General features: G+C 43.2%; 1 protein-coding gene across 4 annotated transcripts; it reads left to right on the forward strand.

Annotated features, from left to right (window-relative positions):
• Nucleotides 1–5,100: 5,100 nt before the first annotated feature.
• SUSD4 (sushi domain containing 4) lies at nucleotides 5,101–75,351 on the forward strand. 4 transcript variants are annotated; one of them, XM_048298451.1, is made up of 9 exons: nucleotides 5,101–5,182; nucleotides 5,555–5,710; nucleotides 45,509–45,721; nucleotides 52,974–53,153; nucleotides 56,496–56,684; nucleotides 70,668–70,859; nucleotides 71,341–71,485; nucleotides 72,707–73,089; nucleotides 74,282–75,351. In XM_048298451.1, exons 2-9 carry the CDS (start codon nucleotides 5,590–5,592, stop codon nucleotides 74,308–74,310), a joined length of 1,452 nt encoding a protein of 483 aa, XP_048154408.1. In that variant the 5' UTR covers nucleotides 5,101–5,182; nucleotides 5,555–5,589; the 3' UTR covers nucleotides 74,311–75,351. The 4 variants fall into 4 exon arrangements, with proteins under 4 accessions (XP_048154408.1, XP_048154409.1, XP_048154407.1 ...); XM_048298452.1 differs by lacking the exon at nucleotides 5,101–5,182 and adding an exon at nucleotides 5,243–5,324; XM_048298450.1 differs by lacking the exon at nucleotides 5,101–5,182 and adding an exon at nucleotides 5,247–5,357.
• Nucleotides 75,352–120,325: the final 44,974 nt, after the last annotated feature.

Below are 120,325 nucleotides of genomic sequence, written 5' to 3' on the forward strand. Positions count from 1 at the left end.
TAATGTGTATCTGCCCAGGTCACCCATGCACACCCTATTTTTGTGAAATATCAGCTCATTAATATTTCTGAGTTCGAAGGGAAATACAGTGTACTCTGGGTGTGAAGGAAGTGACTGAATGCCTTATCTGATATATAAGGGAGTTCAACAAACAAGTTTTTACTTGAAAATGCTTGAAAGCTTGAGCCTGTTAAGAATACAAGTAATACAGCATATCTCAGGCTATTATCTTTCATAAGGACACAACAAGGTCATAATAAAATCTTAGCCCTGAATAGTTTTGTGCCTTCCAAGGCATTCAGAACTCCCTTTAGCAACTCCTGGCATTTTGTTAGATGATGCTTGAGTTCTTCTTTTTAATTTTGCATGCAGAATTTTGTTTACAGCATGATACCTGTGAGCTCGAGGCAACAGCTCTTCCTTGTGGCCGATGAAATGGGAAGCTGGTCTGTGGCCAGGAGGTCTGGAGGATGTTTTGCAACAATATGTACTTTCAGCCTGGAATGATGCTCTGCAGCCAACTCTCAATGCCAGTCATTGCCATTTTATATTTTAAAATTGTTACTTGCAGTCTTCTGTGTTAAGCTGTTCTTTTCCCCAAGGACTGACCACCCCTTTACTCATTTGACTGTCACTAACATGCCTTGGGGTCTTTTTTTTTTACAGTCTCACACTGCCACAGAAAAATTCTCTCATGACCCTCAGCTACAATCCTCACCACTTCATTTTTACCCTTTCTGGAGTCCAGTTTAAGGATGAAACTTGCCTACCCAGCAGCCACATCATCAGGACAATCCCTTCTGGCCTTGTTTTCGAGCAGGTAAATCATGGAGAATGATTATCTTAATGTGATAATTAAAACCCCCAACCGATTAATCCAATACCCAATATTTTGGGTTACATTTTGCTAGAAAATTAAAGATGCCCATGACCACTCATGCACTGAGGCGGACCAGAATGTTAGGTAGCCCAAGAATTTGGACCTCAAAGCTTCCTTTCCAGCAGACTCTTACCACAGTGTCCTGGTTTTGGCTGGGATAGAGCTGATTTTCTTTGTAGTGGCTGGTAAGTGCAGTGTTCTGGGTTCAGTATGAGAACAGTGTTGACAACACACTGATGTTTTAGTTGTTGCTGAGTAGTGCTTACTCTAAATCAAGACTTTTCTGTCTCCCATACTTTGCCAGCGAGGAGCTGCACAAGAAGCCATGAGGGAGCATAGGCAGGACAGCTGACCTGAACTGGACAAAGGGATATTGCACACCACAGAGACTCATGCTCAGGGCATAAACTGGGGGGAATTGGCCAGGAGGGACCAATTCTTACTGGGCATCAGTCAGAGTGTGGTGAGCAACTGTGTTGTGCATCACTTGTTTCTCTTGGGGCTTTTTCCTCTCTCTCTGTGTCCATCCTTTTAATTCTAATTACTATTATCATTAGTATTCTTGCTATATTTTACTTTGTTTCAATTATTAAACTGTTCTTATCTCAATTATTAAACTGTTCTGATCTCAACCCATGAACATCTTCTCTTTTCTCCCCAATTCTCCTCCCTTTCCTGTCAGGATGGTGGAGGACTGAGTGAGCTCATTCATTCCCTAGCTCTTTTTTGGAGTGAATGAATTTGTTCCCTTTTGAAACAATACCTGTTGGCAGTTCTGGAAATAATTTAGTCCACACACCTTCCCAGTGAGCAGTGTCAATGAGACTACAGCAGATTTGGCTGCTCCTGTCGTCCCACTTTTGTCCTGGTTTCTGAGCATTCTCAAGCACTTTCATGTGCCATGGCAGTAGCTGTGCAACACAGGTTCATGTTGCAAGGGCACCACTTGGACTGGTGATGCCATGGACTCTCACATTGCCTTGGATGTTTCAAAAGACACTTCCTCACCTTCACACTGAGAGAAAATTATTATTTTGTATTAAGGATTCAGGGTAAATGCTGTGTAGGGTGGGCATGGCCTTCATATTCCTAGTCCTGAGCAGAGTCAATGTTACTGCTCTTGGAGTGAGGGGCCACTTTTTGGGTTGGATGCATTTAACCGAATTTTTCAATCTAGCTTTTTACCCAGTACAGGCCTTGGAATAAGATTATCAAATAAAAGAGTGCACATGAGAAGATAAAAATAAGAGAATGAAGCAGATGAATGTGTATGGCAAGACTAAACTAAAATCCTGCAACTACAGGAGTTATACACACAATTGTTTATTCATGAAGGTGATTACAAAACCCCAGGAGAAGATAAGCTGTAAGCCCACAGCCAGCCAGAATCTGGCTGGGATGCCCACCCTGCACTTGCTACAAGCAGCCAGGAGCCGACCGTGTGCACCAGCTGGAGCAGAGCTGAAGCCTCTCCCTCCAAGGAGAGCGAAGCTGGCCAGGAACACCTCTCACCACATGGCAGCACCCACAACCTGCCATGAGGAAGACATGATCTCTCCCCGCTCCCAGCACCACCTCGATGTTCCTGGGCCCAAACAACAGGAACCTGAGTCTGGAGGGTGCAGATGAGCACTGGCACTTTTCATCCTCATTCTGAGGGGTGGCATTTTTAGCTGCAGAAGCAGTGCAGGGAGATGGAAGCAACTTTGTGAGTACATATGAAGCAAAACAATGTCACATAATCTCTCTGACTTGTTTCCAGCCCGCCTGCACCAGCACCAGGGAGGGTTTATCCCCACCAGATGCAATTCAGGGTTAGTCCCCACAGGTCTGAGGCTCATCTGGAACTTGCCTAAAAAAAGTAGTGGAGGGGCAGCCAAGTGTAGGAAGGCACAGAAATCATGACATCTGTGGCCTTGAAACACTGGTGGGATAACCAGGGGACAAATCCTCCCATATTTTGCAGCCTGTGCTATGTAGCAGCAGCTCAGAGCTTCAGGTCCAGCCCACTGATCACTGCTCTGGCCCCACTTCAGCTCAGGAGGATGCACTAAAATTGATTACAGATGTCAGATTTGGTCACAGAGCGGTTGTAGCCCTTCAGGCAATCCATCCATCCATCTCTTCCAGAAACAAAGCCCAAGCCAAAGCGAAGCAGCTCCTTCCCCTCTGCCACTCTGTGGTCGGGGTTGCCTCAGGCTTCATCCTTCTCCAGCTTTTGCTGCTCCTCACTCAGTTTAGCCCAGCTTTCCTGGGCTGCAGGAGCCCTTCCCTGCTCTTGGCTAATAGGAATCCCCGCTAAATTAATTCCTTCATCAAATGGGGGGGGTGGGGGGGGGGGCATCCCCCCAGCCCCTTCAGCCACTGCCACCACCTTGCATCCTACATACATGCCCTGCTCAGTAAGAGGTGAATTGTTACAGTTCATTAAGATTTTGAAGAAGAGCTGCTGCACAAGCAAACCTTGATTTCCTGGTGCTGTTTGAAGTGGTGGTGCTCCTACTCACGTGAGGTGGCTGACAGGTGCCTGGAGTACTCACTTGTCCTTCCTCAGGCTGGATGGTGTCCGAGGTGCAGCTGCACACGTGGGGATAGGAGTAAATGGCAGAAACAAGGGATAAGTAGTTCCTATCAACACTGACAGACGTTAGTTCATTTGCCTCTTCCTCCTCAGAAGGGTGTATCTGGGTGCTCCATCCACACTGAAAGTAGACATTGCATCCAGCACTTTGCATTTTAATTGATGGAGAACAGGAATAATGTCAGATTGCTCAGGACATTATCTTTTGCTATTTTGATTTCAAAAATCAAAGCTACCAAACCAGTAACATAAAGATCCTCTTACTACAGACAACAGGAATCGCTGCATTATTGCTCTGTCCTGCCACTTGTTAATAGTCAATGGCTTACTGCCTCTGAAGAACATCTCTATAATGTAACTGTGCCTGTGCTGTATTTGCACAGCTTAAGAGGGCTGTTACTGACCTGAACTCCCTCTTTGGGCTGGCTGGGGACGTGAAAACTTACCTGATCAGGAAATGATGCTCGGTGAAAAAGTTCTATAGCTTCCAAATTTCCCTGTTTAAAAGGAGCAGCAAAGGTATTTCAGAAATAATACATTCTCTTCGCTGAAAATTGGCCACATACTTCCCCATTCTTAGCAAAATACCTGCATTTCGCTGTGAGATGCCCATTTTCTCCAGGGTAGATAAAGAGCTATGCTTCTTACACTGGCCTTTGAACTGGTACATGATTTGAACTAAAATCCCTCCTGAAGAGCCTTAAGTTTTAACTTGGAGGAGACAGCATCAGGTAGCTGAGACACTTGAAAAGAACTCCAACTTTACCAGTGTTTACTATTAACTTCAAAGCATCGGAATGTGCTATTTCCACGTGATGTTAATAGGATCCCACGTACCTTTGGGTCTGTGTTTGCATTGAGCCTAGGTATGTTTCATTACAAATGTGTCATCCCTTGTCCCTGGTTTTGTTCCCCTTGCTGCATCCCAGGAGTGCGCCAAATACCTTAATCTGCTTAACAGAGTCCTCTTCAGCTCGAGGACACCCTCTGCTACCTCTGAGCAAGGGAAGAGCTGCAGTGCCTAGTTGTGGGCAAAGGGGCAATACCCCTAACAGCACACTGGAAATGGCACCAGGAAACACGGAGCTACCACAGCTGCGGGAGCCAGGAGACAGTGTCTCTGATTCAGTGATTCGTGGTAGTGAATTTCACAGATTCACTAAATAGAGCTGGATGCTGATTCCTAACAGCAAATTGCTCCAGTCGGCAGGCCCAGGCGTCCTGCCTTTCCCCAATGGCAGCTGACGGGAGCGAGCGCTCAGGAATACACCTTCCCACTCCCAAAACCTGTGAAAGATGTGGCACTGCCACCAGCGCTGCTGAACTGTGTCTCATGTCTAACGTTCTGCCTACGTGACGAAGCACAGGACATTCCAAAGATGCTCCGTCAGAGCTGCGCACCACGAAACCCCGTTTGAGGTGAAAACGAGCAGAAACTACCGGGAGCGAAGCCTTAACTTCGCCTTCCCCTGCCCTTGGCAGTGTTGGGGCGCCCCCCGGCGCGGGGCATCGGGTGCCCCTCCGGGCCGGGCTGCCGCGGGGTGCCCGGGCGGGACAGCGCGGAGCGGCGGCGCAGCCGTGCCCGCGGCTGCCATGCGTGCTCGGCGCGCCGGGGCTGCCCGCGCTCCCGCCGCGCACGGCTCCCCGCGCCTCCGCTCCGCGCCGGCCGGGCGGGCGGGCCGGGCAGGTGCGCGCTGCGGCTGCCGCTGCCCCGCTCCCAGGTAGGGCCGGCCGGCTGCGGTGTGCGCGTCCCTGTGTGCGCGTGTGGTGTGCGAGTGTGTGCGAGTGTGTGCGTGTGCGCTCCGCCCGGCCCCGGCAGGCTGCCGAGCCGCAGCGGCGGAGGCGGCGGCAGCAGCCGCGGAGGTACCGCCGGCTCTGGCGGGGGGGCCCCCGCAGGTAGCGGCGGCGGGGGGCACGGCCGGGGGAGCCGCGGGGTCGGGAGGGCGGCGGGGCGGGCGGGAGCGCGTCCCGGGGCTGGCGGGGGGCGGCGCGGGGGGCAGCCGCGCCGCGGGTGGCGGGGGCGGCGGGGGCGACCCGCGGAGCCGGCGCGGAGCCCCGGGCAGCGGCGAGGCGGAGCGGCTCTCTCGTTGCAGGTGGCGGCGAACCGGATGCCTTTGGCGGGCAGAAGATGTGTCATGGGAAGCAGGCGAGCGGCGGCGGTGCCCTCCCGGCGGCGCGGCGGCGGGCGCTGGCCGCGGCGCTGTGGCTGCAGTTGGCGCTGAGCCTCGGCCCGGGGCTGGCGGCGGGCGGTGAGTGAGTGAGGGGCCCCGGCCCCGTCCCCGGTCCCCTCCTCCGCCCGGCCCGCGCCACCCCCTCCCCAGCCGCCCCCGCAGCCCCGACCCGGGGGGAGCGGGGAAAGTTCCCCCCCTGCGCTCCCCACCGCACCCCTGCGCGGGGGCGCGCAGCCTTTGGCACCCTGCGCGGGGACCCCCGGCAGGAGGGAGCCTCACCCCGGCCCCGGCTAGGGAGCACTGGCTCTCTCTAAGTACAGCTTCATTTTGAAACAGCGTAATTTTTAAAATTAGAAAACAAAAAAGCCTTGCCCCGCCGCGGTCCGCTCAGACATCTCTTGGATGACTCTTAGTGCGAAATCCCCATGCAGCTGGGAAAAGCAGGAATTTGGGGAGGAAGCTGGCGATTCGGGTCTGCAAATGCAACGTCCTTCAGCACTCTCCTAGTGGAGGAGCGACCCAGCCTCATTTGGCCTTTTTAATTTTAATTACATTTTTAACACTATCATTTAAATTACTGAGCCTGTGAGATATTTTCAGCAGGTACTTTTAATTACAAAATTGTTTTAAATTGATTCCGTAATTAGACTTGGATTACTGGAAAAGTCTTAAAGTAAACTGCTTTGCTGTAAAATGAACTTAGCTGTGATAATGAGAGCAGCTTCATGTTCCTACTCTGGCATGGTATTACATATTTGTGTTGGGGGAATAAGCCATTTTATGATTGAATCGCATCACTAATGGCAGACAGAGCCCAATATAAAAATTGCTTGGGCTTCTTCTCATGCCAAAGACTTATGCCAAAATTTTCTGACTTGAATGCCTAAGCCCCAGCAGCTCCAATCCAGATGTGTTTTCTGACACTGAATATGGATTTACAGGAATACGGCTGAAGAAGACTTCAAAAGGTCATCTTGTCCATCCTCCTCCTGATGTGATTCAGTCCTAGTTTTCTCTCTGGAGACAATAATGCCATTTTCCAATAGAAATCCTGTGACTGCAAATGTGATTCCAGCTAAACAAGCTTTTAAACTGTTGCAGTCAGTACATATCCCTCTTTAGAAATTAATGGCTTTAAAAAAAAAATTATTTTATTCCAACTGTGTAACCCTTGATTTCCTGGCCAGTTCATGTTTCAGTGTGGTGGTGCTATTCAGCCTGTCCTGTGCCTTTCTTGGGATTGGAGTTGTGTGTGCTCCTGTCCTTCTCTAACCTCCTTCTTATGGCTCCATTCATAAAAATGAAGCTGTTCCAAGGCCCCCTCCTCCCCGAGGCTCCGCATATCCCACAGTTTGATTGTCAGCATTTATTTAGCTGATTAGTGCAAGAGGTTCTTCAAAATATGGCTTATATCTCCCTCAAATGGAATAGTTTTCATCATAGCCTGCAATAAATTGTTGTGCGATGTTGATCATTATTAATGCTGCTGCCTTTCACCTTGGTAGTGTAACTAATTCTGTATCAAATTTCATTTGTAAGGCATTTTAATATCTTTCAATAATTTGGGGTTTTTTTTGGTCCAGTGTCTAGGAAAAGGCAATGCACTGAACGATTGTGCATGGGCATAATCAGCGGTGAAAAGCATTCATTGCTGTTCTGACTATTGCTATTATTTTCCAGTGTGGCTGTGCTCAGAAGGTAGGCACTGTGTAAATCCCAGCAAATGTACAGTCCTTTCATGTGGTAGAATATTGTGGTTATTGGGTTCCCTTCACCCTGAGTCATTCGAGTGGTAAAAATAATGAGCTTTGTAATTAGAACAGAGGACTGTGAATTAGCATCCCTATTTTAGGCTCTGTTGTATATGTGAGCAAGCTCACTGTGCTTACACAGCTTGCTGTGTTTGCTGTGAGGGCTCAGCTTTTGGCTCCCCAGCCTGTGACCCAGAGTCTGGGAACTTGTAAGCAGCTGTTGACCAAAGTTGTGATTTCTTAGGACTTTGAAAATATTGTTTCTGTAGGACTCTCATTTTATGGATTTGTGTATTTAGACACAAGGCACGCGGCATTACTGACTAGTTTGGAAAATGTAGCCCCAGCCTCTTTCTATCTTCTCATTATCTGTTAAATAAGGATAATCATACTTCTCTCAGAGATTTGAAAAGAGCTTTGATGACATTTAATGAAAATACTATGGAGGTGGAAAGAATTCGTTTCAAAAGCTTTAGAAAAACAACACTGACAATATGCAGAAATAAAAACTACCTCCCATATTAAAACATTAAAATAAATAGTTTAGGGTTATTTTTCTATAAAGTAATCCACAGTTTACATTTTGGATCCCATTTACAGCTTCTTCCCTTCCTTGGCTGATACCAGGATTTGTCTCCTGTAATAATCCTGTCATGACTTGTGTGACTCCTTCTATTTTATATCTGACTAAGCTCTATTGATTGTCACGTTCTACCATTTCACCCCAAATCAATACTACTTATAACTCTTTTTTTTCCTGTCAATAACTCTACAGAGAGTAACTTTGTTTATTACACTTTGACTTTCGCAAAAGTGGATCTAGCGAAAAAATGTGCTGTAGAAGTCAACTCAAATGAACAAACCTTTCAGCTATCAATATCCCTCAGTCCTCCCTGATGTATTTAAAACTGTGCTGATAGGGAGGATAAAGTGTATCTCTCATACTTCAGCTTGTGGCTTTCATCTAAACATTTTTGTTTTCAGAATCACAGAATCATTTAGGTTGGAAAAGACCTTTAAGATCATCGAGCTGAAGTGTTAACCCAGCACTGCCAAGCCCACCACTGAACCATGGGCCCAAGTGCCACATCTACATGTCTTTTAAATACCCCAAGGGTGGCTGACTCATCCACCTCCCTGGGCAGCCTGTTCCAGTGCTTGACCTCCCTTCTGGTGAAGAAATTTTTTCTGCTATCCAATCGAAACCTCCTCTGGTGCAACTTGAGGCCATTTCCTCCTGTCCTATTGGTTGTTACCAGGGGAAGGAGACCATCCCCTACCTGGCTACATCCTCCTTTCAGGTGGTTGTAATGAATGATAAGGTCCTTCCTCAGCCTCCTTTTCTCCAGGCTGAGCCTCCCCAGCTCCCTCAGCTGGTCCTCATAAGAGGGGACAGAAAAAAGAGATGAAGTAGGAGCATGCTGGGAAGGTTGGTGTGAGGAGAAATGAAATGCATAGTGGATGGAGCTGATGACAACTTCCTTTGGAGTTTTAAGGTATTGTACAGAGTTCACTGTGAAATCAGTAGTATGGAGATAATAGCTGTAACAATAAATTTTTAAATCTATTTCAAATTCTTGAAACTATATTAAAATAGTGGAGGATGATGAAATCTAGAAGGAGAGGCAGAAAAAGAGTTCAGTAAGCTTCTGATTTTGAGGTTTGTTATGTGGTCTTCTATTCAGACATGACTTGGGCGTGTGTCTGCTTTGTTGTCATGGGTCAGTTGGGTGAACTGTGTTCTTCTGCTGGGCCCATTGGGGAATCTCAGGGCTGCAGCACACATCACCACAGGCTTGGAGGGGGCCATGACGTTGTCTTGCCTCCTGGCCTCGAGCAGGGTCAGCTTTCTGGCTGGTTTTCTTGTTCTGTTCCATCTCTTTGATCTTCCTCTGCAGAAATGCACACTCCAGTTCCTCCAAAGCCTGGATGGCTCCAGTTTCTCTGAACTTTTCCCAAGATTTTGTCGTGCTTTCTGGATTGCTGGTTATTCAGACCATGAGCTTGCTCTCATGGAACCACTTCCCTGTGGAATGCACCTCACTGGCACTGAAACAGAGCTGAGGAATATTTGCCTGTGCCTTAGAGCTCTGCTCCTGCTCAGACATCCAGGGTACCTGTGTTGTCATGTGGGATGCTGCTGGGTTATATTCAGCTTCTGGTTCCCTGTAGCTCCCAGGCGTGGTCCTGCAGGGTTGTTACCTGGCCAGATGTTCCTATTCCGTGTTGCTGCTTTTTTTGGCATTGCAGTCAATTTGTGGTGTTTCCCTGGCTGCGTGTTCTGCAGGCAACATCCCTGCACATTGCTGGTGCTTTTAAACTGGGAAGTACATCGTGTATGATGGTAAGGAAATCTGGCATGTTGTGAAACCTTCAAATATATTGAATTTTAGTGATTCCATGGAGATTAGTGGTGGGCTTCTTTTTCTGTACCAAGGCTGAATTGTTACTGCTCTGTGATTGTATTGCATTTGATTGAAATTTTGGTTATGCCTTGGTTATGGTAACCACTGACTTTGGATGCAGTGGCCATTAAAAACACATTCCTCAGGGTTCTGAGGATGGTGGACTTGTTTCCCTGGAGTAATACAAGTTTTTGTGTGTGCTGATGATGCAGGCCTACCGATAGGGCTGACTTTTTGGTAACCTGCAGTTGTTTCTGGCAAGAAAAGCCAGCCAAAGATTTGCCATAACTGCCTTACATGTGATTTTGGGATTATAAAGAAGGCTTTCTGAAAACTCAGAATGTTTTCTGATACCCTCTCACTAAGTCTGTAGTTAATGTATTTTACTGTCTCCGTCTCAGTGCGTCTGCTTCGCTTGTCAAGCAAAATAGACATTTCAGCCTCGAGTTCCCTCTACATTTGATTAAATCATCAGTTATTTTGCAGGATTGTTTCTAACCTCCAGTTTATTGGAGAAGCTCAGTGTTTTGGAAGGAAGAGATTCTTCCCACTGTGACAGGATCTCAGTGCCAGATGTGCCTCGTGCAACCTCTGTTCTCAGGAGTTAAGTACCGTTCCGGTGCTGTTCTGATTGCAAAGTGGCAAGGCCGGTGACATCAGAGGATGGCAGTTCATCATTTGTCTTAGTGGCACATCCATCTGCCTACAGCCTTGAGAGAGGTGGGCATATTTGATAGATTAATATTAAATCAGTTTCTTAGCACTCTGCAAGAAGGAGCTTTATCACTGATGTGCTGTGCCATTTGGAGACTGAGGTTAACTTTGCCTCTCTGCTTTGCTCCCTTACTCCCAGGATTGCAATAGAATATCTTTGATCTCTATATTAGGGATGATTACAACTTTAGGAGAATTAATTAATTAATTATGCTTTGCTTGATTTTCTAATCTGTAAAGTAGATAAGCGATGTATTTTGTGGGCATGTTATGAGGGAGTTTGAGAACCTCCCAAAGAAAATGTTACTGGAATGAGAAATAGGAATTTTAGCAAAGTATAAACTGAGCTTTACCAAAGTAGAAGGTTCTTTAATATTCATGATTTTTGTTGTTGGTATTTGTGGGGTTTAATAATTAAATATTCTTACCAGAACAAGAAGGATGCTATCTTTTTTAACTTTTACAGATTCTTATAGATTTTTTTCTACAGCATTGATCATGTACTCAATTTTTTTCCCAAATATTGTCTACCTATGATTGCAGTTAATTTATTTTTATAACAAAATACACATTATTGGAAGTAGGAAACCTTGCACTTGTACTGTGCATTTTCATGAGGTTTTAGGCAGGAGAAGGACAACAAAATGTGGCCTGAATTCGTATTTGCTGTGTGCTGGTGCAAATGTGAATGAAGCCTGGGCTACACTTACTGGTGAGCGTTGCTTAGAATGAGAAAATGAGCTCGAGGGATAAAGCGGTGTAGTGTGTACAATTTGATTCACTAAGTGGAAAATTTTGCTTTGCTAACATATTAAGAGGACTGAAGGTACAAGTATCTTACCAAATTCAGCAGTTTAACTGTGAAACGGGCATCTCCTCACTTGGTTTTTGTATCTCCACAGCCGCTTCCTTCGAGGTGGCACGAGCAGAGCATTATGAAGCCAATTATGGGCGTTACATCTATTAATTCTCCCAGTGGTGTGGTTTATAACACCAGTTTTTGGTGTCCACATTCACCTTCTATCTGACTGTGTTACCCCATTGCTTCTGTTGACACCAAGTTTGGCCTCGTGCTTCTGAGAAGGGGTTCCCAATGGCTTTTCCTGAACAGCTGGGCTGCTGATAGGATTTATCCGAGTCGGGATGTTTCTTTCTCCATGTACTGTAAACAGTGGAAGGGTTTGGTGGTGCCATCTGTGCTCCCTGAGATCCTGTGGGGCAAATGTGTTTCCACATTTGTTACCCTAGAATCTTTTATGAGTAGTGTCCATCCTGGGCTGCTCTTGTGCTTGTTCTTAAGAGATTGTACCAACCTTTTTTTAGCTAGGGTGGTTCCAGAATTTATCAGGAACATTTCTGTATTAATTTATTTTGTCAGTTTGACCAACTTTAGAAAGGAGTATAGGAGGTTTTCTGCCAGCGTCCGTACTTACTTTTGATAAACATATCTCATTAAACTCACAATTTTGACAAATATTCTTGCTTGTGGTAGCTTAATAGTAATAAAAATGTCACTTTTTTTTCATTTAGCTCTTCTCATCCATAGTGTTTAAAGCACTTTATAAAGGAACATAAGTTTTATTATGTCCCTTTGTAGATGGAGAAATGACTTTAGAAAGATTAAATGTCTTGAAGACACATTTCACGTAAGAAACAAATGTTGCCATAGACAGGGAAGAGATCCTTTGGATCTTCATCCGGCACTTTCTTCTGTAAATAGAATTTAGGGAAATTCCTAACCCACATTTTTATAATATGGCCTCTATAATAGGATTTTTTGGCTGTGACTGTCATCTAATTGAGATGAGCAGCTGATTTCCTATTCACTTAAATTGCTACTTAAGCAAATCACAGAGAGAGTTTTTCCAGTGTAGTTTATTTGCCTGACTCCTTTATGTCTGAGATAGCACATGGCATTTTTCCAGACACCAAAAACATCTTCAGAATAACAGCAAAAAAAAGTGTTATGAGTTAGGGTAGAGCCCCCAAAAATGGTATTATGCAGGTTTCTCATGGTGTAAAGCCCATATTAACAGGAAGGGTATTTCTGCCTTGCTCAGTCGTTTGGTTCATCATCACAGTTTGCACGAAAGGGCAACATTAGAGAAATATTGTGTGTGATTTTAAATTAATTCTAGCATACTTGAACAGTTAGAGAGGAGAAGATCATTGCATGACCAGGCAGCTCCGTGCAGGCTGTGGCACGAGTGCCGTTGCCTTATACTCCCATCCCACTTTAGAAATCAGTGGATGTGTAATGTGCTCCCATAAAAATATGGGTTCATCTTGCAAATGTTTGCTCATGAAAACCTAAGATGTAATGCAGAGGACACAGAAGGATGAAACAGGTCTGGTCGCTTGATTCTTTCTGCGCATGGTGAAGCAGGGCTAAGGATGCAGCAGAGTTTCTGTGTAAAGCCAAATTCTGCAAGTAGTAGAAATTTACAAAATCTGGAAACTGAAAAGAGGAAAAAGAGCTTACAACAGCCTGAGGAAGAATACAGGTTATGTTACCAAGGGTTAGATTATGTAGAAGTTGGGTTATTGAGGATATCATGAGATAATAGCCTGAAAATAAACTGTCTTGTACATTGTTAAAGAAAAAATGGGATATGGCATGCATATGAACCAGAGGAATCGTTATATCACTGGACTCCCATTCTGGAGACCAAGAGAACATGCTAAAAAGAGGAGGTTGTCTTGAAAATGCAAAGCCTTCAGATCTTTTTTGGTACTGCAGAAAGGCAGCAGAACTCATAGCTGTTTTATCTGTCAAGAGGCTGGAGAACACCATACAGATTCAAGGGAAAAGCTGCCATACCTGCTGGGGGGGAGAAGATGCTCAGAAAAAGAAGCCTGTGAACATGGGGTCCTGTTCTCACTTCTGTCATTAGCACCAGTGAGTGTGTACAGTAAAAAAACTATGGAACAGAAATTTCATTTCCATCTTTCAAAGCATGGGACAACACACTTGAGAGCAGGGTCACAGAAATAGGAGTGAAAAAGCTCAGAAGCACCTCTAGTTTATCCTCCTGCCCAGAACACAGGAGTCACACATTTACCTCAGGCATGTTACCATCTGAGACTTTAGATTGGAAACACTACAGTCTATCCCAGTGCTTCATTGTCTTAACCATTAAAAATGTTTTTGTCAAGTCCAACTCAAATCATCATTTCTGTAACACAGGACTCAGAGCATTTCTGTCTCTGGTGTCGGCTTCCCAAGCGTTACTTCCTCCACTGTGCTGCCTGTCAGTGCAAATCAACCAGTGCTGTGTCTTGGGCCATCCTGGCTGCTCCTGTCACTTTCCTGGGTCAGGCTGGAAGAATCCAGACTGCCCCAGTCCAGCAAAGTGTCTTTGAAAAGTTTTGGATGAATTAACAGCCGGGGAGCTGAGGTTTAGCTGTAACGGCCTGATGTTCATGTGTCGCTGCCAGCGCGGAAGGAGCTGTTGTGATTCTTGATGGTGGAACTTCCATTTTTCTGGTTTAGTGTAGCTAAGTTTGTATTTAACACGAGATCTGATATCTTACCAGCAGCTATCAGAAAGGTCAGGTTTGCTTTGCTAGTTCGGGAGGGCTTGCAAGGATTTTCCAAAGTCACAATTGGAAAGCATCAGGAATAAATCTGAGAGCCCTCCCATAAAAGATGCTTATTTACACAGTCTGTTCTCCTTGGGGATATTAGACCAACTCTTTGTACTTGATCATGATGTAAACAGTATGGTTATTGCCACAGTAAATTGCACCCAAGTGAATTTGTATTTTACTTCTGTAGACTGAGTGAAGTTGTATATACTGAACAGCCCCGTGGTAATAGATTAGATCCACACAAAAGCCAGTCAATAGCTTAAGACTTCCATGTGTGTTTGCAAACAAACAATTTTAACTGGAATTTTTATAAGCAGCTGCTTAACAGCTGTCACCCCCAGTGCCTGAGTTCCCATTTCCAGTGAAATGGTTGCTAATTGTGGGTATCCAGAAAGATTGTGTCATTCAGGAATGGCAGGGGGAGAGGTGGGGGATATTAGAGAGAGTGTGGGGCGGAGTTGCTTGGTTAAACTAGAATGGAAGTTAGATTTGGAGCAGCACTAAGAGCTGAATTAGTAAGAGGAGGTCTGTGATGGTGTGGGAACTGAAGTCAACAGCACTACTTGGCTTGGGTAAATCTTTTAGCTGTAAGAACTTAATGGCATGCAGTGTGGTTTTTTTATGTATTTCTAATACTCTGTGGAAGCCTACCATGCTATTGCTGTGTTTGTGTAAGAATGATTTGTATTCTGAAAGCCATGGGTACTTATGAGACAGAGAGGCATTTTTTCTGTATCTCTCCACTTAGTTGACATTTTTAGGGATATTTTGTACACATCATCTTACTCAGAGAAAACACAAATGATCCACTTAGAACTGCAAATAAATAATAAATAATTTGGTCTCCTATAAATTGGACTTATAAAATAGCTTGATTGCAATTACCAGCTTTGCAGTAATCTTGAAGGAATTAAGATAAAATGGTGTTATTATGAGCAATAGTAAAAATGAAAATACACAGACATTTGTCTTGATCTTGTAAAGTGCAGAACATTCTTCTCCCCTCTGAAGGGGCAACATACGCCCAAAAAGTACAGTCGCAGCCGTTCTGAGGGAGCACCACACTGCTGCATCCACAATCCTGCCCTACCTCTCCTTGGGTTCACAGATGATCATCCTGGGCAGTTCTTCCCATTGCTGACTCATACAATCACATGCTCTCTTCTCTGCACTCCTTTCTGTTCTCCAAGGCCTGAGGTTCTTCTCTGGGGACAGTGAAGAAGTATGGGGGATGCAGCCTCTCTTTTCATTAGACATAATTCCAAATTAATACCATCTGGAGTTGCACGGGTGAGCTGGAGGGGTGACATGGTTGTGACAGCACAGTACTCACATTTTAAACCTCCCCCTTTCTCTGTGCTATGGGATTCATGTCCCTGAAAGCAAGGCTGTTGTTTCAGGCCTTGCCCCCTTCTCTTTTGACGCTCAGAAATGTTTGCCCAGATGGAAGAATCCAGCTTTCAAGTCTAGCAGAGTCCTTCCCTGCTGGTAGCTTGTGCATCATCTGTCACTGCTGCCCTTCTCCACTGTGTCTGTCTTGGAGACCAGCACAAGAAAGGTACAGTCTAGACTGATTTTTTTGAAGAACTAGGCTGGTCATTTTAGTACAAAGGGAAAATCCCAGTGAAAATATTCACCAGATAAAATATATGAATGATTGCACAATGTGCATTTATGAAGCCCAACTCCATTATACCCATGATCTCTTGGAAATTAGGTCATGATGGGACACACCTCTGCACAGTGACCATAAGAGGTGCCAGTGGAAGAAATTGTAGGAAGGGGCATCTGGTTATAAAGGAGGGATGAAGGAAGGGGTACGTAGCTGTCTTTGCATGCAGCCATGCACTGATGCACTTAGCATGCCCCTTATTAATCTTAAGGATAGCTGCATGGGTAGGGAGGAGGATAAGTAGATATATGCATATATGCTGAATAAGAGTAAGAAACTAAAAAAACCCAACCACCCAGCAGTGAAACGGCGAAAAATACGCTCCTCTCATTGACAGACATTCCAAGGTTCTTACGCTTGCTCTTAACATTTACAAGGTTGCCTTTTACACTGAAAAATGGATGAGTGCTGCCTCTAATGCTTTGTTTAGGCACAAGAGTGATACTGGAGTCATGTGAGGGATGGAGAGCGGGATAGAGTTGGGTATATTTAGATTCTATTTCATTTTTATTTCATATTCAGTAACGTTACAGAGACGGACTTCATTCCTCATTTCAAAGAAGTCCGTCAGATAAATTGCATTCGCTGTGGAGAGAGGAATTTTGTCAAAACCAAGATGAAAGATGCCTTTCTGCAGTAGCCTTGATGTACTAGGAGGCGTGTTCTTGGATGCTGCTAATAGGTGTGCTTTTTAACCCTGGGTTCTGCATGTGGAAGAGTTTTCTTGGTTCTTCCAACAGGCTGTCTGAGAAACCTCTGAGCAGGTAGATCTGTGCAGCTCAAGAAGTCAGTATGTGAGCAGGCCAAGGTTACAGGGCTGAAAAAAAGAGTACTTTAAACTTTTTTTTAGAATGCCAGTGTTATTAGAATATTAATAAATGTAAGGGGGCTCTCATTTAGAATAGCTCAGAAGTATGTCAACTAGAGGTTTTGCTGCAGTGCATTAGTATCACAGGTAAATGATTCATGACATTTGCCATCCTGGCCTGTTTAAAGCTGTGATTTAAAAATGCAGACTTTCAGGGAAAACAGTTATAAATCTGAGTTTTTATATATTTTATAAATCTGATCTGAAAATTATTTTTTTCCAGAGGAACAATGTGGCAGCTCCCAGTTGTGACTCTGTAGTCATCTTAGCATTTGCTGTTTAGGACCCCTTTTTGCCATACTTAATCTCAGTTTAATTCTTTGGTTTTATTGGAGAGGAAAAAGTCCTTTGGTAGTGCGTATATAGATACATTGTTAGAAAAAATATTTTCCATATGCTGATATTTTCTGTCCTTGCTTTCAAGTGGTTCTGTTATCGTAAAATCTCCTCTGAAGTACAAACCCAAGGCAGTGCAGGGAGCTGCAGCAGGGTTTCAGGAGCCAATGGGACTGGCAGCTTACTGTGAATGTTAACATGAGACTGCTGTTTGTTAGCTTGGAAATCCATTTGCTGGTTTTTCCCTGATCTGAACGTGTTTGGAAATAGGATGATGTAGGGATTTTCCTATTCATCAGCTTTCCATTTCTCCTCTGACTTTCCTATCTTGCTCAAGGCAGTCATTCAGGCCATGGGGACTCTGGTCACCAGGAGCACTGCCAAATTTCCTACAAGAGCAAATCTGGATCCTCTGTATTACCTCCTACACTTGACCTTGGGAATGGAGGACATAGGGGTGAGAAGAGTTTTTATGTGATGAAGAGATTTGGCCTCATGAAACGGTTCTAAAACAATGCCCCCCTCAATTTACATGCAGGGATGAGGAAAATCTGCTTTTTCTGGAACACAAGATGATGCTGATCCTTCTGGTTTGATGTGCAGCCTCTCCTCTCAGCGTCTGAAGACCACTCATTCTTTCTCCTTTACATCCTTGCCAGTCCATACTTATCTCTTCCTCTGACCTATTTTTAAAAGTACTTACCTGAAAATAAAATGAACAGGTGGACTAGTGCCTTTTCTGGGAGATTCTCTGGGAAGCTACAAGGCAATTTAAAAATGTTTAATATGTCTCTTTTTATAATTTGGCTCCCATTCAGCCTTCTCCAGATCATCTGGTCTCTCTGCTGTCTAGATCAGCTAGCTTTTAAAAAATGTCTTCACGCACACTTTTTAACCATTTGCCTTGATCAGAAATACAAAAAAATAAGAGACAGAAAAATGAGACAGGGATGTGCTGGATGGGGAAAAAGGTAGTTGAGGGATGTATTATTCAGAGCTTTATTTAAAGCTTCCCTTTTCTTCCTAGTTGTAATGGTAGTTTCAGTCTTGACTCTCTTATTGAACTGGACTGTATTCATTTGGTTTGTTCTATGCTGTTTTTGTGGGTTTTGAAAGCAAGGGCTGGTCAGTGCTCAGTCCTGAGTGTTCCTTACTATCAGTTCATGTGATCTGTGTTTGGAAGGGAGTGATTCTGTACATCCAAGCCTAATGACCTGAATTTGTAAAGCTAAATAGCAACACTGCTACTGGCATGACTCACTATTATTTTTAGCTCTGAAGGGGAGACAGTGGAGCAAAGGTTCATCTTTCCATACCAGCTGTGCCTTTTGTTGAACAATCTGATATTGCTGAGAGGTTTAATGTTCATCTTTCTGTCTTTAACCAGACTTCTCCAAGATGCCATGCATCTCTTTGGTTTCTATTCATGATAGGTTCATTCCTTGAGAGAATGGCTCTCTGCTCTTCTGGTTCTGTACAAGCCGTGGCATAGGACAGAGACTTTGCAACTTGAATTTTTGCTGGAAACAGCCAAAGTAGAAAATGTGACTGATTTAACTGAAACAGCAACACAGAAGTCTGTGAATTTGGTTTGTGCTATTCAAAGTATAAATATTTCCTCCATTTTCCTTTAGAGTGCTAATTATTGTATGTTAATAATTTTTGGAGGTGAGACATTTGGTAGTACTGGTATAATAAAGGAAAAATCACATTTTCCCATGGAATAACTGATCCAGATTCAGTTTGCAAAAGTGCTCTGATTTCTGAAAGCTTTTGTTCCTAATCTCATGGAGTGCTGCAAAGCCTACCAGGCTGCATGGCCTCTGTGCTCCTGCCAGGGTTGCCTGGGGAATACCTGGTCATTAAAATCCTCTGTTGCACCCAAGCAGTTCCAGTTTCTAGCATTGAATTTCTAACTAAAGCTGAGTGGTGATACTGTCAGATTTGAAGGAAAATGTTTACACCTTAAAAAAGCAGTGAAGTGACTTTGGAGTTTAAGAACTGCTTTAGAAATAGCTTAAGCATTGAAATAATCTTAAAGTCCATAAACTTTTGGTGAAACATAGGGCCTGACCTACTGTTAAGGTGCAGGGTAAACAGAGAGGTGCTACTGCCTTTGGGACACTTGCTAAGACTGTGACCAAAGCAAAATCCTGCATTCAGGTTACTGAATAGTGGGGTTTGGGTCCTAATCTGTGGCTCATAACGATGATGGAGCATACTTGACAAGGAGATTACTGGTTTTATGGTAAGTTGAAGAAAAAAGAATGTACTTTGGGAAACTGCACATACAGCAACCTTTTAATGGAAATAAACCACGTTATCAGGATTTAAATCTAATTTGAATTATGTCTTAAGGAGGACATATGGTGAATATCAACTGAGTGACGTTTGTACGTTCTCTGTAGTGAAGTCTCGGTCTGCTACGTGCGGAAGACTTATCTGAGCCAAAAAGGGAAGTTAGGGCAGAGAATAAGGAGTACAGGGGAAGAATGTGCCTTGCATTATCAGGGGATTGCAAATTCAGATAAAGTAAGACACAGACATTTTGTCAAAGAAGTTGGGTATGTAAGTTTAAAGCTTGCTCTAGGCAGTTTAACTTAGCCAGCACTTCCAACAGCTGATAACCTAAAGTGACACTGACCTTGGCAGACTTACAAGGGTAAGATTTGCACAGGGATGAATTATTTCTTGATCAGTTGCTCAAGTATATGAGGCACAGTCCAGCATTCCTTCAGTATTGATTATGGATGTTTGTTTTATCCCAGAACAAACATACTGATTGCAGATAGTGGAAGTAGAACAGTCTCTGTATATTTGAGCTCTTCTCTATCCATTTTATTGTGTCCTGGGGCACAGTGATGCTACTGAGTTTGTGCTGTCCTGCTCTCTCCACTTGCCTTCTTGACTCATTTGTTTTTAAAGCTGTAATGCATAGAGTAGGAAGTAGTGGTTTTGTTCAGTAACTATCTGTACAATCAGGTTTTTTGGCCAGATTTTTCTTTTTTCTGGCCTCATTGCCTCCCCTGTCCAGGAGATGCTTCATGACCTTGGTGTGTGGACACACAATTCCAATAGCACAGGTCGTTTTCAAGTGTCAAAAGTGGCTGCTTTGAGGCTGTCAGTGTTTAGAGACACAGTGGAGGCAACTTAGCCACAACGTCACTATTTTTAATCCACCCTCTGTGTACTGAATCACTGTATCTCTTGCTAAATCTGTCAGGGTCTGTGGGTGGTAAATGCTGCTGGGATGTAAATCCTTTTTCTTGTGAGGAGCTACCCAGACTCAGGAAATAAAATGCCATGGTGGGAACAGAACTCAGCTGTACCCTCCCCGTGCTCATTGTAGTGATTTCTGTGTAGCAGAATTGGGCAGCTCTGGAGTCCTAGCCCTTTCCTGGAAGGTCTTAATTTGCAGCCCAGTGGATAGAGCCTTTTGGTTGCTTGGACTAACTGAATGCTGTTAGTACCAAAAGTCCCACAGATATTCTCATTTTCAGCTTAACATATTAAAATGCCTGTGATTAAAAAAAAAAAAAACCCAAAAAAAACGAAAACAAAAGCCCAGCCTCAAAAATGTTGTGTGATACCTCTGGGAAAGTGACAGCTGAAGGGTCCCTTCTAGATCTTCTGTTGAGTGACTTGCTGGGTTCAGAGATGATTTTGCACGTGCTACTTTGCCCATCTGTTCTCCCTGCTTCCTCAGATCCCCTGAGCAGAGAAGCACAACTCAGAAGACTTCTGTTCTCTCTGCTCTTCAGAGAGAAGAAATTGTGTCAACTGCAATACACTGTTTGGATGCAAAAAACCCTGAGCTGGCAGGTAAAAAAAACCCGGATAGTATCCCTGACGTGTGTAAGGCGAGTTGCCCAAAGAATCCCAGTCCCCTTGGTTTTAGCAGTGGTCACTGAATTACAGACCTGACATTTTTGGACAGCCGTGTTTTTTGTTTGCTTGTTCCTCTGTTAGATGTTTAAATAAAGGATGTAATACTGTGGTGAGAAACGGCTTAATTTATACCATTTTCTTTATCAGCATGGCCTTTAAGTCAATAACATGTTGTAAGACTCAAGCTTTTGTGAGCTAAATCTCTGCTGACAGCACATGATTGACTCAATTTTGCAGATGGGACAGATTTCCGTGTTGTGTCTCAACCTGTCTTATGATTACTTGCACACAGACCTATCCACTGACAACCCAAAAGTGTTAATGTGGGTGAATGCTCACACATATGCCCTACACATATGTGAACACCCACTCCTTTATGCGTTGCTGGAGGAAAAAATATACTTGTACACAAGAATCCTGTTCTTTATACATGGGGAACACAGGATGCAAAGTTATGCAGCCAGAAATAGGAGCAGGGGGTTGAAATGTCAGCTTGTAAAAAAAGGGCAAATTAATATTGAATGGTTGTATATTCAAGGGGGCTGAGTACGACAGAGATTTGTACTTGATCATCAATCCTTCTTCCTTCAGTAGGTCAGCACTTGTTAGCTCCAAATCTGAGGCTTCTTTCACCTGGAGGTTCTCTTAACCATGCTCTTATGGGATACCTGTCTGTCTCACAGCCCTAGGCCGCTTGACACTAATTCCCAGTAATTGCTGTCAGTATTGAAGGAAAAGTTGGTGCTGAATCAGCAAGGAGAGGGAATTGTTCTGCTGTCCCTGGAAGTTTTACATTTAGCACCAGTTGTCACACAAGGCTGCTGTGGCCTCCCTGTGTATTTTATGAATGTTTCCTGGTTCAGTGAGGACCACAGGAGTTCTGCATCAGAAGTAAAATGTCACAATTAAGTAGAGACATTCAGTTTCTAAACTTTCAGGGAACAATTTCTTATTGTAGAATATCCTGAGTTGGAAGGGGCCCACAAGGATTGTGGAAGTCCAACTCCAAGCTCTGCACAGACTGTCCCATGGATGAACCATTTAGGATCATACTTCTAGAGATATATTGAAAGCATTTGAAAATACAAAATTTAGCTGACTTTCCAATTTTCTTTACCTTAATGCCAGTTTAGAAATTGTTACTTCTGTTCAAGAGACTTCAGCTGTAGCAGGCTGATGCCTCCACAAAAAAAATTTTCTGCTCTACTTGATGCTGTAACTTATAAAACTGAACAGGGGAGACCCTGGGTCTCTCTGAAGGCTTGATTATGACTCCAGTTGATTTGCACAGCTGATGGCTTGAATTTCTTTTAGGTTCCAGAGTTTGTCCTCTAAGCATTTATTTTCCCATTTAATGAAAAATCTTTGCTTGGGGCTGAGCCCTGACACATGAGGTGGCATTTCAAGATCAAATGTTATTAATGTAAAAATAAAAGGCACTGGAGACCACTGATTTAATTGAAGGACTTCATTTTCAGAGGTGATTTATCCCAAATTTCTAGTAAGAGTCCATGGAAGTTGTGATTTTGTACCATTTTTTGAAACTGGACCCTGGCCTAAGACACCTCAGTCACATGGCACCATTAGTGGGGACTTCTGGCCGCTGTACTGAAATCTCTTTAAAACATGACCATCTGCCCAGTGTTCTGCAAAGGCAGGAAATACTAATTATAGGATATTCTGACAGCTCTGGACGTAGGACACAGCTGAATCTGACCCAGTATATTCACAAAATTGCAGTTGATGTATATTGAAAACTGCACAGCTCAATAATACTTTGTTTTCTGAACTCTTTTACCTTTGTGTAAGTATATTAGACAAAAGGAGTATTTTTAAAAGGCATTCAGTACAAATTTGTATGAAAATGGTAGTGTTGCTACAGGATTTATTATGAACTGTTACATAAATAATCTGCTTTTAAACAGCCTCTAAATACCTATTTATGCAATGGAGCAGTTGAAGAGTTAGTATGTATTTTAAGACTGACAGTAGCTTACTGTGTGCAGCATCTTTGGCTTGTACAGCAGAACATTTTTCACTTAACAACATTTTTAAAAAACCAAAGCAAATACCAAGAGACATACTGTACACACACACACTGGATTTAAATATAAAGTTCAAGTCACATAGTGAATCAGCTGCAAGCAGGAAAAATATTAAATCTGATGGGTTTTTAGTAGATGTTCTCCTGTGCTTAGATGTTGTAAAGGTTATTGGTCAGTAGATAATGCTGTATACGCTACGAGTTGGATGACCTAAGCTGAAGAGGTTTCTAGCTGGATATATGTTAAGAACTGGAACTACAGAGCCTGATGCCCTTAGCTGAGCCCATGAGAGGACTCCTCTTCAGCCACACTGTTCAGTTCTGCTTTACTCTGTCTGCAGCCCTGCTCACAGACCTGGGGCCTGCTCAACAAGGGCAGCGCCTGCATCCTCTTGCCCTTTGAACAGCAGTGGCCCTTAGTGTTGTCTCCCTGCTTTTGAATCTGGCTTCTGACTCTGAATTGAGAACCTCTCCCACGGCCTCTGGGTAAGGTCATGTGTCCCTTGCTACCAAAACCAACTGTGTTCTGTGAGTGGTTTCACCTCTTGTTAGACCATTAATGAATCTTGCTCCAGACATCAAGCTTAACAGCAAAATTGCAGGTTTTTAGTAGGCAGTGAAATAATGTTGACATTGCTCCAGGCTTGTATTTGTGGGATTTTTATGCAACGTGCTTCTGGAATTGAGTGAAATATTGTATTCTGCCTACTCATTCTTCTGTTCTTCAAGTAAATATATACTTAAGTGTTTGCTGGAGGCAGTGGTTTTTTAAATCAAACAGGTTATATTTATTTAAGCGTGGATCTTCTATCCACTCCACCCAAGCAGGTGACAGTTCCTATGACTGATTATCCAGGATGAGCACCTCTCCCTTATTCATGAATATGTCTTCTGTATGTGCAGGAGGGCACTCGTCCCATTCTGAAGTGGTCACCACTTCTGCTCACAGATGCGTCCCTGCTCTGGCCTTGCCATGGTTCTCCAGGGGAATCAGTTATAGGGTTGGATTTGTCTTGTTCTCAGGTTTGTATGGCCACACCAAACAGCTGCTGTGTGAAATGAAGGCAGTGCCTGTCCCTGGTCTGCCTCAAATGGGCTGATCCACTGTGATTCCACTGCCTGTGGGACTTGTCGTGCAAGACCAGCGGAGATGTCCTTGTGCACTTTGGTTCACTGGGACACAGTGGTGAGAATCCCACCCATATCCTGCCTGCAGGGTGAGTTTGTTTCAGGGGTGCAGAGCTGTGGCTTTATGTTTGAAATCTGGAGGAGTAAGTAGTTGAAGTAATTGCTAGCAAATTGTGTTTCTATTCAATTTTGAAAGGAATATATGATTTTTTCAGGGTTGTTTTAGCCATGTGGGAAGACTCCTTAGGCAAACGATCTGACTGTTTAGAAATTAAAAAAAAAAAACAAACCAGAATACATACAATATCTAGAAGATGATAGTTTTATCCTTTGGGCATATGTCTGTGTAGGCTGAAGAAATTAGTGGAGCTGGTCTCCCACCTCAGTTTCCTTAGTGCCCTGTATGTGTTTTATACAACATTTTGGTTTTATAAGCAATCATGCACACATGCTTTCTGATTGCTCTGTTTCAGACTCTGGAAAGTTCTGCCTTATATAATGGGTCTGGAGTCATAAAGATTTAAATTGTGAAGTATGTTAAATAAATCACATATTTCTTTAGCATCAACCTCAGAACAGAAGACTCAAGATATTCTTTGTTTTGAATGCCTCTTGAAGACTAACAGTTACTAAATCACTGTCTTCTCAATCTCCTGGAAGGAGGATATGATCACTTGTGGCTTACAGTCTGTCCTTGTATTAGGTACAGTCCTTTGAGATGCAGGGACCATAGGTGATCAACCCTGCATTCATTTTTCAACAAAAGAATTAATCTGACTGATACTCAGTAGAATTTTGCATTGAGAGAGAACTGCAGAAATACTGTGAACCATGCACTTACACTTTAAATTTTTTAACCTGTTAGCCTTTGTGCATCTGTCTAATCTGTAAAGATGTCGTAAGACTAGAGCTGTCTGGGGAAAAAAAGAGGTCAGAAAAGGAACCACTGACCATATATATTCCCCCTTTCCTCTGCAGTGCAGTAAGCAAGAGTGCAATGTAGCTAAATTTTTATTGATGCTTTTTCCATTTATTCTCATTGAGAAAATTCCCATAGGATCATGAGCTATTGTGACATGAGCCTTTTGTTTCATTCTGGTAATAGGAAGTTTTGAGATCACAGTCATATTCCATATGTGAGATCTCAGCAGAAGAGGTGGAATTCTGACACCCTTTGTCACCTGCATCTGTTGTATCGCTGGTCTTGTCTTTGGAATCTTGGTCCTAAGAACACTGCTAGGGCCATGAAGGGGCAGTTGCAGGACAGGATGCAACCTTCTCACTACTTGATTTGGAAGATCAGATTTTGGCTTCTGGCATACTGGGTCATTGGGAATGTGTTCTTCTTTCCTTTAGTTGTGAACTCTGTGGCTTCCCTGTTCGCCTTTGTGTACAGTGTGGTAGGGTAGTCGATCCAGAAGATCCAGAGTTGATCCAGAGAAAGATGTGGTGGGCTTTGGCTTCAAGTCATGGAAGAAGCCTTTAACAGTGGAAGGAGTCTTTATAGTTACAGAAGCCATGTGGCTATTGGATTAAGAATCTGGAGGACACTTCAGACTGCAACAGGCTACTGACCACTTGCCTTTGATTGGAAGCAATCTTCACGATGTAGCAAATTCTGTAGACTATTTTCCTTTTCAAGGATTCTCTTTTTCCTTGGATAGACCTGGGAATTGACATAGCCCAGTGAAAGTTTCATCTCTTGTGTTTGAAGTGACGGATATATAAAGTTGCAGATGAGTTGTGTTTCATAGGAGGCATTAAACTGGTATTCATGCGTATTTATGTTCTTTTGTTGTATGGGGAGAGTTGAATCTTATCAAACTACACCAGGGAGATGTTTTCAAAGCAGAAGACTGTAGCTGTCTGTTCTGGTCCTATGTGAATGTCTGAGAGGAATATTTTAAGTCAGGGTAGCTGCAAGCTGAGCACTCCACTTTAAGCCTCATGTTTGACTCATCAACACTTCACAGTTGGCTGTAACAAATTGCACTGCCTGGTCTAGTCTAAAGGATGTCTTTTTTCTTTGCCATTTATGCATCAACATCCAAGTCTGGTGTTATGCAGGCACTCATTTTAAAGGGGATTTCATTTTTAGACACTTACAAATCATATTAGTCAGTCTGGGGCTGAGAAGATAGAAAGCAGCTCAGGAGAGAGGGAGCTTGGGGTCCTGGTCGACAAGAAGGTGACCATGAGCCAGCAATGTGCCCTTGCAGCAAAGGCAGCCAACAGCATCCTGGGCGGCACTGGGAAGAGAGAGGCACTGGGGCTTGTTTCCGGTGAGAAGAGGTCAAGAGAGCTGGGACTGCTCAGCCTGGAAGAGAGAAAGCTCAGGGAAGCTCTTACTGATGTGTAAAAATAACCTGAATTCGGGAGGACAAAGAGGACAGAGCCAGGTTTTCGTGGTGTCCAGTGGCGGCACAGGAGGTAACAGGCACAAACTGAAACACAGGAGGTTTCCTCTGAGCATCAGGAAACAGTTTTTCCATTGTGAGGGTGACCAAGCACTGGTTAAGGATCTGTAGTGCAATGTAAGTGAAGGGAATGACAGAAAATTAAAACTATGAAGACATTAGGCACAGCAGTGCTATTGTGGTTTGCTGTTGCTGTTACCATCCTTGTTATTGCTGTTATGAGTGGCATAGTTGTTTTTAGCTTAGCCTGGCTACCATCCTCAGCTGAAATTAGGAAGTTTGTTGCATTGGTGTCTTGATGAACACGCAACATGACCGTATGGTGCCTTGGCTCAAGTAGGACCAAACTGCTAAGGCACAGCTCATCTTCCTCAGTGTCCTTGTGTTGCTGCTTCCGTGATAGGAACAGATGGCATAGCAGGAGTGTTCTCGGCTGGGTTAAAACAAGATGCAGAAGGTCAAATGAGCTGGCTTTCATTGGAATATACTGGCTGTTACAGCTAGGTGTTGTCTGGCAGTCAGTCCTAGATGTAATTCTCCATTGCACAGATAAAATCAAACATCTCTCAAATATGGCAAGAACATACCACACAGAAATGAAGATTTTCTGAAGTTGCAAGGTGACTGATTTCATAGACATACGTGCATTTTGAGACATTCTTCCCATATCTGGTTCTGAACGTGTGGATACATTTTCGCTGTGTAGCAGTGAAATGGTTGCTCTGTTGGCAGCATCTCGTAGTGGGTTGCATAAAAGCTATGATGGCCTTGAAACCTTGAATCTGGACAGAGGGTTGAAGAATACTATATTTTAAGCTCATGATTCAGTGACCTTAGTTCAACAGTGACAAGAGATTCCTGCCATCTGAGTAGATAATTAAATGAACTCACACGTGTAAAATGCATTTTCTGGTTGCTCAGATGTCTTTATCCCACATGGTCTCCTCATGACCTCCATGGTCTCATCGGAGGTGCCAGTTTTGTATGAGATTGTGGAAGTTGAACTGTGCTTGGTTGTAGAATTTTAACTCCTTGGGATTGGAGAGTGCTGCTGGGGTGATGGGAGAAATTTTCAATCACCTTCTACTAAGTGTTCTGTTATTTTACTTCATAGCAGTTTACACCCATGCCAAAAGGAAAACATTTTTTATGCTTTTTAGACTATATTCAGTGATGTTTGCTCACTGTATTTTGGTTTTCTGTGTATGCTGTTAGAGGTAGGCTAATTTATGATGGCATGTGATTGCTTGTTGTACTCATTCTTCCTGAAACTGGGGATGGAAAATGCTAGGAACAGAGCTGCAAAGTGATTTTACCTCATTTTCTCCTTGATTGCTTTAGCATTAGGTTGATCTACATTCTCTTCTTTGTCTGGCTTGCATTTCTTGGCCTCTTAATTTTCAGCATGAAATGTAAATAGTTACTCACTGATCCGCATGTATATGAAAAGGTGGAAGAGGTCAGTGAAGAGTCTAATGATGAGAGGCAGAGGAAAAGTGCTTTTGAAAATATGTTTCTAGTTTGATTAGATTTTGCCCCGGTTCTAAATATAAAATCTTTGCAAACTTACAACTCCTGTAACAAGGTTAGGTTATATTCCCAGTCAATTCTGGCCAGCACACCATTAAGCAGGCATTTTCTAGTTCATAACTGCAGGAGAGACAATACAGCAGACTTTGTGAGGAAGGCTTTGTGTGACTGCGAGATGGTCTGGTTTTTGTAATTATCTTAATTGATCTAGTAAAATATATTTCTTTTCCTGACAAGTGTTGCCTTGGTGTATCCTGGAGGCAATCACAGCTACATCAGTATTACTGCTGCTCTGAAAGTCACAGCTGAATATGTCAGTGGGAGTCAAAGTAAAAGGTGCAATAGAAATGTTATGAATTATTATTAAGATACATGAGAAAGCTCTGCAGGGAAGAACTGGAACATCTTGGGAAATGGTCTGCAGTCAGCCAGCTGGGAAGGCTGAAGACAGAATGTTAATAGAAATGTTGTTTTTAAAAATCACCATGACATCAACATTTATATCAAGTGCCGTGTGCTGGAGCTGCTTATATAACTGGGATTATATTAGGTGTGATGAGCAGATGTGTAGTTGAGAGGGGTCGTGCTGTGTTGGGGAAGGTGGAGTTGGCAGTGAGGCTTGTAGCTAAAGCTGCTTCAGTAGGAATCCTTGTTTTCAGTGCCCTGTAACTTTGTACTGAAGCATTTAACTGAAATTTTCCATTCTTGTTTTATCTCTGGCTTAATAGCTACAGATTTCAAGAGATATTAGGACAAGATGTTTTAAATACCTAATTGTGCTCAATGTGTTACTTCTTGGGTTGCCTGTGCAGAGTTATTTTGGATATGAGAAAGAAAGATAGCTTCAACTGACCAGTGTAACTGGTGTGGGTTCCAGTAGCATGTTTGTGTCAGTTATGGGAAAGAAAAATCCAGAACTGAGTCGCCTAGCGTGCACGAGAAGCATCTTGAGGGAGTGTGGTAAGTACCATACATCATAGAAATCAGTCTGGTATTTCCCTGGCAGTATTTTCCTCCAATTGTAGGAAGAAAAAGGGGAAGTGTCACAGTTCAGACCAAGGAAACTGAAACATAAGTTTTTGTAATTGTGAAGTAAAGCCCCTCTGGCAAAATTTCTTGGTTAGAAGGATGATAGTTAAGAAATATCAACATAAAAAGTCTTTTTGTGGTGAGTATCTTCTAAAAAATGACATAAGCAATTCAGAAGTAGTTCAGGGACTAGAACAAGTGATGAATATTTCACTAAATGTACTGTTGGAGATACTAGTTGCAAACATACTGTATCCTTTTTTTATCCTCTAAGCAAAATATGCTTTAAGGCAGATTTCTTCTGAAGAGCCATGGCAGGAATAGGATATAAAGTGCAGATGCTACTCTGTAGAAGTGTACTTTTAATACTGCCTATTTTTATGGCATTTTGAAGGTCAGCTGTCTAGGGAACATGATAGGGTTATGCAAGATTTTGAGAGGTCTGAGAAAGCTCTGCTGTCTTTTTTGGAGAACTCTGGTTTCATCCCCCTTCTTGCTAAGGCAGCCGTGACATATGTAAAACCTGTGTTCACACAGACTTCCCACACAGGAAAGAAGCTGCATGTTTTCTTTTGCAAAATCCCCAAAAAAGTTTATGTCTAGATAAGGAAAATTTGGTACTATTCTACTACCCTCCCGCATTTATGTATTAATATCTACTTGCAAAGGGCTGGCTCTCTTGTAGTAACTTGAATTGCTTCTGCTACTCACCGGGGCTGAAGAGTTGCTGCATTTTTAGATTAAGTTAATCGAAGTTGTTCTCATCCTAGTCAGATTTTTGTCCTTCCTCTGAATACTTTCCATACTGAAAGGAGGCAGTTATGCCATAAATTACATCTTTTCACAAAACCTGACACTGAAATAGAATTTGGTCTTCAGGCAAAGACACTACTTCTTGGAATTCAATTTCTCAACTATAATTATTTTCATTAATTTCTCTGTCACTGTCAATAGCTTTTTCTTCTCTACAAAGACATCAGTGGCTCCCTCTCGTGGCTGCATTAATTTCATTTGGATTTGTTGGTATTTTTTTTTTTAAAGCAGAAAAAAGCAGAGCACCCTCTAAGATTGAAAGCCCAAACCAAAAGAAAAAGTAGTAGTAGTAATAATAAGAATAATAGCTGTTGTTGTACAGAAGCAGCAATGTAAATTCATAGTGAAGAGGGAAAAGGGAATTTCTTGCAGGCAGAGCTGAAGAATTTGCAACACAACATGAGCTTTACTTTAACACATTTGCACACCATTGCTAATGAACAGGGTGCTTAGATAGGAAAAGGATTCAGGATTTCTACTGAGTGAAAAATAGACCTGTTACCTCACTTAGAGTGGGAAACTACTTTGGTTTTTGACCTTTTTTTTTAATAGAATTGTAACACACAAGAGGTTTTTTTAAATAATGATGGGGTCTGTTGTGCTCAAAAATGCATCACTCAATTCCCGTTAGTTATTTATTTTGTGTTTATTTTCCTCCGAGGCTTTCCAAGCATATGTAAAATAATTCAGCAGTTGGGTTCTGCTGTTTGTAAAGAATCCATCTGGTAAATGGTGTGGCTGCAGGAAGTTGAAGCTAATGCATTTCATCTCACGGGCAAAGAGTGTACACAGGCTGTTGCTGCAGCTCAGCTGTCACACACTACCTGTGCAAGGGGGATGGGACAGACACCAGCTCCAGGCAGCGTCTGCCAGCCCTGGAAGTGGCACTGACTCCCCCATTTCCCAAAGCAAGGACTGGTTTTAAGTACTGCCGTCGCCGTTTGCACACTGGGAGCTTGTGCTGTCCAGTTCATTCATTTTCTGAAGGTCATGCACAAGCTGCGCTCCCCCATCATCGTGTTCTGCCTCTCCCCTTCCACTCTGAAAGCTGCCCACAAACATAGCAGCCATAATTTACAGCAAAAGCCCTTTAAATGGCCCAGTGGGTTATAAAACTGGCAAATTTTCCATGGAAGTTTGATGGAGCCTAGAATCTACAACAAAAAACCACAACCAAAATGCTGAGAAGCTTGTGGGTTATTACTGGATTTTTATACAGTCGTGGTTCTCGTGAGGATTTCACAGTTTCGCTGGAGTCTGTAGCAGTAGATGAGACAGATTAAAACACTTCAGAAGCTTTCTCCCCAAAGAGAAAATGTATCACACAATGTCATTACCAAAAAGAATATAATTCTTCATCGCCGTTATAAATCACTCTAAAGCAATTTCCTCCCTCATTTGGGTATGCTGGATTTCAAAAGTAAGTGTAACCATGTGGGTTTTTGGCATCAGATTAAGTTTACCTGATTGCTTATTAAATGAACTGTAAAAAAAAATGCTGAACTCATCCCAATTTGGAGTATCTGTTCTGGTATTTTCTCCATACCATGTAGAACAGCTGATAACGCTGAGAGAGCATCCCTTGCCTCCTGAGGGAAAGCTGAGATGTTTCAGCCAGAATTGCATACAGGGACTTTGAGAAGTAGCAGTTTCCTCAGTTTTTCCATGGGATACAGTTATTTTACCTCAGTCTTCACTCAATTTCCTGTTGGACTTGTGCATGTGGTGTGCTGTGTACATAATTGTATCTATGACACAGGAAATGTGCTGAGCTTTAAGATGCACAAGGACATATAGCTATACAGTTTTTTCACTGAGATAGTGGAAAATTGAAAACAATACAGAGTTATCATTCCCATATCCATGCCTAGTTTCAGCAGGTTGCTGATAAGGCACAAGACGTTGCATTTTACAAGAGCAGTAGGTCTAAATGCTTGGAGGACAGGCCTGCTTTGTGAGTGGGAAACATCTTTAGGGCAAGCCATGTGTGATATCTCAGTGAGGGAACTTGTAACTACCTGTGGAGATCACTCCTGCCTGATGTGTGATGATTGATATGTCTTTGGTGAGCAGCATGTGGGCTACCAAGTGGCTTGAGTCAGAACTCAGGAGCAGAGAGACTTCTTTTCATCCCAGGAATGAGTATTTCTTAACAGTAAGCCAGGTCAGATCAATGGGAGTCTCTCTGTTTATAGGTACAGCAACATATTCACAGAAAATTAATCAAGTGTTAAGAAAGGTGGCTTTTTCCCAGGAATGAATCGTTAAAAGATGAACATTTTCAGTCCAAGGTTAGGGCAGACTATGTCAGAGACCACCAAGTGAGGCAAGATGCTTTCTTGTCTGTGGATTTTATTGCCTAAACTCAAAGACCTGATGGAGAACAATCCTCAAAGGGGAAAGCAGCTTGGTCTGGCAAAGGATAGATGAATTAGGTGTGGTTTTGAGATGGGGTTTAAAAGACAGCTAGACTTGAAGGGGGAAAAATGGGGATATAGGAAGGTGTCGTAAAAAGATAAATTCAAGCTTGAGAAAAACCAAAGCTGCCAAAATGATATCCTGGGGAGAATGTGGAAGAAGATTAGGACACAGAAAAAATGGAGAATGTGTTGAGGAAGAACAGGCTAATGGGCTTGAACTTCGCAAAGAAAAGAAAGGAAAGCAGAGCCACAGAAAAAAGCTGGGTGAGGATAGAGGAGATACGGAAACAAAGGGGCATATTGCTCTCAGGAGGACAGTAAGACAGGTAATGATGAAGAGAAAAGGGTCAACATAATGTGGTGGTCAGGGAACTGGTTCAGGGACCATATCAATATTTTTCGTTCACTGGCATTATCAACAACCAAGCTCAGAGTTTTATGTGAAACTGGTTTTGAGTTATTGGAGGCAAAAAAATACCCATGTATTTCATGTGTAGCAAAGATAAGTAGTCTTGCCTAATCCAGCAAGACCTCCAAGAATTTTGCAAGAATTGGGTGGTGAGACACTGACACAGTTGCCCAGAGAAGCTGTGGATGCCCCATCCCTGGAAGTGTTCAAGGCCAGGAGCAACCTGGGCTAGTGGAACAGTGTCCCTGCCCGTGGTTCCATGGGGCTGGAACTAGATTGTCTTTAAAATTCCTTCCAACCCAAACCATTGTATGATTCGATAATTTCTGACCTTCCTAAAACTCTGGTCTCAAACAAGGTGTCAGATGATGGAAAAAAAAAAAAAATCTCTAAGGTGGTCAGAAACTGGAAGTGGGAGTATATTTAGGCATGTTCAGCTTGCTTTTAGCCATTCTGTCATGTGACACATTGGACTAGGCACTGACTTACTGGGGTTTGGCTTTCTGCTCACCACTGTCCCATTAGCCCCTGCCACTTACGACCTCTGTTTGTCTCAGTGCCCCTCATGGAAACTGGTAGTCTATAAGCCTGTCTTCAAGGTAATCTGCAGCCTGGTTACAGGAATTAAAAAATTGATATGTAACCATTAGTTGAGGGCTAGCATGCTGTAGTCACAATAGCTGCTGAAAGGCCATGCCTACTTACTAAGCTGCTCAACTATCTCAGTTATTCAGGATAAATTTGTAGAAAGAGGTTGTAAATGTAAAGTGTAGATATAATAATTAAGAAGAACGAGATTGTCTAAATAACCCAACTGCTCTTGCAAGTCAGGAATCTTGATGTGCTGCTCCTATCAGGGAGACTGCAATTCACCAAACGCTGGAAGGCGGGCTCGGAAAGCTGTGCACGGAAAGAAACGGCTGAGACAAATACTTTGTAAAAACAAAGTAAGATTTGAAGAGAGAGACCCTGAATTAAATCAGGCAACCTATTATGTGTGTGGCTGGAGTCTGATGTAAGGAAGGAGCCAGACTCCTGCATTTATTTAAGCCTGCTTACTATATAATTCAGGGTAGTGAGGTGAACTAAGGATGAAGCATTAGCTTCAGCATAGAATTTTTATTCTGATCACTGGAGCCTAAAGTTATTAAAAGAACAAACACAATTACAATATCCTAGGGGACTGGCACACATATAAATCTGGACATGCTGCCTGTTTCTCGCAAAGCATATGTATGGATCTGTGTGCTGCCTGCTCTTTATTTTAACTAGGTTTGCTGCAGCTGTTCCTCTGAAAAGAACCATCTAACACTCTGGGGAAAGAGAGGCTGCAGAAATCCTCAAATGAATATCTATTAAGAAAAATAAGTTTTAAATAAATTGCTTATGTATGTGGTTAAAACTCCTGTCCCTTGAATAAGAACAAAGAACTATCACTTTACTATCTCTAGACCTTTCCTAGTTCCCAGTTAATCAACTTACAGTACCATAAAAATTTAATAACAGCTTGTTCTTCCTCTATATCCTCAAAATGATGAGAACCTATTTTCGTGAAAGGTATGGATGTGAATGCTTTCTGAAGAACAAAAGCCCATAATCTTTAAATTTAACTAGCATATGTGATTTTCAGATTGGCTCTGATGAAAATATTTTGAGCATCAGGTAGCTCAGCAATACCTATTATCTGTGCAGGAGAATACTCTTAACTCTCACTCTTTCAGCTGACTAATAGTGATGTGTGTATGTTACATAAATTGTATTAGACTTGATCTGACAGTCTTGACTTTAGTGTTGTCAATGCCGAGTACATTATGGAGTCTGTAGTTTTTAGAGGTGTCATCAAAAAAAAAATCAGGTTTTTCTGGTTCTCTCACTTCAGTAATTTGAGATTTTGGAGCTTTAAGGTAGTGAGGTTAAAAATCTTGGAGGCATGATATAAAATAAAACATAGTTGTATTAAAAGAAAGGTTGTTTGAGATTAATCTGTTAATCTCCTGAGAAAACAGCTCATTTCCAAGGATAGAAAATATAGCAGATATTGTCCACCTTGACTTTTGTAAACTGTCACCAGGGAATGTATTTGTGAAGATTTGGATTTGTAGAAGAATTGGAGAATTGATAGAAAACTGACTAGAAAACTAGAAATCACATTGCATTGAAATAGGAAATATTGGACCAGAGGGGACTTTGTGCACTAAGGACTTTTGGCTGATGCCACAGAAATGAAGTGTGCCAGTGGTATTTGTCATTGACATTTTTCTGGATTTTTTTTTTAGGGGGTTAAGCATGATGGCTGTGTAGTTGCACTGTGTTTTAATTATAAATGTTTCCATCTTGCTCACTGGCTCTTCTGGGACTTTGCTCTGAGTTGCTTGTTTCGATGCTGTGAGCAGCCTCCCATCACTTTCTATCCATTGGGAATTCCTTGGAAGGACTTTACGAAGAAAATGGGCACATGAGGATTAAGTTGAATGCAATTATGAATCAAAAAGAAAGGGGAAAAAAAGCCTCTGCATCATCTTAGCCTCCCACTAATTTTTCCAGTCTTCTCAGTATGGGCAGAATAACTCACAGGACAGAGCACTTTAAATGAGTAATTTAAGTTAAAAGTGTTTGGATATGATGGCAATACGTCATTATTGTGCCCAACTGGACTCCTGCTGCCTTTCTATACAATTTTGGGGTTTATCACATACTTGGAAAATAGCAACATGATTATGTGTCATTTTTCTTCAGAAAATGCGTTCTCATGAAGGGAGACAACAAACTAAAATCTGTGCTTGATGCTGACAGTACAAGCAGAGCACAGAAACATACAGGCACTTTTCAATATAGAAGGTCCAATCCTTAGGTCCAGATTATGACCAAAGTCAATAAGGGTATTGTTTTTTCCCAGTGGATATTACCTGCTTGCTTTCTAAAAGATTTACTTGAGTAGAAATGCTTTGCAGGGTGATCTGAAGCAAATGTGGAAGGTGCAATGTCAGTCCTCATGTAGGAAATACCCGGTGAACCCACAAAGCCACCTCGTCTTCCTTTACACCTTCTACACCTGTAGGTAAGTAATGTCCCAGCTGTGCAAGGCTAAGCAAATAAGTACCTGCAAGTAAAACACACAGAGAGGAAAAGGTGAATAAGAAATGGCTGGCTGTGACGAGGTCCCCATTTAAGAGGAAAGGCCGTGGGTAGGTGCATATAGGGAAAAATCACTGTAGGGCATAAGAGCTATCAGAGTATCCAGAAGCATCAGAGGATCTGTGATAAGGAATCAGTGCAAAAGCTGGAAACAGAGTCTGTCTGCTCTCCTGTTTTAGTATGTACCAGCTTTTTAAATCCCTTGTCTCTCAGTCTTCTCTAGTGTGCACTCCATTTAAAAGTTTAATATTACAATATTCTTGCATTAATCCTGATTGTCCCCATATCCAGTTCTGCCTGGTCTTGGGAAAGTATAAAATCAATTTATACAGCACAGCTGAAAAGCAAAAAATTGTTGGATTACCATACTGTGGCATACAATAAAAATATAGTGTTATCTAGGGAAGTCTGTAGCTGATGAGAGCATAAATATCAACCCCCCAACTCTTACCCCTGAGTATTTGATTCCTGCATCTTATAGAAACAAGGATCTCTGCTGAACAGTGTGACATTTCATCACTTTGGATTTGCTGTGGTGAATAATATTATATGCTATTGGCCTAGAAGAAGTATTACTATAGTAACTAGCTCATGATTCATTTTTTACGGGTTTTTTTTTTTTGCTATATTTCTGAAGGGTTGCCTGTCTAGACTAAGATTGTTTAAACTAACTCATGGTAATTAATTTTTTCCAGAGTGCTAAAAATATGGGACAGATAAACAACAGTACTTAGATACTGCTTTTTGAAAAACACAGCAGGCCCATAACATTCTTGAAATTATGGGAATATTGTTTTATTCTATTTGTCACATTTTTATTAGTAGCTTTCTATGTTGTTATTAATCCAGTTTAGTGACCTAAGGCTGGATTCCCACACTGACAGTATTGCAACTCTAATGAAATCCTTAGACACCTAATATATAAAATGTTACATCTGAGGATGAAAACAGAAATGGGGTTGGGTGGTTTAAATCCAAGTAATGAGCTCACTTATTCATTTAAATCAGTAAAAAGGAACTCTTGGCATAAGTGATGTATTAATATTTTATATTCTGGATTTGTACAGATTTAATTCCTTATGATGATGCTTAATGGGTCAGCAGTCCACAAGCACACATTGGCAAATATAATCTTTATTACAGTGCCTTATCAGCAAAATGAATAGGAGGACGTGTTAGGTATTTGCCCATTTTCTGAAGCATATAGGGAACTTAGTGTGCATTTACTGCATTCTTGTTTTTATTATGGTAAAAGGTGGTGTTTGGTTATTTTTTAAAACTGGATTGTTTCAAAAATTAGTCATCCTTGTCAAACCATGTTTAGAATTTATAGATATAAATTAGAGTAAGTAAATTAAATAGAAATTAGAATAAACAAAATAGATAGAAATTAGAATTCATAGATGTTCAAGGCTCAAGTAAGAAATGTGGACCTACCATTTCCAAGAAGAATCATTTTGAAGTATTTTAAATTACCTTAAGGACAATAAATATGCACACAGATAAGCTTATTTAAGCACATTTTTTATTTTAAATTAGCTTAGAAACATCAAATATTATTGGAAATTGAAGAAGTAATTTATTCTCACATACTTCTTTTTCACAGAATGGGAAAAAGCCTCTCTGGTTTTATACTTTTTAAAATTTCTGGTGGAGTTTGCAGCTTGAATAGAGCTAATCATTAAACTGAACCAGCTGAATAAATGGAGATTCAGAAAATATTCACCTTATATTTGCAGAAAGCTGACCAAACTTTGTCTTCAGGTTTTTAATTATTTCTGCCTACTACTTGATTTGAACTCATCCCAGTCTAGGCCTCAGAGTACCAGTTTTATCATTTTCAATGGCTGTGTTAGAAAAATAAATATCCAGTTTAAAAGTTTAGGAGCTGGGAGGAGGTTGAGGGATTTATTGTGTGGTAAATTGGCTTTTATTCACCCTGAATCATATCCCAAGATAGCCATGGTAACTTTCTGTAACAACAACACAGAAGAAGTGAGCTCTGTCAGCAAATTTGCTTTCTGCCTTTTGTTTTTCATTTAAGTGATGGCAAGTTCAGAGGATCACAGAGCAGCATATGACATTTCATAAGGGTTCATAAATTATGCAGTCAGACTTGCTGGATTACAAAAGCCTGGGAGTAACAAATGCTTCTTGCATTATAAATGAAATGGCTTATTTACAAAGATGACATAGCTGTATTAATTGTGAGAAGTTACGATTAACGGGATAGGCCTGTACTGTTTAAGATGTTAATTAGAAGAAACTTCTTTTCCAGAAGAAACAAATGCATCTTTTTAGTTTGCTGTGGGTTTACTGAAGTGCTTTGTGATTGTATTCTGAACTGCCTTCCTTTTCCACCAATTTCAAGTGGTTTTTCCTCATGCATTAGCATAATGTCAAGGCAATAAAAGAATCCTGGATCAAGGTTCACGTTCAAAATTAAAACTGGTGATGGTTTCTGTGGGTAGGAAATTCAGCTTGTTCCCTGCTGCATGACACTGGTCAGGCATTAGCTGGGGTGTGCTGTCAGCCGTGAGTGTTGAGTGGTAATTGGAGTAACTAATTGGAGGCGTGACCCCTGAAATAGAGATGCTGTTATTACATCTGCAGTCATCTATGCAGGGCCCAGGAACCTGCCCTGCTGATGCTGCAGCTTGTGCCCCTTTCTCCCTGGTGGTATTCCCAGGCAAAAGCAGTCCCTGGGTGGTTCCTAGAAGACCCATTTTGTTCTCTGAGGACACTTTGTGCTGCTTACGGCTTCTCACATTCCTTCCCCTGCGCCTGCTCTGGAGAGAGCAGTGATTCTCGGGCTTTCTAGGGGAGATGTTGGTTTGTTTTAGCACAAAAATGCCCAGGGACTTGTCATACCTGAGTAGGGATTTTAAGGTTGAGCTGATTGTCACCCTTAGGAGCATCTGAATGACTGCCCCTTTCCGAGTGCCCATTGAGAAGAGGAGAAAGGGAGGTGGTGAGCATGGCGGTGGGCAAGATTTAGGAGCATGGCAGTCTTAGAGGAGAGTGCAAGGGCAGGTGGTGGGTTGGCTTAGGGTGGGTTGTGGTGAAGGATGATAGAGAACACAGGTGGGAGGCCAGGGTTGTGGGAGAAGATGAAAGATCAGAAAAATTAGGAATTGCAAGTGAGTCAACCTTTCAACCTTTTGAATGACCGATTTCCTCTCTTGGAGTCTGTTGCCCTTCATGCAGGGCTTGCATGTTCATTTTTTCCTGCAGATGGGTCAGTTTGGTGCTCATAAGCTGCATTACACACTGATTTTCTTTTTTCTGCTATGATGCTCTTGTGTTATTTGAAGGATAAAGAAGCTTAATGGTATTCTTGATTTGATAGATCAGCTTGTGACTTAAGCAAAATACCTGTCCTTGGAGGTCTTTTTTGCTGTTCCATTTCTCCTACAAAGTAATTTGAACTTCTCTGTTTCTTCCAAAGGCTTGTTGGGCTGCCCTGGGTAAGGCTTAGCCAAATGAGGAGGGATATCCAGCCGTGCTGGGAGTTGGGAGCATGTTCTGGAAGGATAGCAAGAGTGATTCACATCTTAAACAGGGCAGGGTTTTACAAAGCTGCTGAAGTCTCAGGGAAGCTTAAGCGTTAGTGACCCTTCAGGGATTAAGGAGAGTTTAGATTTTAGCGGGCATTTCACTAATGAAATCATAGCCTTATAATTGAATTACACTTCCAAGTCTAGATACTAATCGAAGCACATCCTTCCTTTTCTTGTTCCTGGGGTACATGGATAGTTCAATTAACAGCAGCAGCAGCAAGGAAGCATAAACAGCCAGAGGCACACAGCGCTGTGCCTGCCTGGCTTCCACAGAAACGGGGCAGAAACTCCTAAAGGGACAAAAACGACTTTTCCTTTGTACAAGCAAGCCCTTGGCATGTTTGCACTTATGGCCCTTCTGTTTTAGTCCCAGAATGGTTTTTTACTGAGAGCTGGCCTAAGATAACCTGCTCCTGCAGTGCTTACAGACTCCTTATAAGATGTGCATGCAGGCAGTCTGGTCCTGCCACAGTCTGTGAAGCCTCTGCCTCCCTCTGCTTCTGACTGAGACAGATTTAGTGAACTCAAATGCAGGGGTTGATGTACAAGAAGCCCATTCTCCATCCTACTGAAGACAAACACTGAAAATACTCTGTATCTTGAATATTATTGCACATTGTATGTCACTTCTCATTCACTGGCTGTATGTAACAAACTGAAATGAGAGTGATGCTTCTGTTCAAGAATGAGTGCAGCCAGTTCTGAGCTCACATGCATCATCAGCGTGTCAGTGAAATGTTTTACAGCAGCTTTAGAGGCAAAGAAGTCCATCAAATCTAGATTAGAAATCATCTTGCCAGCACCATGAATTTATAAGGAGTGGTAAGATACGGAGGCAAGGGAAGAGGGAAACAAGGAAAACAAAACATGAAATTGAGGAAAAGAAGCAGAGAAAAACAGGTTTATAGGATGAACTGAGGGATTCTTCCTCCTGCCTTTTTAGGCATGTCTGAAGCTCAGTTGTGGCTATCATGATTTCTTGTCATCATACATACGTAATTTTTCCCTTGGCTTTCAGCATTTCAGGCTTTTCATTGGGGAGGAGATGAATCATTTTATGTTTGAGAATGTGCAATGCAGAATTCTAGGAGCAATCTGATCAAGATATTTGCAGTGGTTCATTTTACACCCCAAGGAGGGCATTGCTTATTTTTCAATCTTCTCATTAATTTTACATTATGTTACCTGACTGACAGTACCGAGTAATTTAGGTAAAACAGGCACCCATATAATCTGCTTGAGCGTTATCCAAATTAAGAGCATTGCTATTTTCTGGTTGGTTCAACAGTAGAAATATGGGAAATTGGTAAATACCAAACCCAAAATATATTCTGTATCAACTTCATGCTTTGCTGGTGATGACCTTATGTGCTCATTACCCTTGCCAAGAAGGCATTAGTGTCCATGATATTTTACACAATATCCCTTAAGGTGCCATGATACAGAAAGTCTGCAACTTGGACCAAATATTAACCTGTTTTGATTACTGAAATAGTCAGTTCCAGCAGTAATTGTGTTGTCTTCACTTTAGGGATTTAAAGCCATGCAATAGCATCCCATAAAGTTGCTGCTAATGATGTAGTATTGATTATGATGGCTGTATAGGTAACATAGTAAACACGAAAGTTTACTACTTTATTTGACAAGTGTGTTGTATAGTTTTTACTGGTAGGTGGTGATGATGATTTCCCCTTCCTTCCTTTTAACCAAGAGAAAAAGTCCAGTAATCTTCTTTTCCCCAAAGACTTGCTGAAGGGTTTGTAAAGAAACAGAATCCATTGTATTTTTAAGTTACTTTTTATCTTATTTGATATACTTTTCCTGAAGGATAGCACCTTTTTATTAGAGCCAAAAGACTGGCTTTCCCTTCCAAAGACTTATATTGTGGCTGTGGCTGAGAAGTTTTTTGGCTGTTTTCATCAGGTTCTGAAGGGATTAAAACATAAGATGTCTGTCTATGGCATCTCATCTGTAATGTAGGATTACTCCTACCATTAGAAAGTTACTGTATCACAACTTGGAGTAGCTGCTCTTAAATGCATAGCTTTGAAAAGTAAAATAAACCAAGGATTGTGAGGAAAAAAATAAATTACCAAGCTGTTTCTCATTGAAGATGTATATTTACAGATTTTTGACGGAGTGGAGCTTAATTAGCTGAGATTATATGGAAAGGATGTCTCGGTTTTGAAAGACAGGTGTCTGCTAAGGAAGGCAGAGGCCCCCCTTGAAGTGGCAGATATAACCCCTTTTCCCTCCAAGTTATTATATTTTGAAATCAAGGGCCTTTAGGCAAAGATGTGGGAAATAGGAATAACAGTTCTTTACTCTATATATATATGTATATAACCAGTCAAACAAAACAACAACAACTATGGCAGTAACAGCAATCACAAACCCAGTCCCAGCCTTCTCGGCTGTCAGGCCCTTTCCCCTCGGGTGCAGTTCCGCTCGCAGCCGGCAGGGGCGCTGGCGGCTCCCGGTGAGCAGGGCAGGTGCGATGGTTCCCCCGCGGCTGCAGGGGGCGCTCCGGAGCGAGCTCGGGAAACCCGCGGCACCGGTGCCCTGGGATCCCGGGAAGGGATGGAACAAAGGCTTCACAAACCGCTGGGCAGCTGATCCCGGACTCTCAGGAACAGCAGGCTGGAATGGCAGGGACGAACGCAAATCCCGGGTGGCAGGCGAGATGTATCCAGATGGGAAAAACCACGGAGGCCCAGGCAGGCAGGGCGAGCAGGGCTACAGCGTAGCGAAAGCTCGAAGCAGCAGCGGAGCAGGGCAGCCACAGCTCGGTCTCCAGCAGGGCAGGGAAAGCGGCTTTTGGGGTCCCGGCGTTGCTTCCAGCAGGAAGAAAGAACGGCCAAAAAGAAAGCAGCAGCAGCTCCTTTCTCTGCAGCTTCTTTCTCCGGACGCTCAGAGCGAACTGTCCCCACACCCAGGTGTAGACAAAGGAGTAGCCAGGCCCGCCCCACTCCCCTTTTTGTCTTTCTTAAGTACAGCTATTTGTCCCCTAGCAACATGCATATGGGAGAAAATTCCTTTAACAGGAAAACCTAAGACTAAACTAAAACCCCAACAAAGGATTATTGTGTAAAGGGTCCAAGTCTGCTATCATTAAGAACAACTGGAAGATGGCAATTCTCAGGAATGTCTCAGCACTATTGTTCTTGAATATTGTAGCAGAAGTTTCATCCTTAAACTGGAAAACACTGATGCACTTAGCTGTCAGCTAAATAAGCTGTTGAAACTTCAGCACAGCTCTCGTGCAAGAGAGGAGCAGCCCTGGTGAAAATCAGAGCAGCTCCTGGCTTCTCTGGATGGTGGCAATTGCCCCTTTGGAACACCTGCAGTGCCTGTTGTGCCTGGAGATCCTCAGCACAGGGGCAGCCTCTCCACACCTCCCTCATACATGTCCTTCCTCCTTCCCAGCCAGAGCACAGCCCTGGCTTCACTGCTTTGTGCCCGGGTCATCTACCCCTTCATGAAGAAGCTTGACTTACATGTGCCTTCCACTGATTCCAGTAGGACTTGGGTTTGGGCCAAGTCTACTGTTGGTATCTATGGAGCAAAGATGGGGTTAGGGTTTTGTTTGCTTTGCCTTCTTGGCTTTACTATGAGATGTTACCATATTGCATGTGTAATCTGCCTGACTGGCTCTTCCCTAAGGCTTTTTCCTTCTTCCTTGCTTCAGGAACAAGCAAGGAAGCAGTGATCCTGTGCCGAGTCCGTGTTTCATCTCTTATGCAGTAGCTAAATAACAGCTGGCTACTGGCTCTATAGAAACTACAGGGTGCATAATTCAATTTTCCCATTCGTGTTCCAGTTTCTACTTGGAAATTCCCCTTGGGGATAGATTTGTCTGCTCACTAACTGCACTCGAGAAGAAGAGAGACCAACACACTGCAAAAGTATCCCTAGGAGGAATGGAAATCTTTGCTTGTGAAAGGTCACCAGAAAAGTGGCAGTAGGGTCACAGAATTAGCCTGCACCAGGGAGGAAAACATTCTTGCCTCCCATGTTGGGTTTTGTGCTGACAGGCACAAAATCTCTAACTTTGCATATTTGACTTAATAAAAACTGAGAAATGAGCTTGGCTCATTTTTTTTTTTTTTACCAGGCAAATTGTGTGTGACCTCAGCACCTTTCCTTTTTTTATGTTGTTGCAGAGGCAAAGTAGTAGGCAGTAGTATACTTTTTCCCTGATGCAGCTAGTGAGAAAGGACACATATCTCAAGGTGGGTTACAATATTCCTCGCCTGACTGCAAATTCCGAGATTACTGAAGTAACAAAATTGATCTAAATGTCATGTTATCCCTTGGTTTAATGGGAAATAATTAAGATCTTCACTGACATTATTAAAGAACACGGGTTTGCTGTCTGAAGCATAAGAAACTTCTTTTTAATCTCCAGTAAAAATGGACAGCCCTTCTCTGTTAATAAGTATTGCCTACAGCATGTGATCCCATGATCATAATGACTGTGCTTCTCCTTGTTCATCCCACTGGCAAATGACAGAGAGTCCGGGGTGATTTGCACTGGAGGACTTGAGCTGTGTGGCAGATGAGCGGGCGTGGAGGTCAGGGATGTGTTTGACTTGGGCACTGCACTGACCCTTCAGTTCCCAGGATAAACTGCACTGGATGGAGGAGTGAAGCTGCACAGGAGCAGATACTCTGCTGCTCTTGTGCTGTTTCAGCCAAGAGAGGGAATGCTGGTGGAGAGGGAGGTCCATGGATATTGGAGCACTGCAGAGGGGCAGAGACTGGCTGTTGGTCATGGAATTCGGGTTGGGTTCTGTCCATCATGTCACCTGCTGGGAATTGTAGCCTGGTTGGGGAGTTCAGTGCAGGATCTGGAAATCAGAAATGTGTAATCCACCCTGATGACCCCACAGTGTGTCCTGCCCCTGCTCGCAGGAGCAGGTAATGGGACATAGGACACAGTGGCTTGGTGTGGGCCTCCTGTATTCCTCACTAGCAGCTGTCAGCCAGGGGACTGAGCAGAGACATTCAGTGCTCAAATGCAAGAGCCCTTCATCACCTTCAGAGCTCTCCATTTGGCTGCCACAGCATCACAACGAGCCCTTGGCGGAGGGAATGATTTAGCCTCGGGAAATGGAGATTTATTTCAAAAAGTCCTTTACTGTAATATCTTCCTTCTCTCTGACTGCACCATGGAGGCATCTCATTCTTATCATGCAGGAAGTAGCTGAGGCTCCCTGATACTATTCTTTTTAAATCAAAACATTAAAACTACCATGCAATGATTTTCACATTTTCCAGGCATCCCTCCTGCTGGCATTAATTGCCCCCCTGCTGTTCCTGTTCCAAGGCTATTTGCTCTTTCTGTATGCAGCGCTTGTTCAGTGCTGCACGAAACCTTTGCTGCTTTGCAGTAAAAAAAAGCTTCCGCTTATGCAAATGGCATTGAAATGAGTTTGATAAAGTGATAAACAGTCACATTTAATGATTGAAACTGTTGGGGTTTAGTTTGTTATTTTACAGTTAATTTTGTGAAGGTAAAGGGCTTTTCAAACTCTCTTCTGGTGTCAGTGCAGTAATACAGCATTCCTAGAACAGTGTTTGCAAAGTGTGGTAGGGCCACCAAGCCAAAGTGATAAGGGGGCCACATTCATCCAACGTCACAGTGTCCCTTTCCCCTGTGGCAGATCTCCCTTCCATCTTGAAATCTCCCTATACTTAGCAGTTCTCCTATTTCAATTACTGTGTCTTTGGATGGCAGTTAAGTTTCATGCCCCTTTATTTCCTCTTTCTCTCTGCTTCTGACACATTATTATTCTTACTAGTGACTGCACGAGACCTCCAAAATCCCACAGTCCCCAAAAGTAATTACAGATACATTACTGAACAATCCCCACTGGTAGGCTGGGTCAAGTGCTTTATTTTTATCCAGGGCAGCTGCCAAGGAGTGTGGTCGACTTTTGCTTCCCCAGTAGCTGCATGAAAGGACAGGAGTATTTCTGTCTCCTGAGCATTTCAGCTGTAGCTGGGGGGGGGTCCTCTCCCAAGTCTGGAGTACCTGGTACCCAAGCAAGGTTGCTCGTGGTCAATATGGAAGATACAAGGTCCCCATGAAGATAATGGATAAAGATAGAAAAAACATGAGGAGTAAATGAGCACAGTTTGATTGTGTCCTTGTCTGATGCAGGGTTTGATGACCTGCAAGCGTGTGCTGATCCTGGAGCTCCTGAACATGGCTACAAGACACCCAGCGCAGGTGTTTTCTTTGAAAGCGTGGTAGTCCGGTTCCATTGCCAAGAAGGATACAGGCTCAATGGTACTTCCAAAAAACTTTGTGTGAGACACTTTAATGGCTCCCTGAGCTGGAAACCCAGTGATAAACCTGTGTGCCTACAAGAAGGTAAGTCAGTTTTCTTCAAGCTGTTCGCCATGTCAGTTCTTCTCACTTGTCCACGTACCATGTCTGTGTATCTCTGGACAAAACACAAAAGGCTGGAGTTCATTTCATTGTGTCTTATTGGATACATACTTTTAATTTTTCATCCATAATCCTTGTTTGTCAGTTAAATTTGTACCGTGAGAGGCTGTGTGTGTTGAAAGGGACATAAAGAAATGTGAAAACAGAAGATAACGTCCCCTTTTAACTAGTTACAAATTGATGCAGAGAGGAAAACAACCTCCACTGTAAGTTAACTGTTTATTAAAGCTGCCCACTTAATATTCCTTTCTGCAATATTATACTAGGAAAATACAATCAAATTCCAGTGCTACTGCTCCTGCTAATCAGGAATTTTAAACAATTGTATTTTATGACATGTGCATGAGTCAGTAGGAAAATCAAATACACATAGACTGCAGGAGTTTAAAGCCAGGGTAGAAGTTTACTCTGAGATAATTCAGACTATTATGGCATAAACCAATTTATTTTCATTGTATATTTGACATTGTATTTGGTTTTAAATAATTAGGATGTTACATTGCTTTCTTCTTCTAGGTCTTAGAGGCAGGATTAATTTGAATTTCATAACTGTAAATTTTGGCCAAAGTACACCCAAGCAGCACAAGTTATTTATTTCACCAGGTATATTAAAGATATAACCTGTCCTTGTTGTTGATTTATTTTTGGTCAACAGAGCTATTAAAGTCAACAGACATGAAAAGTATTAGTTAAATAAAGTGTTTACATTTTAGTGTTGTAACTTCTCCACTGAAGACATTAGCCATTGGCCTCATTGTCTTCATGGTGGAGCAAGATAAATTCTATTTTGGGTTGCCTTTCAGCATTTAAAATTTGATAAATACATGCACTTTATTCAGAGGTAGTTGGAGACTTACGTGGCTCACAAACACACTGCATAGGATCATGCATCACTCAGTGTGTACAAAAACTGCAGGAACTTGTTTGTGCTCCTGGGGGCTGGGTGTGAGAACCCTGTGAGAAGCCAGGACAGGGGTGAGCCACAATAGGGACAAGCAGGGCCTGGGACGACCGTGCTCAGGAGGTGCATCTGAAGGGAACCACCCTAAACAGTGGCCAGTGTGAATGTGGTGGGTGAGGTATTGGAGAGGGTAGCCAGAGGCAGCTGCTAAGGAGTCCATGGCTTTCAGGCAGCTGGCTTGTTGGCAGGAGAAATTTAGGTAAAATATGTTCTCCTGGACATGTATGAGGCCACGGGCTACAGAGCTGTGAGGGGCACAGTTGTGAGCTGTCCCATGAGGTGATAGCTGATGTCTAGAAATAAAGGCAAGGGGATGCCAGTACCACCTCATCATATGGGCCATGTGGGTCAGGTTCAAGGGAACAACCTGATGCCTTTAAAAATAACTGTGTATGAACGTCGTGCCCTCTCCGGTGGCAGCCACTTCTCATAAATTACTTTGTCTCTCATGGTTATTTAAGAAAAAATGCATGTAGAGTGACAGCGGCCTGTGTCTAAACTGGCTATTGGAAGTACCAGAAAAAGCTTTAATGCTTGGAAATTCTGTTTCCTTAAGCACAGCAGGGAGCTGCTAGGAATCTTGATGTGCATCTTTGAAATGTTGCCTGTATCATCCACTGCAGTTGTTAAAATAAACATTAGTATATTTTTTTAAATATTCAAACCTCTTCGAAGGCCCTCCAGCCCAGTGGAAATCTGTGGAGGAAGTTTCTGATCACAATGCCATCAGCAACAAAACTGCCACCAATGTCAGTGTGATCAACACTTGAGCCAGGTGGTTTCAAAAAAGAAAGAAATTGGAAGATGAGGATGTGATGGATGATGTGACAACAGTTGCTTTAGAGATAATGATTACTTTCCAGCACAGAATGCTTAAAAAGGATTGCTAGCCAATGCTCTGATCAAGCAAAGCACTTAAGCTGAAGCACAACTGTAATTATGTGATTAGTCTTGTTAAAGTTCTGTGCTCAAAATTAGGCAGATGCAAAAATGCTTCTTATTATTTGGACCAAAGAGTAGGACCCTGGTTTAGGATTTAGTGAAGCAAGTGCTTAAGTACTTTCCTGATTAACATTATAATAATACCTCAGGTATTAGATTACAGCATTAATTCTTAGTTCCAATGCACAATAACACCACTGATTCAGAAGAAATACTAAGCAAAGGCTCAGTGGCAGTCCATGAGGCTTAAGCATTGGCTTAAGTGATTTTTAGACTGATCCTTTTGCATACTGGGAGCAGAGTTGTGAGAGAGGGCCATGGTAGGGAGGTGGACAGTATAGGAACATGGCACATCTGGAGACCAGTTAAGGGAGAATTACAACAGGGTTTGTGATTCTCAGCTGCCTAATGACATACATAAAACTCTTCATTGCAGAAGTTCTGTAATGATATAGAAAGAAATTTGAAATTTCTACCAACTGCTGGAGAAGGGAGAATTTTATGTTTCCCATTCATCATTACCTATCACAAGGTGGAATAAACTTTACGCTGCATTTACCATTTACGGCGGGGGCTGGCTGCTCTGTGGGCTATGGTATGCTCTACACGCCTCTCATCCCAGCATATATAAATGTCAGGCAGTGCCAGCTGAGCTTGAACAGTAAAAACACTCCATAGTTTGGAGTTCATTTATTCTCAGGAGTTTGGATTTGGCGAAGGATAATTTTATGTCTATATGTTATGTACGTTAATTGTTGTTATGTGTTTACTAGCACAATCTCTAATCACAAATGGATGCTATTTACCAAAGGAAGCAGAGCAACCTGTTTCAGAATGTAATTGATTTTAGAACTAATACATTTGCCTGGAGCTCTTCACCCAATCAATTTGATTTTATAGGTCTGTCATTTCTCATTAAGAGGTAGGAGATTTTAAGTGTCAGGACGAGAATGAAGTTGCATGACTCAGTGTCCAATAAATGCCCTGTCAAAAATCTGTGTGCTTAGAGTTATGTTCTTATGTTGATGTACAGCATGTTGTGACTGTACCTTTCATCAGCTCTAATACGGTTATGCACATAAATACCAAACCTCTGAGGTAGGAATTTTGTATTTACTGTTTAAGAGCAGTATGTCATGTTGTTCACACTTTAATCTAATCTTCTCCCACTGTGATAATGTGGCTGCTGAGGCTGTTGCCCTACTTGGAACAAATGCTAGCTCTTTCCTATGAGATTGAATCTAAATTTACAGTCTGCATGGAGATGGCAATGAAGCGAAGAGCTGTGCCCACCTCTCCCTGTGCTTCTGCAGGCAGACACCTTGGAGATGTTCTCAGTGCCTCATTCTCCCACTGACAGGGATGATAAACCTGCAGTGAAAGTAGTGGACTAGTACATGGTTTGGCTACGGCTCTCCTGTAGGACATTTAGCCCTCCATTTGCTTTGCCTTTGTCCCTGAGTCTGTGAGATGACAGAATTATTTTTATTTCCCCATCTCTTATCTGTCTTGCCCAGTGTTTTCTGATTCTTAAGCCTGGTTACCAGCACTCTATGATACTTGTAACCCGGCCACAGGTCAATGGCCACAGGTCTTAGGTGAAGTCTCTCTGCACTGTTTTAATACAAGCAAAGACAGTAAAGAGAAAGTGTTATTCAATATGCACTAAAATACTGTGTTTTCCATCCATGGAACAATCCTAATAACACAGTACTGTGGATTTAGCACTAGTAAAAAAAAACCAAGAGACAATATTGCTCTTAAATGTTCAATTTCAGGAGCACAGGGTGTAGATGAGCTGTCCCTGCATTAACCCAATTCTTCATTATATTCCTTTCATCCCTCCTCCCTGTTTCTCTCTGTTCCAGCCTGTCAGTGGTGTGATTCGATGTAGTCAAGACTAATTCAAAGACCTGTCCACAGTGAGATACACAGGAGCACCAGGCCTCTGCATTTGAATTTACATACAGATCGTAAACAAAACAGTGCCAGAGCAGAGATTGGGACACTGTTCTTCAATTGTACACACTCTTACAGTGTTGGAAAGGTCCTTGACGTGGTTTTGGGCAACATCCAGTAGTACTCCCAAGTAAATCCTACAAGCACTTTCTTGCGTTAGTGTGGAACCAGGAACAATTTTTGGATGGTAAGGGCTCACCTGCAATATACACAAGCCATCCCAAGCCAGCTGGTACCCGTGGATAGTGTGGCTGTCTCCATGGTGTCTAGGTCATGCCTTCTTTCTGAGTAGCCATTGTGGTCCAAGTGCTCTTGGGAGGAGGTAGGGTGGTCCTCCTTCCCCATGGGCTGCAAGAAACCATTCTGAGAGGTTCTGCACTTGAGCAAAACACTCTAACTGTACTGTTTAATGAATTTTGTTCTTCAGACCAATCTTCCTGTGATGGGGCACACACTTGGTTTGCTAAAGCCAAGAACTTCTAATGTACAAATCTTCATGAAAGTTAGGTCAAGGTGAGCCCTCCTGCCTGTCAGGCTGTTGAGCCTGCTGGCTGTACCCCACCTCTTTCTGCTGCTGCAAGATGAGAAATATGTCCTTTTGCCTGGATGATGTTAATACTCACGCAGTAGATATAAGCAGATCATGTAAAACTGCCAGAAAGGAGTGTAAGTCATAGCTTTTGCTGTTCGATGCTGGTTAAAGACCGTGTATTCCCTTAAATGGTTTAGCAGCTTCCACGGATTTGCTGAGAAGGACTTAGAATAAAGTAGTTTATTTTCTAGGACAGGACATTTTAAAATTCAGTCACCTCCTTCCAGCTTTTCCAAGCAGAATTGGTGCCAGCTAATCCAGTTGTTTGTGGAGAAGCGGCTACTGCAGTTTATGCCTGACTGAGTGCTAAACAATATGAATTCAGCCAGTGGGAAAGCATTTGCTTGCAAGGCATCAGGCAAAAGAGCTGTAATATTGTGGCCCATTGGTCTGGCATTTAGCTGGGGGTTGTAATAAGCCTGTTATCAAAGTCAGCCAGGATGCGGCAGGTGGAGGACGGTGCAGTGAGCAACTTATCGCTGCTCTCTGCCAGCATCTACCCGATTAAAATGATCCCATCTACAGCTGCTCCTTGGAATAATGGGGATGGAGTCGCTGTGATAGATCATTGTTACAGAATCAATTTCCCCCACTTTGAAAGTGAGATCTCATGTTTTACTGTGCTGTGTGTATACACACCTCCTCTATTTGTATAGCAACAGAAAGATGTTGTATCAAGAGAGGGAGCTGTTTGTTCATTGACGTTATCTTCTGGCATCCATCTCCAGCCTCCTGCTGCGTGGCTGCCAAGCAGGTTCTCCATCTATCTCATCCCATCCTCATGGGGAGCCCAGGACAGCCTCTTCATGACAGCATTTATGGCTTAGTGTAAGGCATTACTTAGGGGCATCCTCTGCTGTCTTCTCTGCTGATTAACTTGCTAGAGAGGAAACTGTTCCATCTTTGAAAGTGATGTCTGCACCCTCGCCAGTGTATTTTACAACCTCCTGTTAGGGTATGGATCCTCCCAGACTTGTGCATTTATAAATGAATAAGAAAACTTAGAAATTCTAAGAAAACTTCTTGGCTGCAGTTTCTCAGCCCACCTGGCAGGCTGCCAGACCTTCACACTACCAGCAGCAGAAGGCACCTGCAGCAGCTGCCAAGAAGCTAAAAAGTAACAAGAGAAATAGGAGAATTTTTAACTAATGCAATGCTGAGGCCCCATACCAAAAAGTTAGCTAATTACAAAGTATTTTAGAAAATATCCCTAGGTACAAAGTATGTTTTAACTGGGGAGCAACACTGTCCCCCTTTACATTAGTAAAATTTAGTGATGAAGTCTCAGAGTAATAGATCCCCCCTAGTTTGCCTAACTAAATAAAAACATACTGAAATACATTAGCTCTTAGTAGTTTGTGAGTGCTGTGCTAAATGACAGTTTATCTTCCTTCTACTTGTGCTTCTAAACAAACAAGCTGTCGCTACCACTTTACTTAGTGCATACTAGCAATTAATTGCTAAATACAAATTTAGCTTTGCCTCTTCCTCTTTAGCAAGAATTACTCATGGAAATGGCAGAAACTTTCTCTTCTATGCAAGTCTCAAGGGATCTCTCTTTTTTTTTTTCTTAATAAATACAGTATTCCTAAATGAAGATAATTGTTTCTCATGGTGGAAGTGTTGAGAGAATAAAACAGCATAACACAGGGTTGTAATACTTTTTCTGTCTTTCTTTTGTTTGAAATGTCTTGGGTTTTGATGCCTGGAAACTTTTATTACCATCTCTGTCATGGATTGACTGCTGGCAGACAAACAAAATTTTTCCCCCAGTATTTAATCTTTCCCTCTCTTCTGTTTCATCTCACGTTGCCTTTATGATGAGAATGAACTTTGAGTCACCCGGCCTATTCCCTCATACCCTCATGGCTTGTTTCTCAATTGTTCGGTATTACTAGGGGATTTTTCCCCTGCTTCACCCTTCCACTTTGCACATCTTTCAGTGTTCTGAGTATTATTCTGTATTTTGGTGTCTTTAAAGGGCAGTGGTACATAGAGTGAGATATGTGACTGACTGATGCATGTGTCGCAGACAGGTACTAGAGCCCATTCCTGTATATCACTACAGGTTTGCAGTCCCTTCTTCAGAGTCTTCTACAATCACTTGGGATACTGCTCAGGACCCTAAAAATCATGTCCACTAAAGGCATATGAATGCAGGCACATAAAACTATCTGGTTTATGACATAATCAAGGAGTTTAAAGTGAAGGCATTCTTGTAATGAACTCTGTGGAATGGAGCTGGATAAACCCTTATAAATGTACCAGATTTTCATCTGTCTCTCTGCTAAAACTGCAGTTTTTCTGTGTTCCTTGTGCCATATCTGTATTTTATCTTTTCTTTTGTCCTGTCCTTAGTGCTGTCAGAGTCTGCCTTCACATGGAACCTTGGGATAGTCAGACTTTGTGGTCTGATTTGCAAAGATGATGCATGGATGGCCAAAATTAACCACAGTCTTCCTAACAGCTCCTAATTTTGTTGGTTTAAAAAAGGCTGGGGGAGCAATCCATTATTGTAGCACCTCAGCTTCTCCTGCAGTGCTATAGAATTTGTAAATGGTGGTTTACTAGGGAAGGGGCACCTTTACTGAAATGCATGTATTTTCCAAACAGTTTAAGCAGAGCACTTACATTAAATGCTAACTTTTGTTTAAGAGCTTGATTACTGAATAGCCAGCCATGCTTTTTTAATTAAGTTACTATTTCTTTTTCTCGTGAAGTCACAGATTGCCTTGTTCCACATGTTGAAGATGCAGAGGTTCATAACAAGACATACAGGACTGGCGATAAGTTAATAATCAGCTGTCATGAAGGATTCCAGATCCGTTACCCTGACTTAGACAACATGGTTTCCATATGTCAAGACGATGGAACATGGGATAATCTACCCATATGTCAAGGTTTAGTACTCCAGCACGTCCTGTTTTATAGCTCATGCATCTTGTGATAGTTTGCCAATATTTTTTCCTACAGTTGTAAGAATGTCAGTGATCTGATAAGCTCCACAATGCAGTGTTTGAATAGTGCTGCTGCTAAGATTCTTTTGATTTCTCTCCCCCTTTGCTCACTGCAGGAAACGTGTTGCTTCCTAAACATTCCCATGCTTATACTACTACTGTAAATACTGCTTTTTTGTTTGCAGAGCTAAAATCTGACACAGATACACTGCATTAAAAAGTAAAAAACAACCAAGGTAATCAGTCAGAAGTTCTGATGGGCATCTCACATTTTTTCACCAATTAATTTTTGAAAAGATTAACTGCACTTTATCTTTCTTTGCCTTGTGCACAAGGCAGGGGTAGAGGAGAGAAGCTGGAACCTGTTATTCTGTCAGAGTTTTCAGCAAGAGCTGTTGATTAGATTCACAGTCCATTAAACCTTTATGTATTGACTGAAAATTCAAGGTGTGCACAGGAATGATTTTGGCCAGAAAAGCCATTAGCTGTAGAGCTAGAAATATCAACAGCATGGGATCCCAGCTCAGCTTGGACTGGGGGTAAGCCAGCTTTAGTGAATGGAAATTCAATAACCCTGGGCTCCTTTTCCACATTTCTAATAAGCACATCTGAGTACCACTGACTCTGTTTTAACCAAGTCACATCTTGGTAACAAGCTTGGCCCACTGAACAGCAGCGAGAGATTTTAACTGAGGAGCAGACAGGATTAGTCCCAACTTTCCTCAAACCCATCTGTCGCCTCCTAGAGCTAACACTGCTCTGTAGGCACTTAATTACACCGTCACACCAATTTGCAGAGTCGGGGCAGGCAGACAGAGGAGCTGGGACACTTCTCAGGAGCAATAGCACGTCAGACTGTCCCCCAAGATCTTGCCTTAGACTATGGCAGAAACTTAGCCATGTTACCAGGCTAGCTCAGCATTTTAGATGCACACATTGTCTCTGAACAGGCCTAACAGCAAAGGGGAGGTTTTGCAAAACCATAGCAAAGTGGATGGCAGTTTTGGAGTGTCTTATGAGCGATGGCATCACGTGTGGCAGTATGAAGTGTACAGCCCCTTTCTGTGGGGGTGCACCTCACATCAAATTAAGGTAGATTAAGACTGTTGCAGTAGGGGGAGATTAATGCTCAAAAGATGGATTTGCAGATGCTGTATTTGCCAAAGATCCAGGTGAATAAATTAGGACCGACAATATTTACTGGGTAAGCAGAAGTAACCCAAGTACCCCTTGGCTTGTTACTTCTGTTGCTGTGTTTATACTGTAAAACACAATCAATTGCTCCTACTCAATAGTCAGTATTAACTGCTTTTCAAAAGAAAAGCAGTGCTAATAAAAGTTAAGAAATCAATTGCACAAGACCCACGTGCTGTGATTACCAGACAGGCAGAGAATAGGCAATTCAGATTCAAGACTGCCATATTTTGCCAAATTCTTTAAAGTTACTACAGAATTGTCTCCAGAATTTTCTTTTTGCCTTGTCAAGCACTTGTAAGACCAAAGCCACTTGTCTACTTGCTCTAGGTAGGCTGTCAGTTACATTTCTACGGCCCTTTCATTACAACAGGCAGGGGAGTCTTATGACACTAAGATGCCTTTTTTTCCCTGCCAGAGCAGTGGGAAATGATTGTAGAGTGTATAAGAATCTAACCTCAATTTTTGCCATGAGCTAATAATATTAATTACTGATCTGGAATGATGTGAGTTACTTAGCAAAAAAATGTCAAAATGAAGTTTTTCAAGCAGCTTGAGTTGTTTGGAGACCTAGGAATTTTCACGAATGCTTGGCTGTCATACAGATTCAAATAAATCTCTCTCCTGCATGACCAGGAACATAATGAGCATTAAAATTCTGAGGCAGCAGGACCAAATTTTCCCTGATACAGTTCAGAGACGAGTAAGCTTGGTCTCGCTTGGGCAGTCTGTGCTCTTTCTGTCCCACTGGGGGCTGCTTATGTTGTCTTGCTTGATGGGCTGCTCAGTTTGTAGGAGTTAGTGTGTTGTGTGTGGGGCATTCTTGATCAGGGTACAAGCAGCAGCCAGCAGATAGGATGCTTGAAGCTTTATTTGAGCAGGGACATAACCAGCTGCTTAAACAGCTATCAGAATCATTGCTCTGGTGGTACAGCATGTTGCAAAAATCATTCAGGCTTTTTCTCATGTTTTCTTTTGGTTTTGTTCCTCTCCCTCAAAAGACCTTTGCAAGGAAATGGCCACTTGAAATGCTGCTGAGGCTTTTATTTTAAATGCCAGTACCTTACAAGAAGTTCTCAGACTGATTTTTGTTTCCTCCTCAGGTTTAAAATTATGGGAGTCCTATGAACATCCTTTACAAATTCCTAGTAGTGGCAAGAAACCTATTTATGGACTGCCATAATTCAGCTTCCATTAGTCACATAATTCTAAAATATTATTTTTCATTCCCTGATTACTAGTCATCTTTTCTCCACATTATTGCAAATTAAAAAATTAAACAGTATCAAGTATTACCCAGAGGGTCATTTATAGGGCCATGAGGAATGACATGTTACAAAGACATGCCATCTGTTAAATTCACTGCTCTCTGTTGCCCCAAATTTGGTTGGCAACCATTTAGCTGTCACTGCTCAGTACCATCCATGATACAAATCCCTCAGGAGTAATTCCAGAAGTAGAACTGGAACATAGTCTCTGATTCTGACTACATTTACAATTTCTGTTGATAAGAGGTACCTTAACTTTTTGATAACCTAGTCTGAGACCTCGCTTAATGTTTATCATGGGGCTCTCTTAGGAAGTCATGTCCCTTTAGACTTTCTCAAACTGGAATTTCAAAGTCATTAATTCTGCCTGCAAAGCTTTTACAATTGCATGCACTTTGTCACAGGAATGGTTTTAATATTTTAGAGGGTTTACATGCTTGTCATTTTTAAGAGGAGGAATAAAACTCACTGTTTCTATAAATGACAGTCTTTCTTTAATAAAGATTCTACCTCAAAAAGAAATTGCCATCTGCTGAACCGGTGAATGTTTGTTAAACAAAATACTGTCAGTTTCAGAAAACCTTTCTTGTATTTGTTGGGAGTGAAGCCCATGCTAGCAAAGCGTGTGGGCTAAACCACAAAAGGGTTTGAAACAGAATAATGAGGCAGATATATCTGAGGGAGATCATGCAGACATGCCATTCATAGTGGAGAGGATGAAAAATATCACACTCTTCAGTTTAGAAACTGCAACTGCGATGTGTGAAGATGACTGAGATAAGCACTTGATAATAAAAGAAACCTCCCTCTTCTTAATTTGCAGGTTGCCTGAGGCCATTGGTTCTTCCTCATAGTTACATTAACATATCTGAGTTCGGGGCCTCCTTCCCCGTAGGAACAGTGGTGTATTATCAGTGCTTTCCTGGATATAAACTAGAAGGGGCAGAGATCCTTGAGTGCATGTATAACCTTATCTGGTCAGATAGCCCACCTAGGTGCCTTGATGTGGAAGGTAAATGTCTTACTGTTTGTTTATCTTTCCATTTTGCAAGATCTGCATGCTCTCTGTGATTTTAACTCAGGGCAGTGGCTATGGTTCCACTCGCTGGGATGTTTCCAGTGGCTGTGCAGAGCCTGTCAGGGCTCTGCTGTGTGCAGCCTGCTGAGCTTCACTGAACCCTCAGCTCTTGGTGTTCCCTGAGTAATGTTTGCTCTCGCAGTGTCCCAAGTGCAAGAGGCAATGCTCCTAATGATTGCTTTGCCCTTAAAATGCAAACTCTCTGCTGCCTTTTTGATCAGAACACTGAAGTTACATAACTCAGCTCCCTGTGCACCTGGTCAGAGCTCCTACACATATGTACAGATTTCTGTGGTAAGCTAAAAAATACTCCACAGAAGATCTTAGTTAGGGCTGTGCCAGCTGCAGTCATTATTTAGCACCACATGGTGCTGCACACCTGAGTATTTGCTCTCTCATGGTAGTTAACCTTAAAGAAGGATTGACAGCTAAAACGACTGAGCTAATTTATTGATGAGGAACATAAAAACAATTCAGTGTGAAACAGAGGTAAATCCTACTGAGCCAAAAGGCTCAGTGACTAGAGCCTGTGACTAGAGCTGGGATGGAGGGTGTTGTAGTGCATTTATATTTGCATCCCAGATATTTAAAACAGAGATACTGGATAGATTGCTCCATACTTTGCCAGAACTGCATAAACTACCCTCCTCCATCTTGGCATCTTGAATGAAACATCCTAGGGAGTCAATGAGAATCCAGGTAACATCCTCTGCATTTCATTCCCCTAAAAGAACTACATTTTTGTTCTATTTCAAGCCTGTAAGGAAGCTATCTCTATGTAGAATTTAGCTAAAAGCAGTTATAGGAATTCATATGTGATGCTTATGTCACTGAACTAAGTGCTAAGCATTCTGGAAGTGCAAAAATTTGCCAAAAGCATCAACAAAGTGATAAACTACACAAAAATAATTAAATGAGCCTTATTTTTAGCTGGCAATTCAAGTTCCAAAATTCAAAAAATGCCTTTTGAATTTTGGAATGACAAAACAAGATGATTTTTTGTTTGTTTGTTTAGCTCACCATGAAAGATTAATCCTCATTCAGCTAAGCCATTTTTGGAAGGCTTATTTGTTGTTGTTTATAGCTTGGAAAACACATTAAAAAATCAGAAGGGCCCTGTTAGGCTTAATCCAAACAATATAACTGATTTCATAAAAATGACAATTCTTCATTTAGAAAGATAAGAGCATGAAACTCAAGCGTGTGAAGCAGAAAAAGTTGTCTTACTGTCACTTAACACAGGTGAGCATTCCAGCTGCTATCAAAATACCTGGGAAAGCTCATGTGCTCGTTTCTTGCTTGTATTATAAAGTCATAGAGAGGCTCTTTTTCTTGATAGTTTAAAACATGAGCCAAGAACTTCTGCCCTGACAGTTCTACACTTTAAATAACATGTCAAAAGTTATCATCCCCACTCAGCTATGATGATCTGTGATGGGGGCATCAGTGTGTGCCAGACGCTGGGCCAAGGCCATCGGGGAGGCCTCCCGAGTTCGGATTTTGCTTCGGCCTCCCTTTGAATCACTTTCTTACTGCTCTCTTTAAATGCCAGACCTCTCCATGGTGATTTCACGTGGGCATCCCATCAATGCATGCATTGAGTGAACCACAGGAGACCGAAGTCTGGAGCACAACACTAGCAAGAGCTGGTTTGGCTCAGTTTCGGGGCAGAAGAGAGAGCTTCCAGCAGCACTGAAAGGTCACCCCTGACAGCTCCCCTTGTGAACTCGGCCACAGGGCTGCTTCAGCAGGTGTGCAGTGATGTTCAAAATGAATCCAGATAGGGTAAATCAACTCAAGATGCCCTTGTTTGAAGGTGCTTGTTCAAGTGATTTATGCAAGGAGTGCCAGTCTCCAGGAATCTTGTTACAATTCACTACTCTTAATTAGTGGACGAAACTCTTTCCCCTGTGTATTTTTTTATTCTCCACCTTGCATTCCAATGTCAAGCTCATTTTTCAGCGTTCCTTTTATGTGTGCGGTGTAATCTCGCCAAGCAGTATTTTTCACAGAGGAAGTCGGCAAATAACAAATTAATTCCATTTATTTCTTTCCATGTTCAATTAAAAATGTATTGTAATGACATTTCCTGCTCAGTATTTTAATATGGTAATGATTAAAAGCAAATGACTGCTAGGAAGCTATAGCAAACCATTTGAGAGCTTTTATTCTCCTATAAACAATGCTGCTTACAGCATCCTCATTTAGATGTATGTTCTTGTTGAAGCCTCCACAGAAGGGATTTCCTAAATTTGTTTGTAGTCACAGAAATACTACATGTCAATCTGGTGAATTTTCCCCTCTTTGTTAGGGCAAAATAAATTCTGAATGAAGGGTTTGTAGCTCTATTTAAATAGAAGGTCACACCAGGGACCACTCAGCTCCTATTGCACATCAGGCTTTTTAGTGCTTCCCAGCCTTACCCTCAATATTGCTGAGTGTGGAGCTTCCACCAGCTCGGGTGAGAGACTCATTTTTGCTGTTAGGGAAGGAGTTTTTTTTCTGATAAGTGAAATCAGTGCTGCTTTAGTCAGAGCAGTGCATAGAAACTGTGTCACCTGGCACTGAAGGGCAGCCAGCAGTGCAGAGCTGAGCAGTGACTGCTCAGAAACAGCTGTTTGCATCTGGCCAGGGCAGTGGTTATGGCTCCGGCAAAAAAGGACGCCTCTAGCTCCGATTGCCAAGTGTTAGCTGGTGCAGGACCCTCTTCTTAAATGGTTGTACTTTGCCAGATTTAAAACATTTGGATTGATTTTTGAGTGCCTGCCTCAAGCTGAATCATGTGGGAGGCTTCAGTTGAAATGGTTGAGCGATATCAGAGAAGGACAGTAAAAGAAACAGTGGTGTTTTACCAGTGCTGGAAGATTTTACAGTCATTTAGAGGATAAGATGAGGCATCTTCACACTGAATTTTCTTCTTTAACTTTCTTAATTTCCTTTTTTTCTAGTGGACTTCTACAATTATGCAGAAACTTTTTAAACCTTCTTTTGTACTGAAACTCAATAGACACTTCCAAGAAAATTGAAGGAAAATGGGCTTTGGGTTTTTTTATATGATTTTTAAATTACCTATTTGGGGTTAATTATCCATCTGTAGAAACTGATGTTAGTGATTGCCTTCTGTAAAATCTGGTATGTAAAACATGGGTGCAGAATTAATGAGAGTGAAGAATATCACATGGGGTATAAACATCAATTGTAAAATAAATCAAATGGCTTCCAAAAACATTGGAGGAGAGCAAACACTTGAAAACATACCTGTATGGAGCTCTGTGAAATGAAACACTTAAAACCAGGATATGTTCATAATATGGTACTTTAAGGTGAATAAAGATATTACACAGGATTTGGAGAAACAAGAAAAAAACAACAAAAAACCCCAAACCAAACTGAAAAAAATCCCTTGGCCATGAGTACTTTGGGAATGTGACCTGTGTATGATTACACTCCTTGCCATCTGGACTCTGTATTTTAATTTTTCATGCCCTCTGGAAGTCTTCCAGGAAGATGTAAGGAATAGTTCTTATGAAGAACTGGGTGGAGAGTGGCAAGGGAGGCAGATGAGGAGAGGAAAGGCTGGGAGAATTTGATTATAATGCTAAAAAATAAGGCAGTTGTAGGGATAGTGTCATTGGGAATTCCCAGCTTTGTATTTAAGAGTAAAAGGGAAAACAGGTTGATTCAATTTGCAAACAGTAGACATGATCCTATTACTTAGAATTTCTTGTTTCAGCATCATCCCAGCTGAACAGAAAAGCTGGTCTTGCAAGGAATCAAATATATTGCAATATCAAAAACTTCATTCTGCTTTCTGGGACCAGCAGATCCTCTAGCTGAGGTTAAGCTTGAAAGAACGTAAAACAAAAAATATTTCAAATTTGTGTCGGTAGATTCGAAATTAAAATGAAATAAACATGAGAAATAGACTTCAAAGGGGAGATTCAATAAGCAGAAGAGAGTAAAAACACAGAAAAAAAAAAAAAGAAGGTATTTCCAAACTCTGGAATATAAAGCCCACCTGATTGTGAGGGTAGATGAAAAGATACAAAGCTAAGCAACCATAAAGGTGCCGAAAGGATTCTGAAAATCATAGAAACTATGGAAGAAAGGTAGGAGAAGGAAGGAGTTAAGAAATTTGTACAACAAAGGCAGAAGTGCAGGGGAACCCAAACCCCCCTTACCTGGGCACCAGGAGATTTCTGGAGAATAAAAAGGGGTTAGTCAGATGAGAATCAAAGCCAACAAAGTATGCTGCAGAGAAAAAAATACTGCAGAAAGACAGGTAAGAATACAGAACAGAGCTTTAAAACTTTTCTGCTCATAAGCCTGGGGACAGACACATAGGGGCTGATAATTCTTATTTAGAACCTAGAAAGTAAAGAGTATGAAAGAGGAGGGTGATATTACAGATGAAATTCTGTACAGTTCAAATAGTTCAAAACAAAATAGCTGAAACTTTGTAACCAGTTATGTGCGAAATACTTTGAAGGAAAACTTCGCAAATCTGCATTCTTCTATAACAGTTCCTAATGCCACGAACAGTGATTGACACCGAGCTATCTATTTGATAAACTAGGCACTTAAAATCTTTTAAGTTCTTGAAGGAACATAGAGCAGCACTCTGAGAAAAAAGGATAGAAGTCAGCCTGTAATCAGTTATGCTCAGGAGATGGGATGAAGTAAGCAATCCTAAGCCTGAGGTGTTGTACATCGGTACAAACGCATTTTTCTCTCTGTGTTTCTTTGCTGACGTTGAGAAGGCTTTAGATAAATTCCAACATGACAGACTGATGTGTATCCTCAGGGAAGATAATGTTGATGCAGCACATCTGCAACAGATAGAAGTCCTGTAGAGGGAGCAGAGGGCAGCAATACAAGCAAGTCATGAAACACTGTGGTATTGAGAAATTAAGTGAGGTAGATATCAGGATTCTGTTTTAGGTTTGCACCTACTCAGCTTGCAGGCAGGAGGGAGAATAAATTAAATACTGCTCAGCTGCTGAAGAGGTCATCCAGGTTAACTGAGTTAATGTTAACATAGGACATATTGATAGCCTGGTTTCTAATAGCTGTGACTACAGTGGTATTTCACTGCCTACAGCAATACTTGTGACTCAGAAACTACAACCAGCAGTAAATGCTCAAATAGCACCAGACAACCATATATCTAAGGACCTTTATTAGGGCAACACCTTTCTGTCAGTGACACCTTTAGTCTGATACCCAAAACATTAAATAGGCAGACAGTGTCTCACCCTGGGGGTGCTTGTAGCAGAAAGCAAGTCTGATGAAGAAGTTTAAGAGGATAGTTTTCTTTAGAAAAAGTCATTCAGTAATTCTCCTTGCTTCTGCCCTGTCAACAGTTCATTCATGCATCACCCAGGAGTGCAGAAATTATATGCATCCATGTATGAATGTGGAAGGTGAGCACTTTAACTTGGAGTATCTGGATTTTTGTGCTGTTGGAAAATGCTGAACTTGATCTGTCCACTTTTACCCACAGCTGAACAGGTGTAGAAAAGAATTGAATTCAAAAGGAGCACGGAGAGACATGAAATGCTAGACAGATAAGTCATGTTCTTCTGTGGACATGCTGCTAAATAGTCATCCAATCTCTTAACTCCAGCAGCTGTGTTGCAAAGTGAAACACAAAGAAAAACAGACCAAATTCAAGGCAGAACGGATACGCACCAAAGTGGGCTTTTTGCAGCTCTTGTTGTAAGGGATGGAGGGTTTAGAGAACAGGCTCCAAGTTGAAGACATTGTCCAAAGAACATAAATAGCATTATATTTCTACGTGACTGCTCCTTTTTTGCATTGCAGAAATCTTCCTTCATCTTGGCTGGGATTGAAACAGATGCCTTCTCTACTGTTCATACTTCTTCAAGAAAGCAACAGAATAACATCTTGTAATCTGTTTCTTTCATGTCTTTGGTATTGCTTGTCGCACAGGACTGCCACAGTAAATCATTGTTTTACACCTGCTCTATCACCTCTGTACCTTTCAGAAATTCCTTAGCATTTCCAGAATCAGCCAGACATCCCAACGTTTTCATGGAGCCATAATTTCTGCCCTGAAGTTGCACATGAGCAGCCAGATGCATGTAGTGTTTTATCCACACAGCTTTAAATATACTGTAGATTAGGTGGGAGACAGCAGGCAAAAATTCTTCCTGGGGGCTGTTTTATAATACTAATCTCTAACTGTATCTGACAAGGCTGCTTGGAAGGGAAAGTAACACATTGCCTACCTTTATGGACATGTTCATTAAATTTGGCCACATAGTGCACTCACAGAACATCTTCCACAAATGGAGGGAACTGTAGCTACGGACTCTGTGCATCAGGAACTCTACTCGCTTGTTCGTTTCCAGAGATAAAAACCAGTATTTAAAGGGTGGCACTTTCACCAATCAGTGTAGGCAGGCACTTGGGAACTGAACATAAATAACAGAAAACAGCACTCCTCCATGCCTTCCTGGGCTTGTAAGATGGCTTGTGAAATTACAGTGGTAAGATCACCTGCTGGTTTTCCTCCCCATTTTTTTTTAACTTGTAGCTCTCCAATGGGCTCTTGTGCTTTTTCGTACCTAATGTGGTCTACCTTGATTTCCTCAGCCTTCAGCTAAGCCCTGGAATACAGCTTGTCTATTCCAGCCTTCTTGTCTCCATCAATTCCTGATGACTGGTGTAGGTAACTCCACACAAGCTCAAGGGATTCTTGCTTATAACAAAGAAGAAAAAGCTATTCAAAACAGAGGGATTAAAGTAACATAAAAACCCACCGATACAGCCAGCTCACAGTGAGCACTGGCTTCTGCAGACATCCCTCACTGGAGCCTTTGGCTGTCTGGCTTTCTTAGGCAGCTTCCAGACTGCTCTCTCTCTCCCCTCTATCTCCATTATACTTGTAAGCATTTTGGTCTTTTCCAGTCCTGAGGTTATCCTGGGATGCCTGTCAAATACCCAAGCCTTGACTTCCATTGGAATTTTCTAATTCCTTCCTGCAAAGTGTCTGTGTAGTCCCCAGCATCTGCTTCTCAAAGTCCTAAAAAGACCATTACTGGTCATAAAGTCAACCACTCATTAGGGAACGAAGAAACAAAACTGGAAGCAAGTGATTGAAGAAAGCCAAAATGATCTGCTGTAAATGAGACCACAGTGCTCAAAGCACTCACATGTGAATAATGAATATAAATATTTCCTTAAAATTGTGGGCCTCTTGCTGAAAGAAGTCCTAACTCTCTAGCTGCAAACTTGTCATCAATGTTTTGTAGTTTAAATGGAACTTTCACTGTTTAACTTAACAGTTTATAGGAAAAAGATCACTTGGGGTGTGGTTCATCCTGTGTTTGTTGTGAAATGCATTTGAAACTAAAGACTTCAGCATTGATATCAGTGTTTCACAGGACACTGTGCTGGGAAGGGGCAGACTTGTTGAGGTTGAGTGTGAATTTGGCATGATGCTCCTGTTGGAGCTCAACTGACTGGACCTGCAAAAGCTGCTCTGTAATTTGGAATTCCAGGAAGGAATAAGTGATTGTAAATCACTGTCTGTTTCCATTTTGGAATCAGCTATTACTAAATTATTTTTAAAATATGTTTGAAACTAGTTTTATGCTGTTTCATTCAGGCTCATACAGCTGCTTTCAGTGACTGCAGTTCTCAGCAAGATGCTGTTTGTCAAAGCTAGACCAGAGAAGCAGCTTTTCTTTAAAAACTTAATTATTCAATTCATTTCACACTCTGTAGAAGGTGAGAAGTTCTTCTCACTGTGTGCACATTGAAAGGCTTACCTCACAGTCATAGCTGGTTCAGAATTACCCAGGGGTGATTGCCTAGGGGTACAGCCAGCAGCCTGGAGCCAGGAGACCTGGGGTGTGTTCCTGGCTGCTTGAACATTGACTTGCTGAGTGGTTGAGAAGAAATTGCTTATCTGTCACGTGTCTTTTCAGAAGAAAACATGTAAGTGGCATTGTGATGGTTAAGTAATCAAGGAAGGTTAAGACTGAAAAGAATTTGGATACTATTGGCTAAGAATAAAATATTAATAATAACTCTTGCTCTAGGCTTTCAAGATATAAATTCTCTGGCAACTTGAGAGTTCAAGTAAGCATCTTGTATCTTTATTACATATTCAGTCAGGCTTAAATAGGATTTACTCTATATATGAGTGCTCAGTTATTTCCATCAAACTTTCTATTCTTTTACTACTCTTGGTGCTGCTGTTTTGCTGTGGGAATGAGTAATCAGAAAAGTTCCTCAAAGCATGGCATCACTTTCAGAACACAAATTCAACGGCCTCCAAGTTTGTTCCACTACAGCTGTAACATGCACCAAGTCTCCCTTCACAGTGCAAGCAGCATTTGTTGTAGGAATGTTTCATTAGGATATTGTTAGGCTAATGTTCACAATAAATGAAAAGTTGCTCCAGTAATGCTTCCTGTTCTGCTTACATTCCTGAAGAGTCTAATTTTAAAAAATCTCATTAAGTAGGTGTTCTTAGAATGAGGTGTTTTGACAGGGCTTATTTTAAAGCAGCTGGTTTTTGTATTTCCCTCCTTTTACAAACCTCTAAATTTCTTCTTCAAGCTTTTGATTGGATATGAGCAGTTGAGTCCAGTAGTTTTTCTTCCATCCTACTTAGAATACTTGAAATTTTAACGAGAATTTTTGTTTTGCTATTTTAGAATTAAAATAGTTTGGGTTTCGTACACCTCTGTAAATTGAAATCTAAATATAGAATAGAAAAATCCCTTTTTTAGTATTCAAAGTGCAGAATTAATTTCCTCAGGCTCTGTCCTGTGCAGTGCAGGTGTGATTCACTTGCTGGTAATACCTGTGGAAATGGACTGGTCTGTCAGGTGAACTGGACAGGAATTCTTATGAATGTGAAAGATAAACTTCTTGGTTGATGATTTGTTTTATTCTGAAGGTATGAAGGGTGATGACACCGAGGGAACCAAGAAACAAGTTTTGTTAGCACAGTGTTCATAAAGAAGCAGGAAAAGGAACAAACATAATCTTCATCTTCTATGTTCCTGTAAAAAAATACAATCTTCAGATCTTGCATCCCCAAGCATGTGTTTGTACAAAGGCAGTATATGGAAGAGCATCCCTCCTTTAGGCCTCAGAAACCAGCCAGTAAAGCTTCAGATGGGGACCTGGCCACCCTGGATGGGAGGGGTCAGACCTGCTGGGACATGCACAGCTGTGGTCTCATGGAGCTTGGGTTAAACATTGGTTGGGATGCAGTAGCCAGATGATAGGTGTCCAGATTTCTGGTGATCATTAGCGTCCTGATGTGTACAAGAATGTCAAGTGAGGGTCAGGAGAAGCTCTTGTTGTTTCCTAGTTTGTGAGCAAAGCAGACGGTGTGTCCCCTTCTGAGCGAGACACACCAGCGTTTTCCCGCGCAGTGGAATTTATAAGTTTTTATTTGTGTCTTTCTCATCTGGCAGTTTCATCTTAATATGTTCTCACTCCTTGCATAATGAGCAGGCATTCACGATGTGTTTGGAAGAATTTATTCTTTATTTTTTATTTTATTAAGAGTTTATTAGGTGCTGATGTCTCTAATCCTGTCAATCCCTGTGTCAAACAGGAATGGCTGGCCTTACACTGGGTTTTCTGCTAACTAAGCAATTAATGTCCTACACAAAAGGTGGACTACTAGCTTGAGAGAAATAAACACAGGTGAAAAATAAATTTGCTTGTTCCTACCCCTTATTTTGTTTTATAAGTGAGTGTCCTGTACTGCAAGGCATTTTTGCTTTTATTTTTTGGCCCACATAAAAAACACTGGGCAAAACCTGAATGATTACCATCTGTCTGCTTTGACCACAGACTAAACCCACTAGCCTTTGAACACTGACTGAAAAACAGGTTTTGAGCAGTGTAAATATCTGTAACTCCACTGTTATCTCTCTACCAATGGCTTTTAAAAAGTCAGGCAATGTCTTTATTCTGTGCCATCGATGTTAATTGAGAATATGCTAATGCCAAAAAATTTTCCCTCCCTCCTCCAGTTCCAGTGCCAACATTGCAGAACTACTGCAGCATCCTCTGGGCAGAGTTTAAAAAGCTTCTTGACCATAATGGGTAGGAAAAATCACTGGGTGAACCACATTAATTCCTCAAGTGCCCGCAGCCTGTGCCACCCTTCCCTGGCCCTACTCCAAGGGATGCAGCTCTTGCACTGCCAGGCTGTGATGGAGAGGGCACTCTGTGGGGCAGACCAGCCCTTGCCTCTGCTCCAGGCCACAGTGTCACACTGCTGGTAACACAAAGCTCAACTCCCCAGGTTTTAAGCTCTTCTTGATAGTGCTAGTCCTTCATTAAAATCAGCCAGAGCAGAAAGCTGGTCTCAGTGGAGAGCCCTCAGCTCCAGCAGCTCCTAGGAGCAGGCAGGGAAGTCCACCAAATCAAATCAGGAATTCTTCCCTTCAACTTCCTTGAGTAACAGGACTCTTGAGCATCCAGGAAGGGATTTGTTTGCCATATAAACACAATTGCTCTTTCTTTTTGATGAACGATTCAACTTTTCAGCTGAGAATGCTGAGCTATAAAGTTCCTGTAAATCCCCATACAGTCTGTGGGCAATTGCTGTACAAAGACAGATCCAGAGACCTGGGATCACCTGCTGCAGAACCACCAGCAGACTCTGTTTGAATTATGTCCGTCCCTCTGCCAAGCTCCAAAGTTAAGGACACAGGCATGTGGTCTTTTAATGCTGGTTGTCAGAAAATACTACTGGATTATCCATGCTGGATGTTGTAATTAGAGCATTAAAGTCTCCAAAGCCTTATAAAGTGAAGATGCTGAAAGCTATTGGTAGTAAAAATTTAGTGTCATTTTTAAGAAAAACACTTAGGACTTTTTTTTTGAGCTGTGAAAACTTCCTGAAGTAGAATTCCCTTATTTCTACGATTAGTGTGCATACTGCTATTTGGCAGTGAAAATGTACTTGTCAGATACACTTCCATTGTAATCAGTGGCTGTTTTCATTCTGCGAGTTTGATGCATTTGCCTGAAGTCCATGGCCTGTAATTTCCAAACACAATTAGGGTTCATCACTGGGAATGCTAGAATTTTAATTTTCCTAAAAAACTTCAGTGGCCTTAGGTTTGGCACCTGAGTTTTCCTCCATATTTGATCTGGCACATTCCTTTAATCCGTGTAACCAGTGTCATACACTGGCATCAGACCCTATAAGGTGACCGGCTCTGCACTAAAAATTTTCTGTCACTGGGAGCCAAGAGAGTTCAGCAGCCTTCCAGACTTTCATAATCTTTATTTTCTATGATCAAAACTAAGGCCCACTTGCTGGCTGTCCTTCCACTGGCTTTAAAGGATTTTGGATCAGGATGACCATGGGAATGAAGTGAGTTGAGAAAGGGACTGAGTGTACGACTGACTGCCCAGAGCTCAAAGTGAGTTCTTTTGGAGTTGTTTGTGATGTATCTTTCACGTGATTTGTGAAAAGAGGCTTTGAACCTGAGTGCTGCAGACGGTGCATGGGGGCCAGTTTGCCCGTGGAAGTGTTAAAGGGATCCTGAAACTGGTTGAACGTAAAGTTCACAGGAGGCGGTGAGTGATACTCTAAGAGAGTTAGAATCCCTGACCCTTGCAGTCCAGTTGACATAAGAATGAAGCACTGTTTCAGCTGAGCTAAAAGCCCTCATTTTCAAACCTGTTCCATTACATCTGCTGGTTGCATTTTCCTGCAGGAGCTGTTGGCAGGTATGACCCCTTAAACCTCGACTCTAATTCATGACTAATACTTGGCAGGGCAATAAAAAATTGTTTGCAGAAGTTTCCAGGCAGCACCAGTAGACAAGCATTTCCCTTGAAATATAGATGTGTCTGTGGAAGGGGTGGCACTCTTTTTAGTACTGGGGATATATCCTACACAAGGAGTGATACTCTTGGTTTTGGGTGTTATAAAATACACCTCCATTTGTAAACAGACTGACAGCTCCGTATCTGGGTTGTCCCCACAGTGTATTGCTTTAAATCTGCCTAGAAACGTGTCATTCTTGAGCTGACCCACATTGCTGGGACGCCAGCTTTGAGGGATTTTTTATTCAGCAGGCTGCTTTGGTTCTCAATGACTTTAAGAGGTTAGGGATGATGTAGAGGCTACATTGCTGGAGGGGAAAATTAGTTTCTCTGAGTGTTGCTCTTTGTGAAAAGGTGTGCTCTACTTGCTCATTGCTAGAAAGGTTGTGGGCATCTACACATCTCTTGCACACTGCCAGAGCCTGGAAAAACTCAGTTCCAGAGGAGCTTAAATTGTTCTCTTCCTTTGTTCTCATGCTCTAAGCAGAGGTAATAAAAATACACCAGGTTTCCTTATGGTAGGCCAGGATAATGGCTTTCACTGATCATTTTCTTTTTAACACAAGAATGATTAATAGGTGCTTTCCTACTATTTCAGTCTGACAACCTTGCCCTAATCTCAAGAAAATTGTTTTCAGTATTGAGTTGACTTCCCAGTAAAGTATTCCTCTTTGTTGTGGGCCCAGAGACTTTGGAAAGTGTGCAGAGCATTGAGGATGTGAATTTTTATGTGATTACTCTGATTTCAAGTTATTATTAAGCCTTGCCAGTGAAAATGCAAACAAAACCGTGTCTCCGGAGGATGGGGAATAGACATTGCTGCACATTGTAATCAGCCTCTCTTGAAGATTCATTTAATATCTTGTGTATTTTTTTATGAAATGCATTATTCATGTAACAAGATTCACAGGAAGAAGCAGCTGAATTGTAATTTCTGGGAAGATTCTTCTTCCAAGAGATGTCATTTTCATTATTTAAATCAATGCAGTAGGTCTTGCCTGCATGAGAGAGGCGTGAAGTGAAGGGAAGAGCCTGTAGATGAGGTACTGAGCCAGCTGGGAACTGCCTCTGAAGGGAAATAAAAGCAGCCATCCAGTAACTGAAGCCCCCTTTTGGGTCAGTATGTAGTCATTTGAAACATCATTACACTTTGTAGAGTTTTTTTGCTCTGTGCTAGAAGCACTTAAGAAAACAGTAATCAACTAACACTTAGACAGTGGAAAAGTTTCCTCTCTTGTAAAAATACTGCTTGCGAGCTGCTTTCCCCACTGCTGTTTTCCAGAGAGTGCTCCCTCAGTTCTCCATGGAGTTCATCTGCCTGGGATGTTGTTCCGGGGCCTACAGGAAAAGTCCCACATGTTTATATTGCAATTCTCTCTTATTTACCTAACCCTAAGTAAACCACTCTACTTAATTAACGCAGGCTCAGCCTCTGCTATATTTAAGACCTCACTCCACCAGTGGTCCCACTGAGATCAGTCAGGCTGTTCAGAAATAACAAATCACAAACACCACCAGTAGAGTTTAAGCTCAATTTAATAAAATTACAGTGATACAGACTGCACATGCTTAAGCAACACTAGGTGCTTTGCATCTCTTGCAGCACTGCTGATGGCAAACTTATTTTTAAAAGGTATTTAATTAATGCATATAACCATTTAATTATGTTAATGTAACAGAAACCAGCATGTTACAGCCCAATTATAAATGCTTCGTGAGGAGCGTGAGTCTCCTTGTTTGGACTGCCCCGCTCCATCGCCAAGCAGCCACCTGATGGGCATGTGTCCCTTTTTGTCTTCCTCTCACCCTCCTCTTCCCACAGAGGATTGGAAGCTTCCCAGATCCCACCTCAGTGACCGCCTGGCATGTGCATCCCTCCACTGGTATGGATGGGCACCTGGCCTCCCTGGGCAGTGGTCTGGTACCACTGAGATAAACCCAGAACCACAGGGAGCTGAGAGGGAGCCTGAAGTGTGCCTGCTGCATTTTGACACTCTGAAGCTTCACTGAAGCTGCCCAGTGGTGGGTTGCTGGCATTAATGTCTTTCTCCTTTTCCCTTTGTTTGTTTGCCCAAGTTTGTCCACTACCTCCAATGGTGAGTCATGGAGACTACATCTGCCACCCGCGGCCTTGCGAGCGCTACAACCACGGGACGGTGGTGGAGTTCTACTGTGATCCTGGTTACACCCTCACCAACGACTACAAGTACATCACCTGCCAGTATGGAGAGTGGTTCCCCTCCTACCAAGTGTACTGTGTCAAAACAGGTAAGGGATAGTCCTATGCTAATAGTCCTGTCTTCCTACAGTCCCTCATTTTGGAGCAGATTTGTAGGTCGGTAATGCCTGCTGAACTTCATCTATTTCATGGTTAAATGATGAGCATTGATTTTAAGATGCTACTAAATATAATGTGTTCCCAAGATCCTGAATGATTCTAAACCATTTTGATCATTACCTCTTGAAATGTGTTTTTTAACATCTGGGTATTTTTATGTGTATGCAAGTTAGGGTCATGATTGCATGTATAAAAAAGCCAGTCAAGGGGAAAAAGCAAGATCTAGCTTCTCTCTCAGCTTAATGTTAAGGCTGCTTTTGGTACATGGCATTGGGTTTATGTGTGGTTTTTACAAGTTGCCTATAAAAAATGTCTGGTCCTAACTGGCACTTCTAAGTAGTGTTGAAGTATTCATATAAAATAACAACAGGAATATACAAGCACAACTCTTGTATTGTCTTTCTGTTACAGAACAAACCTGGCCAAATACACAGGAGACCCTCCTGACCACATGGAAAATAGTGGCATTTACTGCTACCAGTGTTCTGTTAGTACTGCTACTGGTTATTTTAGCCAGGATGTTCCAGACCAAATTTAAGACACATTTCCTTCCACGGTTTGTACTGCTTTCTTTTTTATTTTAAAAAGGGCCTTGGTTCAGTTTTCACACTCAGCACTCCTTGCTGGAGAGATGGAGCAGCTCACAAGCCTTGCAGATACTTTGTTCTGCTCTGAGCAGGAGTCCCTGAACCACTGGTGTGGAAGGGCACCCGCAAAAACCTGCAGTAGTCCTTCATGAAGCTAAGATAAAAGGCAAAGTTTGCCAGATTCACTCTGGGAGTAATTACTGACCTTCTACTGAGAATTGCTGCTTCTGCCTGTAAAAATAGCTGACAGTGTTTTTAAATACTCGTTTGCAGGTGCTGGGGGAATTAATTTTTTAACTACTGTAGACTTAGTAATGGAAGTTTTAAGAAAGAATTTCTTTTTTCTCTATGGACAATTTTATATTAAAGGTTTGCTTTACCTTCATTAGTGTTATTTTCATCACAATTCATAAACATCTCCTGCATCCTCGTTTATTTCCATAAAATACCATGCAGCTGTGAGCATTTGTCATTAATTCACACAGTGCTCTTCATGAGGGAGCCCTACAGCCTGGACTTGTCTAGCTTACTGAAATGGCTTTCAATCCTCCCCTTTTCAGATGCTTTCATGTCTTAAAGGTACCTGAGACCAATTCCCTCCTGCCAGGACTATACTGTGTTTAGTAGGCTACTAAACACATACTTTTAGGGTTTAACAGACCTTCCCAATTAATTGCTTAAAAAAGAAACCAGCTTAATACTGATTAAGGAAGCCTCCATCCTTTGAAAGAAAGGCCTGAAGGAGGCCACAAATCTTGCCACCAAAGCCTTGTCATCCAGCAGTAGTGATCTCAGTGCCTGTTTACTTGGGCTGTAAACACTTTTGTGCTCTAGCACACGTTATTCCAGGGGTTCAGACACTTTTGGCTGGTGAAGTACGTCTGCGATCTTATATATGATACCTACTGTGCACAGCACAGAAAGTGGGGCTCCTTATCTTTTCCACATACCTGTTGACCTTCCCTTGTTGGAATTGTTCTTCACATTACTGGTTTCATTTTTTCCGATTGTAACAGATTCCACCTGCCAACCCAAGCAGAGTTCGGCAGACATTTCTGTGAATGTTAATGACCCTGTAGCTCCATTGGGCATGACTAGAAAGTGCTGTGTTTACTGAAGTTCAGCAGTTGCTCCGAGGTGCTGCTGACATGCTCTTGCTCTCTGTGATAACCCGTCTGTGTTTGACATAGAGGCAACCAGGAGGGCTCCATGGGTGACCCCGACTTCGTGGTGGTGGATGGTGTTCCTGTCATGCTGCCTTCCTACGATGAAGCTGTCAGCAGTGGCTTGAATGCCCTGGCACCCGGATACTCAGCTGCCGCAGACCAGGGGCATATTTTGCAGACAGAAGATCAGAATCCTCCCGCTTACCCCGGTCCCAGGATTCCAGACACGCTGCCCAGCGAATTCGAGACCTGTGGCAGTAGGTCGGGTTCCTCTGAACTGCTCCAAAGTTTGTACCCATCCCTGACGTGCCAAGGGGCAGCGCTTCCCGGCTCAGATCAAACTGATATATCCCAGAGCACTGACGGGGACACTGCATCCACGAGTCCCCGGATCGATATCACAGATGGTGAGTCTTGCGTAGGTGCAATAGGTGAGTCCGTGAACAGGGAACATCATTTGTTTGTACTGGCAGAGCAGGAGTTCACCCAGACAACTTGCTTGTACTTTCTCCATGGTTTTGTCCACACCTTAATTTGGAATTTTTTTTTAATCTGACAACTCCATGGTTATAGAGTTTCATGTCTGCCATATATCCTTGCTAGCTGTGGTGCATGTGATTTGAATGCCAGGCCAGAAGGCTCCTGTCCAGACCCCAGCCTCATCAACAGGGATGTCAGCAAGCACCTGTATACAGCAGCAAAGCCAACCCTCATCTTGCCTGTGCTGGTCTGTTCATCTGCTCCTCAACTCCTACGCTCACAACTCCCTCACATACCCTGGCTTTCACAGCCAATAACAGGATTTTCTCCTTAAAAGAGAAAAGAAATCATATTTTCATACTGGGCCAAAATTAGCAGCCTTTATGAACAAACTCATCATGTCTGTGCATCCAGCAAAAGTGTTCCTTCCATCTAAGGCAAATGAGCCTTAAGCCATGGACATGGAAGTCACAGCATAAGGGGAATGTACCCACAGGTCCAGGTGCCAGAAGGGAGCTTGCCCTGTATTACTGCCTGCCTTTAAGTCAAACATGGGCATGTACTGACGAGATTTCATGGAGTTCTGAGTGGTGCTGCTCAGCCTATTAAGGAAACTAGATGGCTTTCCTTGAGACATTTAGAGGGAGAGGCTCATATCCCACTCTCCACAGTCACTGAGCTGAAGCGCAGTGTCCTAAATTCAGTGTGGGTGGAGGTCTGGGTGGAGGAAGTCTTCCTGCTTCAGAGGGGTTTGGATAGTTTTACTGGTATCACAAGGGGAACAGGACATCCAGGAGGAGAGGAAGAAATTACGGTAGTGCCAGTAAAAGTGCCTGCCACTTCTGAATGCTGTTTCAGTGATTAATGTAGTAGCAAGGATGTTTGCATTTAGGTTTTTGTGGCCCTAATTTGTTGGAGAAAATCTGTGTAGTTTTAGTTATCTAATTTTCATAGAAGTGTTAGAGCCTGAGTGGGTCTAGAATTGTCAATACCCCACGTCTTGTTCAGATATTTGCAATGTCCATTTCTGGTTTTGTAGAATTGCTAACCATAATACTCTGCAAAAGCATAAAGGGAAATTGCAATCAGCAGTCAATGCTATTTCTTTGTTTCTCCTAGAGATTCCTTTGATGGAAGAAGACCCTTAGCCTGCACTGAGTTGTGTCTTCGTCACATTGCACTGTGGGGTGACATGAATCATGAGGATTCAGAGATAGAGAAGACTCTCTGTGGAATTGGGGAGGGTGTTTTCCTACTTATCAATCTTCCACGCAGTGATGTCACCAGGTTGGGTGTATGTCTTAATCCACAGCGGGGATAACAGCATCAGCATTTGGAACAGCAGCAGTTTTATGAATGAATCCTGGGGATTTGATGAGAGCAGATGTAGAAAAAGAACTGTGGCTTTTTAGAAATGAAATGTGTATCTGCATCGCAGAAAGTCATATGGCTCTGTAAGAAATGCTATTGGATTTTGATACTAACTGCCTCACAAAAGCATGTCAAAATATGTAAATTTGCTTATAAAGACTGCTTTAAGTGATCTATGGACCTCTAGTTTATGAAGAATCCTTTCAAGTTTAAAAAAATACCAGTACTGAAACACACACAAAAAATAGGAAAGATCCTCTTTGGCTTTCCTATGATAACCAGGAAGTTTTTGATTTAGTTGTTGGTGATTTTGCTTCAGACCATGTCTGCAGAAAATATAACAGAAATGATGGGATTCATATATACTTTGATGTATGATAGCAAATATATATAAATATATATATATATATATTTAAAAACTCTTAAAGAGAAAGAAAAGGAAAGACTCCCAGGTCACATAATGATCTGGAGATTTTTTTTTAAAGGTAAGGCAGAATTTATATCATAGACAATATTCAAAGTAAAGTATCAATATTTGTATTTATGCAAGACTTCTGTGACTACATTGCATTTGATAAATCCTGCTGTAATATGAGAGATCTAGAAGATGTTAAAATTATGAAATACATGCTTAAGAAATGTTGAACTGCCGTGCTTCAACCTTTCTTAAGCTCTTAAATATATATATATATGAGAGTAATCTACAGTCATAGCCCAGAGCACTGCCTTGTCCCTGTACATTGTGGTAGTATTCTGAGCCATTATTGTAGATACTTTTTAAAAAAAAGAACAATAAAGCTGAGTTTCAGTTCTTTTGACTATTGTGTAGTTGGCCTTTTTTTCCCCTTCCTCACTTCTTTCACCAGCTCGTACCTGAAGGCTGAGAAGGCAGCAGAACACCTGCCCTGTGGCATTTTCAGCTTTACATCCATTATACAGCTGGAAATGAGAGAGTGGTTTTGGTTAAGCAGGGCACACGGAATGGCTGCAGCTTCTGCAGATGCAGTGTGGGTTTTGTTGAGGGCTTTCTCTGCTCTGCAGGCTGTGCCAGAGCATTGTGCTAAAACCTGTATGAGGGGTTCACTCTGTGGTGTTACAGGCTATTTGTTTTTTGTCAGGAAAATTCCTGGCTGTTTCACGTACTTACTGAAATCCAAGCAGGTTTTCTTGTGTTATTTTTCGTATTATGCAGATGAAACATGTTAAACTGGCAGTGTTTGAAGGAATAACTCACTGTGTGTTAATGACAGAGACTGCCATCGTGTGGGCTAATCCAAACCGAAGGGAAAAATATGACTGAATTCTGATTTTATGTACAAAGTAGATTAATAATATCTCTATTGCCCTAAGTAGAGGATCAGTGAAAGCTGCTCTGTTATTTTTTCATGATTGTTTAATGATTTATTTGTATTGTGGTAGCATTTAGTGGCCCCACTCATGAATCAGGCTAATGGAATAATAGATGTGCTGCAGCCATTCAAGGAAAGTGTTTATTAGCATCCTGTCAGCAACTGTACATGACAGCAAGAAGCAATAGCAGACCAAAAACTGTTTCAAGCAGAAGTAATTATGTCAATTATCCTATGGTAAGATTGATGAGAACACAGCGATTGGTATTGAAAGATAAGACATATTCCATATTATCCTCCATTCTTGCTTACACAATATTTGCGTTATTTTTTTCTGCTGAATTGTCCCAGTTGCAGCTATATCTTCAGGTTTATCCCAGAGATGTATCTATCAGGTGTTAGTACTTTCTTGGCTACTTCTTCCTTTTTAGATACCAAGCTTTCCAGAGGTGTTTGCACGACCAACTGATGTTTGGAATTATCGCTCCATCAAACAAGACAGGAGTGCTGTAAAACCAACCCTGAACTGAAGCACATCCCAAGGCCCCAGTCAGTTACGTGATTTCTGTTTCATAATGCCATTGAAAAGTATTGAATTTACTTTAAATGCCTTATAAAAATGTTATGAAATCCATCTTTGCTAGTCTTTTAGCGGATTGTGAAATTTCATTCCTTATTAAATTTTTTTGGTTCCAATTATTAATTCCTGTTATGAAAGCTTCTTGATTAATATTTGGAGCTCTGAGGTTTTACGGATTTACACTGTTGTGTGTACTGTATTGCAGTCATTTCATTAAGGGAGCCAGACGGGGTAACTTAAGAAATGTAAATTTATGACTTATTAGACCATTTTTTTTAAGAAGTGCAGAACTGCAAATACACCAGAAAATGGAATGTATTAATTTTGCTTGGTAGCCTTTTGATAACACTGTGCTAAATACAGTTTGTAAAGGGAAAAGAGTTTTACCATTTTTTGCTTATGTTGGATAAGACTTCCTGAAAGGTTGTTTTGGAGGGATGATTTGTGTGGTTGAGTTTGGGGGTTTTGCATGCTTGAATATTTGGGGAGAAAGAGAGGATTTTTCTCATGCTATTTTTTTTTCCACATAGGGCTTGAATTCTCATGAGAAGACTGCCTCCCCCTGGATCCACACCTGTGTCCCGACCCACAAGGTGACACCCTGGGCTGGGGGCTGCCCCCAGGTGCCCCCAGCCTGCCCAGCAACCTGGACATCCCGGAGAACTCCACAGCTCCCTGGCCTAAGACCTCAGGATGTTTTTAGGGCCTCAAGAGACAAGAGGGGTGCTATGATCATGGCAGGATGTTCACTGTGTAAATGAGACCAGATGGGAGGATGAGCACATCTTACACAGATCATAAGCTATTTTCCCTTGAGCTAACTGGATGTGAATTAAAACAGATCCAGGAAAACCCTTGTTGGTGAGGGGAGAAGCAGCATGTTAGTGAAGATGGACAACCCTTGTGCCTTCAGCAGAGAGAAGAAGGGTGTGTACTGAGAACTCCAGGAAAGAAAAACAATAACTGGATTCACCCTGCCAGTACTTCTAAAAATGAGAAAGAAGAGCAGAAGTGAGCAACGTGTCAGCATTCAACACTGACTGATGAATGGGGGCTCGACCTGCAGAGTGCTGGGTGAAGGGTGGGGATCCAAGGTCTGCTGATCCAAGGAGCTCTGCAGGGAGTGAATCACAACCTGAGCATGAGTCAACAGAACCTGACTGTTGTGAAAATGTTAAATGTCAACCCAGGGGTGTTTACACAGAACTGTAACTTATTAAATGCATGAAGCAATCCTTCAGCTGCACTCAGCACTAGTAAGGCCTCAGCTAGAGCAGTGTGTCAAATGTTGAGCAATTTTTTTCGTCTTCAAGGGAAAAGTGGTGTAGCTGGAGGGCAGCCAAGCAGAGAGAATCAAGCAAAGAGAATGGGAAAAACTTGTCCTGTCCCCACAGGTCACAGATTATGTAGCGTTCAGTGTGAACAACAGAAGACCAAAGGGAACACAGAAATTCAGTTTTCTGTAAGAAGCATATTTTGCAAAAAAGAAGGAATTTATCCATATAAGTAGGACAAGAATAATAGACTTAATTGAAGCTTGAGAGATTTAGGTTAGATATTAGGAAAAACATTCTAGTCACAGGGATGGTTACAAGGAGAAGGATAGTCTGAAGATGCTGTAAAAGCCACTGAGAGATTTTTTAAGACTGTTTTAAATAAACAGAGGCCAGTAAAACATTGGGGGGAGATGCACAATGTGAGCTTTGGGGCCCTTTCTCATTCTGTTTCTATGTGATTCCCAGCTTGTAAAAACTAAACTTGGCTGATGCCCAGTTTTGCCCATAGACTAATTCCAAACTGATGGTACTGGGCACACTGGTCAGCGCTCATCGAAAGCACAGCCAGAAAGACTCTCTATTCCACCAACAGAAGCTTTCATGTAGCGTGGGATGAACTCCAGTAAAATCCTGTGAATTAAACCCTGTTGCATTAAAGTGACATTGATTTCAGAATTTTGTTCTGTGACAAATCCAAACTTGGGATTTTCTGGTCTTCATGTCTATCTTAGGCAGCTAAATGAATGCAGCCCTTCTAATACTCCCTGTGCATTAGGTGAAGTAAATCCTCTCTTGGCAATTATCTGAAGACACCTATTGAGTTCAATGAGAAACAGCAGCTCAGGCAGTTGGAGCGCAGAGTCCATTGTTGTGTTTATGCAAAACTTGCTTCCCATACCCAAAAGCTGTTTGTTCCTCCCTGCTCTGTGCTGCGGATGGCAGCACAGCTTAGCACATCAGCTGTCAGAGGGGGAGTAGCACAGATGAGAGAAGCACGTCTCAAGCTCCTGTTCTTGATCTCCTGTGGGTGCCCAGGCAGGACTTGGGGGGCAGAAAGAATCAGAAGGCAAGTAAACATCTTCCCCAAACCCAGGGGGATCTCCTGTAGTCAAGGACACATCCAGTCCCTTCGACACAGTTCCCAAAGGAATTCTGGAGGGGAAGCCCTGTGGTGGAGGGGAGATGGGCCCTGCTTTGCCTATTGCTCCCAGGCCAGGGTGTGCAATCAGAATAGGCAGACTAATCCTTCTCTCCCCATATAATGTATATGACCTACTTCATGCATTAGAGATTTCTCTCCTCACTACTATTATATAGCGGCACACAGCCTGTTCTTCCAGCCCTACATTTTCTAGGACGGGAAGATAGTTTATTTAACAGCAACAGAAAAGGCTGAGATTGACTTATCTTCTGTCCAGGTGTCAGAGCAGACTTTCAATAATTCACAGAGACCCCATAAAGAAGTTGGATGGATGAGGCTGTCTGGGATTCTTGAGGCACCTTTCCTCATCAAGGCAAAGGGGCTGCCCTGCAGGGCAGAGGCAGCTGCTGTGTGAGGACATTTTATAACCCAGGAAAATTGCATTCACCTCCTAAAATATATTAAGCAGAAACTTGGAGAAGGACGAAAAGATTTAAATTTTAATAAAGTCCAGGGGACATGGATGAATTCCCCATGTTCTCCAATAAGAACAGAGGGGGCTGTTCGTTTAATACAGCTGGTTCAAAAGAAAGTCAAGAGGTAAGGACAAGCTTCCTGGTTTTGGGGCTCTAGCAGCTCTTTTCCTTCCCCTCTGCATTTCTGTCATCAGACTGATTCTGCTTAAAATAAGGGCCTTGGTTTTGGTTTGGATCCACTTTTTCCATTTTACTGTGTTTGCCTTCATTTCTCTTCTGCTTATCCTTCTACTCTCTCAGGGTTTTTTGGAAACTAAGTGTAGTGGTTTGGTTCAAAATATCCATTACTTACTTATTTTCCTTCTATGAGATAAGAATTAGGAGAAAGCAAAGCAGGCACAAAACTTAAAAGAATATAATGAAGTTTATTAATAGACCTAAAAGAAAGAAAAAGTCAGACTAAACCTTCAGAACACTTCTCCCTCCCCCACCTTTCTCCCTTCTTCCACTGACAACGTAAAAAAGACAACCCTTGAGATTTTCAGTCAGTTTACCACCTCTATAATAATCTTTTTCAGTTCACTTAGGGAGAGGAGTCTCTCTTGCTCATGCTATGGAGACATCTCCACATGAAACAGTTCTCTCATGGCTTCAATGTCATAGTGAGCCAGCTGCCCGGGTTGGTTCTCTGCTCGCATGTGAGAGTCCCTTCCCCTGACTTACAGCTTTCCCCACAACTGTTTTCAAGGGTCCAATCATGTTAATGGGGTACCATTTTAAGGTTGAGCTGTTCAGAAGCAAAGGTTCTCTTCACCTATCTCTGGGAGCATCTTCATCTCTAGGAACAGAGGTCTTCCCTGGGAGCAAGAGTCCTCCTCACTTTCATCTCTCTCTGTTGATGCTTCTCATCAAATCACAGCTACTTCAACATTTGCTTATTTCAGCACAGGTACTTTTGCTCACAATTGCAGTTTGAACGCTCCACCCCCCATGCTCTCATGAAATTACAGTGGGCACTCTGATGTATCATAGTCCATCACCACCATAGCTTTACAACAGAATTTCAGCTTCTAAGCTTGAAGCACCTCCTCTTTCTCCTCCCTCAGGGTTTCAGCTCTTCCTTCTTCACTGACTTTGGTGTCTCTATGGTGTTTTCTTCACTTGCTTCCACCTTTCCTCTTCCTCTGACTCGGGAGAGGATTGATGTCTGCAGGCTCCATCTGTCCTGGAGGAAACTCACAGCACTGAAAGGGTTCACCTCAGCCGGCCCCGCAGCCGGCATTCGCCTCTCGCTGTCGGTCCCATCTTTGCCGGGCAGCGGCCTCAGATGAGTCCTTGGCCGCTGCGGGGCCGGGCCGGGCCGCGCTGCCTCGCGGAGCGGGGCTCTGGCTGCCCGCGCTGAGGGGCCGCGGGTGGAACAGCGCCCCCCGGCTCCAGCACGGCCGCCTCCCGGCCCGGCCCCGCTGCGCCGCGCGGGCCCCAGGGACCTGCCCGAAGGCCGGAAGCGACTGAGCTTTCCCGGGCTCTGGTCGTTCTTAAACGGGGGGCACAGAGCCGTGTCAAGCTTCTTAAGGGGCTTAAAAAGTGGCCAATATTCAAACTGGCCAGTTGATTGGTTCTGTCAGCTCATAGAGGAAGCTGTAAGCACCTCTTTGCAATAGAATCACTTCCGTGGCTGATGGAGCCTTCTTTACCTATACTAAACCATGACACTAATACTGTTGTTCCAGTTTCATTCTGCCACCCCAGTCATGCTGGGAAGCAAAACAAGTTGCTTAATTGCAGTGCAGTACCCAGCAGGACACTTTCCCTCCCTCGTAAGAGGTTGCTCTTATTTGCCTTGCTCATTTAAGTTCTCAGCAGAGAGGATAAGAAGGGATATGGAGCTCCTCACTCTGCTGGCAAATGGTCCATGAAAATGGTTGGAGGGGGGCAGTGAGGGGAGTCCACACTGCTCCATGAGTGCTGTGTCTATGCCTTGGTCCCAGGACTGTCAGCTCACCAGCTTTCACAGTCCCTGTATTCGCAGGTGCATGAGAACGCTCCTATACAAACACACTAGCCAAGGGTTTTAAGGATCTGCTAATATTTTAGGGTGTTTCAAGGTAAGACCTTTATAAAGACCGCCTCCTTTCTGAAACTGGTGAGCTCACAGCTTCAGAAAATTGGCACTGATACGGTCCAGTTCGGGAGCACAGGCTGCACAGCAGGTCACTTCATCTGTCTGCTTCCTGGTGCTCCAGTATGAATTTCTTGTCCCCTGGATAACTGCTTGAACTAAAGAGTTACCAGTTGCTGAGCTGTCAGGTTCAGATACTTTCTTTTTTCCTTTTTTTTTTTTTTAACTTAATGAGGCTGGATTTATTTTTAACGTTCCTTATTACCATAGTCTTCTGACTTCCATCCATCTACTGCTGAGTACATGCTGCTCTTGCCAAAGCAAGTATCTTTGAGCAGCTCTGTGAACCCCTGGAACTGTACTGCCCTGCAGGGGATCACATTTGCCACCATTGTCCCTTCTATTAATTCCATGGCAGCACATGCTGCTTGCCTGCCTTGTTCAGTGCTCTCGTGCTAATAACTGTGCAACCAGTTGTTATTTCTTTCATAACCATTACCATAGCTGCCTGTTGTTAATAATTCAGGGTTAATTACTTACTGAAAAGTTTAGCAGAACAATTTAGCTTCACTTAGCCTGTTCATTGATGAAGACTATAACTGTCTGCAGTCTATCACTGATAGAGCCATTACTGGAGTTCGGTGTAATTGGCTTTTACTGAAGTGCTGCAGCAAAAATGAGGGTTAGTCCAACTGGCAAAGGGAGCTGTCTGCTTGTACACCTCCTGCTTGGTTTTCCATTGGATTTTGGGCAACCACTTGGGAAGAGAACTGCCACAATAACTTAGCAGGTTTTCTTACTTAACCATTCCCATTGTAGCAGCATGCAAGTGTAGACAGAGCTACAGAAGTGCTGAAGCCTGGCATTAAAAAAGACATCGTAACAGCTGTAAAGAGTCCAGCTTTTCAATTAGGCTTAGGGTGCTGGACTGATCTATCACAAATACATCTTACTGGGGATAGGCATACCTACAATAAGGCTTAGATGATAGCCTTCTCTCTGGTTTATGGAAAAAGTGGGGGGAAAAAATTTCCAAGAAGCATCATTAAAGGTAATGATGCCTCTTTAGTCAGTTTTCTCTGGTCTGGGAGGCTCTTGTTCCCTGAATTTTTGAATCTAGGAGCTGTTCAGACAGAAGGCTCTGAATATACACACTGCTCTCAGTTTCCAGTGAAGTGGATGAGAACTGGGGCCCCTTTTAGCAATGAGCTCTTTCTGACTGTGCAGTCAGGAGTCCCCATCTCATTCCCAGAAGAAGAAGAAAGGCCATGTGCTGCCTTCCAAGTGAAGGTGGGGTTTATCATTACACTTCTTTAGAGCAAAACTGGACTCTGGAAAATCTACCCAGACTTCTGATTTTACTTTCATTACAGTATTTGCAGTGACTCGAGGCTGACTGGGTGCACTGTGGTAGTGTGGATTCACTTGAGTCTTCACAACACAGGGCTGTGCAACAGATCATCGACAGCCTTTGGCTGCACTAGGCAAACACAAGCAAGTGAAACTAAGACAGTTTCCCTCTGAGATACTTATAAATCCAGTATGGCACTGCCTTCACTTTTGGGTGCCTAAGTGTCCTAGATATGCCTACATATCTTCATATTAAATTATGGGCAAGAATGTGATTAATTGTCCCCTGACCTTCAGTTTCTTCATTGAAGCTGTGTCACCAAACCATATTTTATGTCACTAGGAGACAGTAGACATAAATCATATATCTGCCTCCTCTAGAATATATAAAAAGGGAGGAAATGAAATGAGAATTCAAGGAATGAAGTGAAATGAAAAGACAGGAGATGAAATAGAACAAAATGAAATTAAATACATGTTAAAAAAAATGAAAATACTGAATTGAAGAGGAAATCATGGAATGGAATAAACTGTAGTGAAATGAATTAAAACATAATGAAGTGATACTCATTCAAATCTTGAGATTTCATTTCATGAAAGGAAATGAAATGAGAAATCAAGAAATGAAGTGAAATGAAAAGATGGGAAAGGAAATACAATTAATGTAATGAAATGCAAAAAAAAGAAAATTGTGAAATTACGTGAAAACAATGAAAGGGAATGGAATGAACAGAAGTGCAGTGAAATGTACTGAAATGATACTCATTGAAATCTTGATATTTCATTTCCTTGCATGAAATGAAGAATTTTCATTTCACTAAAGGAAATGAAATGAGAAATCAAGAAACGAAGCATAATGGATAGAAAGGGAAGGAAATAGAATTAAATGAAATTAAATGTAATTGATAAAATATAACATTCTGAAATTAATTGAAAACAATGAAATGAATTGGAATGGAATGAAATGAAGTGCAATGTAATTGTATTGGTTTAGTATTGCCTGGTTTTGGTAGCTGGTGGGACTACAGGAATGGCTTCTGTGAGAAGTTGCTAGAAGCTTTTTCCATGAATAGCAGAGCCAATTCCTGGTGACTCCAAAGATGGACATACTGCTGGCCAAGGCTGGACCTATTAGAAATAGTTGCAAGTCCTCTTAGTTTTTGCCTCAGCAGCATTCAGCACTGTCAGATCTTTGCATCAGGATGTACTTCAGGCCCAGCTCTGTGAAGTAGTGAATATTTTCAACTCCTATCAGCTCCAAAGTGAGTGCCATTGAAAACTAAACAAAAGTTTTAATAAATAAATAAGTAAGTAAATCAAGCTTAGGAGTAGCCTTGTTGTTGTGTTGTCCCCATGCATTCATTTTTCTCTTCAGATTAGTCATGCACTTGAGGAACAGGAAGTTCACAATAGGGAAGCCAAATCTCATGCTCATAATTAAGACCCTGGAAAGAAATCCAGCCTGTAAACCAGAAAAATGTTAGCCCGTGATTGCACTGAAATCTCAACACTTAGTGCAAGATGTGTTCATAAGTGCTTTTCTTAGAAAGCAACAGCCTCTGCCCTGCAATTACATATTTGAGCTCTGTGGAAATGATTTGTTTACTGAGTGAGAAAGGCACAAATCCTAAGCTGCTGGTCAGAAAGAGTCCTCTGTAATCATCAGGATTACACCAACACAACAATTCAAATACCTTTGACATTTGATAAGTATTTGTCTCTTTTACAGAGTGAAGAGAGTTTGGACCTTAAAAGGAAAGTGAGCTGAGGCTTTGATTAGCAGAGCCACAGAAAAAGAAATAAAGAATGGCTGTGGAGAGCCGTAAGTATGTGCTGAAAGCTTACAGGGAAACTGGTGCCAAGCAGGTCGTGATACATTTTAAATTCCAAATCTAGATGGACTCACATGTGCAGATGCCAAACACAACTATTTCTATATAACTTGAAGAAGGTAGGAAATGCAAGAAACCCTGAAATGCACAAATTTGTGATAACTGGGAAATGCTCCAGTTAAGCAGCTGCTTTACCCCTTGGCGTGGTCATAGAGAATTGATTCTGGTCTCTTAAAAACAACAGGTGTTCACCGCTGAAGGCTATTTCCCGATTTGAGCCATTTGCATTAGGGCAAAAGAGACACAAGTTTATCTGTTGTAGCCCATCTGTACTGGGCCTTCACCCACACAGCTCCATCAGTACTGGTACACTGGCCAGGAAAGCCAGGGGCAAAGGGGACCAGACACCAAATTCTCTCAAATGTACAAAGAAAACAGTATCAGCAATGTTACTGAAAATGGCAAGCATGCTGTTTTCAGGCAAAAAAGATTTGTGAGGTGATGTTTGCTTCACAGGCAATGAGTCACAGAAGCTTCTTGGCATCTGCAGCATCTCTCTTTTCTTTAGGCAGCAACATTCCATGGCAGGAACAGGTGTAGATAAGAGCAGTGTTTTAGGGCTTGTGCTGATAGCACAAAATGAGCAGAAACTGCTGTCACATCAGAACAGGCAGAAAAAACACAGGAAGAGGCCATACAAAAGTGAAACACATTTCATGCCTGAAAGGTTGGACTTTCAGGTGTGGACGAAACCAGAAGTGATGTGGCATCCTGCTCCAAGCACTTTTTTCAGTTACTCCTGACTGGCAGGTGCTGTTGGCACAAGAGCAGGAGGGCAAAGCACCACTTAGTGGAGTTTGGCTAAACCGAGCACTGGGTGAGGTGGAAGGCACTGCAGCACAATTGCTGTATTTTTCTATTCTGTATTCACCCATCAATGTGATTCCCTGCTGTGGGGCAGGAGCTGGAGTGGATGGGCTCTGGAGAGGGCTATGGTGGCCATGGGAAGCACAGCCTCCGGCACAGCTCTCTGGTGAGCCAGAGGCAGCAGCAGCAAAGGGGCTGTGTGTTAGTTTAACACAACCTGGACTTGTAGTGGGGGCAGAGGAAGACACGGAGGCTACTTCGGAGAGAGAAGCTCCTCGAAACTTCCACTATGTCCAGCAGAGCCAATCCCTGAAAGCTCTAACGATGGACATATTGGCTGGCCCAATTAGAGAAGTTGGTAACGCCTCTGTGATGACAAATTTAAGAAAGGAAAAAGTGTAGGAAGTTCTCTGTCTTGCTACCCTCCGAGGGGTGGCGAGGGGGCCGCTGGGCCATCGAGCGCCGCAAGCAGCCACGCGGCCGAGACCAGTGCCGGGGCGGCGTGGCCGCTGCCATCTCAGCAAGGCTCTCAATGAACTGTACTCAGCTGTTTTTAACCAGCTGTGCTGCAGGCAGAAGGGCAGGGGCGGCAGCAGCTTTTCCTTTTCAGCACCCCGCATGAGAAGAGGCACTGAGTGGAGCCAGTGGCCAGTGCAGCCTGTGCGGTGCCAGTAGGGACCACATGGCCAGCAACGAAAACATGGTGAACAATTGCCCGACACAGAACACAGACGAGATCAACCTTTTCAGTGCAGTGAAGCTCTATTAGGACTTTTCAATTAACAGAACTTGAGAACAATAATACCTATGGACAACAATTTTCTTCCGAGTCAGAGAAATGGAAAAAAAGGGAGGACACGTGAGGAGAACCAACATAGCAGCACTGAGGTCAGAAAAGAAGGAGAGGGAGGAGGTGCTCCAAGCATCGGAGTGGAGATCTCTCTGCAAGCTGTGGTGAGGACTATAACACAACGAATTCTTTCCCTGTAATTCATGAGGTGCGTGGGGGGATGCAGAGATCACTCACAGCCCATGAGAAAGAGTGCTCACGCTGGAGCAGGTGGATGCTGAAAAGCTGAAATCTAATGAGGAACTCAGAGAGAGAAGAGCCTTGCTTCCAGAGACAGAGAAAGAGAACCCTTGCTTCCAAGCTAGAACAGCTTATCCTTAAGAGACTAAACCTCATGAACTAAAATGACCCAGGCTAGGCAGTTTTGGGAAGACTGCACCGTTCATGGGAGGAACTCACGTTACAGCAGGTCGGGTGGGCTGCTGTTTGTGAAAGTTAAAATCACTCCGGAAAAGTTTGCAGAGAACTATCTCCTGTGGGAAGGATCCCACAGAATAGCAGAAAAAATAAACTCTTTTCCCTAAGTGAACTGAAGAAAGATTTTTAGAAGTGACAAACTTGACTAAAAACTCCATGGTTTGTCTCCTTGTGTGGTTGGTGGAAAAAGAGACAGGGGCTGGGAAGAAAATAGGTGTTCTAAAGTTTTATTTTAGTTCTCATTACCCTTTTTACTTTTAATTTTGTTAATAATAAATTTTCTTTATACTGTTTAAATTTTGAGCCTGTTTTTCCCTTAAAATGTTTTTCCTCCAATCCTTATCTCAACTCATGAAGCTTTCATTTTAATTTCCCCTCCTCTGCTTAGCTATAGCAGAGGAAAATGAGTGAATAGCATCAAACCCTGACAGGTTGCCTCCCAGCTTGGGAATTCACGTGGCCACCCAGCAGTCCTTCCTCTTGAACAGAAGATTACTTCCACCTGCTTCTTGGCAAAAATGTGATCTGGTGTTGAGACTTCAGGTTATTATTCTAATGCTTGCAGGAGTCTTTCCATGTGAAAAAATGTTAAGGACTTTTTCTCTAGGATGTTACGTGCTTTGCTACTGAAGCACTCTGAAGATCCTTAAAAGAATAATGTTCTGGGAGTGCAAGAAGTGATGTGCTGGTTTTACGCTCCCCTCATCTGTTGTGTTTTTGAGTGGCACAACATGACATGTCGCAATTCATGTGTCATTTTTACATTTGGAGAAGTGGCCAGGATGGAGCAAGGCCGCTATCCTGGGTGAGTATGCAATTAACTGACAGATGTCTCGAGTGCCACTGGAGTCACAAGGACACAAGGCTGTCATGGATGTGCTAGCTTTTATATCCCACCTGCATGCACAATTCTGGCATATTGTCAGCATGTACAGTTTTCAATTTCATGGGACATTCCTTACGGTGTTACCAGTGGATTTTGTTTTGCCTTTATCTCCCCTTTTTGTTAACACTGCACAAACTTATGTCTTGAGGCTCTCTCCTGTCTTTCCCGATCCCACATGCACTGTGTGATTCCCAGGGGGTTTCCATGGCAGAACCTGAGCTTGCAAAAATGCTTCATGTGTACACTCACATCCCGATGCCAGACAACTCAGTAACACAAAAGCTGTCACAGGTCATTTTGCTACAGCCCCAACATTTGAAAGGTATTTATGTTAGAGTAAAACCAGGTTTCAGCTCCAGTCAGCCTTTTTTTGCAGGATATAGGGAACAGCTGGCTGGTGGATGCTGCCTGAACAAAGGTCTCCTTCTACTCCAAGTGGCCTCGGGGAGAAGCTGCTGCTGCATCTGGCTAGCTTGATAGCAAGGCCCAAAACAGGGATTTGTCCTGTACAGCTGTGGAGGTCAGACAACCCAGGGCTGTATTTTATCCATATTAAACTGTGGGAGTACATTTTTCTCCTACAGCCTACTCAGATCTGAGAGAGAAGCAGAGCAAGCTGAATCAGTTCTCCATCACAATCCTTTTGCTTATTTTTACTTTGGGTTTAAGAATCTAAAGCAGGGTAAGCACAGCTCTGAGGGTTTCTTTTTGCCAAGATCTGACTGTGTTAATTTCAACAGAGAAACTTCGGTTTCAGTGTGTGCTAAAATGAAAGTATCATAATTTTCAAGCTAAAATGTAATATGTTGAATTATTCTTATGTTGAGATGGATAGAGCACTTTATTCAGTTGATCAGGCTTTTCTCAGTTAGCCTTTACTGATCTTGCTTTTCTATCCTTTGCTCAAATTAACACAGTCGTATTTGTAACTGAGCTCAGTGGTAGCCAAGGCTATAAAGGCAGATGAATGCAAAAACCTGCCTCTCCAAAGTCTTTAGTCTCACTAAGAAAAAAGCTCACAGAAGCAGATTGAGGTCAAAATCAATGCTACCTAACCCAGGAAAAAATTCATTTGCAGAGGCTCATTTTGGATTCTTCTATGGTCATAAAGAGAGAATAATTAACTTTGTACATGTAGAATTTTATCCTTTCTTATTCTCTCCATTATATGGACAAACTGCTGAGTTCACTGCTTTGATAAAAATCTTTCTCTAGAACACTTTAATTATTCCCCAAATACTGGGTTTTTTTTCCCCCGTCCTTTTTTTTTTAAAGTTAGAGGTTTATTAAAGAGATCATAGATTTTCCTATGTTAGTTGTGAAATCCATAGGGGAAAAAAAATCAAATCATTCTTGGCATTTATTATGATAATTTTAACTGGGACTCATAAGGTAAAGGAACTTAATGGCATTACCTATGCAAGATCTGAGAATGTGTGTCTCCAGAAATAATGACCTTATTACAGAGTTGATCTTGTGTGGGTGGAAGTCTGGTTTAGAAGGAGCCTGGGGGAAATGCTCATGTATTTCACCTGCCTATTGTACATTATAGGTGATCTCAGAGGTACAATAAGATGCACATTTGGTAAGTGTCGTACATATAAGAAATGGGTAATTTAATGCATTAATCACTGGAGTGCAATTACAGGCCTTAATTTAGAAGGTATTAGTCACTCGCCATAGATAACCTTCTGTGGCTATTAGAATTTCACAGGCTGAGTACATTACAACTGGCAAATGTCATTTGCACAAGCAGCACACACAGGGGGCTGGTTTTGGCTGGAAGCATAATTTTTTCTGTATTAAATCCACTCCATTAAATACAAGAGAGAGCACCTATTTGGGTCTTATTTCAATAAAGACTATATCCTGGCTGCATTTTTTGAGGGGGCTTATAAAGATTGCATGTTATTAATGTATTTTATTAACATGCTTAAAATGGTGTGGGATACACTGGAAATGTTACAAGTATGTCAGTAGAAGACATCATAGCTGGTGATAAACCATGGCAATAAACAGCCTATTAACCTGTTGCAGTCTTTATCAAAATGTGAGACAAATGACTATAAAACCTGTTAGAGCATTTAGTGATCTTTTATAAATGAACCTTCATATATGATATTTTCTTGAAATTAGTAACGTGCTTAAAATTAGGTCTCTCAGTTCTTAATTTCAAGAAGCTGCATAAATCTAGGAGACAGTAAAATTCTGTAAGTAATTGTTCCTAATTTTTGGTGTTTTCCTGTGCATATTAGAGAGGACATATTTTCTTTTCCCCCTCCGTCCTAATCCCTTTTGGTGCCTGCTAGGTGTCTAGCTCACCGTGTGTATGTGACTTGCATAAGACAAGGGAGGAGCAAGAAACATGGCTGTGCTTACACACAGACACCTTGGCAGGAAGACAACTTTTGTTTTAGTTTCCATCGTTTCTTTCAAGTGACAGAACAGCATGAGAGGGCTGTGTAGGTGTGCCTTTTGTCATCAAAATGTAACATGCAGGACATGCTCATCTGCATCATTTGGAACTGCATTACTTCCTCTGTGCTAGAAGGCACTGATAGGTGTCAGCACACTGCTAGAGAAAATACAGCTGCATTAACAAACAACTTGGCTGTTTCTTTTCTCTCTGAGAGAGAGAACAACCACAGTGGCTGAATACTTTGGCATCTTTATTATGGACTCCTGTGATTTATGCATGTGAAGCCTGGAGGTTTTTAATAACTGGGTCAAAGAGATTTAATCCAGAAGTAAGTCTTCAGTTGTAATAATGGTGTGCAAGCCTTGTTCAGTGACAAATCAGCCAAAGCACCAACCCCCAAAAAGTTACAGGTTGGATTTGCAACTGTAACTTAGCAAGAGATTTTGCAAAGAAACATTCCTGTAAATTCATGACCACTTGTTAGCAGCAGGTGAGTGTAGAGCAAGCAGCAGTGAATACATTGCTTCCATGCTGAAATGTACCTTATGTATTAAACAAAAAGATTCTCAAAAAACTGTAGCCATGAAAGGATAAAAGTCCTGCTTATCTGCTGCTTCAGCCACATCTGAAGTTTTTGATTCACAAACTGAAACTGGCTTAGCTGGCACCTAAACAGTCACAGCATTCCAGACCTTGTTTTAGTAACTTCAATATAAAATATATCAGCCTTTTAGGTATATGGGCAAACAGTTGAAGGCCCAAGGTGACAGGATCCACAAAAACTGAGGTGCTTCCCATCTGCATCAACAAGCTGCAACAACAGGATTATAAATATCTACATCAAACAGATGTTTGTGGCGTGTGAACTGGGGGCAAACATGGTTAAATGTTGATGCTGGTTCTTACCGTTAGCACAGAAAAAGAGGTGCTGTGGTGGTAGACTCAGAGACTTACTCTTAGAAAAGGGACTTACTACAGGCTTACTGTCTTTTCCTATTATTTACAACTACGAGTAATCCTGAAAATATTCAGAACTTAAGGTATCCAGTTCCATCTATTCAACTATAAAAGGGAGAACCAGGACCAAAAAGAAAATAAGTTATATTTTTGAGCACAAGTACCACAACCATTTCCTCACACTGTAAATTTGCACAAAACAATGGATGCTTCCAGATACTTCTCTTAATATCCCATGTGTCCTCAAAGAATTGTATAGGACTTTTCCTATATTTGGCTCTCTTCAGTTCCCTGTGTTTTGTTTAAACATACTATTCCAAATTTAGCAAAATTACTTGTCTTCAAGGTCCCATTTTCTGTGGCCTTAGAACTGTTTCAGTGCTAGATCTCTCACCTCATTTAATCTAAGTATAATATTTCCCAGGCAACCAGAGAGGTGCATTAACACATTTTCATTTCCTCAATTACTACTCCTGCCTCTTCACTTCATTCCTTGATTTCAATGAGTATAACTTTTGCAAAGTTCTATGCTTTTCACTGCACCTCATTTCATCCCAATCCATGCCATCAGAGGTGTTTTCAAAAGGGACTGAGCAGGCGGTTCTCATCCTCTTGTTAGCCACTCAGGCACAGGGAGGTGCTTTAAAGAAGGCTCTGGGGAGTGCAGTGACCAGGAGTGGGCATATAGGGTTGTGGCATGGCAGTTTACACAGCCAGGGTAAGCAGGCTGGGTTACAGTCATTCTCCTGGTTGTGAGGTTTTTATTTTGTGATGGGGGTTTGTTTGTTTGTTTTTGGGGTTTTTTTCAGCAGTGGTCTCCAAGTGATCAAAAGCTATAGCTAGTAAAACAGAACCCCCCAAGAAGGTGTGTCTGTCTGGATCCCTGCCTGTAAGGAGTGTTTGAGGCTGACAGTAGTACCAGGGGATGGTGCAAAAGATGCCTGCGTGTGGTGCGGACAGGTGAATGATCTCCTCTGTCTGGTGGAAAGCTTAAGGAGAAAGTAGAAAGACTAAGGAATATTAGGGAAAGTGAAAGGGAAATAGACTGGTGGAGTTTCACCTTTCCATCCCTGAGAGAAGCCCACCAGGAGTCAGAGGACTCCCATGCCTCCTACCATCAGGCAGAAGGATGAGACCTTCCTACCATCCAGTAGATGAAGGTGGGGGGGGGGGGGAGGGGGCAGAAATGGGTACCTACTTGGGGAGTTAATAAAAAATTCCTCCTAACCCCCATCACCTACCTTCAGAATAGGTATGAGGCCCTGGATCCAGAGGGTCAGCCAGATGACATAGAAGAAAACAATCTGCCCATAGAGCCTCCCAATTACACTTTGTCAGACAGGTCACTACCTCTAGCATTAAAAAGAAAAGGAGGGTAGTTGTAGTAGGTGACTCCCTTCTGAGGGAAACAGAGGGGCCCATATGTCAACTAAACCCATCCCATAGGGAAGTCTACTGCCTCCCTGGAGCCTGGGTATGGGATATCACCAGGAGACTCCCTGAGCTGATTCAGCCCTCTGATGATTACCCACTGCTGATACACCAGGCTGGCAGTGATGGGATTGAAAAGAAGAGTACCAGGGCAATTAAAAGGGATTTCAGAGCTCTGGGTTGATTGGTTGATGGGGCAGGAGCACAGGTGCTGTTCTGCTCAGTCTCTTCAGTAGCAGGGATAAATGATGAAAGGAACAGGAGAACCCACATTATTGACAAGTGGATTATGGGCTGGTGCCATTGACAGAACTTTGGGTTCTTTGATGATGGGGCAATTTTCGTGGCACCTGGCTTGCTGGAGCCAGACAGGCTCCATCTAACTAGTAAGGGCATAAAGGATTCTAGCCCATGTGTGAGCTGATTGAGAGGGCTTTAAATTTGGTTTGAAGGGGGTGCAGGTAGGCTCTCCAGAAACAAGCCCAAGGGGGTTAAGCCAGAGTCAGGGGTGAAATCTGTAGCCCTGCTGAAGTGCATGTACACTAATGCACACAGCATGGGTAACAAACAAGAGCTGGAAGCTATGGTACAGCAAGAAAGCAATGACGTAGTTGCCATTGTGGAAAGGAGGTGGGATAACTCACAGAACTGGATGGCTACAAACTCTTCAGAAGAGACAGGTGAGGGAGAAAAGGTGGAGGGGTGGCTGTGTATGTTAGGGAGGCTGTTCATGCCATGGAAATTGAGATTAATGATGATAAGGTCGATTGCCTAGGGGTAAGAATCAGGAGGAAGGCCAACAAGGCTGACACCCTGATGGAAGTCTGTTATAGACCACCCAATCAGGATAAAGAGGTGGATGACTTATTCTACAAGCAGCTGGAGGATGTTTCAAGATCAACAGCCCTTGTTCTTGTAGGTGACTTTAACCTGCCAGATACCCTCTGGGTACCCTCAGCACAGCAGAGAAGAGGCAGTCTAGGAGGTTCTTAGAGTGTATGGAGGACAGCTTCTTGTCACAGCTGGTGAGTGAGCCTACCAGGGGAGGGATTATGCTAGACCTGCTGTTTGCAAACAGAGAAGGGCTGGTGGGAGATGTGGTGGTTGGAGGCTGGCTGGGGCACAGTGATAATGAAATTACAGAGTTTTCAATATTTGATGAAACAAGGAGGAGCATCAATAAAACTTCCACACTGGATTTCCGGAGGGCAGACTCTGGCCTATTGAAGAGACTAATTCGGAGACTACCTTGGGAAGCAGGCCTTAAAAACAAAGGAGTCCAGGAAGGATGGGCTTGCTTCAAAACAGAAATCTTGAAGGCACAGACACAGACTGTCCCTATGTGCTGAAAGATGAGCTGAGGAGGAAAATGACCGGGTAGGCAAGGAACTTTTGAAGCAACTAAGGAAAAAAAAGAGGGTGTATTACCTTTGGAAGCAGGGTCAGGTATCTCAGGAAATGTTTAAGGGAGTTACTAGGGCACGTAGGAAAAAAAATAGAGAAGAAAAAGCCCAATTAGAACTCAATCTGGACACTTCTGTGAAGGATAATAAATATTTTTATAAATACGTTAATGGCATTCTCTATTAGATGCAGGAGGGAATTCAGTAACTGAAGATGAGGAAAAGGCAGAGGTACTTAACACCTTCTTTGCCTCAATTTTCAACAGAAAGACAGGTTGTCCTCAGGACAACTGGCCTCCTGGGCTGGTAGATGGTGCCATGGAGCAGAATAGCCCCCGTTATCCAGGAGGAAGCAGTCAGAGACCTGCTGAGCCACTTAGATGCTCACAAGTCTATGGTACCAGATGGAGTCCATCCTAGGGTGATGAGGGAGCTGGCAGATGAGCTTGCAAATCTGCTGTACCTCATTTCATCAGTCTTGGCTCACTGGGGAGGTCCAAGATGACTGGAAGCTGGCCAATGTGACACCCATCCACAAGAAGGGCCGGAAAGAGGATCTGGGAAACTACAGGCCTGTCAGCCTGACCTCAGTGCCCGGTAAGATTATGGAACAGATCATATTGAGTGCCATCACACGGCACCTACAGGATGGCCAGGGGATCAGACCCAGGCAGCATGGGTTTAGGAGAGGCAAGTCATGCCTGACCAACCTGATCTCCTTTTATGACTAAGTGACCCACCTGGTGACTTCAGGGAAGGCTGTGGATATTGCCTACCTGAACTTCAGCAAAGCCTTTGACATGGTCTCCCACAGCATCCTCCTGGAAGAGCTGTCAGCCCACAGCTTGGACAGGGGCACTCTTTGCTGGGTTAAGAACTGGCTGGATGGCTGGGCCCAGGGAGTGGTGGCGAATGGTGCTGCATCCAGTTGGTGGCCAGTCACTAGTGATGTCCCCCAGGGATCTGTGCTGGGGCCAGTCCTGTTTAACATCTTTATTGATGATCTGGATAAGGGGACTGAGTCCCCCATCAGTAAATTTGCAGATAACACCAAGCTGGGAGCGTGTGTCCATCTGCTGGAGGGTAGGAGGCCTCTGCACAGGGACCTGGACAGGCTAGGTGGGCCGAGTCCAACAATATGAGGTTCAACAAATTCAAGTGTGGAGTCCTACACTTCAGCCACAACAACCCCCTGCAGTGCAACAGGCTGGGGACAGAGTGGCTGGACAGTGGCCAGGCAGAAAGGGAGGCACTTGGGGGCACTGGTTGACAGCTGACTGAACATGAGCCAGCAGTGTGCCCAGGTGACCAAGAAGGCCAATGGCATGCTGGCCTGTATCAGAAATAGTGTGACCAGCAGGACCAGGCAAATCATTCTTCCCCTGTGCTCAGCACTGGTGAGGCAGCACCACAAGTACTGTGTCCAGTTCTGAGCCCCTCAATTTAGGAAGGACGTTGAGATGCTTGAACACATCCAGAGGACGGCAACAAGACTGGTGAAGGGCCTGGAACACAAGCCCTATGAAGAACAGTTGAGGGAACTGGGGTTGTTTAGCCTGGAAAAAAGGAGGCTCAGGGGAGACCTCATCATTCACTGCAACTACCTGAAATGAGGTTGTGGTCAGGTGGGGATCCATTTCTTCTCCCAGGCAACCACTGACAGAAGAAGAGGACACAGTCTTAAGCTGTGCCAGGGGAAGTTTAGGTTAGACATCAGGAAAAAATTGTTCACTGAAAGAGTGATTGGTCACTGGAATCGTCTGCCTGATAGCCAATAGTATAATTGTTAATAAGCTTGCTACCAATAATATTTATGATCAATTCTCTAAACAGCAATATCAGACTTTCCTCTCATAGATAAATGCTTATATAATAGTTTTTTCTACAAACTAGTATGCACCTGCTACTTGTTACATTTTTAAAAACTTTGTTGCATCTCTCCTGCCCCAACTAAAAAGTCTTTTCTTTCTAACTAAATACTCTTTGTTCTATCAATTACAAGATCCCTTTGTTTTCTTTCCCTACATCTCCCCCTTTCTTTTTTACTAAGCATTGCAAAGCGAGTACAGTGTGTGTCTGTGCAAGCATTACCTGCTTTATATTCAGATTGATAAGCCGTTGAATACAAGAAAATACACATAGTAGATATAACATAATCATTAAAAGTGCTATGAATCCTACTACAGCGAAACCAACTATGTGTTTGACCCAATGTCCAAAATTAAATCTTCCCAGCCAGGAGAACAGGCTGAAAGGATCCCATCCCTGGTTTTGCTGCAGTTTTCCAAACAGATCCTTCAGTTCCTGGATGCTTTTGTGAATGGATTTGGAGTGGTCACTCAGGTTCATATAGCATATTCCGTCAAAGTCTTCACATCCATGTCCTTGGGCTAACAGTAAAAAGTCTATTGCTGCTCTATTTTGCAGTGTTGCATGACGTACTGAGTTGACATCTGTTAACAATCCTGTTAACACATTACTAGTAGCATTACTTTCTTTTGCAAGCCAACAACCTAGTTCATTAATTGTGTTCAAGGAGTGTGCAGTACCAGTAGAGGCAACTAAGGAACTAAAAAATCTTTGCAGAATTCCAGAAATCAACCTCTGAATTGCAGTCAGGACCAAATGACTTAGCATCACGTTTATTTTGCCTATGACATAATGTCATTAGTTAAAGTTTCGAGACTGGGATGAAACACAGTTAAACAACCAAAACTACATGGACGTCCCACTGCGTTACTTGGAATGCCTTTCCATGCTCTGTTGCCACATATTAAAAATATGTTATCAGGCAGGCTTATTGCATTGATCTCTGTTGTGATTTGTGAGGGAGTAGTAAAATTGCGTCAGGCAGAAGCATTACAATAAATGCCAGTGCCACTTACATCAACTCCTGTGTTGACTGCCTTGGGATCATTAGCATAACTAAAGTAAAAACACACAGAAGCTTTTATAGAGCCTAAAATGTCCAACTCTTGAGGCTGCAGTGAGAGAGCAGGGAAGTTACTTACTTTTTTCGTGCTTCCATCAGTATTGCCCATATACCATCCCACAGATTGGCCAGCATTAGATTGCTGTGATCCCAAACATGACCACGGCGATCTACACTTACCTAAAATTGTACAATCTTGTACAACAGTATTGTATAATTTGTTCCATTCATCCTCCGACAAAGGAATGCTGACCAGACGTCTGAAATGGATCACTGGGACTGGTCATGGATAGACAAAGGGTAGATTGGTTAATTGCTTTGGCCAATGTGAGCCAAGCATTGATCTTTGGTCGTGGGACCCATACTTTGTTCATATGCATCGAGAATACGCTGAGGATGACAAAAAGTTGTGCCCGAACCCATTGCAACTGATTACCAAACTAAAATTGTGATGCCTTCAAGTCTTCATCCCTTCTGTGGTGGGCTTGATGTTCTTCGCAGGTAACCAATAGGGTCCTGTGGATAGAGAAACACAGCCATAACCATGTCCCCATGTTAGCAAAGGCATAGGGCCTAGCCATTGTCCACTCTGCAAGTCTTTATAATAGACAGGTGGCTGAGAATCTGTTAAGATATAATGAGAAAGCCTTTTTCTCTTGCTGTTTTGTTATCAAATCTGGGAATATTTAAAAAATTTAAAACAAATGTTGCCTTGTCCAATTGTTCCGGAGGTGTTATAGCAAGGGGATTCCCCCTCTTTTGTTTAAGATGCATATTCTTTAAAAGGGCATGTGTTTGTTCCACAACAGCTTGAGCTGTTGAGGAATGAGGTATACCAGTTAAGTGACGTATACCTCAAGAATGAAAAAAGGTTTCATTGGTTGTGAAACATACGCTGGACCATTATCAGTTTTCACTACTTTTGGGACACCTAAGATAGCGATAGCTCGCAACATGTGTTTAATGACATGTATTGTCTTTTCCCCTTTATGAGCAGAGGCAACAAAAAAATTGGAATATGTGTCAACTGATACATGCACATATTTTAAAGTGCCAAAAGAGAAAATGTGTGTAACATCCATCTGCCAGACTTCATTGACACCCAAACCTCTTGGGTTTGTACCTACTGTAGTAGGTAAGGGCGTTAAACGAGCACAAAAGGGTGTTAATCTTGCACAAGGGCAAGAATGAACAATTCTTCTGGCTTGAGAAAGGGTAAGATCAAATTGTTTACTCAAAGCTTTCGCATTCTGGTGATAAAAATAGTGTGACAATTTTGCTTGTGTAATTTGATTTGGAACTGTTGACATCACTGTCAGAGCATCAGCATTGCCTTCCACCAGAGGTCCAGGCAAAGATGACTGAGACCTGAGATGCATAACATAAAAACAGTGAGATCGGCATTGACCATAATCATAGAGAGTAGATAACAGCATAAACAAATCCTTGTTGTGTACTTGCTTTAAAAATGAATGTTCTATACGATTTAAAATAACTACTACATACAAAGAATCTGATATTAAGTTGAAATGTGTCTCCCTTAAGTAAATTAAACAAGGATGACAATTCCTCAGTGGAAATACCAAGGGTAGGTCTGAGCCAATTAATAGTTCCTAATAATTTTTGCAAATCATTTAGTGTTTTAATAGAAGTCTTCAGCACAATGGGCTGAGGAATAATTTCAAATAATAGAAACCCTAGGTATTTCCATGGTGGGACAGTTTGAACCTTGTCTGCTGCAATACAAAGACCAAATCTGTCAAGAGAAAGGCACAAAAAGGCAAACCAGTTTTGCAATACAACAGGATCATCTGCTGCTAGCAGTATCTCATCCGTGTAATGATAGAACAAAACCTTTGAAAATTGTAGCCACACCGGTTGTAAAGCACATGCTACCACAAATTGGCATATTGTAGGACTGTTTTTCATCCCTTGTGGTAACACAACCCAGTGATACCTTTGCATGGGTTCACTGTTGCTCAAGTATGGTAATGAAAAAGCAAAATGAGGTTCATCATCAGGGTGTAATGCAATTGTGAGAAAAAACAATCTTTTAAGTCAATGATTAACAATTCCCGTGTTTCAGGAATCATTGCTGGATTAGGAATTCTGGGTTGCTGAGCGCCCATCGGGGCTATTAGTGCATTGGTGGCTCTCAGATCTTGTGAGAGTCTTCATTTTGGCAATCTTTTTTGGAATCACAAATATTGGGGTGTTCCACGGGCTTGTAGAAGGAACTACATTTCTCAGATCTAATTGTTCTTTGAGCTGCTTTTGTGCTTGTTGCAGCCGTTCCCCTCTGAGGGGCAACTGATCCACCCACACAGGAGTATTTGTGTTCCATGTGGGTTTAAGTCTCAGCTGCACATCAGTGACCCCTTTTAAAAATTTGTTGTCAGTGTCAGTCCCCACTGTGATAACAGATCTCTTCCCCTCAGTGTGAATGCAGTAGAAAGTACATATGGTTTAAGACATGTTTGTTTCCCTTCTGGCCTGTATACCGTGAGTTCTTTAGCTGACTGCTGTGGCATCTGCTGACCTCCAATGCCTGTGACAATCGCTGATAGAGTTGTCAAGAGCCAAGTAGATGGCCATTCACATTCACTGATGATGGTCAGCTCTGGTATCTGTCAATCCTCTAAAAGACTTGCCATCTATAACACAAGTTAGAAAGGGTGCCGTAAGGAAATAAGTTTAGACCAATAAATGTTAGGAGTGCCTGTGATCCCAAAACCTCCAATTTCTCTGTCAGCACTGACAGATGGTATCAACTGCGTGTCCAGTAATATAGGGAGTGGTATTAGTTGAGCAAAGCATGATCGTGCTGGAATAGTACAAGGTGGATTAGGAGTCCAAGACATGATTTTTATTTCACCCCTAGAATCAGAGTCAATGATTCCTGGTAAAATAAAAACTCCGCTTTTAGATGATGATGATCGCCAGAGGAACAATACATGACATTTAAAAGGAAGGGATCCATTTAAACCTGTAGAGATTAGATGAGCCGATGTGTCATTTATTGTTGTTGTGGTGGAAACTGCCAAATCCATCCCGGCACTGCCTGGGGTCCCCCGATGCACCTTGAGCTTGAGCTGTGTGGGTTTGCTGTGGCTGGATCCTGTTTTGTTGTGGGGCACAGGATCCAGAGCCCCTCTTCGAGTTTCCCTGCTGTGGCAGAGGTTTACCATCTTTGTCATATTTAGAATGACATTCATTACTCCAATGGTACCCTTTCTGGCATCTGGGATACGGTTTACTAGTTTTTTTCTTCCCTTGTTTATTCTTTGAGCATTGCTTTCTCATATGACCTTCCTCTCCTGTCCAAATTTGACTGTTGCCTTAGCAACCTGTAGCTGTTGAGCTAAGGCAGTTGCTAATAAATCGGCTTTGTACTGTTCTGTACCAACATGTGCACAAGCTTTGATAAAATCATTTAAGGAAACAACAGGTTTGTTTCTGTCTTGATCAAGTGCCTTACAACAGTCAGGATGAGCATTTTCATAAGCTAAGGATTTCAGTAAAACTTCTGTTGCAGCTGATAAATCAATTTGCCTTGTCACAGCTTTTGCAGACAATCAATAGAAGTAATGTAGGGCCCTTGAGGTCCCTGCCTTATAGCAGAGAAGCCAGGTTAAGTTTTATTAACATCGGGTACTCTTTTCAGAGCTCTTATGGCCAGCTCCCTTGCTTGGTTAAAAGCTTCTGGGGGCATCCTTAACTGTTCTCTTATCATTGTCTGAGCTCTGTCAAATGATCCCTTGTTATCACAGCATTAGCAGTATTTATGTTAGCCTGTGCTTGATTTTCACAAAGCCCACCATACTCTATCCACCATATAGAATATTGTGCTGCTGTCATATTTGATTTACATAAAGCTTTCCAGTCAGCAGGTAACATAACATAGCTTTCTGAGATAGCTTCTATGAGTCTCAATGTATAGGAAGATTTCAAACCATTCTCTTTCATAGATTTTCTTAATTCTTTAGCCATTTCATAAGAAATTTGCTCATGATGAGGCTGATTGCCTTGATAGATCACAGGCAAAGCACAGAGCAATTCAACATCCCCTTGAAGCAAAGCTGTTTTTCTACATGTATCTAAAAAGTCTCTTGGCTCAGGGAGCAGCGAAAATTCACCGTCAGTCACGAAGGGCTGCTTTAGCACCTTTGTGTCAGTAGATGGTGCTGCAGCCATAATTTTTAGCTGTTGCGGCGCTATTTTAGAATCTGAGTCACAGACTTTTTCTGTAAGTTCACCTTCTTTTTCCTCTCCGTGGGTCCCCTCCTCCACACACAAAGCAAGTGAATTGGAACAAGAAAGTGGTGCTGTGAGTGCGGGGGAAGTGACTGCAGGAGAATTTACAGCTGGGAGTACTATGTCTTCTGAATCGTGAAAAGCTTGTAATGCAGAATATATAATTTTCCATGTTAAAAATTCATCTGAGTTAATCTCAGGCATCTCTGTTTGATGTACTTTTAAAGCATCCCCCACTCCCAGTGATCGAGGTCATAGGAGCTGTCAGGGGGGTACCAGGGACAATAGGTTTTCAACCATATAAGGAGTTGTATTAGTTTCTTTTCCTGAATTTTATGATTTTGCTCTTTTGCTGTATGTAATAAGCAGTCTTTATGGAAAGCTTCTAATTTAGATATATTGTTGTTCATTTTATGTGGGGATTGCCAAACCATGTCACAAGCTAACGTGTTTCTTGGCCAGCGATTAAAAGGACATCCTCGGCGATCCTTGAAGCTCACCATTGCTACAGTCGAAAAATGCTGCAGGTCCAAGATTGCCCAGGAGATTATTTGTCCCTGTTCAGGGAGCCATTTGCACGTGCATAAAAGAAACACAGTCCCCAGTCGTGGTATAACCAGAGACGTTTATTAAAAGTGTACATAGCTTTTGTAGTATTTTTGCCATTGGGTTAGAATAGCATGAGCCTGGATAGCGAATAGTAGAATTGTTAACAAGCTTGCTAACCACAAATACTCATGATCAATTCCCTGAACAGCAACATCAGACTTTTCTCTCATAGATACACGCTTATATAATGATTCTTGCTACAAACTAGTGTGCACCTGCTACTTGTTACATTTTTAAAAACTTTGTTGCATCTCTCCTGCCCCAACTAAAAAGTCTTTTCTTTCTAACTAAATACTCTTTGTTCTATCAATTACAATTGTTTTCTTTCCCTACACCCCAGTTCCTTGATGTCAGTTTGGAGGTGATGTTTGGCATTCCAAGGGCAGCCAGAGTCGAGTTGCTGGCAGCTTTGGTCTGGGAGAAATCCTATGCCATTTGCAATTTCAGGAGGTGGGACGCCACTCCCCACCACAGGCATCTGGAGGCAAACGCTGGCCCTTTTCCATGGGAGAAAAAACCTCATCCCCCTACTTTCTTGATGTCAGTTTGGAGATGGCATCCAGCACTCCAAGGGCAGCCAGAGTCCTAGTTGCTGGCAGCTTTGGTCTAGGAGAAATCCTGCGCCATTCATATATCTAGGAGGTGGCACCCCATTCCCAGCCACAGGCACCTGGACCGGCCAAAGGCACCTGGAGGCAAGTGCTGGCCCTTTTCCATGGGAAACCAAACTCAGCTCCCAAGTTTGTTGATGTCATTTTGGATGTGGTGTCTGGCACTCCAAGGGCAGCCAGAGTCCTAGTTGCTGGTAGCTTTGGTCTGGGAGAAATCCTGTGCCATTTGCAATTTTGGGAGGCAGCAGATCGCTCCCGGCCACAGGCACCTGGACTTGCTGCTCTCTGCTGGTGAATGCCTCAACCAGCATGGGTTGATTGTAAAGGTATCAGTTCACCTTGTTCACTTCTTCCCTTTTACCTGATCTATAACGTCTGATTCCCTATCAGGAACTCAGAGGAAGAAGTCAAGTGGTTCATGGAGTGCAACAGGCTCTGTGCACTCTCTACAGCTTCTTTGGAGTCTGCATCAACGACCCAGAGAAAGAAGGCAAAGGCTTCATGAAGGGCACCAAGCTCTGGGCAGCCTCTGAGTCCTTATCAACATTGATTTTGTCCCGAGACTTGGTGATACGCACAAGAAAGTGAAGCAGAAGGCGCTGGACGTGCTGGCTGAAATCATAGGCGTCCTGAAAGATGGCTTAAACCCAGTGATCATCTGTTTGGTTGAAGGAATAACAAACAACCTAAACTCAAAGGACCCCGGGGTTTATGCCGCAGCTGTGAAAGCGCTGGAAGAATCCATGGCTCACTTAGGTAAGGCTGAGCCCTGGCATGGACTCTCCTCAAGTGTGTCTCTGCCTCTGCGAGTCAAGAGAACGCTGAGTGCCTTGACAGCTGTTGTTGTCTGTGGAAACCTCCAGCTGACATCCACCAGAAGCTGTGCAGGTGCAGTCCTTACGCACCAGTCCCCCACCAGGCTTGAATGTGCATCAGCATTTCCCAAAAGTCCCAGGAGCCCTTGGCTCTGTGCTGCTTGTCTGAAGAGGAAGTGCTGGACTACAGCTTTGCTGGAATTCAGGGCCAAAGGGATTTTTGGAGTTTGCCTGGGCCCCAGTTGACTTCCCAAACGAATAGCTTTGCTGTTGGCATGAAGGGACAGCGGCGCATCAGAACCTCTGCAGAGCAGCCTCCTGGAAGGCTCCACATCATAGGCATTAGCTTCATTAGGACAGCAGGATCAGTTCTTTACTGCATGCTTGCATGAAGATCATTTGGGACCTCCTTTTTGTATTTCATGCAGGAAAGGAGCTCTTAATAATACCCTGCTACTGAAACCCACACTGGGGTGTAGCTCTGTAGTGGTTCCCAATGAAGCAGATTGCCTGCTTTGTCACTGCCAGCCCTGGTGACCCTGTGAGGGACCAAACTTCATCCCACACATGTTCTATCTCCAGGAAAAGCTTGCCTTGGCTTTTTAATGTGGAATAAATAAAGAATAGTAAAATGGACAATTAATCTGATCACTTTGGAGGACATGCTCATGCTTTTGCCTGTCAGCCTTGTACCTCATGCTCCCAAGGCTTGTAACTCATCCTGAAACAAATCAATAGAATAGATCATATACTACATCTGAATGAAATTGCTTCAGATCATTAAGAATTCTCCTGTCAGAACCAGGACAAAACCCTTCCCACACTCGCTTGTAGCTGTCCTGGATTTCTGCAGCTCTTTGTGGAAACCTGCTGTAGGCAGAATGTCTGGAGTTGGTTTGGGCCTTTAGGAAAGATGTGTGGAGCAGTATGCAGGGCTCTCCTAGGAGAAAAATGCTGGCCAGCGATCATATTTTAGTAGTCCCCTGTGATGGCTTCACACAGCAAGAGCCCCAAGGCTGCTGAGAGGAAGGCACAGAGGAAGATAACCCTCCTATTTCTGAGGGAAATTCTCTGACAACAAACCAACCTGAGTTGTCAAACAGCTGTGAGAAATATTCACTCAGCCATAAGGCTGAAAGAGGAGAAAGTCATCTAAGCAAAACTCTTTATGAGTATAAACAAGTCAGCTGAGTTGAGTGCATCTCCCTGATGAGGCACAGCTCTGCCTCAAATGCACAAACCTTTATGCCTTTTCCTGGCCCATGGGGCTGCCTGTCCCCTTTCCCATGTGCCGGCTGCTCAGGAACTTACATTCTTTCCGACTGCCCACCAGGCTCCAAGCAACAGCTCCTTTCCCCTCCCCTTTCCCTGCCGGTAACAAGCGTGGGTTCCCTCCCCTTTTCCTCCCGCCCACACTCAGCAGGCCTGGCCTCCTGCTCGTTACATCTTTGCCTGTGTGACATGAGCACTCCTTCTCATGGCTACCTGCAATGCCTGAACGAAAACATCATTTTATCCCTCACGCAGCTGGCCTGACGTTTCGAAACATGGGCCAAAGGGGAACCTTTCAGTGTGTTTGGTCCCATACTTTGGACTGATCAGATCCAGAGTAATTAAACTTAACACAAAGGTCCATTCTCACGGATCCTAAAAGCTCTGTTTCTTGTGGCTCAAGAGTTGTATGGGGAAGGTATGAAACGCATTGATCCCAAGCATCAGCGTGATTGCGTGATTGTAAAAGCTTGCTAACTGTCTTAGGCTTTGGCCGGTCATCTAATGGCAAGCCAACAAGGCAGGTAGAAAAAGGACTGTCAGGAGTAGCAGTGGCTAAGCAGAGAGTATCTTGCCCTGTCGCAGTGGCCAGGGTAACCCACATTTGGGCTGACTAACAGGCCAAGCAGAAATAGCAGGCACTAAGCTCAGCAAAATGACAAGTACCATATTGGCACCTGCATTTTTCTGTTATTCGTTGCCATTTGCACTCTAGTACATCCCAATGCAAGCCAATACCCCTTGATCACAGGGATATACAGTGCAATAGAGTCCTCCTTGGTCACTGGTGCTCGATGCTTTCTCTGGTCAGAGGTAGCTCAAACTATGCTGCCAACGTCATCAGCCTGTGTTGCTGTTATCCTCAAGATCTGGCCGAACAGGTGGTGGGATATTCTGCCGCAAATCAGGACGCACACACCTTGCTGGCACTCACCGAGGTCCAGTATCTGTGGAAACACAAGCGTATCCACGCCCCTAAGTGACAAGGTCCCAGGGCCCTTCCCACTGGCTGGTAAGCAAATTCCTTACCCATACTTTAGCTCGAGGCAATTGTGTTTCACTGGTGGACTGCAAGGAATAAAAATGATTTAAAATTGAGGGATTGTTTGAATGAGCCGGTATGGTCAAGTGATTTATGGTATATACAGCTTTCAAAAGTGGGGTTTCCCCTTTCATTCTCCCTTTTTGTTTTTTCTAAAACAGTTTTAAGTGTGTGATGAGCACGTTCCACGACAGCCTGACCAGTGGGAGAATGAGGAATACCAAATTTGTGAGAGACACCCCACAAGCGTAAAAAATTCCTAACTTTCTGAGAGGCGTAGGCTGGCCCATTGTCAGTTTTCACAAAGGCAGGTATGCCCAAAGCAGGAAAGGCTTGCTGCCAGTGCAAAATTGCATCACGGGCCTTTTCTCCAACATGAGCAGAAGCCCATATAACAGAGGCAAAGGTGTCAATAGATACATGTACATATTTAAAACTACCAAATTCTGAAATGTGTGTAACATCAGTCTGCCAAAGCTGTAGGGCCAAAACACCACGGGGATTTACTCCTAAGGGTAAAGGTCCACTAAAGTTATGACAATCTGGGCAAGCACTAACAATAGCACGAGCTTCTGTAGGCGTTAGTGAAAACTGTTTACACAATGTGCACACATTTTGATGAAAAAAGGTATGAGATGCTTTAGCCTGGGCTAGTTTATCTGGCTGAGGAACTGCCCAAACAGGATCAGCTAATGCATCAGCATGGGCATTACCTTCTGCAAGAAATCCTGGTAGGTTTGTATGGCTTCTAATATGCAAAACATAAAAGGGATACATGCGTTCCAAAACAGCTGTCCATAAAGCCTTTAGCAAAAGAAACAAATCAGCATTATTAACTTCTTTTAAAAGGGAACAATCTACTTGTTGTACAACATCTGCAAAATAAGCTGAGTCAACAATTAGGTTAAAAGGTTCATTAAAATGATGAAAGGCCTTAGTTACTGCTTTTAATTTGACCAATTGTGCGGATCCAGTACCCTGACCCTGCAAAGTCTGCCATCCGTCCTTATTTTTCCAGGTGACAATTGCTGTTTTTGTTTTTCTTGACCTGTCTGTAAATACTGTAGGTCCATCTACAGGAGTAAGACTTAATTTAGGTTTTGCTGATAATGGGGTGGTATTCAGTGATTGTAATAATCTATGACTAGGAAAATGGTAATCAATTTGTCCTGTGTAGCTCTGCAGGCCAAGGACCACTCAAAGTAATCTTGCTGAATAGGAATAGCAGGATCTTTGGCAGCAATTTGCAGGCATCAGTGTCTACACTTAATAATTAACTGAGCAATCAATTCAAAAATTGTAGTGACTGTTTTTTAGGTTTGTGAGGTAAAAACATCCATTCGAGAATATGCAATGGATCAGGGGACCAATGATCAGACCACTGTGCAATAATACCTGTTGGATGAAATTCTGGAGTTACAACAAAAACAACGATACCAATGCCAGGGTCCACATGGTGGTACACATGGCGATTGGAAATAGTTTGTTGCACCTTATCTAAGGCTTGTTGAGCTTCAGGGGTAATCTGTCTTTGTGAGTTTAAATTTGAATCTCCTGCTAATATATTAAACAGAGGAGAAAGTTGTGCAGTAGTGAGTCCTAAATAGGGACGCAGCCAATTAATGGTTCCTAACAATTTCTGTGCGTCATTTAGAGTGTGCACTGTAGTGTCAAATTGAACAGTTTGAGGGCATATGGTATGTTCAAATATTTTTGATCCCAAATATTTCCAGGGTGCTTCTGTTTGGATTTTTTCAGGTGCAATCTGTAATCCATATTTGCACAGAGCCTTTAAAAGCTCTGCCTGTATGTATTGCAAATCCTGTTTGCAAGGAGATGTTATCAATGTGTCATTCATATAGTGATAGCAATAACTGTTAGGGAATTGTTCTCTGATAGGCGATCGAGCTTGGGCCACATACATTTGACAGATAGTTGGACTGGTTTTCATACCTTGTAGTAAAACTTTCCATTGATATCATTTTACAGGTTCAGCATTGTTAACAGCTGGTACTGAAAATGCAAATTTTGGTCTATTATCAGGATGTAAGGGAATTGTAAAGAAGCAGTCTTTCAAATCAACAACTAAAATGTCCCATGTTGCAGGAATCATAGTAGGAGATGGCACGCCTGGTTGCAGTGCACCCATACTTTCCATGACTGCATTAATGTGTCTCAGATTGTGCACCAATCTCCATTTGCCTGATTTCTTTTGAATCACAAATATTACCGCAGGCCTAGGCCCTAGGGTATATCACCGTGTCCTGCAGCCATAGGGAGGAGGAGGAGAGAAGATCCAGCAGGCAGGAGTTGTGCAGCAAGATTGATTTATTTAATTATTTTACAAATTCTTTTATAGACTTTTTTCTTCATAGTCTAATTGGACAAAGGATCAGCCAACCCTTGGGGTGATTGGCTAAAATCCTAAAACATCCATTGTCAAAATATTTTTCTACTATACCATAAACAAGACTTTTCAAGGTTGCAGGTGGCTTGGGTGTTTACATAACTCTGCTACCTCTTCTGTGAGAGAGAAAAGTCTCTCACGGACTTAGAAAATAGCAAGAAAATCCTTGCTAGCAGCATTTTTGTATCTACAATTCCCCCTTTTTGTTTTATAAGATAACAACTCTACTATTAATCCTAAATAGAAATCTACATCAGTTATTAATTCTAAATATGTCCTTAAGGCTTTAACTATCTGACTCCATAATAAGAAATTTAAAGTTCAGTCTCTGCTTGTGGAAGGACCATCCCAGTCTCTGCTTGTAGAAGGACCATCCACCTGATGGTTGACATCCTGGTCATCATCCGAAGAGTCATTAGGCTGATGATCTACATTCTGGTCACCATTTGGATGGTTGGCGTTCTGGTCATCATTTGGAGGTTGCCTGTTCTGCCTCTGGTGCCGTAGGTCAGGGCGAACGCATTTTGAAGGTAGCCATTGTACCCCAGTATCTGTGGAAACGCAAGCATACTCACGACCCCAAACAATAAGCTCATGAGGGCCTCCCCACTGGTTAGTGAGTAAATTCCGTACCCAGACTTTTGCCTGGGGCAGTTGTGTCTCACCTGCAGACTGCAATGAGAGAAAATGATTCAGAATAACAGGATTATTTGAATTTTGTGGTACTGTAAGGTGATTAATTGTATACAAAGCTTTTGCTAGTCGGCTTCAGTAACCAAATTCAAAGGTTCCTGTGAGAATCGTTGAAAAGCCAAGATAACAGCCCTTAATTCAACTAACTGAGCAGAGTCTGACTCGGATTGGTGTGTTAATGAACTACCTCAAAGGCAGTGTAGGATACTGTGCGCCCTTACGCACAGTGACCCCTGCTAAAAATTTGTCCCAATCCGTACGCCCCAAGCTGCCAACACGTCCCGTCCCCAAAGGTTAAGGGAAGTGGTAGCAACATAAGGCCTAATTGTAGCTGTGTGCCCCTCTGAATCTTTCACCACCACAGGCCGTTCGCTTAAATAGCTCTGTGTGGTTCCTCCTACTCCTGCGATGGCCGATCCCACCAGGGCTAAAGGCCATGAGGGACGCCATGCAGAGAAGGAGATGATAGTTACATCAGCACCCGTATCAATCAAACCTCGAAGCTGAATCCGGGGCAGATGGGCGTTCGGCAGGATCAGGGTACATGTCATCTGTGGCCTTTGGTCAGAGATGTCTGCAGTCCAGAAGGCCTGCGGAAGTCCCGTAGATCCACTGCCGTTATCTTTGTGAGTTTGTTGTTCTATCCTGGGGACACAAGACTTAAAAGACACTAATTTAGCAAGGCAGGTCTTTTCAGGAATAGTTACAGGGGGTTTTTGCGTGGAGACCATAGCACAAATCTGACCTTTAAAGTCAGCGTCAATAACTCCTGAGTGCACTAAGATTCCTTGATGGGCAATGTCAGGTTTTCCCATCAGCATTGCACTGGATCCCTGGGCTAAGGGTCCATATGCGTCCAAGGGAACCTTATAAATAAGATGACTGTGCCTGCGGTGTGTATGTCAAAACCATCTGATCCCTGGGTGCCGTCTCTAGGGTGGCTGGGTAGGCCTGTGCCTGTACCTGTGCCACTCTCTGGGGGAGCGACTGCATCGGAGAGCAATTCCCCCTCCTTGCACCCCGGCGGAAGTTTCCCGACAACGGCTGACCATCGGCATGAGTCTGGGATCTACAGTAGCCCGTGCAATGCCCTGGCCTGCCACACCTCTTGCACTGGGGGATCGGTGTGTTTTCTTTTTGGCTCGGCTTAGGCCACTTCTGTTTTTTCACCTGTTTTGGTTGCTTTGGTTCACGACCAGAAGAAGCGTGAACAGGCTGCAGGAACGCAGCCAAAGCAGACCTTTTCTGGTTCCCAGATCCCACCTTAGCGCAGGCCTCGACCATGTCTGTTACCTCAGGTTCCCCTGGCAACGCATTTATGATTTTTCTGCACTCCTCGTTTGCATTATCTCTCACTAACTGCCTTAACAACATCTGTCTTGCCTTAACAACAACTGTCTTAACCCATCATCCTCAACCTGCTTCTCGAGAGAAGTGGTGACTTTCTCTACAAGAGAGGAATGACTCTGATTTCCCTTGAACTATTTCAGTATATCGCTTTCTGGGCGCAGACAACTCTATGGTTTTCAACAGGGCAGCCATGCCGACCTGTTGAGCTTGCTGCAGGACACTAGAGGACAAGGTACCCTGTAGACTGGGATCAGAGAAGGGACCAGTCCCCGTCAAAGCATCCACTCCTGCTGTCCGTCTAGGATCAGTAGCAGGGAGCTGCAAATTTGCTAATGCAGTCTTGCCTGCCAGCTTTCTCCCGGTTTTCTCAAAAACTGTAAATTGTACAGGTTGAAATAGAATTTGGCCTAGGTGTCTGATATCAAATGGAGAAAGCAAATCTGTATTTATCACCCTTATTATCTGCATAACCTCAGCAGAACCTAGTCCATATTGTGCCACCTTGGATTGCAGGTCCTGGGCAACTTTCCAAGCAATCACCTCACGCTTATCATGCTTGCCTGAATTTGGGAGAGCCTTATACACTGGGAAAGCTTGGATCTCCCCTTTTGGGGAATCACTACCATCCTGAACTTCTGGCAAAGCCTGTGGATGAAGTGTAACAGCTTCCTGGTTACGCCCAGAATCCTCAAATCTATTTGGCATTCCAAGTGTTTCCAACAACCTCCAATCACCCTCCTCCAATGCGCGCATCTTAACTGACTCTAAGAAGTGCCTGTAGTGGGTCGGGTGCACTGTTACCGTGCAGTCCTGAAAGGTCCAAGGGTGAGACCGGCGCAGCCTTTTTCTTCGCCACGTGGCTACAGCCGCCTGACGACCTGGGGCCAGAACCTCATCTGCCTCACTGCCTGACAGTGAGTCATCAGGCAAAGGCAACTCTGAGACGCTGGGAGCGAACAGAGATGGACAGGGAGGGGCACTTTGGCTAAGTTCGCTAGAGGCAGGACAGCACAGACTGCAGCTGGCTGCGCTGCAGTTTGAGCAGCAGCTTCTTTACGGGATGCCGTCTCGGCCAGTCCCGACCGAACCGGTACTGGAGCTGCTGCCGCCGTCTCTGGGGCAACAGCCGCGCTTGGCGCTGCTGCTGGCCCTTGCTCCGCGGCCGCGTTCGGCGCAGTCGCTGCCGAAACCGCGGCTGTTTCTCGCTCCCCGGCCGCGTTCGGCGCCGCTGCCCCCGGCCGCCGCTCCGCAGCCGCTGCCGCTTTCGGGTTTTCCTGCGGCAGCGCTACTTCTGGGTTTGCCGCCGGCCGCGCGGCTTCCTGGTTTGGAGCCGCGTCTCCCGCGGGCGGCGTGGGCGGTGCTGGTGGCGCAGGCTCGGTGTGCCCTGCACGGCAGGGTGCCTCTGGCATCTGCAGCAGCTGCCCTAGCAAGCTAAACAGGTCCTCCGACCTTCGGGATATGTTTGGTAACTGTCAGCAAAGGTAGATGCTGTATTAAAAGGTTGGTGGCTCGGTTCTGCGACTGCGCAGAATAGTCCAGCACCAAGGAGGGCAGCGGACCACACCCAGGCAGTCTCGGTGCGCTCATACCTGGCGCTACGCCGGCTAAGAAGGGACATCTGGGTGATTTTTGCTCTATTGGTGCATATGCAGACGGGCTAGGAGCCGCTCTGGGGGTCCAATTCGCTAAGCTGCTAATTTGCGGCCCTGGATAAGCCGTGGCAGCCGCCAAGCTGAGCGGTAAGGCAGGCTGTGCGCCCTCCCACTGCCCCGACCCCCCCCGCCTCTGCCGACACGGGGTCCCTGGGGGCCGCGGAGTCCTGCGATTGTGCAGGGTGAGGCGGCGCAGGCTCTGCCTGTGGAGCCTGGGGGGGGGTTTTCCAAATCCACCATCATTTGCCCCGGAAGCCCGGTCAGCGGGGTCCTCCTCAGACATTCCTCCGTCACTTACCACCGAAATAGGCGAGCCAGCTCTGCTGCTACAGTCGAGGTCTGCCAGCAGCATATATAATGAACGCCGGGTCTGGTATAATTCTAACGCTGCTGGGTTCCCAGACGGGAGCTCGTGTTGGACAGCACAGCCAGGTTCCTGCCATAAGGCAAAGTCCAGGGCAGTATCTCTGTCCACGGAAATCCCTTTTAAGGTAGCCCAATCTAATAATTCCCGAACTGAGTTTTCAGGAATGGAGGTGTGCATTATGCTAAACACACCTTTCCAGACCGTTACCACAGCGTTGGTTTGTGAGCCGCTGTTCGCCGTTTCTCAGTCCTGTTGGACCTCCCGGTCCCAGGGGGGAAGGGGAACAGCGTACCTCTAGAGGAATTTGGCTTGGCTCACAGCAGCAGGACACTTCGCAGTGTGCAGATCACGTCAGGCAGCACCAAATATTACCGCAGGCCTGGGCCCTAGGGTATATCACTGTGTCCCGCAGCCATAGGGAGGAGGAGGAGAGAAGATCCAGCAGGCAGGAACTGTGCAGCAAGATTGATTTATTTAATTATTTTACAGACTCTTTTATAGACTTTTTTCTTCATAGTCTAATTGGACAAAGGATCAGCCACCCCTTGGGGTGATTGGCTAAAATCCTAAAACATCCATTGTCAAAATATTTTTCTACTATACCATAAACAAGACTCTTCAAGGTTGCAGGTAGCTTGAGTGTTTACATAACTCTGCTACCTCTTCTGTGAGAGAGAAAAGTCTCTCACGGACTTAGAAAATAGCAAGAAAATCCTTGCTAGCAGCATTTTTGTATCTACACACAAATACAGAAGTATTCCAAGGGCTGACAGATGGCTCTGTGTACCCTTGTGATAACTGCTCATCAACTAAATCGTTCAGGACGGCAAGTTTCTGTTGTGTTAAAGGCCATTGTGCCTGCCACAGAGATCGGTCAGTTAACCATTGTAGCGGTGTTACTGGGTGGCAACCGCCCTGCACAATGACCCCTATTAAAAATTTGTCCAGTTGTAGCTCCCCAAGTGGCCAAAACATCACGTCCCCATACATGGCAAACTGTAGCAACCTGGTTGTCTGGACTTTTTATAAGCACAAAATGTGTACTTAAATAACTTTGTGTCATTCCCCCAAGACCTGCAATTGAATTTCCCACTGCAGTGACAGGCCATGAGTTTGGCCAGTCGTGAAATGAGATCACTGTGGCATCTGGTCCTGTATCAAGCAACCCCTTGATCTTAACAGTCTGTGGCTGTGCCCCTTTCAGTGTTAGCTCACAAATCAGTTGCGGTCTCTGCTCGGAAAGTTGTTGAGTCCAGAAAACCTGAGGCGCGCCAGTAGAACCGAAGCCTTGGGTCTCCTGTCTCTGTAAGTCCAGTCCTGGGAACACAAGACTTGAAAGGTACAAGTTGAGCAATACGAGTATGAGCAGATCTGACTGCAGGAGGAGTGGGTGTAGAAACCATTGCACATATTTGTCCTGTAAAGTCTGCATCAGTTACTCCCGGATGCACAAAAATCCCTTGCAAAATAGCACTGGATCTTCCTATTAGTAAAGCACTTAAGTTTTGCCCTATAGGTCCATGTGCATCCAAAGGCACTTTTTGAACTGCAGGAGCGTCTATAATCATTGTGCTGGCGGTGCAAACATCCATCCCTGCTGAGCCTTTTGTTCCGCTGGCAGGCCTGTCACATAAACCTGTGCTGGGCGCAGCGGTTCCTGGGGAAGCATTTTTGTCTGCACGCGCTGTCCCCTTGTGTTCTGTTGGCAGTTTCCCTGATTTTTGAGAGGCTGCCCATTGGCTTGGAAATGAGATTTACGTTGTTTCGCATAACGTCCTGGTTTACCACACCGGTTACACAGAACTGCTCCCGGAGCTACTTTGTTGTTGTTAGTTGCAGTTGCTCTGGAGGATGGAGTTCTGTGTGGACACTGAGATTTAAAACGGCCCAGCTGTCCACAGCTATAACAGTTATGTGTCATTTTAATAGCTGCTGTGACAGCTGTAGTAACAGACTCGGTTAGCATAGCCATTTGATGTGGTGTAGTCCCAAGTTTTGCACATGCATTAATCGTATCATTCAATGAGGACTTTTTCATAGGATGAGGACTTTCCTGCATTCCTCATTTGCATTGTCTTGTACCATTTGCAAAATTAAAGCTTCTTTTACATCTGCATCTACAATTTGTTTTTCTATCGCATCCTGAAGATGGTCTAAAAAGGCTATAAAAGTCTCATTAGGGCTCTGTTTAATAGTTGTGTAGCTTTTCCCAGGAGCTGACATACTCACTACTTTAAACAAAGCTTGCAAAGCATGATCACGGGATTGCGCTAGGATCAAAGGGTGCAGGCGAGCCTGCAGCTGAGGCTCCTCCACAGGGTGCAACTCCATTAATTGAGGCAAACCTGCGCCAAACTGAGGATCAGCCATTGGCAATCGCTTATTATTTAGAGCAGTCTCTTCACAAGAAGCCCTCCACTCAGTCTCAAACACCATATACTGAACTGGCATGCAAACCAATCTAGCAATCTGCTTTAAATCAAAGGGAGTTAACTCTTCACTTGTCATGAATTTCAGCATTTTCGTCACAGCAGGGGATCCCAAACTGTAGTTAGTAGCAAGTTGGCGTAGCTCAGATAATACCTGCCAGTTAAATGGAACATGCTGATCGGGCACTTGACCCCTGCCTCTGATAACCGGGAAAGCAGAAATTACAGAGTCTTATGGCTCTTTTGACTCTGGCAACTGCCGAATGATCTTTTCTGCTGCTTCAAAATCTCTATCAGGTAACACTTGGAGTCTGATATCTCTTCAAACAGTGGCAGAATCTCGCATACCCCGAGCTACAGATAAGGGTGGCAAAGTTAAAGTATCTCTATAAAGCAAGCTATCATTTGGATTTTCTGGCACGGATTCTTTTGTTCCTTGTACAAAAGGATTAGTAGCAGCAAACAGCGGGGATGCAGCAGCGGGCAGTGGGGATGCAGCAGCGGGCAGCGGGGGTGCTGATGGCACACTCTCATTTTCACCTTTTCCATCAATGTCACCCCTCCTGGCGGGTGGTAAAGATAGATCAAAGGGTTTTGTAGGGACGGGGGCGGGGGGAGAAGCGGAGCGAGAAGCAGAATCTGCAAAGGGAGGAGGCAAAGCCCTCCACAGCTTGGGTATTGGAAACAATACAGGTCTGTCTTTGCCAGCCTGTGCCCTGCCACCCCCTCCCGCTGCAATGTTACCAGTCTCACCAGCACTATCTGTGTCTGTTCTCTCTGCCGGGCCAGCTGCTGCAGCGTCTTGCTCTTTTTTCAGTTCTTTCAAAGTGTCTAAAACTAACCTCCTTGTCATCATAAATTCTTTAACAGTATCATCCCCCTGAGAAGCAAGGTCCAAAATATTCCATACTACTGCTTCCCATGTCTGTCTACTAAAAGCGTTGACACATGTGGTCTCAATTCCTTGATTTTGCTCCAAAGTAACAGTCTTTGCAATATCAGCTCATCATAATTTATGCCACGTCATTTTAACATTGATGTCCATATATTAACTATTGAATTTTCCTCTTGGGATGTAGTTGCTCCCATTCTGTCATCAACAGGCTCACCTTTAAAAGGTTGCAGTCCGATCTGAATCTTGGTAGCTCTCCTTGCTACTCTCCTTCCCGTTGAATCCGCCTCCCCTGTTCTCCGTGGAGGCTTGTTGCTCTCCAGGCAGGCTCTTTGGATCACGTCTTGGGGTCACCATATGTGGCTGTTGTCGAGGTGGACATAAAAGGACACGCTAGTCGTAATCCATAGTTGAGAGAAGTAGAAAGATTTTTTATTTTTTCTATTGCTATTCTTAAACGTCCTCACAAATGCTGTGGCCTAACTAAGATTGGCTGCTTAGCAAACAACAAGGCTGTCTAACAAACAATGACCATTCAGGCAGTAAAACAATTAGCTATACAAGCAAAGGTAGAGTTGCTACATATTATCCACAAGTTCTTCCTTGTACACTCTTAATGTCCCATAACAAGAACATCCTCCGCTTGTGTCCAGAACATCGTCTCTCATTGATTAGCTTCTTGGCCTTCTCTGTGGGTTTCACTAAAGCTGCAAAATTTCACTGTAATATTCTCACGGGTAAATTCTGACTGGTTTCGGGTCTGACTTTGTGAGATTGTCAGTCTGGCTGTAAATCTCAGGGAAACCTTTCAGTGTGTTTGGTCAAGGCCGGGCTATGCTCGAGGCAAAGGTGTGTCAGTGTACTCGGCTCCTTCTCTCCGCATGGTGTCCGGCAGGCACAGGAGCCCAGAGCTCCTGCAGAAACCATCACAGCACTCGGTGGGAGCAAACTTGTGTCCAGTCCTCACACAGAGCTCTGGTGTCCAGCACTGCACCTCCTTGGAATGAGGAATTGTTGCAGTGCTCTTGGAAGGAGCTAAGGAGGTTTGGCCTTCAGATCAGCTCCTTCCTAGCTCCTGATTTGCTGCCCTGGGTAAGCTGCTGCCTGTGGCAACACTTGGTTCACAGCTGACAGCCCTGCTCTGCTGGCGGGCAGCCATTGCAGGAGCTTTTGCTGGGGTCATTGTGATGCCTTTTCTTGGTCTTAAAATCAAGAGTCATGCACGGTTAGAAGGGGAAAAGGGATTTTACCTTGGTATTTATTTTAAGGATCCTTAGGTGTACACGTCCAGGTCATAGGCATCAAGATGCACCCTGCCGAGTCTATCTCTCTGTGTCTCCCCTCTCAACATTGGGTATAACATTATAGGTTTTACTAATTAGCATATCTATCAAAGATTCCCCAATGAGAGGCTCAAGTGAGCCCCCCTCCCCAAGGAACCTTCCCCTGGATGGTTCTATCTTGGTTTACAGAATGTGTTCTGGAGAGGACCTTGGGGTCTGGGGCACACTAATCCCTAGCTACGAAGCTTCTAAAATGTTTAGTCTCTTAGCTTGACAAACAAGTCCAAGAATGTAGGCAAAAAGCACTAGGAATACAGAAGCTGTAAAAAAGTATAACGGGGTATAGAAGAAAAGGCAAAAATCTTCATGGCATCAATTGAACCTTTCAGATCTTCCCAAGGAGAGCTAAGGAGGGAACTTGTCAAAAGAGCATTGCCTGGGCAAAGCTTTTAACATTAAATCTTTCCTCTGTGCTCATTACCATGCACAGGAAATATTTGAGGAAGCAAGTTTGTTGTTCCAGAAATTCCTGCAATCAGTCAGATTGCCAGAAAGAAAACACAGATTTGGGATGTGTAATCTCACTTTAATTCATTGTATAGAGAAATACAGGAGCACTTCTTGGGAGCTGTGTGTCTAACCTAAGTGACCTTGCCACCAAGAACTGAGAAAGGTGGGGAGAGATGGAATCAGTGGCACAAGGATCTGCAGTGGGATTCTCCCGCAGGCCTGAGGAAACTGCCCCGGGCTTCCACTGGGCCATGGCTTTTTACTCCACATCAAAACTTCATGCAGCGGCTTTTCACTCCACATCAAAACTTCATGCTTCACACTGTGGTGGTGAATCTTCCCTGGCCTTGTCAGGCCACACTGTGATCTCAGAAATGCTTGTTAGGCCCCAGCCTTGATGAACAGCCCCTGGACTCAGCTCCTCTTGAGCTTGCCCAAAACACTGAGTGCTCCCAGGAACTTGTGCTGTCTAACCAGCTCCTGGGGTTTTCTATGAACAGTCTTGGAAACTACTTTTCTTGCCTGAAGGCCATAACATCCTTCTTCTCGCACTTCCAAAGACAGGGTGCTGACCCAAAGTGCGGCCATGATGAAGCATTTTATGACTGAAGCCCACTGTCTTGTGGCCCATAAACAGCGGTCCAAAAGGAAGCCCTGGAAGCTCTCCTGGACCACAGCGGCTGCCACTGGCAACCTCCAGTGGGGCCTCTCAGAGCCAGCGAGCTCAAGGATCGTCGATCAACAATGGATCCTGGGCCAATACCCCCACTCCTCACGGCTCCAGTTTAACTACTGTTAAGCTTGAGTGCTGTTAAGCTTTTAGGCCACATTCCTTTTCATCCTTGTCCTTTCTCTCCCTTTGTCAAACCCGTCTAAACACACACACAGAGAGAGAGAGTTCTCAGTTCATGTCTAGTTTGATTGACTGCATTTTGTTTGTTGCTTTTTTTCCTTGTTGTGCCTTAAAGGACTAGTAAGTAATAGTGTGAATGTTGCCAACAAATTTTGTTGAGCTGTTACTTAACATTCTGTACTAGTTTGAAAACAAACCAGTGAGAGATCACAAGACAGAACTGTAATTTAATAGGAAAATTAAAATAATTGCAATAGTACAAGAACACTGACAGAGTCAGGATACAACCTGACACCCTGTTAGTCAGGGTGGTGGTAGGAGCCCAGATGAAGTGGTCCTATTGAAGCAGTGATCCTGTAGAAGACTCTGGTTTTCAGAAGAGGGTCCAGTAGTAGCCCTTATCCTCTGGGAATCCAGTAGAGAAGAGCTGCTTGTGCTTCAATCCTACCTGATTATATCCAGGTGGGAATGCTTGGCTCCTCCCCCTGGGTGGAGCATCTCCCAATGGGCTGATGTAATTCTGTGAGTCATGGGGTGGGTCATTGATTGCCCATTAAAGAGAGATAGCCCCCAGAGGGATTTATCAAGGGTGAGTCATGGTAGGAGATAACAAACACAGCCCCATCTGTTTTAACAGCTTGTGAAGGTGACAATAGAATACATACTCTTGGTTGCATCTTACACTGTAACCTAGGACATAATCAATCTGGTTTTACTGATAACCTTGACAGTGAATTTTTAAGCAATCTCAAACACTCGTTCGTAACAAGCCTTGGGAGCATGAGGTACAGGGCTGACATTGGAAAGCAGGAGAATCACTCTAAAGTGACGAGTTTAAATGTCCATTTCATTGCTCTTCTATTTATTTCACTCGATTAAGCCAAGCCAAGCTTTTCTTGGAGGCAGAATGTGTGTGGGATGTACTACGCCATTACCCCATAACTCTGGGCTGAATGGCACCCAGGCTAGGGTACAGATTTGAGGAACCCTTGTCACCTGTTCAATAACCTCACAGTCCGCTCATCCTTCTGCAAACAAGTTGCAAACAACGCCGTTGGACTGCTGTCCTGGGTAAATATACATACAGATGCCTTTTCCAAAGCAGTGCCTCTTTTCCCAGTGAAATACACGTCCTCTTCTTACCTATGGAATTGTGATTGAAGACACCTCTGAGCCAGATCCGTCTGACATTGCAAAGGAGCAAAGCTTTGGGATTTGGGCACATTCTCTTTGTTGCTTTGCTCAGGCCTTTTGTGAGCACAGAATAGATCGAGGCAGAAAACTGGAGACTACACAGGATCTTCTGGGTCCATTGTCCCCCAAACATGGTAATAGGTGGCCCCATTGTAATGCTAAATAACAAACAGCAGCACAAATGACATGAAGAAAACATGGCAAAAGAGGAAGAGGAGAGGCGCTGTGAGGAAAGAATACCGTGAGACAGTGGCACGTTGAGTCAGCTGCACTCTGACAACCTCTAGGCTAGCAGGTCTCACATTCTGGGCTTGTTTTTTTTAAAAATTATTTTATTTAAAACAAACAAAACCAATCAAAATAAAATATATACTGTTGAAAATCTAGTTTCAAAATTTAAAAGATAAAATGACAACACATTTATTCAAACTACATCTACATGTCAGAACATATGTACATCTGTAACTACAAAGCCTAATGTATAAATCCAAATATTCAAACATTCTTCGGACAGGCAGCACCTTCTTCCTGAGCTCGAGGAAAGAGAGCTCTTCTGGACAGGAGGCAAGGGCTTTGTCGGTTAGGGAACATAGGAAATGTCCAAGGAAAACTTCTTGATAAGACTGTAGCCAGTCACGCCTGCAAAGTGGAGACACAAAATATAACAGAGGCCGCAATGCAAACCTAAAGCATCGGAAGCTACGTATTTAATGGGACAGACCACCTGGAAACTTCTAAAGAGCTGCACAGGGAAACATGCTCCTGCCAGCAGCCACTTGAGGCAGACCAGGGAGACACCCTGACCCACTTGCACAGAGCCAGCACAGGAACAGCCTGGCCTCTGGGCTGCCCTGGGACAGCAGGGAGCCCAGAGGCCTGTGCTTTCCAGGAATGGCTCAGCTGCACACGCACCCTCCTGCTCCTCTCCCGGCCCCACAGCTGAGCAGCCCTACAGCTCCACGGGGCACTGGGAGCAGCACAGCTCAGTGCAGGGGGCACATGCAGGGCAGAACTGTTCCCTGGCAATGTGCCCAGGCTCTCTAGGCTGGCACAAGAGCCTTCCTCCCGCCAGAGAGCGGCCCAGCTCCCGCCTTACCTCTTTGTGAGGCTGAGCCATGCTCAGCCTTCACCTTGTGCTCCCTGGCAGTGACCCCGGGGGCAGCGCTGCTCAGCTGCCCCTGCCGGGGCTCCTGGGCCAAGGCCCCCTGAGCAGGCTGCGAGCGGAGACCTGCACTGCCAAGGCCGGGCTTCCGCACGTCAGTCTTCAAGCCAA

Source organism: Corvus hawaiiensis, chromosome 3 (genome assembly GCF_020740725.1).
Source record: "Corvus hawaiiensis isolate bCorHaw1 chromosome 3, bCorHaw1.pri.cur, whole genome shotgun sequence".
NCBI classification, from domain to species: Eukaryota; Metazoa; Chordata; class Aves; order Passeriformes; family Corvidae; genus Corvus; species Corvus hawaiiensis.

Coding starts and splice junctions, on each gene's coding strand:
- SUSD4 (XM_048298451.1), top strand. CDS start 5,590: ATGTGTCATGGGAAGCAGGCGAGCGGCGGCGGTGCCCTCCCGGCGGCG. Junction 45,722..52,973: donor ACCTGTGTGCCTACAAGAAG/GTAAGTCAGTTT, acceptor TTTCTCGTGAAG/TCACAGATTGCCTTGTTCCA. Junction 56,685..70,667: donor TAGGTGCCTTGATGTGGAAG/GTAAATGTCTTA, acceptor TGTTTGCCCAAG/TTTGTCCACTACCTCCAATG.